General features: G+C 44.2%; 2 long non-coding RNA genes across 4 annotated transcripts; one reads left to right on the forward strand and one right to left on the reverse strand.

The window, feature by feature from the left end:
- Positions 1-18,938: 18,938 nt before the first annotated feature.
- On the reverse strand, positions 18,939-75,928 carry LOC141127227 (uncharacterized). 3 transcript variants are annotated; one of them, XR_012241499.1, is made up of 5 exons: positions 75,026-75,928; positions 72,995-73,068; positions 64,817-64,874; positions 39,948-40,142; positions 18,945-20,002 (listed from the first exon to the last, which is right to left on the reverse strand). It is a non-coding gene; the product is annotated as an uncharacterized lncRNA (long non-coding RNA). The 3 variants fall into 3 exon arrangements; XR_012241500.1 differs by lacking the exon at positions 39,948-40,142 and having other exon boundaries at positions 18,939-20,002; positions 75,026-75,924; XR_012241501.1 differs by lacking the exon at positions 64,817-64,874 and having other exon boundaries at positions 18,946-20,002; positions 75,026-75,926.
- Positions 75,174-84,342, forward strand: LOC141127229 (uncharacterized). Its single transcript, XR_012241502.1, has 2 exons — positions 75,174-75,653; positions 82,184-84,342. It is a non-coding gene; the product is annotated as an uncharacterized lncRNA (long non-coding RNA).
- Positions 84,343-144,179: the final 59,837 nt, after the last annotated feature.

The following is a 144,179-nucleotide window of genomic DNA, read 5'->3' on the forward strand; positions in this document are numbered from 1 at the left end:
CTGGACATCATCAGCAGCTGCAGCCACACAGAGCATGGTCGCCGGACATCATCATCAGCTGTAGCAATACAGAACAGGGTCGCCGGACATCATCAGCAGCTGCAGCAATACAGAGCAGGGTCGCTGGACATCAACAGCAGCTGCAGCAACACAGAGCAGGTTCGCCGGACATCATCAGCAGCTGCAGCCACATATAGCAGGGTCGCCGGACATCAGCAGCAGCTGCAGCCACACATAGCAGGGTCGCCGGACATCATCAGCAGCTGAAGCAACACAGAGCAGGTTCGCTGGAGCTTCTACAAGAGGCCCCTCCGCCGTCGGGACTAGCTGTTGAAGTATAGGACTGGTGAGAGGGTTGGCACCACAAATCCAAACAAGACTCTAATTACACAGTTTGCCATTAAGCTCCTTAGACAATAACATACTTATGCTGTAGTGTACACCATTGAGAAGTGCCATCCTACTACTCCTGGATTATACTTATGCCCTGTACACACGATCGGACATTGATCGGACATTCCAACAACAAAATCCATCATATTTTTTCCGAGGGATTTTGGGCCAAACTTGTCTTGCATGCACACGGTCGCACAAAGTTGTCGGAATATCCGATCGTTCTGAACGCGGTGACGAAAACACGTATGTCGGGACTATAAACGGGGCAGTAGCCAATAGCTTTCATCCCTTAATTTATTCTGAGCATGCGTGGCACTTTCTGCGTCGGATTTGTGTACACACGATCAGAATTTAAACGATCGGATTTTGTTGTCGAAAATTTTATATCCTGCTCTCAAACTTTGTGTGTCGGAAATTCCGATGGAAAAAGTCCGATGGAGCCCACACACAGTCAGAATTTCCGACAACACAATCCGATCGCACTTTTTCCATCGGAAAATCCAACCGTGTGTACAGGGCATAATAGTTCAGATTCACCCAACTCCTCATTGCATTTGTTACTAATAGGGATGCGCTTCGAGTTCGAGTTGAACATAAGTTTGACTTGAACATTGGGTGTTCGCCCGTTCGCTGAACAGCAAATTTTATGGGGCGTTCGTGGCAAATTTGAGCACCCCATAATGCACTGCAAGACCACAGTGCATTGCTGTATGATGATTGGCCAAAGCATACACCTGACCTGCATGCTTTGGCCAATCACAGCACGCTCCTCAGCGAGAGCCATAATTGGCCAAAGGCAGGGTGCTTTTGACCAACCATGGCTCAGGGGGACTAAGTCCATGCCCCACACTATATAAGGCTGCTTACACAGCGCCCATATAGTGTGTTATAGTGGACGGAGATAGAGAGATTGAGCTAGATTAGGCAGGCAGGTTACTTAGTTAGTGGTAGTGTATTTGATATATATACAGTCAGACTAGCGTTAGACCGCATTCAGCGTAGTCTATATATATAGTGTAAACTCTATATTTAGTCAGTACAGGCAGTATATTTGATATAGACTAGCGTTAGACCGCATTCAGCGTAGTCTATATATACAGTGTAAACTCTATATTCAGTCAGTACAGGCAGTATATTTGAGATATATATATATATATATATATATATATATATATATACAGTCTACTAGTGTGTGTTTATATATATATATAGTACTCTGCATTCAGCGTAGCCTACATATACAGTGCATTCGGCGGTGTACAGATACTAATACAGTGCAGGTGGCGTACACAGTATATAATAGTGTGTACAGTTTCAAATACAGTGCAGGTGGTGCACACAGTATATAATACAGTGTGTACATTTTCAAATACAGTTCAGGCGGTGTATATACAGTGTAGTGCGGTGTTAAAAAAAAAAAAATACCCATCATGGCGTCCAAGGAGAGGCAGACGCTCACAGGCCACTAAGAGGGCAAGCAGCCGCTGAAATAATATTTACCAGCAGGGACCGTTCCTGCACCCGACAAGAGTAACTGTAAGTAGTGCAGTCCGTATAGTATATATACTGTAGTTCAGAGTACATAGTGCAGTCCGTATAGAATATATACTGCAGTTCAGAGTATATAGTGCACTCAGTGTAGTATATACAGTATAATACAGTGAAGGGTATATAGTGCAATGTACAATATATAATATAGTGTATTGAAGTGGTTAAGGGAAGCCCTATGACAGAATTAAGAAAAAACGGCATGGGTTCCCCCCGTCCATACCAGGCTCTTCGGGTCTCACCTTAATATCTATACCAGACCCGAAGGGCCTGGTATGGACTGGGTGAGGGACACGCTGTTTTTTTTAATGATTTTTTATGTATATTGCCGGGATCTGGAAATACATTACAGCCATGAGCAATTTTAAATGACATTTTTTTCCTTTAGAAATGTCATTGTGCTGCTGGTCTTTTCTAAACATGGGGAAAATGCGCTAATTTACAGGCAGGCTAAGGTGACCCCCAGGCACGATATTTAAATGAATATTTAATTTTTATTGTTTCACTTTAAGTATTCGTAAAATCACTGCTCCTGAAAAAATGGGCGTTTTAAAAACTTTTTTTGCATTGATACATGTCCTCTGGGGCAGGACCCGGGTCCCTAAACACTTTTATGGCAATAATATGCATATAAGCCTTTAAAAGATGTAACTTTTTCAGCTGTCACTTGTTATAAGTAAGCCCTATTCAGTGTGAAACGCGGCAACCTTATCCCTCTATGCTGTGCTTTGATGTGTTTTTTTCACTACTTTTGATATTTGCAATAAACTTTTTGGAGATTGTTCCTGGGGAGTGGGCCATCGTCCACTTTGCTTGATTACAGCTGCATGAACACAGCTTCCAACTTCACAGCCGTGTGGGTGAGTAGCCCTGAACGTAGACTGTCTGCATTTGGGGCCACCCACTCACTTTTGCAAGTGCGCCTTACTCTAGTCTACTACTGTGACACTACCAACAACTTACAATATACTTTAATAATGCATAAAGTTCATAGTGTCTCTCTGGAGGACTCCTTAGACTTTTCCCAAGTTCCCTTTAATCTCTCCACTCCACTCTGTGGTGCATCACTGCATGCACGTTAACATGTCATATTTCAGGTGTTACCATGCATTAAGGCATCTGATTCATTGAGAAAGGGAATCGGCATGGGAAGGAAAACCAGACCTGAACCTTTTTATTTTAAAGCAGCACGTGGATTGTGGTGCACCCTAAAACAAATAGGTTTCTGACTTATATCATAGATTATTATTTAATAGAAGCAGACTTTTTGTTATACCAAAATTTTATTAGGATATCAGTTGTTACACTATTTTCATTCACCTAAATTGAAAATACTTTATGAGGGTCTCGTTAACAATTTTCTGTACAAATGTGAGAAACATTTGCAAGAATATCTGTATTGTTTCGGATATGAATATTTCCCATGTTTGTCAAGGCCATCAGGTGGCCATAATGTAGTATTTTTCATGAAATACCTCAATCAGGAAAACACTGCATTATGGTCACTAGGTGGCACTGACAACCATAGGAAATTATAATATTAGAAAAAAAGCTATTTTTCAATGCAGCTGTGTGAATGTTTGTCACTTCACAAGAGAAGTCCAAATTCCTTACACACAAAAAGGATTTTGCCCACGGGACTTTAACGAGGCACAACCAACAGATAAAATTGACAAAAAATATTTTATTAATACAAAAGGCGAAAATGACATACATTAAAATCATCTTTGGTACATAATTGTTCAAAGGTATCTGTGCAAAGATCACCATCACTGAGTACATCAAAGCTTAACTTCCATAGAATGAGTACTATGTACTAGTTCTCTAAGCATGTTGCGAGATAAAAACTTGCTCCCTCGGGAGAAGTACATATGGATATCTAAAAATAGAGACAAGGCTGTTAAAGAAAAATAAGGGGGGTGGATGAGAGGCAAAAAGAAAAAAGAAAACCAAAGTCCAACTTACAGATCATAGGAGTCATACTATGAACCATCACGAATGTTCAATGGTATAGTAATTGATTTGATGCATTTACCAGGTAAAGTAATGCCGCGTACACATGACCGTTTTTTCCGCCGGAGTAAACTCGGAAGGTTTTTCCGAAGTTCAATAGCCAGTAGCCAATAGCTTCCGTCTCTTACTTGCTTCAGAGCATGTGTCATTTTTGGTCTGTCGGAACAGCATACAGGCGAGCGGTTTTCCCAATAGGAATTGGTTCCATCAGAAATATTTAGAACATGTTCTATTTCTAGGTCCATCAGAATTTTCAAAAAAAGAAGTCCGATGAGACATACACACGATTGGAATATACAATGAGAAGCTTCCGTTGGACTTTTTCTGTCGGACATTCCGCTCGTGTGTACGTGGCTTTAGAGTAGCCGGACACAGACAACCAATGGTGCATATGGTTCCCTACAAGCCTACAAAATCCTCCCGGTAGACCGATTGTATCGGCTATGAACAGTGTTACCACCGGGTTTAGCCTGTACATAGACCAGTTTTTACAACCCATAGTTTCATCCCTACAGTCTTATATACGCAATGGTACACATCTGCTAGAACTCCTGTCCTTTTACAGATGGGAGTCTTCTTACGTTTGGCTTTCGCTTGATGTCTGCTCCCTCTACACCTCTATCCCACACCAATTTGGCCTTATGGCATTGGAACAATTGCTATCCATGGATCCTTTGATGAATATGCGTCAGGCTAGAATTCTGCCTAACGCACAATTATTTCATTTTTGACTGAGAATTCTATCAGCAAACACGATGGGAGCCAATTTTGCTCCCTCGTATGCCAATTTGGCTATGGGTTTTTGGGAAAACAAATACATCCACGATCACAATCCCTTTGCAGCCAATATAATCTTCTTTGGTAGATACATTGATGATTTAATCATCATTTGGGATGGTGACACTGAGCTTGTCGCTTCCTTTGTCAAACACTGTAACGACAATCCCTATGGGCTCTCATTTACATCTGTTATGGACCCTTCCACCATAGCTTTTCTAGATCTGGAATTAGGACATGATGGCCCCATCATTACCTCCAAGAACTATACAAAACCCACAGCGGGCAATTCGTATTTGCATTTTAAGAGTTGCCATTTTCCCAAATGGATTACCAATATTCCTAAAGGGCAATTTTGCCGCCTTCGACAGAATTGTACGAAAGATTCTGATTACATCGAACTTAGTACTGATTTAAAAAGAAAGTTTCTTGATAAACAATATCCTGAATCTTTGGTCGAAGAAGCTTATGAATACTATCTCCATGGTAAACCTCAAAAAAAAGTCAACCCTTAAAGGGCTGCTCCAGTAGGTTCGTAAGCACCTTCCATAATAAATACAAAAATATGGAGAAAATTCTGCATAAACATTAGGATATTCTACAGCAGGATCCCCATCTTTCAGCTGTACTCCCTGCCTACCCTAAAGTGACGTACCACAGGGCCCCTAATTTGAAGAGCAAAATTGCCCCCAGTAAGCTCAAACCTATTGCAGCCTCTCCTGTTGCACCCATACTAATACCTCTGGTAGGCATGTACCAATGCCAAAAGGCCTTGTGCAAAACTTGCCATTTTGTCCATCATGGACAAAAGTCCTTCACTATCAAGGGAAAAACGTACGTTAAAAGACTCTTTTAATTGCTCGTCAGACTTCGTGGTCTATTGCCTTGGTTGCCCTTGTGGGCTGATTTACGTAGGCCGGACTATCAGGGCCCTTAGATAGAGGTTTGGCGAGCACAGAAGGTTTATTGAGGGCGGCACAGACCCTCACAGTGTCCCGAGACACTTTGCTTTGGCTCACCAAAGTTCCACGGTAGGCCTTAAGGTTTGGGTGATCGAACAGATCCCAAAATCCCTTCCTCCTGCCGAAAGGTTCAAGAAGCTTTGCGCCCATGAGACCTTTTGGATATACACCCTGGATGCCTTGTCACCAGGAGGAATTAATCAGAGCATTGAGATTTCTACCATCTTATAACCCCACCAGTTATTTACTCATTCTTTTATTTATCAGTATCTTATTTCTAATTATCAGCTATTTTACTACCATTTCAGACTTCTTGTATATATGTATTTATATATGTCACGTCATATGATAATGTTTTAACTAGTACATTATGTTTTAACTAGTACCACGTCACCACAGCCTGTACGCCCGGATAACGAGTCGCTTGCCAGTGACGTCATTTCTCCTTGCCCACCATCCACCTGCGTTCCGAGCCTCGTTCTGGTCCTCTGTTGGTATTGTGGCCGGCTTTAACATGACAGCAGTATCCTTCCACATGCAGGCAGAGCAGCTAGCAGACAAGAGCTTATGACCGACCTGATGACACCCCCTTGATGGATACTCCACATTTACATGCTTTTTTATGATCTTCTAAACGTGAGTGTGATTGACACAAGATGTATTAATAAAACTGTTTTTAAAGTCTACACCCAGAGGCGCCTCTCTCTCTTTGTGTTTCTCCTCAGGATTTGGAACCTGGTTTCAGTTCCCATTGAAGGCAGCCCTACATGTGGACTTTTTGTCCTGGTTCTGGACTTTTGAACTTTCCTGTATATACATGGTTTTACTACACATATATATACATTCACCATCATGACCTTTGAATGTATTTTATTATCTGAGATGGTTTTTATAGTTTTATAGTTTCTATGTTCACAGTACCCCACTCGGTCCTTTTTCATTTTTGTGGGTTAGGGTTTTTTTGCTGCCTTTTTCAGTTTTATTGCGCCTATACTTGTATATTGCATATGGTTCCCCCCCCCCAGGAGTTGTGGAGAGGAGGGAGGCCAAAAACTTGATGGAGCAATCCCCTGTGACAGAAGCTTAGAGCATAAGGAAAGGTCAGCGAGGGTACTAAAAATTATTTGAGCACAAAGTGATATAAAACCTCAGCACAAAGATTGGGCCAACTTGACAAATAGAGGTGAAATTGGAAATAATGGTGACTAGGAACCAGTGCAAAAAAAACTTACTCAATAGAGAATTTGATACATGAAAGTGCATGTTGCAAAAAGTGGCAGTATTGTAAAAATATATAAAAATAAATAAAGAAGTCCAAATTCCTTGTTTTTTTCTGGATCAGATAAAGTAAGGCTAAACTAAACAAAAAGAGGTTTACCCATTTGCCGACCAGCCGCCATCATTTTATAGCTATACGCCGTCATAGCTATGTTTCGGCTCGCGGGATCAGGATAGCAGGAGCGCCCGCTGCACAGCAGGGGTGCCGATGCTCGTGGCCAACGGTCGTGATGGCCGCCAGCCACGAGCGATCGTGGGCACGAGAGGCAGAACAGGGACGAGTGTGTGTAAACACACAAAACCCTGTTCTGAGAGGCGTGACAGGTCGTGACTTCCTATTAGCTAGGAACCACGATCCGTCACTTCCTCTAGGTCAGTCCCCTTCCCCTACAGTTAGAAACACAAACAGGGAACACTGTTAACCTCTTGATCACTCCCTAGTGTTAACCCCTTCCCTGCCAGTGACATTTTTACAGTAATCAGTGCATTTTTATAGCACCAATCGCTGTATTAATGCCAGTGGTCCCAAAAATGTGTCAAAAGTGTCTGATGTGTCCGCCATAATGTCGCAGTCCCGATAAAAATTGCAGATCGCCGCCATTACTAGTAAAAAAAATAAATAAATAAATAATAAAAATGTCATAAAACTATCCCCTATTTTGTAGACGCTATAACTTTTGCGCAAACCAATCAATATATGCTTATTGCGATTTTTTTTTACCAAAAATATGTAGAAGATTATATATCGGCCTAAACTGAGGAGAAAAATGTTTTTTTATATATTTTTGGGGGATATTTATTATAGCAAAAGTAAAAAATATTGCGTTTTTTTCAAAATTGTCGCTCTTTTTTGGTTCATAGCGCAAAAAATTAAAACCGCAGAGCCGATCAAATACCACCAAAAGAAAGCTCTATTTGTGTGAAAAAAAAGGACATCAATTTTGTTTGGGTACAATGTCGCACAACCACACAATTGTCAGTTAAGGCGACGGAGTGCCGAATCACAAAAAATGGTCCGGTCATTCAGCAGCCAAATCTTCCGGGGCTGAAGTGGTTACTATTTAGGTTTGTAGATCACTGTAAATAAGTTAGGATTGTATTATTTTTGTATTACAAATTGTATTTCTAGTTGCCTTCTGACTTTATTCATGTTTTCACTATCTGCACTGTGCACATCCTGTAGATTCACTGTGATTGATTTACATAAGGAGTAAAGGCTGTTCGTTCATCCAGCAAAGTAAAAGTCAGTAAATAAGTTGAATCTGTGTTCACTTTAAATGCATATTCATTTGCTAGAAGAAATCATGTTTGTTTTATTTCCCTCGCATATGATTGATGAGTTCAACATAGGTTCACAGTATTTACCAAAATTCACTTTACTAGGTAACCAGCCTCTTATCCTTTAATAATTGAATGAACTTTCTGCATACAATTGTGTTAAAAATAATAGCAGCGTGTTTAAAAGTGAGTAAAGTTCAAAATCCTTATAATAGCTTTTATTTCCATGCAAATGCATTGGAAATACTGCACACTCTATTCCAAACCAAAACATGAAGAAAAATGTTTCTAATGTGTTATTGGTTAACCAACTTCTGGGACCTGTAAACAGGTATTCCAGCCCAGGACGATTGCACCACATTCTACAATTCCTCTTCATTTCTTGGTTTTACCTCAGAAACAGCATTTTATATGTCACCCCACACGTTTTCTATTGGATTACGGTCCAGGGATTGGGCTGTCCACTCCGTACCATTAATCTTGTTGGTCTGGAGTAGGGATGGTCCTGATGTTTGAGTCGATCGCATCACAGGAAGTTCGCCCGCTGCGGAGCACCCCATAATGCACTGCGAGTCCGCAGTGCATTGACAGATGCTGATTGGCCAAAGCATGCACCTGACCCGTATGCTTTGGCCAATCACAGTGCGATGTGCTGTGAGAGCCATGATTGGCCAAAGGCACGGTGCCTTTGGCCAATCATGGCTCAGGGGCTAAGTCTACACCCCACACTATATAAGGCTGCTGCTTACACGGCGGCCGTATATAGTGAGTGAATAGAGATTAGGCAGGTAGTTAGTGTAGTGTGCAATCAGTCAGTGTAGTATATATAATACATTTCAGAGTATATAGTGCAGTCAGTGTAGTATATATAATACAGTTCAGTGTATATAATGCAGACAATGTAGTATATATAATACAGTAGAGAGTACATCGTGCAGTTAGTGTAGTATACAGTATATAATACAGTTCAGAGTATATAGTGCAGTCAGTGTAGTATATATAATACAGTGCAGAGCATATAGTGCCATCAGCATAGTATATATAATACATTGCAGAGTATATAGTGCAGTCATTGTAGTATATATAAAACAGTGGAGAATTTATAATGCAGGCAGTGTAGTATCTATTATATAGTGCAGGGAATATAGTTCAGTGCAGTGCAGAGTATATAATACAGTGTATTGAAGTGGTTAAGGGGAACCCTATGACAGAATTAAGAAAAAAACAGCATAGGATCCCCCCAAAATCTATACCAAGCCCTTTGGGTCTTGTATAGATTTTAAGAGAATGGGTGCCCCCCTCTCCTGAACCATACCAGGCCGCTTGTCCTTAACATGGGGAGGGTGCCCCCCAAAGCACATTGTCCCTATGTTGATGGGGACAAGGGCCTCTTCCCGACAACCCTGGCCAGTGGTTGTCGAGGTCTGCAGGCAGGGGGCTTATCTGAATCTGGAAGCCCCCTTTAACAAGGGCCCCCCATGTGAATGGGTAGTGGGTACATTGTACCGCTACCCATTCACCAGAAATAAAAAAAGTGTCAAAAAGTAAAAACCATAATAGACAGTTTTTGACAATTCCTTTATTTAAAAAAAAAAGTGCCCCGCGATGTACATCCATCTTCAATCACGCCGCCAGACAGACCTGAAAAATAGAGAAAATGTAAAACACTCCGCCTCCATGGGATGCCTCCCGGCGAATGCTGTCTCTTGGCTTTGACAGCTGTTATATAGGCAAGGGCAGGGCCACCCAGTGACATAAGTGAGTGACCTCGCCCCCTTCTGACGTCATAAGCCATCATGTGATGTCAAAGGGGACGGGGGTCATCTGGCTACGTCAGCGGGTGGCCTCACCCTTGCCTATATAAGAGCTGTCAAAGTGAAAAGACAGCAGTCGCCGGGAGGTCTCCTATAGAGGTAGAGTTTTTTTCGGTTTTTATATTTTTCAGGTCTGTTGGGCCTCTTTCCAACAGAGCACATACACCGCTGGCATCAGCGGCTGCATGCCAGGTGAATATCTTCTAAATCATACAGGTTTAGGAGATATTCTTTTTACCTACAGGTAAGCGCTATTATAGGCTTACCTGTAGGTAAAAATGTGCAAGCGGGGTATACAACCGCTTTAAACTTGCTTGCGGCTGTAATATATTGCTGGCTCCTGGCAATACAGATTATAAAAAATGAAAAAAAAAAAAAAGAAAAAAAATAAAAAAAAAATAAATAAATGGGAGCCCGCCAAAATCTTTACCAGACCCTTCTCCAAGCATACAGCCTGGCAGGCCAGGAAAGGGGGGCTCAAGCGAGTGACCCCTGAACCATACCAGACAGCTTGCACTCAACATGGGAAGGGGTGCTTTGGGGTGCCCCCAAAATCACCTAGTCCTCATGTTGATGGGGACAAGGGCCTCTTCCTGACAACCCTGGTCTGCGGTTGTCAGGGGCTGCGAGCGGGGGACTTATCGGAATCTGGAAGCCCCCTTTAACAAGAGGGCCCCCAGATCCCGGCCCCCCTATGTACCCCTACCCCTACCTATCCCAATCACGGCGCCCACCCGACCCGAAAAATAGAAAAAGAAAGGCGTCCACCCCCTGGGAGGCCTCCCGGCCATCTACCTTCTATCTGCTCTGATGTCAAATGAAGGGGGCCGTGCCACATGGTGAAGTAGCTGGGTGGCCCCACCCCCTGCCTAAAAAGGGCCAGGAGGCCTCCCAGGGGGCAGAGTGTTTTTTTTTCCTTTTTTTTCTGGTCCAGCAGTGACATGATTGATGGTGGATACATCGAGGGAAACTTTTTTTTTTTAATAAAGGCCTTGTCAAAAACTGTTAACTTTGTACACTTTTTTGGTGAATGGGTAGGGGTACAATCTATCCCATACCCATTCACAAAGGGGGGGCGGGATCTGGGGTCCCGCTTGTTAAAGGGGGCTTCCATATTCCGATAAGCTCCCACCCACAGACCCCAGCAACCACAGCCTAAAGCACTCTCCCCATTTGAGGGCAAGCAGCCTGGTATGGTTCAGGAGGGGGGGCGCTCTCTTGTTAGCGTGGAGTTCCCCTTAAATTCTATACCAGACCCCAAGGGCCTAGTGTGGATTTTGGGGGGACCCCACGCCTTTTTTTCTTAATTCTGTCATAGGGTTCCTCTTAACCACTTCAATACAGGGCACTTTCACCCCCTTCCAGGCCAATTTTCAGCTTTCAGTGCTCTCACACTTTGAATTACAATTACTCAGCCATGCAACACTGTATCCAAACAACATTTTTTTGGTATTTAATCACCACTGGGTTATTCAAGAATCAAGATTCAGAAATAGGAGAGGCAGCATAGACAGTCTTCAAGGGATCCCAGATCTGTAGCAAATTCAATCAGTTACATCAGCTTCAGGGGCATTATAGCTGATATTGATCCAGGACTGATTCGTTTTGATAAATGTCAGCCTGTCCACGGAGTCTGTGGACAGGCGCATTCTTTTATCCATCACAAACCTTCCAGCAGCACTGAATGTCCATTCATAAAGTAGGCTGGATGCAGGACAGGACAGTAGCTCGATTGCATATTGAGCAAGTTCTGGCCAGTGGTCCATCCTCAAGACCCAGTAACCCAGTGGATGCTCGTTGGAAAGGTCTCCAAGTCTGCTCTTGCCCCTAGATAATCCTGCACCTGCAGATTAATCCTGCAGATGCTGCCGATGGTTTTTTAAGGCATCCTGAAGATGTTTCATCCTCTGCTCCCTCTGCAAAGGCAAGATGAGCTCTGCATCTTTACCCTTGTAAAGTGGATCAAGAAGGGTTGCCAGCCAGTAATGATCCCTCTCCTTGATACCACAAATCCTTGGGTCCTTTCGCAGGCTTTGCAGAATCAGGGAGCCCATGCAGCATAAGTTTAAGGAGGCATGAGATTCTGAGTCCTCTGGTTCACTAAGGATGACATTGTCAGGAACTACCTCCTCCCAGCCACGTACAACCCCTTGGGTTTATTGGGACTGAAAACCATCCCTTGAAGACTGCTGTAAGTTATCCTCTACATTCATGCTGACACAATCCTCCTCCTCTTCCTCCTGTGTGTTTGGTGGCCCCACAGGAATGGTATCTGCATAAAGGGGGCCTTCCTCCCGCTGTTCTGCCTCAAGTACCCTGTCCATGATTCCACGAAGCGTGTACTCCAGCAGGAAAACTAGAGTGACATTGTCACTGATGCATGCATTGTCGCGGCTCACCATCCTTGTGGCCCCCTCAACTGGTGACAGGACATTAACTATCAGTAGCCACTGGCGTGGCAAAAATAAGCCAAGCTCCCCTGAGTCTGTCCTTGTGCCATACACACACAGGTACTCATTGATGGCCCTCTGCTGAGTGTGCAGCCGCTGCAGCATTACCAATGTTGAGTTCCACATGGTGGGCATGTCACAAATGAGGCGGTTGGTGGGCAGGTTGAATTCCCGTTGAATGTCAGCCATGACCACCAGAAATGGCCACAGACTTTTCTGGCCTGCCTCAGAAGATCTTGTAAGCCTGGGTACCTGTTCAAGAAATGCTGCACCACCAAATTCAGGACATGTGCCAAGCATGGAACATGTGTCAAGTCCCTGTCGGAGGGCGGAGAGAAGGTTGGTGCCATTGTCACATACAACCATTCCTGGCTCAAGCTGCCATGGCGTCAGCCACTTCCGAGCCTGCCCCTGCAGAGCTGACAGAATTTCTGCCCTGGTGTGGTTCCTGTCCCCTAGACAGACCAACTGAAGCACTGCATGGCATCTTTTAGCCTGACTGCTTGCGTAGCCCCTTGAACGATTAGGGAGCACTGCTGGTTCAGAGGACAATTCAGCAAAAGAGGCCACAGAGGAAGAAGAAGAGGAGGGGGTGGAGCAGAAAGATGTGGCATCTTTTTTGGAAGCGTGGTGGCGGAACAAGCTCCAGCACTGAACCCTGTCCTGTATCCTTCCTGGCTGCCAGCAGAGTTACCCAGTGCGCCGTGAAGGAAATGTAATGTCCCTGACCATGCCTGCTGGACTATAAGTCATCAGTAATGTGAACCTTACTGCTGACCGCCCAGTCCAACAAGGCCAAAACATTGCCTTCCACATGACAGTACAGAGCTGGAATGGCCTTATGTGAAAATAAATTTACTTTTGATACCTGCCACTGTGGTACAGTACATTCCACAAATTCACAAAAGGGGCAGAGTCTACTAGATGAAAAGGCAGCAATTGTAGTGCTAGCAATTTGTCCAAGCTAGCATTTAGATGCTGAACATATGGATGGCTGGGACAATTTTTTTTTATGGTTCAGCAACTGGGGTAGCGAAATTTGCCTGGTGAAATCAACAGGTGGTGTACTGCTAGCAGATTGGATGCAAGTACCTGTGGCACCCATTGCTATACCATCATTCCTCTCAATGGAAGTTTTTGGGAAGACTTGAGGTATAGTAGGGGTAAAGATCTCAGAGAGGGAGCAAGGAGAAGTCTGCATTTTTTTATGATGTGGGTCTTTCAGGTGCTGTTGCCAATGGACTGCATTGCAGGTTGTCATATGTCTTGTCAAGCATGTGGTGCCGAAGCGTCTTGTTTTCTGGCCACGCTTGATCTGCTTCAGACAGAGATTGCAATTGCAAACAGCAACGCTGCAGTCTGCTGCACTTGTGTTGAAAAAACCCCACATCAATGAACTTTTGGAAGTCAGCGAGGAGTCAGCAGCTCCCTGCATCTGCGGAGGTCTGTGGTGTCTTAAGCCGGCCCCTGGAGGACATCCTTCCTCCTTTGAGTTGTGCCTCCTCCTCCTCACTTTCCTCATCTGTTCTCTCATACCCCCAAGTACAATCAGTGACCTCATCATCCCCTTCCTCCTCGTCACTGGAGAAAACTGCTGCAGCTGGTGGAACATGTCTGCTAGTTTCTTGTCCTTCTGGCACCCCCTCTCTCTAGGCCCACGTTACTCCTATCCTCAACCTGGGAACCAACATCGGAACATTCAAATTGCTGCGCATCTTCCGGCAGCATGTAACCGACACTATGATCAAATAATTCAGGTGACTCCTCTGTGCATGATAGTGGGGCTATGGAAGGAGTAGCTGTGGACAAGGAGCCAGTGGAATAGGCCGCTTTGGCAGCTGTGGTGGAAGGCAAACTAGTATGAGCCTGGGTGACAGAGGATGAGGAAGACGGCTTAGTTATCCACTTCACCAACTCTTCTGCATGTTGTGGCTCAATAACATGGCCAGCAGTGGAAAAAAAGGACAAACGTGGCCTGCCTACAGAGGATGAACCACTTTTCACTGTAGACACAAAGGCTGCTTGCCCTCTTTTAGTGGCCTGTGAGCGCCTGTCTCTCCTTGTTGGCCTTACAGACATGATAGGGATTTTTATAACTTTTTATTATAGAGTGTGGGGTGGAAATATGGTGCTTGGGTGCAATACTTTTGTGCTTGGTGCAGTATAAACCGTTTTATTATAGTTTTTATAGTTTTTTTTTTTTTAATAAAGAAAATAAGGGTGCAGCAATTGTGGAGAATTTATTTTCACTGCTGCTGCTAAAAAATAACTAAAATAAAATAAACGTTAAAAAAAATTGAGAAAGGCCAAAAAAAACAGTGCTGACGCAGAAGGAAGACCACCTGGGACTCAGAAGAAGGAACAGCAATTATGGAGAAATTTTTGTTTGCTACTGCTGGAAAAAAAGATCAAAAAGCCCCCCAAAAAAAGGGAACCACTGCTGATGCAGAAAGAGAAACACCTGCAACACAGCAGGGGGGGCAGCAATTATACCTTAAATATTCTTAGTGCTGCTGCGCCGCCAAAAAAAAACAAAAAAAACAATTATAACTGCTGTACTGACACAGAAGGAATTGGCCAAAGGCACCCTGCCTTTGGCCAATCATGGCTCTCACAGCACATTGTGCTGTGATTTGCCAAAGTATACAGGTCAGGTACATGCTTTGGCCGAGCAATAGCCTTCAATGCACTGCGAACTCGCAGTGCATTATGGGGCGCTCCGCAGTAGGCGAACGTCCCGCCAGCGCCCCATATGTTCATTTGTTCTATGAACAAATGAGCAGCTGATGTCCGAGTCAAACTTACGTTTGACTTAAACATCAAGCCCATCTCTAGTTGTCTAGTAGGTCACCCAATTGCCTGTGGATACATCTTTATGGTATGATCTAACTAGAAGTAGGAGAAAAAAAAAATACACTTTTTGATTTTACAGGACCATGTGCAATAACATATTTGGATTTAAGTGGGGTTCAGATGCACATTAAAGCCATGGGATCAGCATAACAGCTAGGAAATGAGGCCAAAAAACAATGGAAGCCAGTATATCTTATGACAGGTAGCAACCCTGCCATAAGCAGAGGTGACTATTTAAATTTAGTTTTGTTGGGTGGCAATCTGCCCCAGGTAACTTGTAGTATCTCACTTGGCTTTCCCCTAAGTTAAGTGTTGCTGTTGTTCCTGGCTGCTGTCAGTAGGTTTCACATTTGGCAATAGACAGGGGAGCTGCAGCAATGCTGAGTTATGAATATTTATACCCTCCTGGCCAACAACTAGGAGCTTTATTGCCAATGATGCATGCTGGGGGAGGATACAAATATTTAGGGAGTGGCTTGATAAGTCTTGGTAAGCAACAGCCTGGGGAGGTGTGTGCAGTTGAATGTGCTGGTCAGAGGTCTTTTGGGGCCTAGCACATCATCCTGAAGCACTCCTGCCTGGTCCAGGAAGCACAGAGCAAAGGGAAGAAGTCTGTTAGAGGGGGGAATGAGTCTGGCTAGTGGTATTTGCCTGATGGTCCTTTATTTTGCCATACAACATGGTTCATATTCTCTTGCACTGACAGTAGACGTGGGGTTAGAGTCTGAAAAATGTTTCGCTGGAGGTATCTAAGGCATTTATCCTCTCTCCCTGTGAGTCTGGAGCAAATAAAACAATGTTGAAAAGACAGAAAGTGACTGGTGCCCATCATTATTCTCAGTGCTGCACTACAGCCATGGATCCACCTTTGGACAATGTCAGCCCCACGCCCCGGTGCTGGAGGTTTTCTTTCCCACTGAGGGGGGGTTTGCTTTATAGATCTGTAGTTGATGTAATAACATGTAAATACTTTAAGACAATGTTTATAGTACAGAAAAGCACACAAATGTCATAAAAAGAATTTTCAACTATTTTGCTATGAATACATTCTGTAAGAGGTTGCTTCAGTATAGCGTTACTTTAGCACACTAATATACACTGTGGGCCCCGTAAAACAGATAAATACGTGAGTCACTAAGAAATATGAGGCTAACCTTTTTCTAAGCATTTGTTGTATTATAGTCCGATTGAATTAGATGGTGTTTACTATTGCGCTCCCTGAAACTGTTGTCTGCTTTTCTGCTATCCAGATTGTATTATTATTATGCGGTGAAGCATTTTCCTGAGAAAACTTAATCACTAGACCTGAGTCGTAGTCACAAGTTTTATTGGCCCCTGCTGTATTACTGGGGATGCTGTGCTCTTTGTTGTCACTCAATGATACATGGGCACTGAAATAGGTATTTTATAAGGAAAGGGTATAGAAAATAGTACGTTGTGTTACTGTGCTGAAGTGTTTAGAGTAAGTCTATAATGCTTATTTATTGCTGTAAAGGCAGTAATCATTCACAAGTATCAGAAAGTGCATGCTGCCTATGGAAGAGCTTATAATATTTGTAACATATACTTTTTGATGCTGGACACCTTTATATCAGCTTATTGTATGTATGCTGCACTATCTATCCAGAAAGCACAGTATTTCCTATATGCTGTCAGGTGACCTACCATTGGTACTGATAAACTAGCATAGCCCGACCAATCTGTAATACAAGGCTATACAAGGGGGGACTGCATATCTGAGGACAGTTCTAAAGATAAAATATAGTATATTTTATATAGTAGTCAGACATCTTGAATTATTAAAGTATATTTAAAGCCATAACTTTTATTTTTTTTTATTTTGTAGCATGGGGAATGGTTAAAATTCTGTTGAGTTTGTTTTGTTAATCGTGTCCCATTAGAGACATTTCACTTTACTTCCTGTACATACACAGCAGGAAGATATAGGAAATATCTCTGATGTGAAGTACAGTCCCTCTTAGACAGTCTTCACCCGAGCAAATGTTCCCATTGTAATTTTCCTCTATTTCTATTCTGGTGACAAACCACAATTTTGGATTTTCCCTTCACTTTCATTCTCAGAGAGTGTAAATCTCCTCAGTGGGGACACAGGCAGCAATAAAACCTTATCTATAGGGGGCACATGCACCGAGCCGAGTGGAGCGGACATGCCTGGCTGAAGCTATGCTTTCAAAGGGAGGTAAAGCCTTATATTAGCGGCTGCTCACGAAACACCCGCAAACAATTATTACCTACCTGTGCCCACTGAGTTTAGGGAGCCAGTGATATAGCTATAAATGATCCTCTGTATGATATGAGGAGAAGAAACAGCAAAACGCACCGGACAATTCTATTTCTAAAATGGCGCTGCAGCGCTGTGAGAGCCTTAAAGGCAAACACACAGGTACTGAACAATTCAGAAGAAGAAGAATGGGATTCTGTGTGTGAGGAAGATTCCTCTCAGAGTGAAGATTTATCCCTAGCAATGTTAATACAAATTGCAAAAATGCTTCAAAGGGCCTTAAAGGGCACATCTGACTACATAATTACTAGCCTCACTAAAGAAATTAGGGAGCAGGGCCATCGCTTGTCAGAGCTAGAAACACATGTTGATGACATTGAAAACTATACTTTAAACTATACAGCAGAGATTGAAATTCTCAAAGATGAAAATTTAATGCTGCAGACTCGTTTGAAGGATTATGAAAACCGGGCAAGACACTCAAATTTATGCATAAGAGGTATTCCTGAAACTGTGATAGATTTACAGGCCACAATGTTAGCACTATTCCAGGAATTACAACCAGCCATTCCAGTTGAACGCCTTGAAATTGATAGAGCTCATAGAGCTTTGACACCAAAAAAAAACAGGTGGCCCCACTCTGGATATAATTGCTAAATTTCATTTTTATTATACAAAGGAACAGCTTCTGTCTGCAGCAAGAGGAAAAGAGTCTCTAATCTTCGCTGACCTGTCGCAGTTAAGGAGGAAGTAAACCCTGATGGGTTTTACTTCCTCTTTATTTCCCTGCAAAGTTAAAGCATAATGGGCTACTATGCATCTCATAGTAGCCCATTATGTGTCACTTACCTGGAAACGAAGCCTGCGATGTCACTGCTGTCCCCGCTGGCTGGAAGCGTCCATCTTCCCTCTTCCTTCCGGGTCCGCAGACTCCAGCCAGTCACAGAGCCAGAGTCTGTGTAATGCGTGCGAGAGCTGCCAGTCATGGCATGATCCCTTTAGAAACGAGACATTCATGCCCTTTCTAAAGGGTGCATGCGCTGATGACATCAGCGCAAGCCTATATTGTAAATATCTTCTAAACCGTGCAGATTTAGGAGATATTTTCAGCACCTACAGGTAGGCCTTAATTTAGGCTTACCTGTAGGTAAAAGCGATTGTACAGGGTTTACAACCACTTTAACAATCAATAAAAGACAGGCCTTAAACCTCTGCTTCAAGTACTATAACAAAACCAAATAACCTACCAATGGGGCTTTCCATTTTCAGTCTGAGCCTCATATCGTGGTTCCAAATATACTTGTCGTTCTGCGATTGAATTACAAAACACCCTTTAAGACATACATCTGATGGATCCATTACAGAATCCAGAAACTTCACATTGTAGACCTGTTTCATCTTCTACACACAATTTGCCTACCTCAGCAAGAAAGAATCAACATCAAAGTTCAAATAAAAGAGGTTGTTTCAGATCCCAGATCCAGTTATAGATCCCGTTAACTCAATGGACTGATAGTCTTAATAGGCTGTGATCTTCTTTTTCATAATAATTGGTAGAATATGCTAACCCATACTGGTTATCCGTCTTAAGGCCTTATGAAGGCCCCTATCTCTCCTATAATTATTTTTGATTTTTTTCCTAATTTTTTTTTTTCCCCTCGATATATTAATATATTTTTGATTTAATGTACATATATTTTTTATTTTGTTTTTTTCACTTTGCATATGAATGAGGTACTGTAATGCTTTCCGTCTATCTATTAAGTTCTTGTGGTAAAACCAAGGAAGCTTAGACTTCTGAAGTGTATCAATGCTTTACTAAACAGGGAAAAATCTGCATATACAAACTGTAGGATGCACAATACAACACAACTTCTAGCTTACAAAATATGCCTACAAATATAAGCATGTACAATATGTACAAATTAAGTAAACTAAACAGTTACTCAACTTAGGGGTCAAGGCGTCCTTCATAGTTCCTTGCTCAGAGTCCAACTCACAAAAGCGTCTCCAAAGTTATCAATTTCCTCGCATCCATGTCTTCCTCTTTGTCCTCCCAAACACCTCTCTCTTGTCCGAACACATGTTTCTTACAAACGCTCCCCAAGCCCCTCCCACCCATTTCCTGCATACACCAACTTCCTGCAAAGTACATCCTATCTTTTAGCAGTTTGTAATACGGCTACAATCAAATCAAGCAGTTTGTAAAGAAAGTCCCAGGTGAAAGTTTCTTGTCTTCTTGGTCATAAGGAAATGCTCAGATGAAAGTCCACTCCAATTCAGCCACCATCAGGAAATCATCCGCATCTTCCTTAGGCTCTCTTCTGGTCTGCCTCCTCCCATCCAGCGTGGTCTTCTGCTCTACCTGCTCCACCTCTCGATGCTCAATACCTGAAAAGAGTAAGAGGCAAAGCAGATTATATGTTCCTTCCAACTGTGCCAAAAACATAGCTCACTGCTCACATTTCTCTATCTGTCCATTTCTAACTGCAAAACTATTGTAGGGTGCCCACTGTTGCCTTGAAACACTTTCACGGAAAGGCATTGACTTCCAACGTAACGGATAAACTTGCATATCTCTCCGTGCTGTCCTGGGAAGCACACAGGCCTGCTGTTGTCCAGTCTTCACAGCATGGCACATTTTTGCAAAATGCCCCATTTTATGGCAACAGAAACACTTAACGTGACTGAATCTACCATTCCCAACCATTTGCTTCCACTTCCTAAACAATGCTGGTGTAGGAATCCGATCTATTTCCTCTCTAGGCACCCTCACTTTTTTTTTTTTAAACCATCTTTTTATTGAATTTTTGCACAGAAAAACTATACATTAACATTAACTCAAACCAGGCGGGCAACATACCCGTCCTCGATACGGCCACGCAGGGCCCAAAACCTTTCCGGACTAACATAGTTCAATTATCCCCCCCTCCCTCCCAACCCGACCATTGCCACGACCTTATACATTTGTTTATACTGCAAATCTAGACATATTCACTAAGTAAACATGCACTGTCCTCAACCTTTACCGATATGCTCATTTTTCCCTGCCTATAGAATTATGTCAGAAAGCAACAACCTCTGAGGCGTAACAGAGTAACAGTTTACCTGACAATTATCCCTTTAACTCAATTAAGACACCTCTATCAATACATATTCAGTAAGTTTAGCCCACCGTTTCCGATGAGTCCAACCATGCTTGCCATACTTTAGTAAATTTTTTAGGACAACCTCTGGCTCTATATGTAGCTTTATATAAAGGGATTGCTGAGTTTACCAAACCTTTCCAAAAAGATATTGTGGGTGCAGCTGAGCTTTTCCATCGCAACAGTATGGCTTTTCTGGCATAGAATAGCCCTATGTTCAAAAGTGTGCGATGAGCCAAAGAAGGTACCACTTCTTCCACTAAACCAATGAGACATACCCTGGGCAATAATGGAACTGGGATACTAAGTAGCTCAGACAGACAACCCGTGACCTCTGACCACAAGTTTTGAATTGTTGGACATCCCCAGAATATGTGCTCAGCATCTGCTGGAGAGTGCACACATCTCCAACATTTGCTGTCTATTGATGGATATATGCGCGAAAGCCTGGCTGGGGTAAGATAGATTCGATGTAAAAATTTAAATTGGATTAACCGATCCCTGGCTGACACTAAATGTTTAAAAGGATGGTCCCACATATCATCCCAATCTTCACCCTGAATATCGGGAATCTGCATCTCCCATTTTTCCCTGCATCTGGATATCCCCTTTGGAGTTTTCTTAAAAAGGGCTTTATATATTGTTGATAACGGTTTAGTTAACTCCTCCTCCGTCAGCATGCCCTCCAGTGGTGAGGGGAGATATTCAACCCTTCTGTCACCAAACTGCGCCCTAAAAGCATGGCGCAGCTGAAGGTATCGGATAAGGGGGAATTCGGAAGACTATGTCTTTCTTTGAGCTGATCAAAGGGTAGAAGCTCTCCCTCACATGCAATATCTTCCAGTTTTTTAATGCCCTTATCTGCCCAAACTGTAGGATCCGGGATGGAGCAAAAATGCTCTAAATTTGGGTTAAACCATAGCGGTGTTGATGGTGAGACTCCCAGGTAACTAGGTGATACCAGTGTAGTAGTAACATCCCAGGCCCTTATAGTGGCTTTAATTGAGACTGTTATAGGAAGGATTGATTTTGGACCTCTGTAGAGGGCCAGACGCAAGCCTTCGTATGAGCCCATGTGCGCCGCCTCCAGCACTGTAGCAGAGTCTCCAGCATCAGCCATCAGCCAGCGTCTGGCAAACACCATCTGACTGGCCAGATAATATTTGTGCCAGTCTGGGAGTGCCAACCCTCCCTGTCCCCACGGTTCTTGCAAAGTTTTTATATTAATTCTGGGTGACTTTGGATACCAAATAAAAGATCCTATTATTCCATCAAGGGTGGAGCAGAATGCTTTAGAGATCCAAGTGGGGGAGTGGCGTAAAAAATATAATATAACTGATAGAAATTTCATTTTAATCAGACTAACTCTTCCCATTAGCGAGAGGGGTAACTTTTTCCATATTTGCGTTTTCTGCTTTAACCTGGTCACCAAGGGAAGGAGATTCTATTTCATATAATCCTGAATATTTTCCGTTATTTTAACCCCTAAATACGTGATAGAGGAGACCCACCTTAATGGAAGAGTATTATCCCGCCTGATCTGTGCCTCGGAACCCAGTGGTAATATAGACGACTTGTTCCAATTCACCCGTAATCCTGAATAGGTGGCAAATTTATCCAAAATTTTAAGAGCCGCTGTAAGAGAAGGCCCCGGATCCTTCAAGAATAGCAACAAGTCGTCTGCATATGGCGCTACACACTCAGTAATAGATCCCACTTGAACCCCCCCTACCTCACTGGATTTTCTTAGTGCCCTAGCAATAGGTTCCATCATTAATGCAAAAATAAACGGGGAGAGTGGACACCCCTGCCTAGTGCCCCTACCGATATTAAAAAATTCTGAGACTGTGAACCCCAACCTAATTGCTGTCCGGGGGGCCTTGTATAGCATCTCTATCCAACGACAAAAACTAGGGCCAAACCCCATAAAACTCAGAACCTCGTGCATATATGACCAATCCACCGCGTCAAACGCTTTCTCTATGTCTATAGAGACCACGACCTTGGCTGGTGTCTCAGAAATGTCTAGTTGGAGATGTGTGAACAATCTTCTTAGGTTTGTGTCTGTGGACATGCCTGGCATAAAACCGGTTTGGTCAATATCTACCACAGTGGAGATAATCTTTGCTACCCGTGATGCTAAAACTTTTGCAAGAATCTTCAGATCCATGTTTAACAAAGCAATGGGTCTATACGAGGAACATTCTTGGGGGTACTTTTCTGGCTTCAACAGGAGTACTATGTATGCCTCCATCATTGAATCTGGCAAGGATCCCTGTTCCCAACAAAACCCAAAGAGTTTTGTCTATCTCGGAGCCAGCTGAGACAAATACGTCTTATAGAAGTCTGCGGGAAACCCATCTGGACCCGGTGCCTTTTTTGGGAGAAATGCTAATATGGCTGCCTCCACCTCCAGAACAGAGATTGGTTCCTCTAAAGCTGCAATATCTTCATCCGACAACTTTGGCATGGAAAGACTTTGCAATAATTCAGTCAACTCTACATGGTTGTAAGGAGGTAAGGGTGAGTACAACCGCATATAGAACCCTACAAACTCTTTTAGGATAGCTGTTGGTTCCGTAATAAGGTTCCCATCCTCCCCTTTTACCACTGGAATATTAACCGGTGACTTTTGTTCTGCAACCAGATTGGCCAAAAGCTTACCATTTTTATCCCCTTCGGCGAAAATGGTCTCCACCCTCTGCCTTATCTCATTGCTAGCCAATGTTTTAAAATGTATGTCAATTGAGCGTCTAGAGTCCAGCAAGGATAAATACCTGTCCTCCGAAGGGGAATCCGCATGCAGCTGTGCAGCTTCCCGTTCCCTGGCCAGGAGGGACTCACCCTCATATGCCTGATCTTTTTTGGCCGACCCGATTGCAGAAATACATTCACCCCTCACTACCGTTTTGAAAGCGTCCCATTCTACCGGGGGGGTAACTGAGCCCTCATTTGCCTTCCAATATACGTCTTTCGACTTTTGTACATGAGTACATACTTGCTCCTCCAATAGCCACCCTGGAGACAGCTTCCAGCCCCCTTTTTTCGGACCCGAAGGAAAGGCAAGTGTAATCAGAAGAGGGTTATGATCAGAGACCCCACCTGATAGATATTCCGAGGCAAAGACGTGTTTAAGAAGGAGGTCTTTTCCAAAAGCTAGATCAATCCTTGCTGAGGATTTGTGTGTGGAGGAAAGGTGAGAATATGAGACAGTATCTGGGTGTTTCCATCTTCAAATTTCTGTCATACCCGCCATGACTGCCCAGGAGCAGAGATCCACCGATGTCGCCCTAGCGGCATTAGAAGAATCCAACACCCCGTCCAGAATGGCATTATAGTCTCCCATAAGGAGCATAGGCATATGAAGAAATGGAGCCAGTGTCACCATTAAATCATATAGAAGTCTGACCTGAAAGGGTGGAGGCAGATAAATATTCACCAATAGGAACTTGTGATTACACACTTCTAGAGAAACCACCACATATCGACCCCCCGGATCAGAAATCACCTGATGGATTGTACAGGCTATTGCTTTACTTATTAAAATGGATACACCTCCTGCGTATGTAGAATACGTGGAATGTATCGTCCTTTGGATCCAATGTTTACGTAGAGACAGAATTTTGCTACCCTCCAAGTGTGTCTCCTGCAGGAGGACGATATGTGGTTTCGTCTGTCTAAGGCATTGAAAGACCGCTGCTCTTTTGAACTTATTATTTAACCCTCTTACATTCCATGACATAATTTTGATTTTGCTATCCATTAGAGAATGGAACAGACCATAATATCTTTAGGATAAATAGTGAGCAAGAAAAAAGAGGCAACCACACCCCATATGATGACACGTGCATCAACACAGACTTACATGGATATGGTTGTGGCTAGATGGTACAATTGGATGCAGCACCTCATCCCAAAATGATTAAATAGCTAGTTGAATATGGGGATAGGGGATTATAACGGTGCTAGGGTCAAAATAAAACAAAGAGAAAGAGAGAGTTTAAAATGGCAAAATTACAAAAATTATTTTTATTCGTAGAAATGTAACAAACATGGAAACACATTCGAATTATTAACAATAAAACCAGACTTATATATTGCGTATGACCCAAGATGCAGTAAAATAGGCCAGATGGAGAAGGCTTAACGAAATGGGGGCTCGGTTATCCTACATGTTTCGCCAAGGCATTGGCTTCCTCAGGGAACAAGAGCTCAAATTAGGTATGGGAAAGTCTGAGAGACCGGCAACCAGGGGGGGCACGAAGAGCGCCGCCACAACAGGGAAGGGCAAGCTGCGCCGTATATTGTGCCTGCAGGGGGTACGCAGTAAACGCTATAAATTAAAAACAGTTGATTGAAGGAAGGGAGAGGTGCCTGTAGGAAAAAGCGCACACACAGCAGGGCAGTTGGGAGAGTTGGCAAACAATCAGCCTCTAGTAAGATATATAGCAAACCAAATAACTCATTTGGATGTTTTTATATATTGTATTCATAAAACGAGGTCTTTTTTTGAAGAGAAAACAGAGGCAGTGAGTCCTGATAGGCCGTGTGGCAAAGCATATAACTCCAAAGGGGTCAATATTAATGATTATCCAGGAGAAGGATGGTAGCTCCAAGATGATAGCACCTGATTCATGTGTGTGAGAGCAAGTACAGGCACGTCCCTCGTCCACGCTGGACAAGGGACGTGCCTGTACTTGCTCTCACACACATGAATCAGGTGCTATCATCTTGGAGCTACCATCCTTCTCCTGGATAATCATTAATATTGACCCCTTTGGAGTTATAGGCTTTGCCACACGGCCTATCAGGACTCACTGCCTCTGTTTTCTCTTCAAAAAAAGACCTCGTTTTATGAATACAATATATAAAAACATCCAAATGAGTTATTTGGTTTGCTATATATCTTACTAGAGGCTGATTGTTTGCCAACTCTCCCAACTGCCCTGCTGTGTGTGCGCTTTTTCCTACAGGCACCTCTCCCTTCCTTCAATCAACTGTTTTTAATTTATAGCGTTTACTGCGTACTCCCTGCAGGCACAATATATGGCGCAGCTTGCCCTTCCCCATTGTGGCGGCGCTCTTCGTGCCCCCCCTGGTTGCCGGTCTCTCAGACTTTCCCATACCTAATTTGAGCTCTTGTTCCCTGAGGAAGCCAATGCCTTGGCGAAACATGTAGGATAACCGAGCCCCCATTTCGTTAAGCCTTCTCCATCTGGCCTATTTTACTGCATCTTGGGTCGTACGCAATATATAAGTCTGGTTTTATTGTTAATCATTCGAATGTGTTTCCATGTTTGTTACATTTCTACGAATAAAAATAATTTTTGTAATTTTGCCATTCTAAACTCTCTCTTTCTCTTTGTATTATTTTGACCCTAGCACCGTTATAATCCCCTATCCCCATATTCAACTAGCTATTTAACACAGACTTACATGTATACCTTAAAAAAGACCCGTGGCAGTGGTCTAACAAAACCCCCCCTGCTACCATACCAGAAACTGTAACCAACCAAAACAAAACTTTAAAACAAAAATGCAAAAGAAAAAGAAAAATTGTCCAGTATGTAGCTTGATCCCAATAACAAACCAACTTGAGAGAGTTCCACCCCGTGAATCAAAAGTTCGGCATTTGTTGAAAAATCCGATGACTTCACCAGAATTCCGGTAATAGTCTGTTTGAGGTGAGAACTTGCACCTGACCATTTTCCTCAATGTACTAGCAGGTGACTCAATTGTGCAGATGTATGAGGCACTGTATTGATATTCCCTGCACAGTGTAAACAACCACAGTACCCCATAATGAGGGAAGAAAAATAAAAAATTAAAAAAAAAAAAAAAAAAAAATTTAGAAACGGCCTGCATAATATGTAAAACCCAAAATTCTATATATGAAGAGAAAAAATAAAGAAAACCAAAAAAACAAGCTTGCCGGAGGGTTTAACTACAAGCTGAGAAAAATGCAGTATACTCTGGTATTACTTCAGTGCTTCTTCAGAACCAACAACCCCTATGCAGATATAGCAGCCAGAGTCATAAACGGCACTAGACCCCAGAGATGAGTGGTTGAGGCCATTCCGAAAGTAGTAAAAAGGAAGAAAGAAAAAAAAAAAAAGAAACAGAAACCCAGCTCACCATCGCCATCTTGCCTGGCAAAAAGCTTCATGGATTTGTATCCAGCCAATCGCACGCTTCTTGCGGTGTGTCAAAGAACTTTACTGAACCTTTAAATTGGACCCGAAGACGACTTGGATACAACATGCTGTATTTCAACTCCTTTTCTCTGAGCCTTCTCTTGACATCTGTAAAAGATCTCCGTCTGCGCTGTGTCTCCGCTGAGAAATCAGGAAACAGCATTATACGTGCGTTTTCATACTTGAGATCCTGATGCTTCCTCGCTTCGGCTAGCAACATGTCTCTGTCCTTGTAGTTCAGGAACCGTACCAGGAAAGGGCGGGGTGGGGCACCTGACAGCCTTGCTCCTGTAGGGACTCTGTGCGCTCTCTCCGCCACATAAGTTGGGGGGAGGTCGCCCAAGGATAATAACGATTTAAAGAACTGTTCAGCAAAGGTTGACGGGTTTGACCCCTCCACCCCCTCAGGGAGTCCCACCACTCTTACGTTATTTCTGCGTTGGCGGTCTTCCACGTCATCTGCTCTATGTTGTAGCGCCCAGACCATATCCTTCAGCTCATTCAATTGTGAGCCTTGCGTATGTGAGACATCCTCCACCTCTGAGATTCGATCCTCGGCTGTCGTCAGTCTGCCCCTGATCTTATCAAGATCATGGCGTATAAGATTGCACTCTGACGCCAAACAGTCAATGCGACTGACCAGTTCCGTTTTTGAGGCCGCTATGGCTTCCAGGATGGGCCCTGTAATAGCATCTGTATCTACCTCTATCTCTTGTGACAGCATGGCAGGGATCTCCGGAGCTTTTTGTGAGGGAGATTCACGCTGCGCCATCTTCCCTGTGTGTGTCTGTGCGCGCTGTGACACAGGAACCAAGATGGCATGGGCGGAGCCAGACGCCATGCTCTCCTGAGAGCGCAGCTGCCTCTGACCTGAAGGCGGCTGGGGATGCTGTTTGCCCTGCTTCTTCGTTGTCGAGGAAGGCATCGTTCTGTTCCCGTTCCCTTCCCCCAGATCGTAGTCACACTTGTGGGGAATAGTATCAAAGCGGTCAGGCGCAAAACAGGATCGTAGAGCGGATGAGTACCGGAGCTCCGGGAAGACACTTCCTGCCGCGATCACATCCGGCCACGTCCCTAGGGACCCTCACCTTAAGTAAATCAATCCACATGTGTCTCCTGGAGATCATAGGCCTTGCCTTCCTTGTATCTGAATCAACTCTGTCATTTGAGCTGATCAAATCCTCTGCTTTCCAGTTATGAGAAGTAACAGTGGTACATGTCCTACTTCTGCTTACAGGCTTCAGGCATTTGTCCTTTGTTAGGGCATCATTAGACTTGGTCGTGAGGGCTGCACACCGCTCATTCAAATCTTCACCTCAGCCTACAGGGGTTTGAACACACTTCGAAGCCACTGCAGGTTTAACTTTGACTACCCTCCTTTATAAATCTTTTGCCTTGCTTACAGTTTCTTCCAAACACTTGGATGCCACTGCAAGCTGCTCCTTCAGTAAATCTCTTTCTAATTCTGCCTTTTCCCTCTTTTCAGATTCAATATGTAGAGCATGCAGGAAGTGCAAACCAATCACAGCAACTGCCCGCATCTCTCCCTTACTGAACTCAAAACTTTTGAGACTAAAATCTGAGGAAAGATCAGAGACTCCATCCCCCCAAGCTCTGTTCAAAGGAGAAGCATATCCAGCCAGCTCCTTTGCAATAGACATCCACTGACTATTTCTGGCCCAGATAGGAAGGGTGCACGCCTTCAAGTCCTCCTGGACACCAGAAACCTTTGCAGCCTTACTCTTCCTAAACAGTGTTCGCAGCATCTTCCCCCAGCACAAGTAACAAAACACACTACAGAAAACAGATCTGCTTCAGTTGAAATTTTAGCACAAATCCAGGCCACGAGCCCCCATTGTAATGCTTTCTGTCTATCTATTAAGTTCTTGTAGTAAAACCAAGGAAGCTTAGACTTCTGAAGTGTATCAATGCTTTACTAAACTGGGAAAAATCTGCACAAACAAACTGTAGGATGCACAATACAACACAACTTCTAGCTTACAAAATATGCCTACAAATATAAGCATGTACAATATGTACACATTAAGTAAACTAAACAGTTACCGTATATACTTGAGTATAAGTCGTTCCGAGTATAAGTCGAGGCCCTAATTTACCACAAAAAAAGGGAAAAACTTATTGACCCAAATATAAGACGAGGGTGAGAAATGCACAGCTACTGTAAGTGGAAAAGAGGGTCAACAATTCCCATTTGCAGCCTCACTGTGCCCATTTGCATGCCTCACTGTGCCGATTTGCAGCCATAGCTCCCCCGAACTTCAAACTCGGCAGTTAAGGGTTCCTAGATGCCCCCTAGCTGCAGCCACAATTTGGGGTCTCTGAACCCCAAGGGTCCCAAAATGACATTGCTGCAGATGGACACAGTTGACCGAATTTGGGGCCACTTAGTGCTTAGAACCCCAAATTTGGTGTGCAAACCCAGTGGAACTAGCACCATAAAATATCCAAGCTGGGGTTTCTAGCACCAAGTGGCCCCGAGATACAGGACCCCAAAAATCGGTTCAGAAAATTTCACTTTTCTGTAGCAGAGAACCGGCTTTGGGGCCCCGTATCTCGGGGCCACTTGGTGCTAGGAACTCCATCTTTGGATATGTTATGGTACCTGTTCCACTGGGTTTGGACACCAAAATTTGGGGTTCCTAGCACTAAGTAGCCCTGAGATACGGGGCCCCAAAGTCGGTTCAGAAAATGTCAAGCACTTTTCTGCAGCAGAGAATGACATTTTCTGAACCGATTTTGGGGCCCCGTATCTCGGGGCCACTTAGTCCTAGGAACTCCATCTTTGGATATGTTGTGGTACCAGTTCCACCGGGTTTGCACACCAAATGTGGGGTTCCTAGCACCAAGTGGCCCTGAGATATGGGGCCCCAAATTTGGTTCGGAAAATTAAATTTTTTCCTACAGAAAAGTGCTTGACTCGAGTATAAGTCGAGGGGGGCACTTTCAGCACAAAAAAATGTGCTGAAAAACTCGACTTATACTCGAGTATATACGGTACTCAACTTAGGGGTCAAGGTGTCCTTCATAGTTCCTTGCTTGAGTCCAACTCACAAAAGCGTCTCCAAAGTTATCAAGCTCCTCACATCCATGTCTTCCTCTTTGTACTCCCAAACACCTCTCTCTTGTCCGAACACGTTTCTTACAAACGCTCCTCAAGCCCCTCCCACCCATTTTCTGCATACACCAACTTCCTGCAAAGTACATCCTATCTCAGTTATTTACATAGCACTAGTGGGGGAAGGGCCTCTGTAAACATATGCTGTTACTACCTAACTCTATATTATTGCATAAAATTACTATACAAATGGCCATAGCAACACAGGTAGTTCTGAAGATTTTTTCTTTGCCTCAATATATTTTCTTGATTTTCCAAAGAATTTAAATGCAGCTCCCACATGTTACCGTTTCTCAAAATGTTTCTCTGTTATATTTCAGTTTGGAATCTTCCTTAATAATCTCACCCAGGATTATTAGGATTTATAGATCTTTTTTAGGCTAATTTATCCAGGTTTTAGCTCATATTCTTGCAATGATATGGTAACTGGCTTTCCTTATCCTCTGGGATAGTTCCCTGCGTTCCCCACTTGATACCCTTTGTTAGTTCATAATAATAGTTGACAACTGATAGTAGCCAATGTATCCTTGGAGGGAGACTTTTCCTCCCCCCAACAACCAGGTTATATGGACATATATGTTTAAACTAATGTATTTGATATCTATGATCCTAAGTTCCCTCATGATCTTGCCATTCTCTTTCTTTCTATCTTTTTCTATCCCCCTTTCTCCGAAGGTAGGTTCGTCCAAATATTGGTCAGGACTATCAGATATTAGGTTTCACAAAATCATAATCTCATGGCCCCCTTAAATATTTTTTTTTCCCTGAATGTACAGGGACTCAATATTCCACAAAAATGCACCAAAGCTTTCCGCTCCTTTTCTACTAGGAATGCATAAGTTTTATGCCTTCAAGAAACACATTTTACAACTCAGTCCACTCCTAAATTCTTTAGTGCACTATATCCATAAGTATTTACAGCCTTGGCTGCCATCACAATACGCCTTTCACAACGTTAAAAGAGATTAAGAATCCAGAGGGTAGATACTTGATCCTTACAGGTCATTTAGTGTATTCTGCTGTTACAATAGTATCTTACTATGCCCCTAATAAAGGGCAGACATCATTCCTTTCACATCTTTTACAGGTGGTGGAAGTCCGCAATTAGACACAGTTATTTTATGTGGTGATTCGAACCAGATCCTCCTGCCCTTCTTAGACAAATCCCCAATATCCCAATCGAACACTCCCAATAAATACTCCTTTTTCACAACTCATTGCAAAACACAATCTAGTAGACTTGTGGCGGGAAATTAACCAGATCAAATGACACATTATTCGTATCCACACAATTCATTTTCATAAATTGACCATGTGTTCTTAACCATAGGAATGGCGCCTGAGATCTTGGCATCTAAGATCATACCTGTCACATGGTCTGATCATAATGCAGTTTTTACTGTTATAGCCTCCATGATTCCTAAATCTCATGATCCCACATGGTATCTCAAAGAATCCCTTCTTCAAAATACAAAACATAAAAGAGATATTGCATCTTCTCTTAAGGAATACCTAATACATAACTCCACCCCTGACATATCCCCACTTACCCTATGGGAGGCGCATAAACCAGTTCTTCGTGGGATTTGTTTAACCACTTCAGCACCGGAAGGATTTACCCCCTTCCTGACCCCTTCCTGTGTCGCTTTAGCTGACAATTGTGCGGTCATGCGACGTTGTACCCAAACAAAATTGGCGCTTTTTTTTCCCACATATAGAGCTTTCTTTTGGTGGTATTTGGCCACCTTTGCAGTTTTTATTTTTTGCGCTATAAACAAAAAAAAAGAGCGACAATATAAAAAAAGAGGAATATTTTTTTACTGTTTGCTATAATAAATATCCCCAAAAAATATATAAAAAAAACAAATTTCTTCCACAGTTTAGGCCGATATGTATTCTTCTACATATTTTTAGTAGAAAAAAAAAAAAATCGCAATAAATGTATATTGATTGGTTTGCGCAAAGTATATAGGGTCTACAAAATAGGGGATAGATTTACAGTGCCTTGCAAAAGAATTCACCCCCCTTGGCGTGTTTTGTTGCCTCACAACCTGTAATTAACATGGATTGTTTGAGGAGTTGCATCATTTAATTTACAGAACATGCTCACAACTTTGAAGATTTTTTATTGTGAAGCAAACAACAAATAGGACAAATAACAGAAAAAATACTTTGTAGAGCCACCTTTTGCTGCTATCACAGCTCCAAGTCGCTTTCGATAAGTCACTATGAGCTTGCCACATTTTACCACTGGGATTTTTGCCCATTCCTCCTTGCAAAACTGCTCCAGCTCCTTCAAGTTGGATGGTTTGCGCTTGTGAACAGCAATCTTTAAAACTGACCACAGATTTTCTATTGGATTGATGTCTGGGCTTTGACTAGGCCATTCAAACACATTTACATGTTTCCCCTTAAACCACTCAAGTGTTGCTTTAGCAGTGTGTTTGGGGTCATTGTCCTGCATTGTCCTGCAAACTCAAAACGTGCCATTTTGTTTTTTGCTGAAAGCAATGGCTTTCTTCTGGCCACTCTGCCATAAAGCCCAGCTCTATAGAGTATACGGCTTATTGTCATCCTATGTACAGATACTCCAGTCTCTGCTGTGGAACTCTGTATCTCCTCCAGGGTTACCTTAGGTCTATGTGCTGCCTCTGATTAATGCCCTCCTTGCCCGGTCCATTAGTTTTGGTGTGCGGCCGTCTCTTGGCAGGTTTGCTGTTGTGCCATGTTCATTCCATTTGGTTATGATAGATTTGATGGTGCTCCTAGGGATCATCAAAGCTTTGGATATTTTTTTATAACCTAACCCTGACTTGTATTTCTAAACAACATTGTCCCTTATTTGTTTGGAGAGTTACTTGGTCTTCATGGCAGTGTTTGGTTAGTGGTACCTCTTCCTTAGGTGTTGCAGCCTCTGGGGCCTTTCAAAAAGGTGTGTATATGTAATGACAGATCATGTGACACTTAGATTGCACACAAGTGGACATCATTTCACTAATTATGTGACTTCTGAAGGTAATTGGTTGCACCAGAGCTTTTTATGGGCTTCATAACAAAGGGGGTAAATACATATGCACATGCCAATTATCATTTTTTTATTTCTGAAAAATAGTTTTATGTATATATTTTTCTAATTTTACTTCACCAACTTAGACTATTTTGTTCTGATCCATCACATATAATTCAGATTAAAAAAACATTGAACTAAAGGCTGTAATATAACCAAATAGGTAAAAAGCCAAGGGGGTGAATACTTTTGAAAGACACAGTATGGCATTTTTATTAAAAATGTTTTTATTTTCTTTACTACTAATGGCGGCGATCTGTTCGATTTTTATTGGGACTGCGACATTATGGCAGAGAGATCGGACACTTTTGACTCGATTTTGGGACCATTGACATTTTTTCAGTGATCAGAGCTAAAAATAACCACTCAATACTGTATAAATGACACTTGCAGGGATTAGGTTAACTGCTTGCCAACCGCTGGCTGTCAATTGACGGCCAGGCGGTGCAGCACTCGTTGCGGGAGGGAGTCATATGACGCCCTTGCTTACCCGGCTCACCAGGGGGCACCCGGTGCGCATGCCCTTTGTATTCCCTTTATGTTTGCTATTTGTGTGATTTATACTGAAACTAATTGACCTGTGATCGCTGTTACCTAAATTGCCCTGTATTTCCACATCCGTGATCAGGTCTGTATTGTTGGTAATCAGTAGATCCAGTAATGTTTTATTTCTAGTTGGTGCGTCTACCATCTGACCCATAAAATTGTCCTGCAAGACATTAAGGAACTGGCGAGCCTTAAATGAATGCGCGGTTCCCTCCGTCCAGTCTATGTCTGGATAATGAAAATCCCCCATTATGATAACGCTTCCCATCCTTGCTGCTAATCCAAATTGTGATAGGAGATCTGTCTCCACTTCCTTCCTCAGGTTAGGGGGCCTATAGCATACTCCCAGTATTATTTTCCCCTTAGCTTCATCCCTTTGGAGCTCTACCCATAAGGATTCCACCTCCTCCCTAGCTCCCTCAGTGATGTCATCTCTCACATTCACTTGTACATTATTCTTGATATATAGGCATACCCCTCCCCCTTTTTACCCTCTCTATCCTTGCGGTAAAGGGTATACCCTTGAATGTTTGCCAGCCAATCATGAGAGCTGTTGAACCAGGTCTCTGAAATTCCCACAAAATCCAAATCCTCCTCGTACAACAGTATCTCTAGTTCACCCATCTTGTGGCATTGGTGAACATGCCACATAGTTTAGACCGGTCGCATATTGTCCTCGTATTGGGTGTTTCGAGCTTGCAACTAGGACTTGCTACTATACTTACCTTGTGTTTTTGTGCTTTGGTCAACCTACCACTAATGTCCCCAATACTACCCTCTGGAATATCTTCCGCGCTGACTATCTCTACCTCTGGACCCTCCCCCCCATCGCCTAGTTTAAAAACCCCTCTAACTTTTTGGCCATCTTCATTCCCAGCAGATCTGCACCCTCCTCATTTAGGTGCAGTCCGTCCCTTCTATAGTACCGGTTATCGACTGAGAAGTCGGCCCAGTCCTCCAGGATCCCAAACACCTCCTTACTACACCAGCTCTTCAGCCACTTGTTTACTTCCCTAATCTCCCTCTGCCTTTCTGGTGTGGCTCGATGTACCGGTAGTATTCCTGAGAATACTACCTTGGAGGTTCTTTTCCTCAATTTAGCTCCTAAGTCCCTAAAATCGTTCTTTAGGATACTCCATCTGCCTCTGACTTTGTCATTGGTGCCAACCTGCACCAAGACAGCTTGGTCTTCTCCAGCCCCTCCCAGTAATCTGTCCACAAGATCCGTGATGTGCCGAACCCGAGCGCCCGGTAGACAACGTACTGTTTGGCACTTCAGGTCTTGGTTACAGATTGCCCTCTCTGTCCTTCTAAGAATTGAGTCCCCTACCACCAGAATCTGTCTTTCCTTTCCCTTTGCTGCTCCCCCACTCTCACTGGAGGAGTTCTTCCCCTGGCAGCTAGGAGAGTCCCTCAGCTCCAGCAGTGCTGGTCCCTGACTGGTTTCACCAATGTCACTCAATGGAGCGTACTTATTGGGATGCTCCAGTCCTGGATCGGCCTCCCTGGCACTTCCCCCTCTACCCTTCCTGACTGTCACCCATCTACTCTTTCCTAGTGCTTGCACCTCTTTCTCTCCACCCGCCTCTGTGCTGTCCCCTGCCGGCCCCTGCCGTGTATGTTCCTGGCTCTCCTTTAGTATGGAGGGACTTCTCAGTGCTGACAGTTGCTTCCCCAGATTCAGAACCTGGGCTTACATTTTGCATAGCAGTATTCGCCCTCGATCGGATGATCAAGGAACGCAAACATGCAGCAAGATGTACAAAGAGTCGCCTCTCCACACCCGCCGGGCATCGTACCTATTAAATTTAGTGAGGATTGGTGATTATACCCTGTCCAAATTACCTAACAGCTAGCTTCCTGGCACTAATACTTAAGACAATACACAGGTACACCCTCCTTCACTTTCTCCATTCAACTCCTGTGTCTCTGCTCTCCTTTACTTTCTACATTTAGTTCCTGTGTATTTGCTCTCCTTCACTTTCTCTAATTACACCTCTTGTGTCTGCTTTCCTTTATCTTTTCTTTAGTAGTCAGGAGGGCACAGTACAGGGGGGTCAGGAGGGCGCAGTACAGCGGGATCAGGTGGGCACAGTACAGAGGTGGTTTTCTCCACATGCAGAGTAGCACAAGGAAGCTGCTGTGAGAAATCTACCTATTCTGGTGCACTGATTTCCACTGGCTCTCCTCTCTTTTCCATCCCACATGATGTCACATACAAATGTCTTGGATGGATGGGAGTGGAGGGCCTTTGGGGATCAGTGCAGTACACTCAGGCACATTGCATTCCTGCGCCGTTCAGCAAGTGGGGAAGGAGGACTTTAGGTTAAGGCAAGCCATACATTAAGCAAGAAAATGGCTTGCTTCCCCCATCAACACAGTCAAAAACCTTTCCGTGGAGCTATTGCGTTCTGACAGTTGGAAATTTCCCTGCTGTCACTGCTGTCAGAATATAAGTACTGCTTGTGTGTAGCCGTTGGCTGTGATCAAATGAGAAAAAAAATGACAGGCTGGTTGTACTGAAGTCTATCAATAGTTTGATTTCAGTACAACCAGCCTGCGCATACACAGATTGAAATTTGGCCAGTTCCTGCTGAACTGGCCAGAATTCAATCCATCTAGGCAGGCTTAAGGATCAACAAGGCAGAGAAGTAAAAGCAATCTACCCATAACCTGCCTGAGATTGGTGGGTGAATCACAATCAGTGGCTTACAGACTGCTGCCCTGCACACACTAATAACAAAGTCTAGGTACAGTGGCCACACTCGATGAGCCCAGTGTCTTCTCATTTGTCAGTGGTTAACAGCAGTTCTATGCTAAGCTACAGTAACTCAGCAGACCTAGCTTAGCATAGAGGTACCTGAAATCACATCACTGATGAAATCCTGCCAGCCTACCTCTCCCTGCACACATTCCACAGAACAGCTCACAACAGGTGCTCTTTCAGGTGGGCAGGGTGGATCCCACTCACACAAACAGCAGAGTAGCCAGCAGAGAAAATGCTCTGCCTCAGGGTTGGTCCTGCAACCCTGCACAACAGAGCCAGGAAATGCTAGGGGAGGTGGAGGGGGGATTCCAGTTCCAATTGTGTATGATGTTATGATAACAACCATACTCTGCCAGTTGATCTGTTTTCTAACACTATAAAGTCAGTAATAGTAACCTTTAGAAGACAATTCACGTTAACCACTTCAGCTCTGGAAGATTTACCCCCTATATGACCAGGATAGGATATATTTATGGAATTTATATTTATTTATTTATTTATTTATTACTAGTAATGGTGGCAGTTAGCGACTTTATAATGGGACTGTGATATTGTGGCAGAAAATTGGACACTAACTAACACACGATGATTTTTTTTTGGGAACCAGCGACACTAATAGTGATCAGTGCTAAAAATATGCACTGTTACTGTACTAATGACACTAGCTGGGATTGGGTTACCATCAGGGGTGATAAAAGGGTTAACTGTGTGCCTAGCCTGTGTTTTATTAGGGAGGTGCTTTTACTAGGGGAAGATATGGATCCATGCCCCTGCTTTTCAGAGACACAGTATTCATGCCTTCCCTCCTATCAAAAGGGCAATCTGCCTTGTTTACATAGGCAGACTGCCATTCTGCCTCTCTACAGGATGATTGGCAGGTGCCGGCAGAGATCAAGTCCACCATACCCACCTATAGGCTTCCGCTGTGTATAATCACAGCAGGAGCAAGCCGCTGCTGGCGCACATTCACACCCCCTACCTATAGGGCGGTCAACAAGTGGTTAAACAGTATAATCTTCAAGCTGGCATTTACTTGCATGGCTGGAAAGAGGCTGACACTTGGAAAGCTCCCCTAATCCCTTCAGAAGGCGGGGTGGGCACAATCTCAGATGCCGGCTACACCCCCTCCATGTGTCCTGGCCAAATAAACACTGCAAGCCTTACAGGCTCTGCCTCTTGGGTGATGTTCAACTTGTAATGAGAGCGCCTGATCTGACCTGCTGGGGGTGGAGGTAGGGGGAGGGATAGACCGGCAATCAATGTTCTGCTCTGTTGTAAGAGAAGTCGGGCTAACAGACGCGCACCTGCGCACAAGTACGGGCACCCCAGTGTAAAGAAGGACTTGTATTGGTGCATGCGTGGGCATGCACAGGTGTGCGCCAAAGTGCGCACACAGGTGCGTGCCAATGCCACGTGCACGTTTGGGCGCCAAGTAGCCTATTTAAACTGAGCACTGACACATGAACTTTTTTGAGTGGTCTTTCAGCTAGTGCCTGCTTACCTGATCTGTTCCAGTTACCTGTGTCTTGACCCGGCTATACCTGAACCTTCTCCTTGACTTCCGCCTGCCTACCTGATCCCTGCTTGTGTTTGACGCTTCTGCCTGATGTTCCTGCACCTTGCTGCCCATCTTTGTACTTAACCCGGCTTGTATCCTGTCTCTGCCTCCTGTCTTGGTACCTGCTCTGTCCGGCTGTTGATGACCTCCTGGCTTTCGTCCCAGCTACGCCTCCATCTGCTGATCCAGCGATTCGGGGCTCCAGTTCTCAGAGCCTGCCCAGCGCTCTACAGCCACCTGGTTCCTGCCAAGGCCCAGCCAGCGCCAACAGCTACATCGGCCCTCGTGCCACTCTGTGTCCTTCACTCCCTGTCATCACTACCAGGGGTGTCGGACAGGAGGTGCAAGAGAAGCCCCCTCTCCAGCTTGATCTCCACCAGGTACGTGACATCTGTCTCTTGGCACCCCGTCCAGCAGCACCTGAGTTCTGACCTCACTTACTTTGGGATTCTGCCCAGGACAGGCTCAGACTGGGACATTGTTTCCATGAATGTTGCGTGGAATTCGGGACTGTTGGCAAGTATGACAATACAAATATGATTAAACAATACAATAATATGTCAATATAGGTAAACAATTATAAAGCACAGCTATGTAACATAGGTAAAAAATCTGGGAGATAAGAGCTAGCTTCAAAATGTTCTTTGCAGCATTACGCTTCGGAACTCCCAGGCTCCATACTCATAAAATGCAGGCAGACAGTGATAGTCACATAAATACATACAATAACTTTAGCCAAATCTCCTGTTTAGGGGACACGCCTGCAGCAGGTCTTTAATAATGGAAAGGGTGGGGGCGCGACACAATTGGCTTGGGCATGGGATGGCAAAAAAGTATCAATCTGGCCCTGTTTTTTGAACCCTCTGAAGCAGCACTGGACTAAATAAAACATGCCCCTGTCCACTTCGTGGGTGTGAATATGTTTTGTATAAAAACTGTTACCAGTTCAGTGGTAAATCTATTGCAGGTCTTTACAAAACTGTTGCAGTTGGCTATCTGGTATCGCAGACACAAGCACACACAAACTGTGAAAATCCTTTGATAAATTAGATGCCAACCTGATTTGTACTAGTTATGCACCTGATTCTGTCACATTATTTGCTCGATCAATTTCCCTCACTGTCTCTAAAAATGTATCACTACTTCACCTTTGCAGTGCCTTGCTGTGTGACAGAGTTGATAAATCTCTCCCAGTAAAGTATGTACAGAAGTACGTACAGAAGCTTCCCACCTGCTGGTGACTAATAACAAGAAGAGGAGAAAATTGCAAAGGTATTTTATAATTATAAATCTTTAAAAAAGTACACGATTTTAAAGAAAACCTGTACTGAGAGAAATTTTGGAGTTGCTATTACTGACCTCTATTTAAATAAATACTGGTCTTATTGGCTGTCACTGGCCTTAAAACTTTTAGAGTACGTGACCTAAGTCAGTGGTTCTCAACCTCAGTCCTCAAATACCCCCAATGGGCCATGTTTTCAGGGTTTCCTTTACTTTGCACGGCTGCTTTAAATCAATATCAATGACATGGTATTGATAAGAGCTATTTTATCTAAGGGAAGTTCCCAAAACTTGGCCTGTTGGGGGTACTTGAGGACTGAGGTTGAGAACCACTGACCTAAGTGACAATCAAACAGATTAGAGAGTCTGAGTGCCAGAACACCTGAATTGTTTACTTACGTGTTCCTGGCCAATGCCTCAGAGAGCACTGAAACCACTGGACCAGTGTTACAGCCAGTCAACTACCATTTTCAGACAGAAAGGTCAGCAATAGCAGCTTCCATATTCAGCATGTCTCACTACTTGTTTAATTTAAAGTCTGGGTAAAATAAAAAAATACCCTTGCAATGGTGTTTCTTCCACGCTTCATGGGTAATGATTGTCTTTTTTTATCTAGAGCATACAGAAAAAGTTATACTTACCTCTCACAAGCTTCCTCCCAGCTCCACGACCAGTCTCTGGGCACTCCAACGTCATTGTGTACAATACAGGACCAGCAGTACGGCATTGTAAGTGGGGACGCAGAAGGTCAGTTCACAACCTGGGGTGTCACAGAGAGAAGAAGAACACCAACTGCCAGGGAACAAGTATTAGGATAACTGCTTTTTCCATTGCCCCTAAACAAAAATGAGCACGAGCAAGAGATATAAAAAGACAACCAATACATGTGCTTAAGTATCTGTTAAAAAATAATTAAATGTATTTTTAAAAATGACCAGTGTATAAATAATTGGAATTTGACTTGATATTAGCCTCTTGTAATCATATGTATAGCAGCACACACTGGGAGAGGGAGGGTCATCAGGGTTTTTTGTGCAGGCGCTAATAAGAAACATGCTGACAGAAGGTGACAGAAGATGGATAACCACATCAGCCTGCTTGCTTTCTTTCATTGAACAATTTCATGCTCCAGTAAAATTGCTTCTATTGTTCACAGCTTCCTCCAAATCTCTTTTTTTTCCGACTTCCTTTTAGCGGGTGGCTACAGTACATTCATTCTCCATGGTACCACTGTATGTAGGAATGTAGCCACCCTCTCTTGCTCACTCCTGAGATGGACAATGGATTATAGGATTTGTAGTAGTTATAGAGCAGTGCCCTAACGTGCAATGCTTGTTCCAAACAAAAGTAAGCGAGGGGGTAAAGGAGCGGTTCTGGAGTGCATGGAGGTAGAAACAGACAGTAATAAACAAATTAAAAATATATTACAGGACCATGAAAGCACCAAAAAAAAAAATGGATCCTGCTCCTTTAAAGCATTTTATACAGCACAGTGCTTGTGCTGTGTAATTTGGCACCCTGTAACACCTGAAATACCTGTCTGATCCTGCCGGTTTGTGCCCTCCCCCCTGCAAACTGGCCACTGTATATCATGGCTGCTGAGCCCTGACAACATGGTCAGTTTACGTGCCTCTGTCATCTGCAGCTCTGCTCTCTCCCGTCCTCTCCCTCCTCCCCTCCCTGCATGTCAGCTCTGTGTCAGGGCCCACCCCACCCCCCCACCCCCATCTTGCTGCTGTAATAACTAAGTTAAAATCATGCAATCCCCTGGCTTTCATAATACTAAGTATCTTGTATGCGTGCCTTATTAAAAAAGGCAGTTTTGTTCCTGATTTAATAGCGGCGCTCTACAGTCACGTGACCGGCCGGCTCTCTCCTTCTCCTACAGTGGGGGAATCTCAGCCCCTCCCACTGTACCTGTCAGATCAGGAGAGAGGAGAGGCGGCCATTCACATGAGCACCAAGTGGCACTAATAAATCAGGTATAGAATGGCTTTTTTTAAAAATAAAGCACATATACAAGACACTTAGTATTATGAAAGGCAGGGGATTGCGTGATTTTTACTAAGTGGGTTTACAACCACTTCAAGTAGTATAGATATTACTTTTGGAGAATAAGAATATTTTTTAGTGTCACTTTAACTACAGCAGAGAAAAATCAGCTCACCAACCTGGCTGTGTTTTGTGACAGGGCTATGTCAATCTCAGGAATGGATGGATATAAAAAAATCCTTTGGTAGCTGAAACAACTTTTTGTATGTATTTCAACTTCACATTTCAATTGCTGTCCTTGATACTTTTTAGTTGCCCTAGTTCATTTCACAGAGCAAGGTTACAAGGGTATTCCCCTTCTTCCTTATCCAAGCAGTATCGAGAAGAAGAGGGTAGATCTCTGACCCCTGAAAGCTTGTTCCAAAAAATTAATTATTAGTGCAAATAAAGAAAGTATCATTGACGGCACCTGACTCGTGTTGTAAGTGCAGTAATACAGCTACAATCACCCTAAACTCTAAACAACAATCAATCATAACTATTTGACATTGATTAGGTCATTATAATGACATCTGAAAGCTGGTGGGAGATAATAGGCAACAAATAAACATGTCCCTAAATTTAATCTGTTGAAAGCAGAAAAATGGGCATCGCAGTGTATTGTGTATGGGCTGCGTATCCGCAGACCAGTCAGGGCGCCCATGCTGACCCGTGTCCACAGCCAAAACAGCCTACAATGGACATCAGAAATGGACCACTGAGCAATGGAAGAAGGTGGCCTAGTCTGATGAATCTTGTTTTCTCTTCTCTCTTGTTTGCCGTTTTAAAATAACCGTTAGCTATCTTAGTACCTGCAGTGATCTGTACAAGGATGTCCAAAATGGTTTCCCTTGTCTAGTTTCTACTCATTTGCCTAGGATTAATTAAAAAAAAGTAATTGAATATATCCAGTCATTGTTTCCTCATCAGTATAGGCCTTGGTTATTTTATATAAAAGGAATTCACTTTGTTTGTGCCCTACACCAACACTGGCGGATATAAGGACAGGCTAATTGCTCTGTCAGGCTTGCCAGGATGATGGATAAATGGATTCCAGCCTGGGCAGAAGCACTGAGCCTCAACCTGGGAAACACAGCTAATACTGAGGTTAGGTGAGTAATGTATAGAGTTATGTGACCTTTAGCGCAAGAGAGAATCACTGTCAGCTTCAGCATCTGCTGTCATCCAGGCCCAGTAAGTCTGCAGTGATGGATGAATCATTGTGAGGATCTCAACAGCAAGGATCTGTGCTCATATGGTTCCCTGCTAAGATCTGTACCTGCTGCTTTACTAATATGTTATGGTTATGATAGCTAAGAGGAAAGGGAACAAGTGTAAATGCAGCAAAATGAAAATCCACTATTATTCCTTTACAGAGTGGGAAAATACATGGCGTAATAAAGTGACTCAGGACTCATGAAATATATTATTACAATGGCAATAAAGCTTTTTAGAAGCATGCACACGTCTTCATAGTCACATTTTCTTTTATTTTTTTGTCAGTCCAATAGGTAAACAAGAAAATATAACAAAAGACTTGAGTCTGAATGCACATGACTCATTTAAGGTTGCCACTATAATCCCAATAAGAAATAAAATATCAAAATGTATTGAATCACATTTAAAAGTATATGATAAAAAGAGTAAAGATGTAAATATAGGGAGGCCAAACATGGAAAACCACATATATGGCCCATAGAATGGTATCAATGTAGTCCAAGAAGATCCCTTCGGACTGCAGGCCAAACTACCAGAATCACAGTGTCAGCGCCAATGGATACGCGTTTGTACAATAGCTTCTTCAGGGGATCCTTCTGGTACATGGCTAAAAGAACATCCAAGAAACACAAGGCAACCAGTCCATGGAACAGTGCACCATACAAAGGAAAAGGAAAAAGGGGAGAAAAAGGAGGGGGGGGGGTAAGGAGAAGGGGGTAAGGAAGGATGAGGGGGAAGAAAAGGAGAAGGAGAGGGCTGGCTCCAAAAAGATGTAAAACAGCCTACTGAGGGGCCTTATCCATAGGTGTTAGCTGGAAGATTGTCCTAATAGGAATCATCAATAATAAACAAGTGTGTATGATAATCAGAATTACTGCTGGACCCCAAAAGCCAACATAGATCGTGGCCTGGCACAGTCTGTCCAGGTAGATACCCTCTAAGGGGGATTTGGAAAAGAGACAATCGGCCCTTAGCCGTGGGAGTTAGCAAAAATGCCGGTCCTGCTTGACTGCTGAGGGGCAATGGGCCTAGGCACACATCAGACTGAAGACATAATGGAATAGACCACCCCTTGCCCTCACCCCATATAAGAAAACACACTTACAACCATTAGATTGGAAAAGGCAAGGCTACAGCTTTACTTAGATTGGAACACAGAACCTGTGAACTCTTTAAACCAGTGCCAGTCACAGTTGTACTGTGAGCACGCTTTAACCTTAACTATTTGAATTTGAAAAGGGGGCCTGTCCTTACCATAAGTGTGGGACAGACAGCCTACTTCAATTTCCAATCAAGGGCATAGCCCATTACAGCAATTTTTAATGCTGGCAAGGTCCAGAAACCACAGCAAGCTGTGACATATCATCAAGAAAAAAATGGAAGGGAGGGTGGGAAGCTCTTCCAGCGACATTGTTCAAAAGGCCCAGAATTCCCTGGGGCAGTACTTTTACTAAGCTCAGGCCCAGCCCATCCCATCCCCCATAACTTAACCAATCCTGAATGACCACTCATCAACAGCCTACGCTCAGCTGCTGGCCATGCCCCCATCAGTCAAGGCTCTCTTTCCCTATAGGGGCTCAAGAGGCCTTCATGATTGCTGAGGGGCAATGGGTCTAGGCACTAACCGACTGAAGACATAATGGAATAGACTACCCCTTGTCCTCACCCCATATAAGAAAACACACTTACAACCATTAGGTTGGAAAGGACAAGGTCACAGCTTTATTTAAATTCCAACACAGAACCTGTGAACACTTTAAACCATTGCCAGTCACAGTTGTACTGTGAGCACGCTTTAACCTTAACTATTTGAATTCCAAAAAGGGGCCTTTCCTTACCAAAAATGCTGGCAGGCAGCCTACTTCCAATTCCCAATCAAGGGGCATAGCCCATTACAGCAGCTTTTGATGCTGGCAAGGTCCAGAAACCACCACCCGTGCATCAGTATTTAACTGACGGGCACCCCACCGAGCCAGCACTTGTTCCACACCACGCTGAAGGCCAAGGTCGAAAATGTCCAGGCCTATATCATTAAGGTGAACACCATCCGATCTCAGCAGATCACCATTAGCATCCTCTAAATCCTTGTGCCAGATTACTAACCCCCCAAATTTACAAACCAACTTGGCAACCTGGGCATTAACCTTGCCAAGGAAGCATTCCAATCGGGGGCTAGGGATTTCCCAGCCCAAAGCAAGCGTGATACGATCTCGGACCAAACAAGAACTAAGTTGGTAAAGACCGCATAACAATGAGCGATGTTTTATTTGATAGCAGAAATAAGGTCCATGGACCATGTATACCCCACGTCATTCCCTCTAGCATTAAGAATAAGACAATAGGGGCCAGAAACATGTGAACAAAGACATAAGCACTCTTGAAGGACCTGAGGCCAGCTTAAACCACGCAGCCCAAGCCCCACGGGTCCCGGTGACATTATAGGCAAAAAACCCAAATTCTTCCCGTAGCTCCAACTTCCGACCGACAAGGGGCCCAGTAAATGAAGGAATCTCCACGATCCAGGGTAAAAGCCAGAAAAGCAGAACATCAGGTGTGGGCGGACATACAAAGAAAAAAACTAGATGATTCCCACCTACCCAAATGCTAGAGCACTGGAAAAAAACCATGCCAGAAGCCTCGGTAGCAGCACTGATGCGAAAAGAGTGAGTCAAAAAGTCACGTGAAGGGAGGCCTAATTTGTTGAGGCAACAAAGGGAAACCCGCAGAAATAGGAACCTGCTCAGGGAGGAGAAATCAGCATGAACAAAGAAAATGGCCAACGAAACAGGGCAAAAAGGGGGGGGGGCCCGCACAAGGGTACAAAACAACCCGTCTCCCCCTGCCAAAGCTATCAGTTAGGGGTACACAACAAAAAGCAACACACAGCCCTCAGAGAAGGTCACATCCTCCGTCCGAACACTACCCGCCAAAGATGTGAATTTTTAGCCAGGCGTCTGACATGGTGGGACGTAATTAAAAACTCACCGCACAACACTTGAACCCCATACCACATATATGCAGTACGATACCCACATCTGTGGAGATAGAGACGCTGGAGAGGGTCTAGCAAGCACATCTGTGGAGATAGAGACGCTGGAGAGGGCCTAGCAAGCGTCGGCAATGAGGTTCCACAAATAGGTTGGACAGGAAAGGCCCTCTGGAGATGCCAGCAGAGCCAGGGAGCGAAAGCGATCAAGCTGAAAACGGGAGAGAGCATCAGCGATATCGTTAGCTATCCCTGGAACATACCTAGTAGGGTGAGGTTGCGCAACAAAGCCATGCGAGCCTGTGAGACCGACCTACACTCAGCAGACCATTCCCCCTGGAAAAAAGGAGGAGGGGCACTGAAGCCACAGGAGCCTGTCGTCTGGGTCTATGAAAAGGAAATCATCCAAGAAATGTAACAGCAAATCCAAACCAGCCGACTAGACAACTACCCATTCAAGGAAGCTAAAGAATAGTGAGCCGATCACATACAGTGGGGACAGAAAGTATTCAGACCCCCTTAAATTTTTCACTCTTTATTATATTGCAGCCATTTGGTAAAATCATTTGAAAAATCATCCTTGAGATGGTTCTACACCTTCATTGAAGTCCAGCTGTGTTTGATTATACTGATTGGACTTGAATAGGAAAGCCACACACCTGTCTATATAAGACCTTACAGCTCACAGTGCATGTCAGAGCGAATTAGAATCATAAGGTCAAAGGTACTGCCTGAAGAGCTCAGTGACAGAATTGTGGCAAGGCACAGATCTGGCCAGGGTTACAAAAAAATTTCTGCTGCACTTAAGGTTCCTAAGAGCACAGTGGAAGACCATTGGGACGACCAGAACCCTTCCTAGAGCTGGCCGTCCAGCCCAAACTGAGCTATCGGGGGAGAAGAGCCTTGGTGAGAGAGGTAAAGAAGAACCCAAAGATCACTGTGGCTGAGCAACAGAGCTGCAGTCAGGAGATGGGAGAAAGTTGTAGAAAGTCAACCATCACTGCAGCCCTCCAGCAGTCGGGCTTTATGGCAGAGTGGCCCGACGGAAGCCTCTCCTCAGTGCAAGACACATGAAAGCCCGCATGGCCTTAATTCTAAGCGGTATGTGTGGATAAAACCAGGCACTGCTCATCACTTGTCCAATACAGTCCCAACAGTGAAGCATGGTGGTGGCAGCATCATGCTGTGGGGGTGTTTTTCAGCTGCAGGGGCAGGATGATTGGTTGCAATCAAGGGAAAGATGAATGCGGCCAAAGACAGGGATATCCTGGATGAAAACTTTCTCCAGAGTGCTCAGGACCTCAGACTGGGTCGAAGGTTTACCTTCCAACAAGACAATTACCCTAAGCACACAGCTAAAATAACGAAGGAGTGGCTTCACAACAACTCCGTGACTGTTCTTGAATGGCCCAGCCAGATCCCTGACTTAAACCCAATTGAGCATCTCTGGAGAGACTTAAAAATGGCTGTCCACCAAGGATCTGCATGAAGGAATGGCAGAGGATCCCTAAATCCAGGTGTGAAAAACTTGTTGCATCTTTCCCAAAAAGACTCATGGCTGTATTAGATCAAAAGGGTGCTTCTACTAAATACTGAGCAAAGGGTCTGAATACTTAGGACCATGTGATATTTCAGTTTTTCTTTTTTAATAAATCTGCAAAAATGTCAACAATTCTGTGTTTTTCTGTCAATATGGGGTGCTGTGTGTACATTAATGAGGAAAAAAATGAACTTAAATGATTTTAGCAAATGGCTGCAATATAACAAAGAGTGAAAAATTTAATGGGGTCTGAATACTTTCCGTCCCCACTGTATATCCTGGAAAAACAGGAAGGAGCTACTAACCCTGGCCACTGTCAGCTGGGCCGACAACAGTCGTCTAATTAGCGTAGCAGAGAATTCAGGCCAGCTGCCTGGTGAACAATCCATTCAAGGAAGCTACTGAAAAGCTAAAGATATAACAAGAAATTGCACAAACTTTGGGAAGGCACATGTCAAAAGTAGCTACCTTGATCCTAGGCTCATATATGTGCGACGCGGGAACCAGCGCAATTCCAGCTCCGGCACCCGCATCGCATACCTCCAGCAGGCAGCTCACACTACCCCCTGAGAACCGCTGTGGGCGGCATCAACAAAGTTAATGACACCCCCAGTTTAATCCACAGATCGCAGTGCGAACTGTAAACTCGCACAGGAATTGGACCGCATAGGTGGGAACACCCACGTGATCCAACTCCAGCGCAGGGAAAAAACAAGTCCCGCACCATTTTCTGTGCGAATAGAATGCGAGCCCAGCCACACATCTGTATGGCTGAACTCGCATTGCTCAGAGATCGCACATGATCGGCACCCGCGGTGCGAAACCGCCCACAGAGAGCCACTCGCAATGGAACCCAAACTAGTAACAGGCGCCAACACACCCGAATGAGACAAAACAGATTTGACAACTGGAATAAGCATCCGTCTGATGGGCCCGATACGGCATCGTCACAGGACCTACCCCAAACTAAATTACAGTCATACACACTCATGCGTGGAAGCGGAGCTGAAGAAGGATGACCATCAGTAGAATCAGGAGGTCCGGCCACGGTAGCATTGTCCATGAGAGTAGCTGGCAGATGCATGGGACATCCAGCGTCTGAAGGAACAGCAGGGTAATGCAGGGGGTGCAGGTCCAGTCCACTGACTGATGAGCCCAGGTGGCGGTGAGCAGCCATTGCGCAGGAGCAACCAAAGACTCTAGGAGATGGACCCCTGGGTGCAGCAAAGCCACCCGGGATAGCGAGATATGGGGAAGGCGTGGAAACCTCCCACCCAGCCTGGCGCTGGGAGATGATCAGGCGTATAATGCTGGAATCTCCCACCCATCCGAGCACTGGGAGATGATCAGGCGTGGAATGCTGGAATCTCCCACCCATCCGAGCACTGGAAGATGATCAGGAGAAGTAGACCTGACGGTTCCGGCAGGGGGCTTTGAATGCTGGAATCTCCCACCCATCTGGGCGCTGGGAGATCTGCAGAAGCAGAGGATACATGCAGTGCTGCAGGGGCACGTGGGATGTTTAAATCCCCCGCCCAGCCGGGGCGCCGGAAGATGAACAGTAGATCCGCTCCATCTAGCAGTGGGACCTGTAAGCCACGCTGAGGGAGGAGCCAGGGAGCGTGTGGACCGCCTAAGAAGCAGCAGCTTTTGGTACCCTCAGCAAGGAAAAAGAAGCAGCCAGAGTCGCGGCTCCCACCTGGGTGGGAGGCACAGAGTGCTGTGGAGAAGAGGCAGGAGCGGGCAGATTCTGAGAGGCTGGTGTACTCTGGGCAGAACTTCTCAGACTCTGGGAATAAGCAAGCCAGGTGAAGGCACAGCTGGGAGGAGTAACCACAGGCGGAGGGACCAGTCGGGAGGAACCCCCGGCGGTGCCGTGCAGAAAACCAGGGTGCCGCAGGGGAAGGAGAGCCAGCGCCATCATTACCAGTGACTCTGGCAGGATGGCAGGCGAACGCCTCCGGGCCCGGGAGGCCAGAGGATTCCCATCAGAATCCTCAGGTGAGGGGGCGGCCGGGGTGGAAGACAGGTCGGGGGAGAGGAGGGGAATGAACCAGTCAGCATGACCTCTGTTCAGCAGCTTCCAAACCCCAGCTAGGAGGTCCATGGAGGGGAGGCCAGGTTCTTCACTGAAAGACATAATGAAACAATAATTGTAACAAACATACTTCTGTAAAAATCTTAATTACCAGTGGTTGTTCCAGCTCTTCCAGCCATGTTTCTTCAAAAGGCCCAGAATTCCCTGGGGCAGTACTTTTACTGAGCTCAGGCCCAGCCCATCCCCCATAACTTAACCAATTTTGAATGACCACTCATCAACTGCCTACGCCCAGCTGCTGGCTATACCCCCATCAGTCAAGGCTCTCTTTCCCTATAGGGGCTCAAGAGGCTTTCATTGTGTCATGTGTCCCAAAGCGTGCAAGACATACCAAACTCATAGCATGACTCATTTATCCAAATAAATCAGAACTAAAATCTGTCAATGAAAATTAAAACTTTTTTTTTATAATTTTTATTCAGCAGAGACAATATACACATACAGAATTTCAGGTATTTTGAAACATCAGATACAACAAAAAAAAACATTACATAGTGCATAATAAAACCGCTTCCCCAGTCCAGGGAAAGTGTGACGATAAGATTCTAGTTTTCCCACCTGTATTCCAGTGATTGCGCCTTTTTTTTTTTTAAAGTAAGAAAAAAACTATATACAACCCCCCCCCCCCCCCCCCCCCCGGGTATGAAAAAATATATAGGAGTATAATATTTCACCACCTCATCTTATAACTTACAGAACCGAGTCTATACCCCCACCCTCAAGTCCCTCCCACCAACTTACCAACTTTTGACACACACATATATATAATAGCTCTGTCTACATACTTCTTCAGCCTTTACTCGTGTGCCCCATCTGCCAGTGTCTCCTTTGAGTCAACCCACCTAAACCAAACCTTCCTAAATGTCCTAGAGGCTCCCCTGGTCTTGTACGTCATGCTACAAAAGCATGTCAGCTTTTACAACCACATCCCTAACGTCAGTCGTTCCGTGTGAATCCATCTCCTCTCTATAAGCTTCCTAACTCCAAAGTACAATAATCTGAGGAACAGTTTGGTGTGCTCATTGAACACCTCTTGGTCAAAAATTCCCAAGTGACATCTCAAAGGAGAGCATATATTGGGAAGGTCGAAGTTATCTGCGATAAATTCAGTCACCATAGACCACAATGGTCTCACCTTGGCACATTCCCAGACCATATGAAGAAAAGAGCCATCCGACCCCCAAACATTTATGGCAAGTATCGGAGTCTCTCCTGTTCATACGGAATATTCTGACCAGTGTATAACACATCTGATGTACGTATCGTAGCTGTATCATCCTATCCGTTGAAGAGATGACAGAGCCCAGATAAGTATCTAATGCCTCCTGCCACATCTCCTCTGACAATTCCGGTATAAACATTTCCCAACGAGATCTGGCCTTCGCTATCAACCCGGAGTCCCCTGGGCCCACTTCCCTATAGTATCTGGAAATTCTTTTGACCAGGTCAGCAAACCCCAGGACCCTTTCCAACGAGGTATTCTGTACCTGTACTCCCCCTATACCGAACTGCACCAGGGTATGGCACATATGGCAAGCGCCATGGGTTCCATATGAAGAAGGTGCTCGTGAGTGGCTGGACCCCCCAACATTATCCTGTGCCCCCCATATTAAATGAAACTGACACTGGGAGCATTGGTGTCCGCAACTCAGGGCCAATAATGGGCAGAAATAGGGATTATTTCACCACTTTCGCGTGCAGGCAGAGTGATCCACCGCATTGCGGCTCCCAACAATTAAACTAAAGCCCTGGCCCCTTCTATATTAATAAACTAAGGCAGGCTAGGGATTTAGTGCAGTAGATCACTCTGCCTGCATTTGAAAGTGAAAGTGATAGTGTCCCACACTGCGTGGTCTGTTGCCCAGCTTGGTTCTCAAGAGGAAGAGACACCACCAGTCCGTGGCTCTTGGCTCACTCAGGAGAATGCTGCAGAAGGAGCACTGCACCCAGTTCCCAGGCCCCAGGTAGGAGAAGTCGGCCGGACCAGGTGTGAAGAGAGACAGGATTGCCACCCGTCTTGTTTCGCTCTGCGATGGCTCCTTGCAACACTGATAGCTTCCCTCTGTTCTCTCCTGTCAGCTGCTGCAGGGGAAAGGGGGGGTTGCTATGATTCAGTTTGTGAATGAATGGTAAGCCGCTCAGTACAGAGCACTTCCCATTCATTCACTGTCCAGTGCAGCTGAGGCTGCAGAGAAAGGGACTGGGGAATCTCTGTTCTCAGTCCCTTTTTCTGTCTCAAAAGTGAGATATTAGGGGTCTGTTTAGAACCCTGATAGGTCACCAAAGCCCCCCCCAAATGGGGCTAGATAGTGCCACCTATCAGTGCCAGTGTCACCTATCACTGCCACCTATATCAGTGCAGCTCATCAGTGCCACCTATCAGTGCCAGTGTCACCTATCAGACAGTGCCACCTATCAGTGCAGCTCATTAGTGCCACCTGTCAGTGCCAGTGTCACCTATCAGTGCCAGTGCCACCTATCAGTGCAGCTCATCAGTGCCACCTGTCAGTGCCAGTGTCACCTATTAGTGCTCATCAGTGCCACTCAACAGTGCCGCCTATCAGTGTTAGTGCTGTCTCATCACTGCTGCCTTATCAGTGCCCATAAATGCCACAAATCAGTGCAGCCCATCAGTGCTGCCTATCAGTGCCCATCAGTGCTGCCTTTTAGTGCCCATCAGTGCTGCCTATCAGTGCAGCTCATCCAAGCTGCCTATCAGTGCCCATTAGTGTCGCTCATCAGTGCCAATCCATAATTTGTTAATTTAAAGATTAAAGAGCATTAAAGAGCTTGACTTGTAGTTTTGTTAGCTGTTTTTTTTTTTGTTAAGGTTATCTCAAAGATGGGTTTCAAATTTTTTGACAGGGGCGCAGTTTCAGGGCTTGCCATAGGGGCCATTTTCACTAGATACGCCTCTCCATTAGGGATCTGAGGAAAAAATGTCCAATGCAGGAAGGACAGCCCTGCTGCAAAGAAGTAGGCTCGCAAATCCGGAAAGGCCAGTCCCCCCATCGTGACAGGCAATTTCAATACGGCAATGGACACCCAGGGGGCTCGAAAACCCCACAAAAATCCTACCACCACAGAGTTTATTGCCCTGTACACACGATCGGACATTGATCAGACATTCTGACAACTAATTCCATGGATTTTTTCCGACGGATATTGGCTCAAACTTGTCTTGCATACACACGGTCGCACAAAGTTGTCGGAAAATCTGATCGTTCTGAATGCGGTGACGTAAAACACGTACGTCAGGACTATAAATGGGGCAGTAGCCAATAGCTTTGTCTCTTAATTTATTCTGAGCATGCGTGGCACTTTGTGCGTCGGATTTGTGTACACACACGATCGGAATTTAAACGATCGGATTTTGTTGTCGGAAAATTTTATAGCCTGCTCTCAAACTTTGTGTGTCGGAAATTCTGATGGAAAAAGTCAGATGGAGCCCACACACAATCGGAATTTCCAACAACACAATCTGATCACGTGTACAGGGCATACGTTCCTAAAGACCTGCTTCGACTCATAGACAGGTGAGTTAGAGAGGATGTACAAAAATAGGGATAAAAATCATTTTAAATACATTTATTTTACCCATCACTGTAAGTGGTAGCTTCTGCCATTTTTGCGCCTTCTCCCGAAGAACTCCTATACTCAGTGTCAAATTCAGCTCCAAAAATCTAGAGATGGGGAGCTGTATCTAAATCCCTAGATATTTAAAAGATCCCGACAGCGGAATGGGGCAATCAGTAGTGGCCACCACATGTTCATCAATGGGAAATAGAGATGACTTGGCCCAGTTAATCCTGAAGCCAGAGAAGTCCCCAAATTCCTGAATCAACCCAAAGGCCACTGAGAGTGAGCGACCCAGATCCTGCAAATACAGCAGCATGTCATGTGTATACAAGGATACGCGTTCCTCCAGCTGCCCCAACCGGAGGCCAGAGAAAGTATCACGAGACCTCAACTTAGTTGCTAGGGGTTCTATGGCCAGGGCAAACAGGAGTGGAGACAATGGGCACCCCTGTCTAGTCCCACGGAAAATAGGGAAAGGTTCTGAGATAATACAATTAACCCGTAATCTTACTAAGGGTTCGATGTATAGAAGTTTCACACAAGAGGTGAATACAGGGCCAAACCCATAGGACTCCAGAACCCGAAAGGCCACTCCACTGAGTCTCCTAATATTCATTTGAGCACACCTATCTGGGATAAATCCCGTCTGAGCCACATTCACAAGCTTTAGTATCACCATCTGTAACCTCCCTGCTATAATTTTGGCCAGTATCTTTGTGTCCACATTCATCAGCGAGATCAGGAGGTAGGAGTCACACAGCCTAGGATCCTTCCCCCTTTTGGGAACAGAACCATCAGAGCCTCTCTCATGGAAAGCGGCAGTCTACCATCTGATCTGGCCGCTTCAAACACTCTCAACAAACGGGTGCTAAACTATCCCTAAAGGTGTTGTACCACTCCGAGGGGAGACCATCCAGACCAGGAGATTTCCAGGGAGCAAAAAAGGAGATTGGCACTGCTACCTCCTCCACAGTAATATCTTTTTCCAGAATGGTGCTGTCTTCGGTAATCAGTACTGGCAGATCAATACTTGATAAGTAGGTCTCCAATGCTCCCCCCCCCCCCCAAGAGGTGCACGACACATACAGTTCCCTGTAAAATTAAGCAAAGACATGTAAAATATCTCCTGACTCACATACTTCTGTCCTGTGCCTGTTTTTATATATAGGGACATATTCCGGTCGGGCCAGGTACGCCAGCAGTCTACTGTTCTTGTCCCCAAACTCAAATATGCGCCACCTTTGAGCAAGCCTGAGTTTAGTGGTCTGATCAGTCAGGAGGGCACGGTATTCCCTAGTTTTTCCCTGCAAGTCCAGCAATTCCTTCCCAGTCGGGGTCCTAACATATTCTGCCTCCGCCAGTGATACCGCTGCTTCCTTCTCTTTCACCCAGAGGCAGGCTGCTTCTTAAACTCACTCACTTCCATCATGAAAACCCCTCTTAGAGTGGCTTTGAAGGCCTCCCACTGAAGGAGGGGGAGCCCACCTTCTCATTCTCAACCCAAAAGGTACCAATAGCTTGAGTACATTTAATCTTCACATATTCCCCTGTAACCAACTAGCTTCCATGCGCCAGTGGCAGATCCCAGGTTTATGTCCCAACCTAAGGTCTAGTATAATGGGAGAATGGTCAGACAGCGCTCTAGGCAAATATGCCACCTTGCTCACTAACTCCAATCCATCCTCTTCAGCAAGGACAGTCTATTCTGGACATTGATTTATGAGTTTCAGAGAAGCAAGAATATTCCTTGGTGTCTGGATGAAGAAACCGCCATACATCCTGGAAGCCTTAGGTAGACAACCATCCCGCCAAGGGGGCTGGAGTCCCAGGAGATGCTCTTAGCCTATCCATAGCCGGATCCGCCACTGCATTAAAATCCCCCAAAATGAAAACCCTGCATTCCGCTATATCAAATGTAGCTTGTAACATATCAGCTAGATGAGAAAACGTGAAGAGAGGAGGAACATATAAATTCACAAACGTCAGGCACTTATTCATTATTTTGACAACCAGAATAAGATATCTTCCCTTAATATCCGATTTTATCGCCTGTATAGCTATAGGCATTGCTTTAGTAACCAAGGTAGAAACCCCTCAGGCATAAGAGGAGAAAATAGCATGGTAAGCCCCAGCAATATGGGCCCAGCCTGAGCTCCTGGTATGCTGCTCTAGCATGTCCAAAGATCTCCCCCTACACTTCAACTGTGCCCTCTGGGGCCGCTGACACTATCTTGGGATCCCCAGGCGAACCATGCCAGACATTCCTTGGTCGTTTTCTGCGGTGGTGGCCCATATTTGACCATCGTCAGCGGTGCCCGCGATCGTCCTGCACACATTCTCCCGCAATTCGGAGCAAAATCGGGCAGATTGCTCCCAGAATCAAGGCAGGATCAGGGATCTATGGATGGAGCTCTGTCCCTGTCGTCCTCACATGCTGCGCACCGGCTCCTCCCCCGTGAAGATTAACTACTTTAATCCTTATGCTGCTAGCATTAGTAAATAGATAAGAATTTATATTATATTTACTTGTTTTAAACCTTTTTGACATTTCTTTAAATGCTTCCTGGCTTCTGGCCTAGGCCAAAATTACATCATACATCCCTGGAGTCTTCATGGGCATTTTGTTATTTCAGTTATCTGGAGGAGGGAAGGAGGGGCTTTCTCAGCTAAGAACATCCTTCTGCATGCATGCTTGAGTTAAGGGCAGATGGATTCCAGTGAGTAAATGCTACATGAATTTTCTGCCCTTACGAAATGCTAGAGGGGTGTTTTTCATAGTGATATCTCAAGAAAATGAAAGGATAAATTCACCTTTTGTAAAATGTTACACCCATATTCAGGGTGTAACATGTTACAGATGCACCGGCCCCCGCACGCCCCCATCCCCCATTTTGACAGTGAGTGGGGAATATTCTCCTCCCGCTCACTGTCACAATCTCAAGAAAATACTGCCATTCAGGGCTCCTTCCTTCCGCGTCATTCATTCACAGTGTTCTGTGAATGTGAAAACTACAAGTACCGACAGCCTTTGCGGCTGTTGGCTTGTATTTCTCAATGAACTACCAGGGAGTAGGGATGAGCTTCAAGTTCAAGTCGAACTCATGTTCGACTCGAACATTGGCTGTTCGCAAGTTCGCCGAACAGCGAACAATTAGGGGTGTTCGCGGCAAATTCGAATGCCGCGGAACACCCTTTAAAAGTCTATGGGAGAAATCAAAAGTGCTAATTTTAAAGGCTAATATGCAAGTTATTGTCATAAAAAGTGTTTGGGGACCTGGGTCCTGCCCCAGGGGACATGGATCAATGCAAAAAAAAGTTTTAAAAACGGACGTTTTTTCAGGAGCAGTGATTTTAATAATGCTTAAAGTCAAACAATAAAAGTGTAATATCCCTTTAAATTTCGTACCTGGGGGTGTCTATAGTATGCCTGTAAAGGGGCGCATGTTTCCCGTGTTTAGAACAGTCTGACAGCAAAATGACATTTTGAAGGAAAAAACTCATTTAAAACTACCCGCGGCTATTGCATTGCCGACAATACACATAGAAGTTCATTGATAAAAACGGCATGGGAATTCCCCAAAGGGAACCCCGAACCAAAATTAAAAAAAAAAAAAATGACGTAGGAGTCCCCCTAAATTCCATACCAGGCCCTTCAGGTCTGATATGGATATTAAGGGGAACCCCGGCCAAAATTTAAAAAAAAAAATGACGTGGGGTTCCCCCTAAATTCCATACCAGACCCTTCAGGTCTGGTATGGATTTTAAGGGGAACCCCGCGCCAAAAAAAAAGAAAAAAACGGCGTGGGGTCCCCCCAAAAATCCATACCAGACCCTTATCCGAGCATGCAACCTGGCAGGCCGCAGGAAAAGAGGGGGGGACGAGAGTGTGGCCCCCCCTCCTGAACCGTACCAGGCCACATGCCCTCAACATTGGGAGGGTGCTTTGGGGTAGCCCCCCAAAACACCTTGTCCCCATGTTGATGAGGACAAGGGCCTCATCCCCACAACCCTGGCTGGTGGTTGTGGGGGTCTGCGGGCGGGGGGCTTATCGGAATCTGGAAGCCCCCTTTAACAAGGGGACCCCCAGATCCCGGCCCCCCCCTGTGTGAAATGGTAAGGGGGTACTTACCCCTACCATTTCACTAAAAAAGTGTCAAAAATGTTAAAAATGACAAGAGACAGTTTTTGACAATTCCTTTATTTAAATGCTTCTTCTTTCTTCTATCTTCCTTCATCTTCTGGTTCTTCTGGTTCTTCTGGTTCTTCTGGTTCTTCTGGCTCTTCTGGTTCTTCCTCCGGCGTTCTCGTCCAGCATCTCCTCCGCGGCGTCTTCTATCTTCTTCTCCTCGGGTCGCTCCGCACCCATGGCATGGGGGGAGGCTCCCGCTCTTCTCTTCTTCTTTTCTTCTCTTCTTCTCTTCTTCATTTTCTTCTCCGGGCCGCTCCGCATCCATGCTGGCATGGAGGGAGGCTCCCGCTGTGTGACGGCGCTCCTCGTCTGACAGTTCTTAAATAACGGGGGGCGCGCGGTGACTGACGCACGGTGACTTGACGGGACTTCCCTGTGACGTCACAGGGAATGCCACAGGGAAGTCCCGTCATGTCCCGTGCGTCAGAGGGGGGCGGGGTCACCGGGTGGCCCCGCCCCCGTTATTTAAGAACTGTCAGACGAGGAGCGCCGTCACACAGCGGGAGCCTCCCTCCATGCCAGCATGGATGCGGAGCGGCCCGCAGAAGAAAATGAAGAAGAGAAGAAGAGAAGAAAAGAAGAAGAGAAGAGTGGGAGCCTCCCCCCATGCCATGGGTGCGGAGCGGCCCGAGGAGAAGAAGATAGAAGACGCCGGAGGAGATGCTGGACGAGAACGCCGGAGGAAGAACCAGAAGAGCCAGAAGAACCAGAAGAACCAGAAGATGAAGGAAGATAGAAGAAAGAAGAAGCATTTAAATAAAGGGATTGTCAAAAACTGTCTCTTATCATTTTTAACATTTTTGACAGTTTTTTAGTGAAATGGTAGGGGTAAGTACCCCCTTACCATTTCACACAGGGGGGGGGCCGGGATCTGGGGGTCCCCTTGTTAAAGGGGGCTTCCAGATTCCGATAAGCCTACCGCCCGCAGACCCCCACAACCACCGGCCAGGGTTGTGGGGATGAGGCCCTTGTCCTCATCAACATGGGGACAAGGTGTTTTGGGGGGCTACCCCAAAGCACCCTCCCAATGTTGAGGGCATGTGGCCTGGTATGGTTCAGGAGGGGGGGGCCGCACTCTCGTCCCCCCCTCTTTTCCTGCGGCCTGCCAGGTTGCGTGCTCGGATAAGGGTCTGGTATGGATTTTTGGGGGGACCCCACGCCGTTTTTTTTTTTTTTTTTGGCGCGGGTTCCCCTTAAAATCCATACCAGACCTGAAGGGTCTGGTATGGAATTTAGGGGGAACCCCACGTCATTTTTTTTTTTTAATTTTGGCCGGGGTTCCCCTTAATATCCATACCAGACCTGAAGGGCCTGGTATGGAATTTAGGGGGACTCCCACGTCATTTTTTTTTTTTAATTTTGGTTTGGGGTCCCCCTTTGGGGAATTCCCATGCCGTTTTTATCAATGAACTTCTATGTGTATTGTCGGCAATGCAATAGCCGCGGGTAGTTTTAAATGAGTTTTTTCCTTCAAAATGTCATTTTGCTGTCAGACTGTTCTAAACACAGGAAACATGCGCCCCTTTACAGGCATACTATAGACACCCCCCAGGTACGAAATTTAAAGGGATATTACACTTTTATTGTTTGACTTTAAGCATTATTAAAATCACTGCTCCTGAAAAAACGGCCGTTTTTAAAACTTTTTTTTGCATTGATCCATGTCCCCTGGGGCAGGACCCAGGTCCCCAAACACTTTTTTTGACAATAACTTGCATATTAGCCTTTAAAATTAGCACTTTTGATTATTCATGTTCGTGTCCCATAGACTTTAACGGTGTTCGCGTGTTCGAACGAACTTTTTTCCTGTTCGCATGTTCTGGTGCGAACCGAACAGGGGGGTGTTCGGCTCATCCCTACCAGGGAGCTGTTGAGCACTGTGGTAGTCCATTAGGTATTCCTGAATGCTGTGGTAAAGGGCACACCCAATGCAATCATTAAAATTCAAAAAGTGGTTTATACAATTAGTATGTATACATTCAAAAACGTGCATAAACATGTATTAGTGAATGGCTTCACTTTATACATATGCACAAAGGTCTCAGAGAAAATAATTAATATATTTATGATTGCTCAAACAAATATATCATGATATCATTAAGGTTGCATAGCAGGAGAATGTGACTGGCTCCCTATGGAACCGGTTCACATATCTCCATTGCGGCTGCAAAGCGCACTGCACAGAAATGCTCTGCGTCTTTGGCTCCCTTTCAGGGCCGAATTCAGGCATAGATTCTGCCCTGATTTGTGAAACGAGGGACAGGGACGCACCGCTCTCCTGTGCGATCTGCAGCTGTTTCCAGTGTGAATCGGGCCGAAAAGTTCAAAAGAGCTCCAAAAAGTTGCCACCTCATCCCTTTAAACCCGAACACATATGAATTACACACGTTCTGAGGCTAATTAAATGCAGATAAGGCACCAAGTGAGTTTAATTACCACCTTAATCAGCCACAGAACCTGTGTAATTCATATGTGTTCGGGTTTAAAGGGATGAGGTGGCAACCATATTCGTGACTTTTCACCCAAAGTGACAACAAATTGCGCTCACCATATGGCCCTGGACAGAAAGTGACCATAAGACATGAAGTACCTCCTCGAATCCTGGAAACCATTCAATGAACTTTTTCCAATCAATCGTTCACATGTGTGGTGAACTAGGTCAAATGAGCCTGGGAACAGCTAGATCAAATCTTTGTTATCTATCCTCCACTCCAATCTCCCACATCTGAAAATCAAGCTCTGCCAGAAAGAGCCAGGGAAGGCAGATATAGTGTAGTATCATTTGTTTATGTTTTGTATTTTTGTATTTGTTTATGTTTATGTAAAAATGTCACTTACAATATTTCCAGCAGGGGGGTGCATCAATATATCAGAAACACCTAGTGCGGTGGAAGTCCGTTCAGACAGCGCTATCTGACCATCGGTATATACTATGCATTACACAACCCCACCCCAGTGGAAGTGACGTCATTCGACCTAGTTCACCACAAATGTGAACAATTGATTGGAAAAAGATCGTTGAATGGTTTCCAGAATTCGAGGAGGTACTTCATGTCTTATGGTCACTTGCCGGCCAGGGACATCTGGTGAGCGCAATTTGTTGTCACTTTGGGTGAAAAGTCACGAATATTATTTGGAAGACGGATTTTATTTCTCACTTGGTGTTGGAGTGGAATCATCTAGAAAGCTTTTTGGAGCTGTTTTGAACTTTTTATGATATCATGATATATTTGTTTGAGCAATCATAAATATATTAATTATTTTTTCTGAGACATTTGTGCATATGTATAAAGTGAAGCCATTCACCAATACACGTTTATACACGGTTTTGAATGTATACATATTATTTGTATAAACCACTTTTTGCATTTTAATGATTGTGTTGGGAGCGCCCTTTACCACAGCATTCATTCTTCATTAGTCTTCACTAATTTCAGGTGCAGCAACCCTTTTTTTCTTTTTGTTTTATTAGTGGCGCCGGTTCCATTTATTTTTTATTCATTAGGTATTCCTGTCAGAGTGCAACTGTCTGCCCATATCAGAGGTACGGGCAGACAGATAGACAGACAGTCTGCAGGACAGTGGCATTAGACCCACGATTTGTTGATCATGGGTGTGATGCTTTACACAGGTTTCTAACAAAAAAATGCATATTTTTTACCTGCAAAAAAATGTGCATATATTATTTTTTTGTAAAGGTGAACTTATCCTTTTACCGCTTCAATACAGGGCACTTTTACCCCCTTCCTGTCCAGGCCAATTTTCAGCTTTCAGTGCTGTCGTCACACTTTGAATGACAATTGTGCGGTCATGCAACGCTGTACCCAAATTAAATTTTTATATTTTTTTCACACAGATAGAGCTTTCTTTATGTGGTATTTAATTACCACTGGGTTTTTATTTATTTTTTTGCTAAAAAAAAAAAAAAAAAAGACTGAAAATGTAGAAAAAAATTTTTAATTTTTTTTTCAGAAAATTTGTAAATAAGTTATTTTACTCCTTTACTGATGTGCGCTGATGAGGTTGCATTGATGGGAACTGAGACAGCGTCACTGAAGGGCACCGATGAGGAGGTACTAATATGCAGCACTGATGATCACTGATAGGCGGCATTTATGGGCAATGATAGGTGGCACTGATCAGCAAGCACTGAAAGGCAGCACTGATGAGCACAGATTGGCATCACTGTTGGGGCTGCATTGATCATCAGGGCACCGATGATCTTTTCACGTCTCCCCTGTGAGGAAATGCAGCTGACCAGCGCTCTTCTCCTCACACTCTGTCAGTGTTTACATGTGATCAGCTGTGATTGGACACAGCTGATCACATGGGTAAAGAGCCGCGTCATCAGCTCTTTACCGAGATTGGGGTCATGCTGTATCCCAGTGACACAGTGCACCTACGATTGCTGTGGGAGATTTAGGCAGCATTATAGAACCTTGTCCCAGAGCAACAGAGCATTTGTTATTGTTATTTGTCTATACAGTGGGCAGAAGGTAGTTAAGTGTGGAGACATGGATGAATGGGTGAATGTGTTTTAAATCTTATTATTATTATTATTATTATTATTATTATTATTATAATACAGGATTTATATAGCACCAACAGTTTACGCAGCGCTTAACAACTGGAGGGTAGACAGTAAAACTACAATACACTTTAATACAGTAAGAATCAGAGGGCCCTGCTCCTTAAAGCTTACAATCTAAAAGGGAAGGTCAAGGTATACAAGAGGTAATAACTGTGGGGGACTTGCTGATGGAAAAAGTAAATGTACAGTTGTTAAGTGGGGCCAGATAGGCTTCTCTGAAGAGATGAGTTTTCAGGGATTCTCTGAAAGTGGACAAAGTAGGAGAAAGTCGGACAGATTGGGGTAGAGCATTCCAGAGGATGGGAGAGGCTCTGGAGAAGTCCTGAAGGCGAGCCTGGGATTGGGTGACAAGGAGTTAGAAAGCAGGAGGTCTTGGGAGGAGCGAAGAGAACGATTAGGTTGGTATTTTGAGACTAGGTTAGAGATGTAGCTGGGGGCCAGGTTGTGGATGGCTTTGTAAGTTATTGTTAGTATTTTGAATTTACTTTGTTGGTTGAGTGGCAGCCAATGGAGGGATTGGCAGAGGGGTAATATATAAAAATAATTGAATAGAGATTTCACTTTGTGGTGCAGTTGAAACTATAGTATAACTAAAGGCAAAACTTTGTTTTTAGTTCTCAACAGTGTGGAGATGGATTAGAACACCTGTTTTTATTGCTACCTCTGCCCCCATTAGGCGAGCAGTAATGAATAGGCCTCTCTTAGCAAAGTCCTAGCAATGTACTGAGAGTATTCTAGTCAGGCTTCAGGGTATGTATATGGCCTACACCTATAGCAAGGGCAAGTTTCAACTTTAGTCAGAGCTGTACCATTTTTTTATGTGCAAACACCCCTTACCTGCATAGGCAGTTTTTTGTAAAAAATTAACTATTCCTTTAAAGTGATTGTAAAGTCTTGTTTTTTTTTTTTAAATAAAAATAAGAAACACGTTGTACTTACCTGCACTGTGCAGTGGTTTTACAGAGAGCAGCCCGGATCCTCCTCTTCTTGGGTCCCTTTTTTGTGCTCCTGGCCCCTCCCTCCTGTTGAGTGCCCCCACAGCAAGCAGCTTGCTATGGGGGCACCCGAGCCGAGTCACAGCTCCCTGTGTCCATTCAGACACAGAGCTGCGGCCCAAGCCGGCCCCGCCTGCCCCCTCTCTCTCCTAATTGGCTGACTGACTTTGATTGGCGGCAGCAGGAGCCAATGGCGGGAGAGTCTTGGATGGCCGAGACACTCGTGGATAACGCTGGACAGAGATGAGGCTCAGATAAGTATTAGGGGGTCCGAGGGGAGCTGCTGCACACAGAAGGCTTTTTATCTTAATGCATAGAATGCATTAAGATAGAAAACCTTCAGAATTTACAACTCCTTTAAGGTTCAATAAATGCTGAAAGCGAAATAAAAGTTTAAAATTTGATAAACCTTCAGTTTTCTTCCTGGCCCAGACTCTACAACTATATGCATTTTATTTATTTAACATACTGGGCATAGATCAAAGTCAAGCAACTGAGACCTTTTTTTTGGAAATGATGTGCAAAAATCACTTCTTTGATAAATGATAATTAGAAAGAATAATTTTTTACCCTGAGTTAACAATTCTTACTTTGATGTTCACAAATTCACTCTCTGATGTGAACAAATACAAAAAAATTACTCAAAACTCTTTTTCTCAAAAAATTCTCACTTTAATGATAATAAATTTTCACTTTGAACTTAAAACCCTGTAACCAAATTACTTACTTTAATTCCTTAATATTTATATACATTTTTAAAAATTTTCTTCTGGATTTTTTAATTACCATATTTATCGGCGTATAACACGCACATTCATTTTAAGAGGGAAGTTTCAGGAAAAAAACTTAAATTTTAAATAAGGAACTTTGAAGCAAAATAAGGGTCAGTGCCCATCTGCAGCCTCACCATTGCCATTAATGCAGCCTGATCAATGCCCATCTGCAGCCTCACAAGTGCCATCAATGCAGCCCCATCAGTCCACATCAATGCAGCCTCACAAGTGCCATCAATGCAACAGCTTTACCATTACCATCAGTGCAGCCTGATCGATGCCCATCTGCAGCCTAGAGGGGACGGGGAGGGGGGCAGGATGAGCGCAGACAGATTAAATACAGTGAGAATCTCCTATGATAGACAGAACAGTGGTCCAACGGCGCCCCAGGAGACGGGACTTCCTATTACAGAGGCAACAAAGTAAACAGGAGTTTCTCACTGTATGTAATCTGATGGCGCTCATCCCGCCCCCTTCCCTGTCCCCTCCGAGGCAGTTAAAATTGAAGTATTGGTGTATAACACGCACATGCTATTTGCACCCAATTTTCATGGTGAAAAAGTGAGTGTTATACGCCAATAAATACAGTACAAAGTTTTTGATCAATTTCTTTTTGACATAACAAATTTGCTTCTATACTTAACAAATAGAAGGCATCCAGCCTGTTGAGAAATTGAACATTCAGTTGTGCCAGGCAGGAGATAAAGGTGGAAAAGCCCCATAGAAGTCTATGGGGCTGTAATGCGTCTTCATGGCCAGGAGAGAGAGAGGACTTGTGGCACTGGATGTGAACAAACAACTAAGGTCCCATACACACTATTAGATTTTCTGCAGATTTTTGTCTTTACCAAAACCAAATAATATGAGGTCAAACCTTAAATTTGTATGCAATCAGACAGGCCCTTGCACTACATGGTTTTGATAAATCTGAAGACAAAAATCTGCAGAAAATCTAATAGTGTGTATGGGGTATAATAGTGTGTTTGAGGTCTTAAGCAGCAGCACTTGGATTTTGCTAATTATACATCTGTGGATGGGGAGGGTGGGATTGGTTAGTTCAGGATGAAGATGCAAAAATATATATATATATATATATATATATAGATATAGATATCTATATCTATATCTATATCTATATCTATATCTATATCTATATCTATATCTATATATATATATATATATATATATAGATATAACAGGTGGAAAAGTTTTAAGCACCCAGAGGATTTAAACTTAGAATTCACGTTAATCTGTATCCAACACGAGCACCAGTATGTCTTTAAAAAGTATCAGGTGAAAGCAGGTTAATGCAATCAGTGGTTAGAGCAGTTCTATGGGATTTCAGGCCCAGCAACAGCTGGCCACTCACAGATTGCTGATATCCCTATTTTCTTCTTGTCACAGATTGCTATTGTTAGAACTGGAAAAGAGATAAGGAGAGATGTGGAAAAAAGAGCACAAACTACATTTTATTATTGAGGTAGGATCATCAATATATTGCCTGGCTTACCTGATGGTTTTGGCTTTTTAGCAGTTGTTGCCATTCAAAGATTATGTAAAAGGGTTCTCTAAGAAAAAGAAGAATTCAGTATTGAATATGTGTTGCTAATAGCTGTGTTTTTTAGTAAAGGCAGCTTTTGGCTGGACACCGCAGAAGAAATAGTGCTGTTCTGCAAATACAAAACATTTTACTATTTTTGTAGGCTCACCATAATATTATTATATTATCTCAGAACTCAGAAGTCTTAGTTGACCATTTCAGTTTTCCTACTGAAAATTTTAGAGTTTATAAAGACAAACCTTACTGCAAGCTCATACAGCAGGGGCTACAACCTACATCCAGATTTGTGCCAAGCCCCATGTGTATGGCACGGGGACCCACTTCCTGTTATCCTCAGCTGTTTATTCAAGTTTGAGATCTGACCATTCTTCCCATTCTAAAGATACAACAGGCTACACCTCTGTTGGCTGCAGACACAATCTAATAAATATTGGGATGAAAAGGAAAGAGCTTAGAGTGGTTGTAAACCCACATGAAAAAAGACCTGCAAGACAAAGGCATAATGAGCTAGCATAGCCAATCAGGGAGCGGGTCCTAGACCTGTCACCCAATTGGCCAAAAAGAGGCAATCCTTTTGGTCACCTAGGAGGAGGAGGGAGGAGACACTGTCACGTACCTGGTATAAGAGCCCAACTGTAGAAGGAGACCTCTCTTACAGCCCTGGCTCGGGGACCACTGGGGTTGCAACAGTGGTACAGGAGCACAGTGAGGTAGGAGTGCCTGTATGATCCGTGGTAGCTGATGCAGGAGGTAGAGGTGATCCACCGGACGGACTGGTAGCAGAAGCAGTAGGAAGCAGTGGTATGGTGCGGGTCAGCTACCCCTGGACCTAGGCGGAGCTGGATCAGGAACGGACTAAGCAGAGTGAGACAAGCTGGGTCAGAACGGGCAACAGGTAGTACAATCAGCAGGCAAAGAGTAGTCAGCAGACAGGCAGAGGTTCGGCAACAGGCAATCAATAGTTTCAGAAGTAGCAAGGTCAAGCAGGTCGGGTCAGGAGAGGAGAAGGCAGCAGTAGTCAACGAAGCAAGGTCAGATAATACGGCAGGTTCAGGATCAGACTCAGGTTAGACTGCAGATCAGACAGCACTGTACCAGAGCAGCTGCTGGCTTTTTAAAGGGGAACTGGCGCCAAGCCGAGTCAGCGCGCACGCGCACGCGCCCGCCCGCCCGCCTCGTGACTCTGTGCACACTCACGCACCGCTGCCTGGTACAGCACGCTCCCATAGGAACATGTGTGCACACGCCTGAGTGTCTGTCCTGCCACAGGGTATCCCTGACAGATACATGGCGGAGGCCGTCGTGATGCAGAGGAGGAGATACAGGAGAAGCCCACACCTGGAGGAGCGCTGCCCACGACCTAGATGGGGTAAGTGCGGGCTGGGTGACCCGACAGACCAGGGGGGTGGCAGTTTCCGGTGCGGATGAACCCGACCAACCAGGGGGGTGGTAGTGTCCGGTGCGGGTGACCTGACCAACCAGGGGGTGGCTGTGGATGCTTTGTTTGCCACCCCCCAAAAAAATATACCACCAGCCCCCACTGGTGTACAGCCTGGAACAAATCAAGTTGTAGCCAAGTGCCCACCAGCTGTGTGATCCTTCGCCTTGCTCCCCCTTCCCCCACTTGCTGCTGGCACTACTGTCTGGGCTGTTGAACAAGTGGAGGCAGACCTCCACTGGCTCCCCTTCCCCCCTGCTAGCAGTGGTAGTGAGCTGATCGGCAATAAGGAGGGAGAGACAGCTTTTCACCCCTCACTCACTGCAGCAGACAGGAGCCGCTCTGTAAAATTCTCTGGCTCGCTCCTGCACCCCCTCCTTCCTGGCTGCAAAGAATATGAACCAATCAGAGGCGGGGAGAGGACTTGCTATGCAGACACTAAGAATTCTGGAAGATGTAGCCTTAAAGGGGTGCTGCACAACACAAGTAAATGGAAGCTAGTGGAGATTAATACCCAGGATTACTTGTACTCAGAAGAGGAGAAACAGAACTTTTCCTGGACAAATTTGCAGAGATCAGGGCAGAACCGTATGGGGAGCTAATGTGTGCAGACATGTTTCTGGGATCTGCACAGGACACCAGGCAGAGAGTGTAGGAACACCGTTGTGAGCAAATCTGTGCTGTGCTTGCCTACACTGAGGAGGCACAGAGCCTGTGAGTACCACAGCGAGAGACTGAGCCACAGAATGAGTTGCTGTGCCTTGGTCCTGAGCTGGGGAGACCGGCTGTTGTGTGTGCCCCTCTCAGAGAGGTCCTGATTGCGAGGATCTGATCGTGAGGAGTCGTCATGAGAACTGAGACTGCTGGGCCAACTGACTGCCAAGCGTATGGGACCAGACCTGTTGCATGCCAGGATTGGTGAGCGGAGTAACAGAGTTTAATCTCTTACCGCCCACAGTTAATGCAATAAAGACAGACCCTTACCCAAGAGCAGTGGCGGCTGGTGCTCAAAATTTTTGTGGGGGCGCAAACAAACTAAAAAAATTCAGAAAAATACTTTTTAAAAAACATCAATTGCAGCTACTGTGCCCATCATATGCAGCCACTGTGCCTAGCGTATGCAGCCACTGTGCCCAGCGTATCCAGCCACTGTGCCCACCAAATGCAGCCACTTGTGCCCACCAAATGCAGCCACTTGTGCCCAACGTATGCAGCCATTTGTGCCCATCAAATGCAGCCACTTGTGCCTAGTATATGCAGCCACTTGTGCCCATCATATGCAGCCACTTGTGTCCAATATATGCAGCCACTTGTGCACATCAAATGCAGCCACTTGTGCCCAGTATATGCAGCCACTTGTCAGAAAAAAACGGAAAGAGGACCTGGGGCTCATCCAATCTAGGACGGATCTGATGGGGTAAGGAATTTCAGCCAACAATTAGCCTTACCCGATACAAAGATCCGCTTTCACCGTCAGCCTGAGGTGTATAATAAACAATTTAAAGAAACCTCTAGGGGTGGTTGTCCTCTGAAATTAACAAGTCAGCATATAGAAATTGGGAAAACCCAACGAATTTCTTCAATGAGGACAGACCGGTGAAATACAAAATATCGTTTATTGATTATCCAAAATAACTAAGTAAAACACACATATATTGAGAAAAATTGGTTGGTGTTTTTCAATTTTTCTCAATATATGTGTGTTTTACTTAGTTATTTTGGATAATCAATAAACAATATTTTGTATTTCACCGGTCTATCCTCATTCAAGAAATTCGTTGGGTTTTCCCAATTTCTATATGCAGCCACTTGTGCCCAGTTTATTCAGCCACTGTGCCCACTGACCCCCCTCCACTTGCAGGGCTCATGGCTCTGGCAGCACCCCCCAACCCCCCTGGCACTTACAGCAGGCAGGCAGCAGGTCCTCTCCAAGACAGTGCACCAGAGTGGCAGCAACCTCCACTCCAGTGTGTGTCTTCTCCGCTCCTCTTCCTAAGCGCCAGGCATCCAATCAGGAAACAGATCTGATGCCCTACCTCCTGATTGGCGGGGAGGAATGTTAGTGTGAAAATAGCGAAAATTAATTCGATATCGTCACACAATTGGGTGGGATCAGGGTGCACTCTCTGCACCCCGAGCCCACCCTATTGTGAAGCCTATTAGAGCCTCTGGCTCTAAGCAGTTGCTTCAAAATGTACCACCCCCCTCCTGCCCCGCCATAGGAATTCATGCATCCGTCGTCCTGAAAGGGGCTGGGCGCATGGATGGGGGGGCGGCACCCGTGTGCCCACAATGCATGGGCCGCCACTGCCTAACAGCCCACTAGCCATCTTTTGCAGACAGCTTTTAAGAGACTGCCACCTGTGCACCACCTTACAGAAGGGCCCCAATGACAGTCAGCTAACCTTGACAATTTGGTGCCATGTACTTCAGACACCAGTGAACTACATTGAGGTTTCTTTTATGTCATTCAGGCTTTCACTGTTGAAGCTAGTCTTACTAATACTGTGTGGACTAGTGTAATGGGGCTTAGCCTTATTAAGCATAAGTTAATGGCAATAGGTGAGGCTAATCATCAGTTAATCCAGCATATTCTGCTGTCCTTTTTATTTTTCCAATGCATTGCATTTGCTTACCATTCAATAAAATGTTCATCCTATTAATTCTAAAGTTGCTTGTGGTCTATTTTCTGTATACTATCATAGGGCGCCATAATAATAACGCTTAAGACATGCAGGTGTGAGTAAGCTACATCTGGTGTGTCGTGAGGGCTAAACAGGTTAAGGAGTCATGGAAAACAGAGAACCCATCAAACCAAGCAGTTCCTATGGTGGTAGTGCTACAAAGTTAAAAGTAGACGAGAGAGAGAAAGGAACAGTACTGCATATCAGATGCTTCAGCGCTTTACATTTCTTTCCATCTAAAACAGAGAGCTTGCTGACAGGAGGAGACAGGGATCTCATTATTTTTCTGCATCTCTTTTACTATCTAATCATAGGCTGGGGTTATCCTTGATCAAGGTGTATTTCTTAAACTGCAGAGAAAAAAGTGAAGTCAGTGACCTGACAATAGGATTAGGCATTGTGCCAGTGTTAGGCCCTGCCACTGTGTAAATAAAGGTAAAAAGTACATAGGGTTCTCACAATATGTTCATGCAGAGCAAAGAAAGGTGGTTTCAGAGTTGTCTCTAGGTTTTAGTAGTTCCTGATTGGAGGCTTCAAAGAGCTTTGGGAGGGAAGAAGCCTGTCCTTTGTCAAAATTTTATTAGAGACCAGAAGGCTAATGGTTTAGCTATTGTTCAGGGCTCCATCCCCCACAATAGTTTGTGAGGCTTCAAGGGAGCAGCCAGAGCAGTGGCGGCCTGACCATTAGTGGTGCACGGGCGCCGCCCCACCCTATCCATGCATCCATTGAAGCATGTGATTTGAGCCAGAGGCTCTAATAGACTCAAGAAAGCCTACTCAGTTGTGTGACAATAGCGAATGAATATTCGTTATTTTCACACTAAATCACCTCCCCGCCAAACAGGAAGTGGGTCATGAGACCCGTTTCCTGATTGGCCAAAACGCCAGGCGATTCTATTGGAGGCCTAGGAGGTGGAGGAGGAGAGAGGAGAACACGGTCGGAGAAGAAGACCGACCGAGCCGCCAATGTGATCGTGGATGCCTCACTCGCAGCGGCTCAGCCATCCACCACTCCCCGGCTCAGACAGGGGAGGGAGGGGAGATCGGAGTCATCCCAGGCAGGTAAGGAGGCTGTCCGTCTCACGGGGTGGGGGGGGCTGTTCCCTGCATTCCAGGTGGAATGGCCTTGTCTCCCTCCAGGAGGGTGGGGCTGGTGTTGGCTTGCCGTCTGTCCATCCCCCCACCCTGACCTGCCTCGAATTATCAAGCACCAGCCGCCACTGAGTCAGATGTGTGCATGTCTGCACAGTGAGCTTGGTGAGAGCGACAAGGAGCTTCAAAAGATACAGAGGCACTCTGGTGCCGTGTAATAATCAGAGGGACCATCAAAATGTCTGAGTTTGAGGCCTGAGCAGTGGTCCTGCAAAAGCAAGCCTGGAGGCTTAAAAGTTGTTTATTTTAATTTTCATGTTTTAACCTTCTTAGTGGTATTCCCAAGTGTGACTCAGGGTGAATTCTTCATACCAAAAGCGGTAACCCCGAGCCACACTCGGGGCTGCATCCCAGTATCCAGGGAAAGTTACTTACCTTGTCCCCAGGATCCTGCGATGTCCCCCCGCTGTGTGTGGCAGCTGTGGCTTCCTCCCGATTTACTATATGCCAGGCTCCGTTTCCTGCGAGCGTTTCAACGTGCGGGGACAGAGCCCGGTGGGAAATTTAAAAAGTGCAAAAAACAGAACACGTACAGTACACTGTAATCTTACAGATTACATTACTGTATCAAATTATTTCACCTCTCTTTTGTCCCTAGTGCTTCGTCCAGTGCCCTGCATGCAGTCTTATATTAAATCTCCCATCTGTTCTCCCCCTAATGAATATTTTGCATTTATATTTTGTTGCCCCCAAGTGCATTACTTTACATGTCTCCACATTAAACCTCATTTGCCATTTGTCTGCCCAGTTTATTACTCTGCTTTTATTGGTGTCATCCGCAAAAACTGAGACTGAACTAGATATCCCATACTCTATATCATTTATAAATATATTAAATAGAATTGGTTCCAAGACAGAACTTTGGGGTACCCCACTAACCACTCTAGACCAGTCTTCTAGTCTTTCGTAGAGTTCGCTAAATTCCTTATAATGTTACAATTCAAATTCATTGACTTTTTGGATCTCCTCAAACAGTAATTGAAAAAAAAGACAACTGGGCTGCAAGATGAGATATGAAGGTATGGAACTCAGAGGGTGTACTTGGAATGCCAAGTATCAGCCTTGAACCCTATCAAAATATAGTTGGCATATCGATGAAAATTTATTGAAGGAGGGTGACCACCTGATGACCCCATTTGATATACCTACTATCTCTGTGGTTCACCATTGTAATCCCAACATTAATGCCCTGTACACATGGTTGGACTTTCCGACGGAATATGTGCGATCGGAGCTTTTTGTTGGAAATTCCGACCGTGTGTGGGCTCCATCGGATTTTTTCCATCGGAATTTCTGACACACAAAGTTTGAGAACAGGCTATAAAGTTTTCCGACAACAAAATCCGTTCGCGTAAATTCCGACCGTGTGTGGACAATTCCGACGCACAAAGTGCCACGCATGCTCAGAATAAATTAAGACATGAAAGCTATTGGCTACTGCCCCGTTTATAGTCCCGACGTACGCGTTTTACGTCACTGTGTTCAGAACGATCAGATTTTCCGACAACTTTGTGCGACCGTGTGTACGCAAAACAAGTTTGAGCCAACATCCGTCGGAAAAAATCCATGGATTTTGTTGTCGGAATGTCCGATCAATGTCCGATCATGTGTACAGGGCATTAAAGTGTTGACTTATTATGGGTATTGAAGCATCAAGTCCTATTAGTTATATTGTACGTCTCTTTTATGAAAGCAGTTGATTGGGAGTGCAAGCAGCACAACCTCATCCCCGCTATCAGGGGTTCTGGCAAAGATCAGTCACTTTTATGTTTGCCAACCACCTGTGACACAACTGGTAATCACTGTTTGGTTTATCTTTGTACATTGTTGTTTTTGTTTTGGATGGTTCACACAACTTTGACTTCTTCTATTGTTTTTCTACTTCTCGGCATTCGACCCTCAACAATGCTTCGGTATTTCCTGTATTTTCCTTTGACCTGAAATTAGGAATATTGAAGCCCCTAACCCCAACCAACAGTGTTCTACTGGTACCGTAGACTTATCCAAGAAATGGTGAGCCTGATGATGTACTTACAGTGCCTCTTGTCACCACACCAAGAACAACATCAAGAGTACTGATTTGTCATCAGTTTGCATTAATACAAGACATGGGGATGTGTGCATATAGTTTGTGTATTTTGTATTTGTTATTGAGGTGCATAAATGATTGGGGGCTCCTAGAGGCTTCACTGACCAACTGGGGAGGGTACAAGAGGAAGTGTGTTCACTGTGTTGTTCATTTTAATCAGACATTTACTACTATTTCTTCATGAGGAAGTTGTAAAATCAAAAGTTTTTATCTGTTACTATGGACAACACCTCTTCTTCCTTTTATAAATCAGCCAAAAAATTGAGTTAAAGAAGAGCCAGGTCTGTTCTATCCAACATAAAACAAAGACTTTTTATGAATTATAAATCATAAGAAGACATGTGCAATGATACACCTTGAAACAGAACAATAAATTATAAAGCAGAGTAGACATTTCCAGATTGCGGTGATCTGCTGTCCTATATATTACATTCTTACAGGGATAAGCATTCTCCAGCACTGGGAACAGCTATATTACACTTCTCAATTTTGCTGAAACCTGCTTTTTACTTTTCTTTCATTAGAGTAGAACAGCTCAGACATGCTGACAATGGTCCTTCAACAGAGAATAGGTAATAAGTGAATACAAGTATATGACGCACATTTCTTTTAACCTTTTTTTTTAAAATAAGCAATTATGCTAATATAAAAAAAAATCTATACAGTTTAAAGGTCTGTATTTCTTTCCTTATATATTTTGAAAATTGTACAGATTAGATTATATTTGATTGTAAACTCTCATGAGTAGGGCCCTGTTATCCCACCTGTATTGAATCATATTGTAGATGTACCGTCTCCCTCCATTTTGTAAAGCACCGCACAAACTGCTGTATGAATCCTGTATTATAATAATAATTTTAAAAAATCATATGAAAAGGAGCTTGTCAGTTTAGCTAAGAGTTGAATCTTTACTAAAATTCATATATTTTCATCATTTGGATAACATCAGAATTTTTCATGACACAGTCAGATCTATACTATTTGCTTCTGTAGCTTCATATTCTTATTCTATATTTATTACAGGTACTTACATAGCGCCATCAATTTACACAGCGGGCTACATTTTTATTATATATTCACATCAGTCTCTCCCCTAAGGAGCTTACAATCTAAGGTCCCTAACTCACATTTATACATACACACACTAGGGCCAATTTAAACCGGAGTCAATTAACCTACCTGCGTGTTTTTTGGAGTGTGGGAGGAAACCAGAGTACCCCCCCCCCCCTCCCCAGCCTCAGTGCCACTAAACATGGGTGCATTCTCAGGATACATTAGTATGATCAATAACTGTCATTTTAATAACATCCAGAGGGGATCATTTTTAACACCCCCTGCTGTATACAACAAAATCATTTTTAAAATTAAAAAGCAACTTCACCCAAAGGGGGAAGTTTTGCTTGTCTGCCTCCTCCCCACTCCCTTCTCTGTAAGTTTTGGCACTTTGTTTTTTTTTTTTTTTTAGTGGGAGCGGCGCTCTCACTTTCAGTCAAATTCAAGCAGAAGTTTGGCCCCATGCAGCCTTCTGAGACACATCATAGGTCCCAGAAAGCTGCAGGACAATTCACAAGGCACAGGGTGCGCAGTGGGAAGGCGGCTGTGAAGCCGCAAGCAGTCACAGCCAGCTTTCCAAAGTAAACATGCCGGCGCCCGGACATGAAGACAGCCGAAGGGCCTGATAGGGTGAGGAAAGCGCTGGATTCCTGGTGAGTATCCTATTATTAAAAATCTGCAGCTAGAGTATTTTGTATAGTATATTTAATCAGTAAATGAAACTAATAAGAATGAAAATGTCCAGATAAAAAAGGCAGAAATGCCCTCATAAATTGGTGGTCAATGGATAAGTGCCCTTTGCTTCAAAACAAGGCTTTGGACAGGCTTTTTTAAAGCACTCTAAATGCCAGTCAAAGCACCTGTCACTAAATAAAATGGTTAGCTTACTGTCCTGTTTACATCTTGCATTTGCTTCAGCTTCACTTAAAAAATTATACCCCATGTCGCTTTAGGGGTGCTTCAAAGTGTCTTCAAAGCCTCAATAGAACTCTATGACAAAGCTTGCTTAAAGCACACACACACACACAGGGCACCTGTCAAGCTCCAAAAGAGCATCACCGATGCTTTACCAAAGCATCACCAAAGCTCCACCAAAGCACCACCGAAGCTTTATCTAAGCACCAAAAACACATCATAAAATGTTCAAGCGGTAGGCGCTTTAATTTGTGTTGAATTCAGAGCAAGTGTAAATGAGCCCTTAGGTACTTTGCCACTGCTCAAGCAAACTCTGGAGGTACCCCAGGGTTCCATGAAACACTGGCTGAGAAAAGCTCACAGAGCCAGGACAGGGTCACAGGTATAATTTGCACTGTATTTCCAGTCTATGAATTAGAACCATACAATATATACAAAGACAGAAAAATTATCTAAAGAGTCTTTTTGGTTAAGTCACAAAAGCATAATGCATGCACATTCCAGAGTTCATTTTAATGAAAATTATTTTGTTTACTAAAAGATTCAAAACATAGATCATCAGAATTTACCATGTGTACAATATATAAAAATGTAAAGAGAAACTCCAGTCCCCCCAAAAATTAAAAGTCAGCAGCTACAAGTACTGTAGCTAACTTTTTTTTAATCAGAAAAAAAAGTTTTATTGAACTCTGAGATAATACAAATTTGAATCTGTAAATTTTTTTTAATAGATGGCGCAACCATCTGTACACAGAATAAACAGACCTCTTACAGCGATTACACTTTGCTATATGTTAACTGTTGACTTTTAATACAAGGACACTTACCTGCCTCAGGATCCAGCACTGTCCTCACCTGAGCCGATTCTTCAATTCGTTTTGGGTCCAGGTGCCAGCATTTTAACTGTACATGCAGGAGCCACTTTATGAATTGTTCTGCAGTCCTCTGGGACCTGTGATGTGTCCCCATAGGCGTGCCCACGGGGTGTGCCGGGTGTGCCCAGGCACACCCTAATCATCCCTGTGCTCTCACTGCTAGTGCTAGTTGTGACTGCTGCGAGCCTGCGACATTGTCTGTGTAACTCATGTCACCACTGGGCAAGCAAAAACATCTGTGTGCTGCGAGTGGGAGGTGATTAAGCAGGGACTAGGGAGTCGCCGGGACCACAGCCGCGGAGTAATCCAGCCGCATTTTCCGATGGGTCTTCTATAGTTCCGGCTGCAGGTCCCACAGGTGGTGGCGGAGTGATATACATCTGCACTCCGCCCACCCACAGCCTCCTCTCTCTCCCTTGGAAGAAGCAGCGGAGCCTCAGCCTGGATATCGACAGGCGGGTGGCTCAGTGAGGTGAGCAGTGAGACAGCACTGAGCAGGGCAGGCAGCCAGACAGACACACGATGGACCAAAAAAAAAAAAGCAACTCGATATGAACTCTGCTGACTTGTCAGCAAGAAAGTAAGTGTGCATTTATTTATTTATATATATATATAAGGAGCCAGTATCCTGCAGGGGGGGAGAAGAAGAGAAGTTCTCTCTGAGAGTTTCTGCTGATGAAGAAGCCGCTGAAGAAGAGAGATTCTGGCAACCAACTCGGTCCAGCCCTGCCCCCTCCCTTCAGAGCAGGAGGAGGGGGGGTTGAGGGGGGAATTGTTATCATTCTTTGTGACTGTGTGTGATGATTGAGTGAGGGCCGGTGCCAGCATTACACAGTGAGAGAGAATAGTGTGTCCCCTCCATGTGTCCTCCTGTCACACTGTCTGTCCTCCTTATGTTAGTCTGCCCCCTCCTCTTGTTATCCTGCCAACCTCCTGTCACACTGCCCAGGTACCCCCCTCCTGTAATACTGCCCAGGTACTCCCCTCCTGTCACACTGCCCAGGTACCCCCCTCCTGTAATACTGCCCAGGTACTCCCCTCCTGTAATACTGCCCAGGTACTCCCCTCCTGTAATACTGCCCAGGTACCCCCTCCTGTAATACTGCCTAGATACCCCCTCCTGTCACACTGCCCAGGTACCCCCCTCCTGTAACACTGCCCAGATACCCCCCTCCTGTAATACTGCCCAGGTACTCCCCTCCTGTCACACTGCCCAGGTACCCCCCTCCTGTAATACTGCCCAGGTACTCCCCTCCTGTAATACTGCCCAGGTACTCCCCTCCTGTAATACTGCCCAGGTACCCCCTCCTGTAATACTGCCTAGATACCCCCTCCTGTCACACTGCCCAGGTACCCCCCTCCTGTAACACTGCCCAGATACCCCCCTCCTGTAATACTGCCCAGGTACCCCCCCTCCTGTCACACTGCCCAGGTACCCCCCCTCCTGTCACACTGCCCAGATACCCCCCTCCTGTAATACTGCCCAGATACCCCCCTCCTGTCACACTGCCCAGGTACCCCCCTTTCTGTAATACTGCCCAGGTACCCACGCCTGTAATACTGCCCAGATACCCCCCTCCTGTCACATTGCCCAGGTACCCCCTACTCCTGTAATACTGCCCAGGTAAACCCTCTCCTGTAATATTGCCCAGATACCCCCCCTCCTGTCACACTGCCCAGGTGCCCCCCCACTCCTGTAATACTGCCCAGATACCCCCCTCCTGTAATACTGCCCAGGTACCCCCCCTGCAATACTGCCCAGATATCCCCCCTTCTGTCACATTGCCCAGGTACCCCCCTCTCCTGTCACAATACACAGGTACCCTCCCCCTGTCACAATGCCCGCCTCCTATCACAATTCTAGGTCCCCCTCTCCAATTACAATGCAAAGGTGCCATCTGTGTCCTAGCAAAGAGTCACTTGAGTTCCTGTGCCCCACCCTTGGTGTAAGCTGTGTGTTCAGCTCATACTGCACACTGGAACAGTGCTTGCAGAGCACCGGCATTCATTTGAATTTGTCACTGTCAGTGGGTACTACACCTACTAAAACCAACAGAGGGTGTAATTGAATCTGCGGCATGTAAATGTATAAAAAAAATAAAATAAAAAGTGTGTGTATATATATTTAATATGCGTACACACACGCATGTGTGTTTAAGCTTCGGTTAAGGGTGCACACCCTAATGCAACAGGCTGCGCACGCCTATGTGTGTCCCAGAAGGATGCTGGGGAAGAAGGGGGGTTGAACTTCCACTCAGATCGCAGCTGCAGCCTGTTAAAACCAAGTACCCGCCCCCCGCAAAAAAAAGTCCAAATGTGAAGGGGGGGGGGAGAGCGCAGCTTCTCCTCTTGGGTGAAGTTCTGCTTTAAAGTGCACCTTTACACAGACTCTAAACATTAAAGTATTTACATATTCTTACCAAGCAATAAAAGAGCTGAAAAAAAAAAAGATTTCTCTGATCTCTCTAGGTCAGCCATTCTCAACCAGGATTTTGTAAAACCCTAAAGTTCCTCTACAGGTTGCTAGGGGTTCCTTGCGCTATGGCTATTTGACCTATTTAATGGCACCTGCATAGTTCCAGGGCCAATTATCCACCAATGTAAGGGCCATTTTTCCCACTAACCCCTAATGAATTGGTCTTAGCAGGGGTAAGATTACTAGGGCTAAGATTATCTATAAATGGCACATTGTCATACAATATGGTGTGAGTGAAGCACCACTAGGGCTAAGGTTATCTACAAATGGCACGTTGTCATACAATATGGTGTGATTAAAGGCACCACTAGGGCTAAGGTTATCTATATATGGCACATTCTCATACAATCTGGTGTGAGTGAAGCACCACTAGGTCTAAGGTTATCTATATATGGCATGTTGTCATACAATCTGGTGTGAGTAAAGCACCACTAGGTCTAAGGTTATCTATATATGGCATGTTGTCATACAATCTGGTGTGAGTAAAGCACCACTAGGGCTAGGGTTATCTATATATGGCACGGTGTCATACAATCTGGTGTGAGTAAAGCACCACTAGGGCTAAGGTTATCTATAAATGGCACGTTGTCATACAATCTGGTCTGGCCAAAGGGTTCCAAAGCAATTGCCAAAACCAAGGAATATCTGTGCCAGGTCCAATAAAGTAACCCTAGGCTTATTTTCCTGATAATACATTAACAGGCTTTTAGATAGGCACAGCGCATATCAGAAATATAATTACACCAATTTTGTTACTAATGTACAGCAGGAACTGATGTACAAAAACTTCTTCTCTTTTTTTAAGGCATAAGCCCCTGTGTATACATTGTGATTAAAATTCAGTTACTTATACCCTTTAAATTGCATTTAAATCTAACTTTCCGTTTCCTGTGTTGTATATCCTGGCTCATGATTGTATGTTTATAATTACGGATCCCGTTCTCTCTGGATTATCCGTGTTTGCTGATATTTACTGTAAACACAAGCTCTCGTCTGCAGCATGCTCTAGCACTCCAGTCGGGTATTGACATCAGCTGCCTGTCTACAATTTAAATTCCATCTGTCCGCTAATGCTGCCAGCTCACACTGAACATCCTGCTGGCAGCTCCTTTTTTGCTTTTATAATAGGCAGATTATCTTTTCTTTTATTGTGTCACTTTTTTTCAGCTTCTGAGTGTGTCATTGTGGTTGCTGTTAAGTGGTCCTTGGATCTCTACATGGAGAACAAATCATTCTCCAGTGTGTTGGACACAATTTTTTTTTGTGATCAGGTTAATCCAGCAAATGGGAAGGAAGAGCTGTATCTGCATTTTGGCTCCATGCACACTGGAGCTCATAAATGGACGTTTTTTGGAGTTTGGGCGTTTTTTTTTTTTAACAGCCCATAAACTCCACTTTATGTTATCCTATGTGTCCATGCACACATGGACGTTTTTGAACTTTTATCAGCAGTGGAGTTTATGGGCTGTTTTCTGAACGCCATAAAATCACGTTCAGGAGTCGTTTTTCTGACCACAAAAAACGCCAAACACTCATAAACACTTATAAACACTCAAAAACGTGGCTCACCAGCGTTTTTTTGACGTTTTTGATCCATTGGAAAAAAAAAACGCTTAAAACCGCTAATGAGGAAAATTGCTAAAAAACGCTAATCAACGTTTTTTAACGTTTTTGCAATATTATTTAAGGACTCACTGCAAAGCTACTGACGTTTTTATATTGTTATTTAAATGTCCAGTGTGCATGGAGCCTTAAGGTATAACTCAATTTTTATTATTGAAGTTGAACTGCAAAATACAGCAGCTGCAGACAAGCATTGTGACCTGACTTTTCCCTGCTGCAGTTAAGTAACTCAACTAGGTCACCTCCCTGCCTCCAGCCAGGCTAATGAGATCATCTTTCTGCCATGTCCAATCAGTATGTTCCCTATCATCAATCATAAATCCAAGACGTCTGATTGGCCACAATTAATTCCCTTTTTCTTCTCACTCTTAATGGTGCTATGAAATTGAAGTAGTTGCATTTAAAATACATTTATTTATTTTTTCTTTAAATATCTGTACAGAGTTCAGCTTTAAGGAAAAAAATTCCAGATGAGCTATAAACATAGCAAGGATTTTAGCAAACTGGGAATTCATACCTTCTCTGGTATCTAAAGGACTGCTTTACCAGACCTTTTCTCCAAATGGCTATGTCTTTATTATTGAGAACTGAACAATCTCAGGGATATGATAAGGAAGTAAATGCCATTTCTCTTTAACCATGCAGAGCCTTGGATAATATCTGACTTATATGCTTAAAGTGGAAGTAAATCCTACTATGGTTTTCAGCCAAGGAAGCTGCCATCTTGGCCTCTGTTTGATCTTCAACTGCCATGGTTGTGATCAGTTATAACACAGTCATTGGATGGTTTGACAGTTTGGTGGAGAGTGAAACCATTGTGACAATTACATTCCCGGAACGTGCTGGAAATGTAACTTTTTCAAACTGTTAAATAAATGGGTTTAGAGGAAGAATTTGGAAAATCTCTATAAAAAAGACTGGAGTGACATTTGGAGCCTTACCTTTGAGAGGTCGAATAACATTACTGCCCCCAGAAAACTCCTATAAAGTTATATGCCATTGGTATCTCACACCTAGTTAACTCAAAATATGTCACATTTTTTAATCCATTATGTTTTAGGGGGTATATAAGCTGAAACACAATCACATATGGTGGAAATGTCCTAGAAAGTGTAGGCAGGTGCAGTTACCTTCCCGCCTGTAGATGGCTCTTTGCCATTATGACAGGGGAAGGGGAGTCTCATAAGGGAATTGAGCCCTTTAGGATTCCATACAGTTCCTCAAGAGTAGAAGTGGTCTTACTGAATGCTGAGCTCTCAAGAGACTTTGATGACCATTCTGGGTGATGGACCTAATAAATAAGGGAACCCATGTCACTTTGGCACACTTCTGGCAAGTAATTGGACATTGGACAGGAATCAATGTAAAGCACTGGAGAAGGTACCTGAGGATTAAGGACAGCTCAGGGCAGAATCCTTGGCTATTGCTGATATTCTGGTGTTCGCCTGGAGATGAGGAGCCAGCGGGATGTGCTACTTCAGCCAAAGTACCACTTCTTATGTACACCCCTGCTAGCTGAAGTCATCATCTGGTAATGCAGTTGGTGAATATATTTCTATACATTGCCACAACACTCTGAATACTGTATTCTGTACAAATCTCTAGATCTGTGTCAAAGACTGTTTCCCTGGGTGTATTACATGTTAACAAGAACTTAAATAAAGAATACCATGCTTTATACGAACTGTGTGGCTGGTTATTTGGTTATCCCCAACTCAAGATACCTAATTTAGGCCAGTCTACAAGTGGATATGAATCTACAATCTAATTAGAACAGTATTGCAGTAAAAAACCTGAGCAAAAATCAATATATTTTATATTCAAGGCTACCGATAAAAACTTGCAGGGGCATGGCTGTCCTTCCTCAGTTATCATGAAGTATTACAAAGAATGCCAGGCACAATGCTTAATGAAAAGATGACCGATATCCTCCAGGACTCTCATGACCAATTCCTGTCTGGTCTTCTTGAAAAGCCTGTGTAGCCCCAGTCAAAGGCACTCCCTAGACTACAGACCTCAACTGATTCGGTGGTGGGAGGATGGTCACAACCATCTACCCACAATTTAAGGGAACAGTGTCGCCTGTTTTTAACATCAAATGGGCGCCTATCCCCGGGTTTTTGGGACTTGCGTTTGTATAAACCAATGCCAAATTTGGGCCTTAACATACACCAACACACTGGCTAGTGGGGCAGGGTTGGACAAAGACTATGGACCTCTGATTCTTGCATAAACTTTAGTTAGGACACCCTTCATATTGGGCTTAGGAGCAAAGATATTGGTCTGATGTTATTTTCAGAGTTACACATTATTTTGCAACTGTTATTATATACTCGTTAGAGTGTTTACTGTTGTTTTTCCATTCTTTTGGTTATTGTGTTGCAACAATAAATATTCACCCTTCAGCCGTGGTGTGTCGGAGAGTGTGGTGCTGCCTAGAGAGTCTTCCACACTGAGTAACAGTGGCTCCTTTAAGGTTAAGCCTATATGTGTTAAGATGGCTTTCAAGACTCCTTTTTGGTCCTATAAGAAAGTAGAAAATACTGGGACTCTTGTGCATGGTGAGTGGGTTTATCCCCTCCTCCCCCACTTTCTCCTCCTCAGTCCCTACCCCTTTTTTCCTCTTTTCTTTTTTATACTTCACTTTTTTTTCTCTTTTTCTTTCCCTTTCACCCTTACCCTTCATTTCCGATTTTCTATACAGTGACCTGTACCCCTAGGTGTTTGGAGTGCTGTATGCATATGCTACTCGATATGCCTATGCAATTATAGTGGACATTCAGTTCCGGCAGTCTCTATGTATTCCTGTTCCTATGTACAATCATGTACTATATGTTAAAAATTACCGTTTGTTATCATCTTATTTGACTTACTTTGTGATCTCCCTGAATTAAAACCAATACATTTCTTGTGAAAAAACAAAAATAAATATATGACTAAAATAAAAAATGAAATTTCAGGGGAAGATTCTACCATAAACTAAAACAAGTACAACTTTTTCTCCAATATAGACAGCTCAGAAAACCCGGTGCTCTGGCTGGAAGATCTTTGTAAACCTACAACAATGTACAGTCTTCGGAAATAAGCCGGAACATGAGCCATGATTAAGGCCCGAGCGGCCAAAACATGTTGGAATTCCTTATGGCTGTATTCTACTATGTTCTGTAAAGGATGACTGCTTGCTGATATTACTGTTGTGCCACCTTCTCTCTAAATATGCTTCTATCATAACTTTCATCTTTGTGCACTCTCTTGGAAAGAGTAGAGTAGAGTAGAATAGGAGCCAATCACATGGCCAGGAAAGGTTTTTTAGTTTTGTACATAAAGGATGGAGTTACACTTTAAGTAATAAATGTATAATCAACACTGAACCTTAGATACGTAGCTGAAAACACAGTCAGGGAGGAGACCTGATTTATCAGTTCTTCTCCCCAGTCCCAGCCTGTGAATGGACAGTGAAAGGAGTAGTAGACTAGTAAGCTAATCTGTCTGTCTCTCTGCTGTCTCCTCCTATCATGTTTCTTGCATGGTAGCACTTTTTCTACTGCTGCTTCTCCCTCCCCCAGTCTAAGCTGTGCTGTAAAGGGGATTGCATGAGACCAATATTAGGTTGACTTCTGGTACTGACACTCCTTGTTTGTTGGTAATCATACTGATAAACCAGCTGTATGGAAATATATAAATTGTATATTAAGGCTAAATTAAGTAGACATTATTTCCTTCCCTTTTCCCTTGGATTGCTTTATTAATTGATTGTATTTAGTACCTACAGTTTCTTTGCAGGACCGCTTTTGATTAATTGGGATTATTCTCCCTCAGTATATCATTATATTATATTCATTTTAGTTCTTTTGCATTTTTATTAAATGGCACTTTAGCCTTGTATTTAACATCTAGTGCACCTTTAATTGGCGTATTATTCAGATTCATACTTTCTCTTCGTATAACATCCAGATGAACTCCAGTAATTACTGAGAATTCATTCTGGAGAAGTGGTCATTATGCTTTCACTTCCCCTTAGACAGTGCGCTGTAGGCATCCATCAAACCTATACTTTACAATGAATAACTATCATTAACAATTTGAGCATATTGACAATATTCAGAACCCTTTTATTTAAAGGAATGAATGTACACTTTAATATAAAAAATCTCCTAGTCTGCATTTAAGTGACAGAAAAAATAAAGAAAGATAAAACATGTACAATAGAGGGGAAAATAAGGAATGAATTGGGTAAAATTACATGTTTTTTATTCCATGAGAGTGTTCATTTTATCTAAAATCTCTTACAAATTTATGATCAGACATTATATTTTGGTACTGTTACCAATAGCTTAATACAAAATACAATAGAGCGCACATGAAATGTTAACTCTTGTATGACGTTCAGGGATGTGCAGGAGCACAGGTTTAGGAAGGGTCTCTTAATGTTACAGAATTCTTGGTCGTTGGCCAAGAAGACTAAAAACATAGCATCTGTTGTTTTGACACATAAAATATGAGGTTGTTTTTGAGGTTGTTTTTTAGTCTAGGGCAGTTTGTGTGCCTTAGTTAAATTACCACTTACTCCAATTATACATTCTTCTTTATATCTGCTGCCAATATAAGGGGTGTTCTTCCACTGGCCACCAATGTAATGGGGACATTTACATTGACCACCAATACAAAGAGGGGTACTAAATTGGCACCACTATGATATTTCTGCTCACTCTGCACCAGTCTGGTAGAAGCATGATTGTTGTATGTATGACAGAAAAAGATGGACCATTTCACGGTGGGGCATACAGGCACTCAATCCCCTGGAGCAGTCAGAATCTGGAGCAGCTGTGCTCAACAGATCAGCTATTTCCAGCGTGTTCAGTTACCTTTGAAGATAGAAGCTGATTGTTTGCCAGGCACAGCTGCCCTAGTTTTGATACATTTCCTTCACACTGTTGAAAAGCCCTGACCACAGCATTTTATTAAATGCATTTTATTAAATGCCTATTTATTCTATGCTGTGCTGTACATTACATACTCCTGACCACTGCACTTTATATGCTGTGCTGTACATTGTTCTAATTGCTATGCTCTGTATGCTATGTTGTATGTTAAATAGTCATGTTTATTGTTTTCAATGGTTGCTTATTGCTTAGCAGTCCCCAACTATTTTAATAAACCTCTTTTAAAACACTGTTTATATATGTGTTTAATGTGTATGTACAGTGGGGACGGAAAGTATTCAGACCTCCTTAAATTTTTCACTCTTTGTTATATTGCAGCCATTCGCTAAGTTCATTTTTTTCCTCATTAATGTACACACAGCACCCCATATTGACAGAAAAACAAAGAATTGTTGACATTTTTGCAGATTTATTAAAAAAGAAAAACTGAAATATCACATGGTCCTAAGTATTCAGACCCTTGCTCAGTATTTAGTAGAAGCACCCTTTTGAACTAATACAGCCATGAGTCTTTTTGGGAAAGATGCAACAAGTTTTTCACACCTGGATTTGGGGATCCTCTACCATCCTCTGCTGTACCATGTACTTGTATAAAAAAAAAATATCCTGTTCTCTTTGTATTGCTTCCTTTGTGTGAAATCCCTGCTGATTCTGATAGTCCCCTTGGTTTCCTATTAAGAACTGACCACACTAAGCAGAAGAGCTCAACTACTTTTGGGTATACTAACTCTTTCCTACTCTATTCAAAATGTAAAATAAAACATTTTTACTTTAATTTCAAGTTGGCTTTATTGATTTTAGGTTGAGTTTGGCTAAGGCGCTTACAGATATTGAAGAATTTGACCAATCCAGACATTTAGTCAGATCAGGGGCTAAAGCTTGTACCCTCCACAAGTTTAAAGTTTGTACCCTCATTATCCTAGCCATACAAAAGCAATGTTTTCTTCATATTTTTAATTCAGTTTATTTCTCAGACTTTCTGCACTACAATAAATGCTTGTACCATCTACTGCTCCAATAAACCAGCTTTCCATGAACTACAGTAGGTCAAATAGAAGTAGACACTTTCTGTTGCAGTCAGCAAGCACATTTTCTCTAAATGTCAGAGGCAAGTGGAGGCACAGACAGATATCACTTGGAATGGAATGGGTCAGGCTGACATCTCTATTCATATCAAATCCCATTTTTACTGACTAGGCAGCCAGTTTCTGCCCCAGTGTAACTACAATTGACATCATAAGCCAAGACTGAAAAGAAAGATACGTGCATCTGTTGAATGAATCACCTAATCAGATTACTGTCTTTAAAGAAGAACTAAAGTCCAGCATTAAAAAAAAAAAAAAAAGTGAAAGTTAAAGTGATTGTAAACCCATATTGTTTTTCTTTTAAATAACAAACATGTCATACTTGTTCTGTGCAATGGTTTTACATAGAGCCCCAATCTTCCTCTACTCGGGTCCCCCGCCTGCATTCCTGGCACCTCTCCCTTGCCGAGTGCCCTCCATAGCAGACCACTTGCACGGCTCACTCCCAAACCATGCTCTATGTACCCACTGACACACAGAGTGTGGCTTAGCCATGCCCCTGCTCCCTCCTTACTGGTTATGATTGACAGCAGTGGGAGCCAATAGCTCATGCTGCTGTCTCTGAGCCTATGAGGAAGAAGAGAGCAGAGGAAGAAGAGAGCAGAGAAAGTCCTCTGCTCTTGTGCACAGTGGTGGATTGAGATTGGGCACAGGAAAGTATAAGGGGACGGGGGGAGGGGAGCAGGGGAGGTAGCTGCACTCAGGAAGTTTTTACTTTTCTTTGCAGAAATGAATTAAGGTAGAAAAAGAGCCTTCAGACTTTAGACCCACTTTAGTTTTGGGCAGAACAAACATGCAACATCTCTTGCTCCTAGCAATTTTTTACTCTCTATGTATGCTACACACTGAAAATAGAGCTCAGCACAGGGGACATTGTAACATGCACAGTAGCAGGAGCCCAATGACCGAACAGGAGTAGCATAAGACCAAGAGAAAGGTACACTTAAGGCTGCTGTCTTGGGGAACTTGCACTTGGACAACTTGGAGAACTAAAGCTTTGCCCAGTCAGGGTACAGAATGCACTTTGCAGCGCTCAGTGCATTGCAGGGTGTTCGGTGGGCCGAACACCCTGCAAATTCGGGTGTTCAATGAACAGGCAAATGTTCGGCCCAAACTCATGGTCGGGCCAAACCATTCGACCCAACACTAATAGACTAATAGTAACAGTTGCTGCTGTCAAAAGCGTTTTTCTCCTTTTTCTCTATGCTTGTGGTTGACGTCAAGGCAGGTGTGTTACCAACAACAATGCCCTTATAGCTCACCATAGATTTTAAACAGTTAAATCCACAATCCCTAGTGACCTGGCCTAACACTAAAAGGAAAAACTCAGCTTTTTCGTTCATGGTGAAACATCGGTACAAGAACACCACCCACTACTGTTACTAAATTAAACTATGTCCATCCATAGGCCCAACTATTTAATTTGTGTATTTCCTCCGTGTACTCCGGTACTCCTCCTCCTGGCAGGCTAACTGACTTTTGTCTACATTGACCCCGGTATGTGTGTACATATTACCCATGCATATATGTTAGTATACTCTACATGCCAGTCCCACACCCATGCAATCAGGGAGTATTGCGGAAAACCAAACGTGGGAATCTCATTTCATGATCATTTACCAGGAAGATTTTAAGAAACCTCAACCAAGTGTACTAACGTGGTGTCAAAGGATCACTATGTGTCAGATATGACAAAATATATATCATTATTTACAGTACCTTATTTTGGAGGACTTGCTTTCAAATTTGCAACCATTGCAGTAATCATGATTATTTTTGATGAAACCAATAATTATGAGTGGACATAAAATTGCCTTTTCCATAATAAATGATATAATTAGCTTGAATTGAAACTGTCATTCATATAGACAAATGTACTTTAACAACTTGCTTACTGGGCACTTAAACCCCCCTCCTGCCCAGACCAATTTTGAGCTTTCAGCGCTGTCGCACTTTGAATGACAATTGCGCAGTCATACAACACTGTACCCAAATGAAATTTGTATCATTTTTTTCCCACAAATAGAGCTTTCTTTTGGTGGTATTTAATCACAGCTGGGGTTTTTATTTTTTGCTAAACAAACAAAAAAAGATGGAAATTTTTGAAAAAAAAAAAATCATGTTTAATAGTTTGTTATAAAATTTTGCAAACAGGTAATTTTTCTCCTTCATTGATATGCACTGATGAGGCGGCACTGGTGGGCACTGATAGGCTGCACTGATGGGCACGGATAGGCACAGATAAGGCGGCACTGATAGGCACAGTTAAGGCGGCACTGATAGGCACAGTTAAGGCGGCACTGATGGGGACAGATAAGGCGGTACTGATGGGCACAGATAAGGCGGCACTGATGGGCACAGATAAGGCAGCACTGATGGCCACGGATGGGCGGCACGGATGGGCGGCACAGATGGGTGGCACGGATGGGTGGCACGGATGGGTGGCACGGATAGGTGGCACGGATAGGTGGCACGGATAGGTGGCACGGATGGGGGGCACTGATGGGCGGCACTGATGGGCGGCACTGATGGGGGGCACTGATGGGCAGTGATGGGCGGCACTGATGGGCACTGATGGGCACTGGTAGGTGACACTGATGGGCACTGATAGGTTGCACTGATGTGGGTGCTGATGGGTGGCACTGATGTGGGTGCTGATGGGTGGCACTGATGGGTGGCACTGTGGGCACTGATGGGTGGCACTGTGGGCACTGATGGGTGGCACTGTGGGCACTGATGGGTGGCGCTGATTGATGGCACTGTGGGCACTGATGGGTGACTCTGGTGGGCACTGGTAGGCAGCACTGCTGCCTATTGCTTTGAGTTATAAGATCGCCGTGATCGGGACTGATGTCCCGATCACGGCCGCCGGTGATCGGGTTTTTTTTTCCTCCTCACGCTGTCAGCGCGAGGAGGAAAAATAGCCGATTACCGGCTCTGTTTACATCACATGATCAGCTGTCATTGGCTGACAGCTGATCATGTGGTAAGGGGTCGGGACCAACCCCTTACTCTGATCTGTGATCAGGCGAGTCTCATAGACTCGCTGATCACCGAGCGCGCCGCGCGCGCCCTGCAGGGGGCGCGCAGGCCGCTCGTGCACGGGACGACGTCAATAGACGTCGTCCCGGCAATTTAGATCCGCGCTGTTGCCGTCATTTGGCAATGGCCCGGATATGAAGCGGTTAAAGCAGATACAAGTTGTATGTAAAACCCAAATTAAACCTTTAACTTTTAGTATCACCTGATCTCTCTCTCTGTACTGTGCACATCCTGTGGATTCTGTTTTTATGTGTACTCCAACAGTGGTCCTGTCCTACAGTTCCACTACAATGATTATGGCAGAATATACCAAATCATGGGCATCCGCAGAACTTTTGGGCAGTGTGGCTCTCTCTGGTGGTGCTGGGTAGCGTGGCTCTCTCTCTGGTGCTGGGTAGCATGGCTCTCTCTCTGGCGCTGGGTAGCGTGGCTCTTTCTCTGGTGGTGGGTAGCGTGGCTCTCTCTCTGGTGGTGCTGGGTAGCGTGGCTCTCTCTCTGGGGCTGGGTAGCATGGCTCTCTCTCTGGCGCTGGGTAGCGTGGCTCTTTCTCTGGCGGTGGGTAGCGTGGCTCTTTCTCTGGTGGTGGGTAGCGTGGCTCTCTCTCTGGCGGTGGGTAGCGTGGCTCTCTCTCTCTCTGGCAGTGGGTAGTGTGGCTCTCTCTGGTGATGGGCAGCGTGGCTCTCTCTGGTGGCGCTGGGTAGCGTGGCTCTCTGTTGGAGCTGCGTAGAGTGGCTCTCTCTGGTGGCGTTGGGCAGCGTGGCTCTCTCTCTGGCTTCCGCCCAGCACACGCCTCTTTCTTTGTCCTGTAGCACTCACTCCCACAGCTTTTTTCCAGGGCGCAGTCTGTCAATCTCTCTCTTGATGGAGCTGTAGCCTCCTTCCTGTGGAAAATGGGGCCGCCAATCTTCTGGACTAAATGTCCCATGATGCTCTCCTAGTCTCCTTTGATTGGCCCTCAGTTATGGCCAATGGGGAAGGAACAGAGTGGGCAGGAAGCTGGGCAGGGAACCTGGTGAGAGCCGCCGTCTCTTCTCCCCGACAGGAGAAAGGGGTGGGCGAGCGGGGGAAACCTCTAACAGCCCGCAGCTTGCCTTTCTCCTGACACAGCACCGCTGAGTTCTCTGCTGGATTGAGCAGGGAAAAGAGCCTGCAGTCACACTACATTGATGGGGGGGCTTGACAGCATCTTGATGGTGTCACCCCGCTGGCTGCCCGCACCCCCATAGCGACGCCACTGTGCTGAATGTGCCGATCCGATCCCTGATTCCAGGGGGGCACTTGACCCCCCTTGCACCTACCTGTGGACGCCCATGTACCAAATTACATGCTACTATAATCAAGCATTAATACACACAGGAAACCGGAATAGCACAGGAAGATATACAACCACATTATGTTTGGGTATTCTTATAACCTCCAAATTGTTACAAATATATAAACCATTCCAAATGTGAAACAATATTACTATTAATCCAACACTAGTATTTTCTCTATTGTTTTGGATATACCCATCATCCAGCATCAAAATTATTAGCTGCTCTGTATAAAATCAATTCTAACAAAAACTGTCATTACATTCACCTAAACAGACAAAATATCAACAACAATAAGATGGCGCAAGTTGTCAATGGTTGCTGTAATCTTCGTCTTTCGTTTTTGTACATCAAACCATATCAGACAGGTGGATTGTTGCTGTTTTGTACTATCTTGGAATTAAACAAAATGTAAGGTCTTAGTGGGTTATCATTACATTTCCCACCTAGACATAAACAAATGGTTAGCAACAATCACATATTAATCACAAAATACAAAACTTATGGCCATGTTGTTTACTGAGTGTACTCTTTTCTACCCATATTAAATGAGCTCATATTAATTACTTCATTTTTAATTATCACCACGTGGATTTTCACTAAAGGGCCTCCATCAAAAGTTGTCAATAATTCACCATGGTTAAAATTACATTTGCGATAACATTTTATAGTGTATTCATCACATTGTGCACAAATATTATACATCACCAAATCCAATTAGATTTTTCTTTTTCAACCTCTTGTTTAATCCAATGCAGATCTTGGGAACTTCTAGGAACAGATCTGGTTCCTTCTGTGTTAATGAAAAAATGTATAAAACAATCATTAGTATTGTATTCTAAAGTATCACACGTCATTACAATCACCAATATGGACAATACAGAGTAGATATACATCTCCAGTGATCATTCATTGTTGTCCTATCTTAAGCTGTAACTCTTTGCTTGGTCATGCATTTAACATGTTAAGAACATGCCTTACTAGTCATCTTGTTCAACTGAGGAAACCCACAGTCGTTATCAGTGGGTGTAGCCTTCTCCTTTTCCATGCCCAGTAGGCTGGAATAGAGAACTAAACATTTAAATAATTATTATAATAATCATAGCAGCTTTTAAGAATTTAAAGGGTGTTGGCCTCGATCAGCCATTTCTTTCCTTTTTTTTTTAAATGAATCCTAGAGTTACATAGCAAAAACTAACTATTTCAACTAGGATTTTTTTCTACAATATAATTAAACATTTCCTTTGCCTTACAAAACCATTACCTACATTTGAACATCACATTTTACAGTATATTACTAATTTCTTAGATGTTCAGAACTGTCCTGCTTCACAGACAATCTTCCTTTTAAAAGGGGTTGGGGGGGGGTCTGCAATGTCTCTTCACCTCTCTCTCCTCTCTTACACATATACACAGGCATGTGAAGGGAGGGATCATGTCCCTCACCTAAGTAGGCTTTCTGAGACAGGATATGTCCATTGTCCATAGAGGAATGAGGGAGGGGGTCACATACACACAGACATACTGCAGCCATCTCTGCCACAAATTGATTTTTTTTCGTTAAACATGCAAAGGCTCACTCTCACTTTTCTCATATGTTATTTTCTCTGTTTCAGTACCCACAGTATAACCCTTCTGTATATCTCATGTACAACTTTACAGAACGTTTGCTTCAGTTTCATTATTTAACTCTTCCAATGTTAAACTCACAGACCCCCAAACATAAGCAGCAAAAGTTTTAATTCAGGTAACATTGTCACATTTAACACAGACAATACAACATGCATTCAACATATCTTTATACAAGTACCATGTCCTCAACATTAGCCAGCTACGAACAGTTTGGACATACACACATATCTTAAGCCGCGTACACACAAGCGGAATGTCCAACATAAAAAGTCAGACGGAAGCTTTTCATCGTCTATTCAGATCGTGTGTGTGCCTTATTGGACTCTTTTTTTAGAAAATTCTGAGGGACCTAGAAATAGAACATGTTCTAAATATTTCCGACGGAACCAATTCCTATCGGGAAAACCGCTCGTCTGTATGCCAAAAAGGACGCTTGCTCTGAAGCAAGTACGAGATGGAAATTATTGGCTACTGGCTATTGAACTTCCTTTTTCTAGTCCTGTCGTACGTGCTGTACGTCACCGCGTTCTGGACAGTCGGACGTTGGTCAGACTTTGGGTTGACCATGTGTAGGCAAGACCGCTTGAATGGAATTCCGTCGGAGTTCCATCGGAGAAACCTTCGGAGTTTATTCCGACGGCAAAACTGGTCGTGTGTACATGGCAATACATCACTGCAGCGTCAACTCATCATTTTCAAAATTCAAAAAAGGTCTCATTGCTCTGAAAATTCTACAGTCCAGAGACCAATGCTATTACTATCATAAACTGAGGTTCCTGAAGATACAACCTACCAATTGTATATCAGTCTCTCGCCCAATTTATCAAACAAAAACAAACCCGATCACCTGCAGGCATCTCATTTAAACCAGCGAAGTATCTGATGCATTTTCTACACTGTCTGAATGTGCTACGGCTTACAATACAAGAACACAACATTAAACCCATCACAAACAGTCTGGCACAATTCTGCATCATTTGTATCTCTTGTTTACACAAATCAAACACCCCAGTTCTCGTACCAAGTGTTTTGTCACATTTTTGGGGCTGTGCTCAATATGTGCAAAGAGAGCTCACACAAATACTTAAAAGTATGATGTTTATTAAAAGTCATAACAGATACAGATAATATTAGAAAATTTAGCAAGAATACTTACCTAAAGATGCTGTTTTTGCCACGGGTCCTGATTGCCCATGCAGCATGGCCAGTTAATCAGATCAGACGCTTGCATGGTTGCAAGCTCTGGTGTGAGACAAAGGTCTTATAGGATTTGGCTGTGGTAATATAGAACTTGAACATAAGGAAAAAACCACCCCCAGCCAACTCCCCAGGAAGCACATTCCTGAAGGAGAGGGGGCTGACTTGTCCATAGAGTCAGCCTACAATCACTTTCCAATGACATGCGTCAGCTAAAAGTTACTGGAATAACCAATATATTAGAAGCTTTATTAGATAATTGTGAGGCAACTAGACAACTAATTATAAGGAAATATGAAAAATGCAATTTCCCTATCACCACCTTCTCGGTGTCCCCACTGCAGGTTGAGATTGTGCAAACCAGCTGATGTTCTCTACGGAGCATGCTCAGTTTCAGTTCCCTCCTAAGCTCTAAATGTCCTCCTTTTTCTTATCTGTGCAGCCCACATGACTATAGAGACACAAATGTGTTAGTATTCACAGTGGTGAAAGACAGAAAAAACAGAATGCAATGATCTGTAAATTTCATGTTTACCACAATGTAGCATCCTTTCTTCTTTTAACAACATTCTGTAAACATCTAGGAACTAAGGAGACCAGTTGCTGGAGTTTTGGGGGGGGGAATGTTGTCCCAATCTTGACTGATATAGGACTCTAACTGCTCAACAGTCCTGGGTTTTCTTTGTCATATTTTTAGTTTCAAGAGGCGCCGAATATTTCAATGACGACGCGACATTGCGTTTTTGGTGCAAATCCCACCCTATAATAATGGGGTGGATAATCATCCGCCTGCTGAGTTTTTGGAGCATTTGGATGGAGGTTTTGTTTGGAGCAACAGCCGTCATTGTGGAGACAGAGGCAGGTGGGACTCTTTCTTAAGAGAACGCTATGCTTTCAAATAGTCTACCTGCCCCCACATTGGATGCACTCATATATTTTTACAGCAGTGTGTTATATACTGTCTTGAACTATAAAATTATGACTTCACTCTTCTCAATTGAGAATGTGCCTGTGGCCCCTGATGTGAGTATTGGGGTTATTGCCCCCTTGGATTTGTGCATTCGTCTGACAAATACCATCTTATGCCCGTCCCGTGTAAGACCACGGTGAGAGAGATTTCTCTGGCTCCACCTAGAATATATTTTATCTCATACCCATTCAATTATTTCATACCGCACTCCTCTGAGCCCTTTAAGAAGTTGACAAGGCGAAACGCATTGGGATGTGATCAACCTCCCCAGTGTGATATGATATAATCTGATTGTATTTTGTCTTCTGGTTGGTAATTCTCATTACTTTAGAACCTCTACCTTCACTGATTACCAGTGTGGACCTTTTACTTAGCGGGGACCTTTGTGTGCGGTTGGTTTTCTCCCAGTTCCTTTCTTTGAGCTCCTCCCTCAGCTCCCGCACCCGAGCTAGTTGGTGGCCTACATTTGCAGACCTCCTGGAGTTCACAATCCTGTGGCATGTGAGTACCCATTGAGGATTAGTGGCTATCTGCTTTCCCTACATGTTCATTTTTTCTTTTTCTTTTTTGTTTTTATAGTGCATTTTTTGCACGCTACTCATTTTTTACCAATACTGTCCCTTTCCTTCTTAGATCCTGTTGCTATATCGCCCCTGAGGAGTGTTTGATACATATATCTTAAGTGATATGATATCCCTATAACAATTTTAATGATTTTTGTATCAATAAAACAACCTTTTTAACCTATGTCTGTGTTGGAATAATCATTCTGAAAGCAGGTTTCTACACCTTTAAAGCCCCTACCCTTTTTTCTTCTTTTGTCTGTATTTGCATTGGGATGTGGTGTTGAATTTTCAACTGAGCTCATGTTTCTTTTTTGTTCACTTATTGTAAAGGAGAAAACAGTAATCCAATCTAACAAGCAGAAAATTATAAATGCAATTTCTAAGGGTGTTCTGTAGATCAACAAGAATGTTTTTCTGCCAATTTTAGAAAATTATAGTGACTCCAGAATGAAATAGAAAAAGTAATTTTTAATAACATGAAATTACAAAATAGCTGATGTAGCAATTATCTATATTTGTTTTTAGGGAGAGAGGAATTTTCCTTTAAAAAAATCAGACACAAGTTGGAACTTCTTGTGCAGAGATGAGCATTGATTGATTGGCTCCAGTAAATATACAGCATGTTACATTTACTCAGACAGTACAAGAGCAAATAGGAAATGTTATTTTTATCCCTCACATCAAATAATCCCCCAGCTGTACAAATCTCACTGTGTCTTTCTTTGATAATCTGTCAAAACATTGGCATACACAGCTTTATTTATTAATGGATTTTATCTACTAACATAATCTACCTCAAGGTAAATTAGAAAGTGGGATAAAGGTATCCGCAAACTAAATCTAGATTCATACACTCAATATTTTACAGATACAAAACGATTATTCAATAAATATACTTTATCAAAATAACTTAAAACATAAAATAAAGGAAGCAACTTTGCAATTGCTTTAACCCTTTTGTACCCAGGGGTCAAGGAGGCCTTAATGCCCAGGACAAAATTTAGCAGTTAACTTATCATTGCTCTATATCTAATTCGCCCACCTAAATCATTTTTCCATTTTTTTTTATGGATTTGTAAGGATTTACTCCCTAACGCTCTCACCCTTGTAACCCCCTGTGGACCAGAGCAATGCTTACATTTCTGCTATGGCTCTACCGTATTTATTAGGCAATAACTTTGTCATTACTAAAGATAACAAAGTAATACATATATTGTTTATTAAGAACAAACAAGGCTTTCTTTTTATGATGAAAAATTAAATTTTTATTCCAAATGTAACAAAATTTTTAAAAAATTTAACTTTTTTTTCCTCTTGACCAGTGTTTAAAATAGTGTCACTGTAGATGAAAAGTATACATTTTATTTTATAATTTGTCCTGTTTAACCCTTTCATGACTAAGCCTATTTTTTACATTTGGTGTTTACAAGTTAAAATCCGTATTATTTGCTAGAAAATTACTTAGAGCCCCCAAACATTATATATAGCCCCCAAGCATTGCTCTGGTCCACAGGGGGTTACAAGGGTGAGAGCGTTAGGGAGTAAATCCTTACAAATCCATAAAAAAAATGGAAAAATGATTTAGGTGGGCGAATTAGATATAGAGCAATGATAAGTTAACTGCTAAATTTTGTCCTGGGCATTAAGGCCTCCTTGACCCCTGGGTACAAAAGGGTTAAAGCAATTGCAAAGTTGCTTCCTTTATTTTATGTTTTAAGTTATTTTGATAAAGTATATTTATTGAATAATCGTTTTGTATCTGTAAAATATTGAGTGTATGAATCTAGATTTAGTTTGCGGATACCTTTATCCCACTTTCTAATTTACCTTGAGGTAGATTATGTTAGTAGATAAAATCCATTAATAAATAAAGCTGTGTATGCCAATGTTTTGACAGATTATCAAAGAAAGACACAGTGAGATTTGTACAGCTGGGGGATTATTTGATGTGAGGGATAAAAATAACATTTCCTATTTGCTCTTGTACTGTCTGAGTAAATGTAACATGCTGTATATTTACTGGAGCCAATCAATCAAATATATATATTTAGCAGAGAATCTAGAGAATAAAATGGTGACTGTTGAAATATTTTTTATCACACGGTATTTGTTCAGTGGTGTTTTAAACGCAACTTTTTGGGAAAAGGGACATGAATTTTAAAAAAACCAAACAGTAAAGTTAGCCCAATTTTTTTGTATAATGTGAAAGATGATGTTACGCAGAGTAAATGGATACCAAACATGTCATGCTTTATAATTGCACACACTCGTGGAATGGCGACAAACTACGGTACCTAAAAATCTCCATAGGCGACGCTTTAAACTTTTTTTACGGTTACCAGGTTAGAGTTACAGAGGAAGTCTAGTGCTAGAATTATTGCTCTCGCTCTGACGATCGCGGCGATACCTCACATGTGTGATTTGAACACCATTTACATATGCGGGCGCGACTTCCATATGTGTTTTCTTTGCTGCGCGAGCTCGCGGGGACGGGGCGCTTTAAAAAATTTTTTTTTTTAATTTATTTTTATATTTAGAAATTGTGTGTTTTTTTTTTTTTTTTTTTAATTTTTTGATCACTTTTATTGCTGTCAAAAGGAATGTAAACATCCCTTGTGACAGTAATAGGTGGTGACAGGTACTCTTTATGGAGGGATTGGGGGTCTAAAAGACCCCCGATCCCTCCTTTGCACTTCACAGTATTCAGATAGCCATTTTCGGCAATTCTGAATACTGTATATTTTTTTAAAACCGGCGCCATCGGCAGCTGAGTAAACGGAAAGTGACGTCATGATGTCGCTTCCGCGTTTACAATTAGAAGGCTGGAACGAAGCTGCTCACGGCTTCGTTCCAGACTGTCAGCAGCCGCCGGAGGTGGCAGATTGGTGATCGGGCCTCCCGGTGGATCGGGAGGCCCGGTAAGAGCGGCGGGAGGCGGCGGGAGGGGGGGATGTCCCCTCCCGCTCCTCTGGTATAACAGCCGAGCGGCTTTCAGCCGCATCAGTTGTTATACTTGGATAGCCGATCGCCCGCTCTACAAAATGGTACCGGGATGGTGCCTGCAGCTGCAGGCATCATTCCAGTATAACCCCCGAAAGCCGAGTACGCACAACTGCATACACTCGGCGGGAAGGGGTTAAAATTACACACATTTTGATTCTGGAGCATTACAAAGCTATTTACAAATGAAATAACATTTTTATTATTTTTTTCATTTCAATTATGCACTTTTTTAACAGCTTCCGGACCAGCCGCCGCAGTTATTCTGCGGCAGGTTGGCTCCCCTGCACGAGCCATCGTAGCTGTACGTCGGCTCTTTAAGACGCCTCCGGCGGTGCGTGCGCGCCCGAAGTATGTCCCCGGAGCCCATGCGAGTGCCCGGCAGGCGTGATGACCGCCGGGCATCCGTGATTGTTCGTTACAGAACGAGAACGGGGATGTGTGTGTGTTCTCTCAGGGGCGAGGAGACTGAGTATGAACACCGATCTCTCTCTTCCCCTAGTCAGTCCCATCCGCCCTACAGTCAGAACACAGAGAGGGAAAACAGTTAACCCCTTGATCGCCCCCTAGTGTTAACCCCTTCCCTGCCAGTGTCATTTATACAGTAATCAGTGCATTTTTATAGCACTGATCACTGTATAAGTGTCACTGGTCCCAAAAATGTGTCAAAAGTGTCCAATTTGTCCGCCGCAACATTGCAGTCCCGATAAAAATCAGTGATCACCGCCATTACTAGTAAAAAAAAATAATATTAATAAAAATGCCATAAATCTATCCCTTATTTTGCGCAAACTAATCAATATACGCTTATTGCGATTTTTTTTTTTTTTTACCAAAAATATGTAGAAGAATACATATCGGTCTAAACTGAGGAAAAAAATTGTTTTTTTTTTTTTTTTTTAAATGGGATATTTATTATAGCAAAAAGTAAAAGATATTGGGGGTTATTTACTAAAGGTATATCCACTTTGCACTGCAAGTGCACTGAAAGTGCATTGAAAGACATTCCAAAAACATTCCAAACCTTGTGTGCAGACTAAGCAAAGTTAATAAGACATTAAAGCGGTATTAAAATAGGGTTAAAATAAATTATATTTTGCAGCTTACCAATCATTAGAAGTGGTGGCTGTATTAGATTTCTTTTTTTAGGCTTTCTCTCTCTGTTTTTACCAGGTGATGTGTCCAGTAACACACCTTGGGGGTTATTTACGAAAGGCAAATCCACTTTGCACTGAAAGTGCACTTGGAAGTGCAGTCGCTCTAAATCTAAGGGGTAGATCTGAAATGAGGGGAAGCTCTGTTGATTTTATCATCCAATCATGCGCAAGCTAAAATGCTGTTTTTTATTTTCCTTGCATGTCCCCCTCGGATCTACAGCGACTGCAATTCCAAGTGCACTTTCAGTGCAAAGTGGAGTTACCTTTAGTAAATAACCCCCCTTGTGTATTAGAGTTTCTACACTCTGGATGGAGGGGCAACAGAAAATTTTGGACAGCAGCATTGCTAACCTGGGGAAGGGAATATTAGATGGACTAGCAGATTTAGATACACTAAGAAATTGAAGCCAAACTTCAGTTAAAACATAAGCAGTTAAAACAGTTTTGTTCCTTTTAGGATAAAGGTTTTACATAAATAAAAGCTGGCCATTGTAAGCACCCTTATCAGTGGTAAATGGGTTGCCTTAACCCTCCAACTGCTACATTTGGAAGACAGCTTGTTCTGTTGAAAAACAACAGATTTAAGGGCTCATGCACATTGCAGCTCAAAGAAAAAAAATAGCTTCTACAGGCATTTGAGCTTTTATTTCTCTGCCTGAAAGCTTGAAAAAGTTTGTGCTTTTTTATTGAGCTTTTTTGAGCATAAGCTTTTTTTTTTTACAAACCCTCCCCTCAGCTCATTTTTCCTTTTTTTGTGCATTTACTGAACTTTTTTGTGCTTTTTAACACTTTTTTGTGCTACTTCACGCTTTTTTCATGCTCTTTTGCGTGTTTTTGGGCACTTAGGTGTCTTTTCTGCTCGAAAGCTCCTCTCAAAAACATGAGTTTGGTAGGGTTTTTCTGCCTGTAACAGTATATGCCTGTAAACTCCTGAAAAAGTCATAGTGTGCATGAAAACATTGGCTAACATGGACGGGAGTTTCCAGGCAGAAAAAAAAATTAGATGTCAAAAAAGCTCATAAGCCTGTAGGACAGGGGTCTCAAACTGGCGGCCCTCCAGCTGTTGCGAAACTACAAGTCCCATGAGGCATTGCAAGGCTGACCGTTACAAGCATGACTCCCACTGGCAGAGGCATGATGGGACTTGTAGTTTCACAACAGCTGTAGGGCCACTAGTTTGAGACCGCTGCTGTAGGAGCAGCTTCTTTGAGATGCAGTGTGCATGAGCCTGGCTAGATCACCAGGTGAAAATAAAAGAAAGAAAGCCTAAAAAAGAAAACTAATGCAGCCATCACATCTAAGAACTGGTAAGCTGCAATCTAATAGATGTTTGCTTTTGGGTTTAATACTACTTTAATACTCACTGATAGGATTAGTTACATAAAACTGTGCATATTTCTACAGTTCCTCCTCTATTGTGTCACTATCTCAAAAATTAAACTCATATACATGTCTGCACACAAAAAGGTTAATAATTATCCCTCCCATTGCCCATGCTAAATTCTGCAGTCTCCATGGGCTACATGGCTGAAACAACTTTAACATCTGACACTTCCAGGACTCAGTGATGGATTGTTGGTCCCCTGCTGCACTCTGTGGCTCCTTCACTAAAGCCTCTAACTTATGAAGACTTATGGAGATCAACGACACCTTGTTCTTTGCAGGCATTCATTTGGTTTTTGTTTAGTAATAAGTAACAGAGCCACTTTAAAGAAAGGCTCTTTTCCCCTCAAGCATTAAATATGAGGTCTGGTATTTTCTCTGGCCCATGAACCATCCTATTTTTTGAAAGAACAAGATGACTGTGCTCTTTGTAGCCAATATTTTCTGTACTTCCTTGTTAAGCAGCCATCAGGGAGACGTTTAAGCAGTAAGCTTTAAATCATTGTATTTTCCTTGTTCTACCAGAATTCTTTATAACTATGTTCTGCAGGCAGTCTGCTGCACATTAGGCTTGTTAGACTATGGGTCACACTGTGCCGCTCTAACCTCACATTCTTCCTCAAAAATAGCTGTTAAGAAAAGATGATCTAGGCTTGCCTCTCTGCCCTTGTGCCCAGATTACAATATATATATCTTTCATTTTAGTTCTCTCTGCTTCTTTAAACAGAGCCTTACCTACAACAAAAAGGGTTAGAATTCAGAATCAGCCAGCACCCTCTGGGGATGGCATGAAATAAAGTTCTAATAGAACTTTGCAGCCCCATCGTTGCTACGTGCTGTGTGCAGGAATAGCAATGCCAAGTAGAATCTGCAGCTCTGTCATATTACCACTGGGTACACAGTAGCACTAAGGCATGGCCAAAAGGCAGGTCTAACCAGCAATGAGCAGGGCCAAGTGGACCTGGTACTTAAAGGAGTTGTAAAGGCAGAAGGTTTTTTTCTATGCACTACGAATAAAAAGCCTTCTGTGTGTAGAAGCCTCCCCAGCACCTGAGCCCCATCTCTGTCCAGCAATGTCCACGGGTTCCTCGAAAGTCTCTAACTCTCCTTCCTGATTGGCTAAGACACAGCAGCAGCGCCTTTGGCTAACTGTCAATCAAAGTCAGTTAGCCAAACGGGAGAGAGAGGGGGTGGGGCCGAACGGCAGCTCCATGTCTGAATGGACACCCAAAGCTGCAGCTCGGCTCGGGTGCCCCCCATAGCAAGCTGCTTGCTGTGGGGGGCACTCGACAGGAGGGAGGGGCCAGGAGCAGCAAAGAGGGACCCAAGAAGAGGAGGACCCAGGGTGCTCTGTGCAAAAATCACTGCACAGGGCAGGTAAGTATAACATGTTTGTTATTTTTTTTAAAAAAGAGACTTTACAATCACTTTCAAGAGGAGCTCAATTCTGGAAAAAAATACTGTAGGTGCTAACTTTTAATATAAGGACACTTACCTGTCCAGGGATCCCGCGATGTTGGCACCCCGAGTCAATTCGTCAAACGGGTTTGGGTGCAGGCGTCAGCATTGTAAGTAAGGGAAACCGGCTGTGAAGCCTTTAGGTTTCACAGCCAGTTTCCTACCACACATGCGCGAGTCGAGCTGTGCTTTCTGAATGGTCCCACCATCTTCTGGGACCTGTGAGTCCCAGAAGGCAGCGGGGGGAAGGAGGAGAGGCCGGGAATGTCTTAGATTGCCATTTGGCGATCTTACCCAGAAGTGGGAGCAGGTACCTGTCAAAACCAGGTACTCGCTCCCCCCAAAAAGTGCCAAATGTGGCAGTGAAGGGGGAAAGGGTATAAACAAGTGGAGCTTCCCCTTTTGGGAGGAGCTCTGATTTAAACTATCAATGTGTGCCTTTCTCAACTAGGGACCCTATAGAGATTTCTAGGGGTTCCTTAAGCAGTGAGCAATGTCAGATTGATCTGCTGCCTTATGGAGCTGGTATATAGCACCAACATCACTCCGCAGAGCCAGTGGCATGGTCCAGGGGAGCCTCTCGATAACCATCAATGCCAATGATCATTTTTGCTTACTGTAAGAGGGTCTCTCTCAGAGATGTCAACCTGCCAACCAATGCAAGGGGGTATTTCTTTACTACTTACCAATGTAAGGGTGCATTTCTCCACTGACCAACAATGTAAATGGACACTTTGATTTTTACTATCTGTGTTTCTGGGCCATTATGGTTATCATTTCCATTTCATGATTATACTATATACTATTATACTATACAATTATACCAGGTACGCCATATTCGTGCTTCTTTATTTATTACGTATATTTATAACTTACTGATTACACTAATGTACAGCGAACTGTAGATATAACAAGGTTTTTGCAGGGGGTCCATGATACATGGTATTAGGTGTGGTAAAAAATAGAATTTTTGACTTGCCCGTAGAAACCTTTTCTTGAAGTAGATCAAAGGACACAAAATTGGCTAATTCCTTGAGCAAGGGGCTGTGCTCTACCTCCAGGTGACTGGACACTGGCAAAAGCAAGGCTGAAAATGGCAACAAGGAAGGCAAGCTTAATAATAAGGACAGGAAGAGGAATATACCTGATAGGGTCAAACAGTGGTTTCTGAAGAAACTACAAAACCAGGTTGAGATCCCACAGAGTAACCCGAGTATGCACAACAGGAACAATGTGTGCAACCCTCATTAGGGAATAAGAAGTAAGAGACCTCTGAAAGAGGACTGCCAAGGCTGAGATCTGACATTTAAAGTAACTTAAGGCCAAGGACTTGTCCAGACCCAACTGGAGAAAAAATATGGAATACTTTATGAGGTGAAACTTTCTGGACTCACACCAAGAAAAGTATGCTTTTCATGTGTCGTGGTAGATCTAAGCCCTTAAAATTTTATATGACTGAATCTGAAAGACCCCTATCTCTCAGGGCCTGGGCTTTAACAGCCAAGCCGTTAAAGCCATTGATCATGAACAGGAAAAACAGCATGTTGGGATTTCTCAGTCAGGGGCGCTCACCAGTCATACGTTTTCAAATGCAGACCTGTAGTGTCCCAGGATGAGGCTCAATCTTTGGCTCCGAATGGTCAGACTTACCCCTGTCTTCAGAGTCTGAACTTCACCACAGCAGAGACTCTGAACCTGCAGAGCACCCCACAGGCCTCCTAAGGTGATGCAGCTTCATGCCAAGGTTGTGCTCTCCATAGGGTCCAGTGCCAATAAGCAGCCTTACAGGCTATCCCCACTCCTCTCTCCTACAGGGTCCAGGTACAGCCATTTGGGGCACTGACAGGCCGAGAGGCAACTGATCTGGATAGATACTGCTAGATGAGGTCCCCAGTGAGAGTAGGGAGAGTTGTACAGAGCCTGGTTTTGAGCATTGCTAGCATCCATTCAACTGGAGGTGGAGCATAACCCATTGATATAGGAATTAGCCAGTTCTGTGTCTTGTAATGTACAATAGAGAAAAAAATGTGTGAAAAGCTGTTCTGAAATATTAAGTATATCAAGTACAAGCAAGTACTTGCAAGGGTCTTTGAGAATCCTTCCAATCCTTCTTGAGCTAAGCCATCCCCTACACCCAGCCATTTAGGCATCCACACCCAAACCCTTGGTGCAAAGCAGAAGCTATACCACCCAATAGTGTCCTCATAAATGCTCAGCATCTGATGAAAGAAGACATTCTAAAAAACATGGGGGCACACTTATACAGGTGGTGTGTTACTGGCCAGATCACCAGGTGATCTGTAACTTTTACATAGTCAAGGAGTCAGAGGTTGTCAGCTTATATTGGTGAATGTTTTTATTCTGGAAGACAGTTGTTTGTTTTGCAATGTGACAGGATCCCTTTAAGGTACTAAAACTTGTACCATCAGATCATTATCGGTGTTTAATGTGCCTTCTCTTGAACTATAATAAAAGCTATAATTTAGTATCTATATAAATGGGTAGCAGTGTAAAACACTCTTAAAAGGATTCTTAAAATGAGTGTTTACTCTACTGAAATGGCTCATAAATCTAAACTACACCTTAGTTTCTATAAAGACAAAATTTACAGCATTCTCAAACACTCATGAAAAAGTTTCAGTAGTTTATCAGAATTTACAAATATTTGAGATACATTTTCAGTCTTTGAACTCCAGGCAGATATAAATAAAAACACTAATAAGTGCAGTCATGAATCAAAAAAAAAAAAAATTTACATCTATTTTAAATGCAGTTATTTTAAGCAACTGCATTTGACTTGCTTTTAGCCTATTGTAATTCCCCTATATCAGTGATTCCCAACCTTTCTAGTGCCGTGAGTTGTGGGGACCCCTAACGATAAAATTATTTTTGTAGCATGGGCTGTCAGCACCCAAGGCAAGGCAAGTAATTTGCGCCTCTAAACCATGGACGTTTAGCGCTCCCCGAGTCCCTTCTACTCGTACAGAATTAAAACCCCTTATGGTACATTTTAGGATGTACCACTCTCTCTTTGTTCTCCTTTCTTTCCCTTTTATCTCTCTCTATCTTAATTTCTTGTTTTTCTTCCCCATCCCCCTCTCTAGCCATCTTTCTTGTTCTTTCTCTTATTCTTCCTCTCCCTTTTTCTTTGTTCCTCCCTCTATTTTCCCTCTCCCTTCCATGTATTCTCTATTTTTATTCCTTCTCTTACTCCTTGATGGGGGGGGGAATGGGATGAGTGGCAGTGCTGGCAGGGAGTAGGGATGAGTGGCAATGCTGGGGGGAGTTCTGATCAGCCAACTTAGGTGCTTCTGATCAAGGTCATCTGCTCATCTGAGAATTGTAGTGGGGACTTTTAATGGCAACTATAATCACAGGTAGTGCTACTCCCCATGTCTCTGACTTTGTGGTGTCTTGTAGCAGTGACACCTATGCCGAGATGGAGGCTCCTCCAGCCTTTCCAATTTCACATTCTTCACCAGTCAGCTGACCTCTAGTCTCTGCCCCCAGCCATGCAGTGAACTGAATGGACGGTTGTGAAGAGGCTTAGTGGGCGGTCGTGGGCTCCAGTAACAGCCCAGCTGGGCGGCCACAGGGCCAGGGGCAGCCCTGCTGGGCAGCTGTAAAAAAGGTTGGGAGAGCGGTGCGGGTTTCAGGAACAGCCTGGGATTCGGTGACCCCTGACAAATCCTCATTCGACCCCCAGGTTGAGAACCACTGCTCTATAAAGTAGCACTCAGATTGTACAAGGGAGGACAGTACTAGGGGCCATTTAGGTGTCCTGCATACACATGTGCTAAGGAACATGCAGACAAGAGAGCAGAGAGATGACCTCATCAGTCTGCACCTGCTGTTCAATTTACCAGCTGGAAACAGGGAGGTGACCTAGCTTTGTTGCTCAAAGCTGAATTTTAGTAAAAGAAATTAAAATAAGAATTAAAGGTAGTGCATCATCACAGGGAGCAAACAGTCTGTATTTATAAAGGTACATAATCCTACAAAATCTCAGATATATTAGTAACTGCAAACATGGACAATAAAGGCATCACTGATTGTTAAAAACATATAAGTTTATTCATAATCTATAAAATACACTATATTGTCAAACATATTGGAACGCCTGCCTTTACACGCACATTAACTTTATTGGCATCCCAGTCTTAGTCGGTAGGGTTCAATATTGAGTTGGCCCACCCTTTGAAGCTATAACAGCTTCAACTCTTCTGGGAAGGCTGTCCACAAAGTTTAGGGGTGTGTCTATGGGAATGTTTGACCATTCTTCAAAAAGCACCCAGGAGACGCTATAGACACTGTAGACGATCCCAGGAGATTTGATCTCTCATGAGCACACCATTCCTTACCTTGATGTAAGTGTTGGATATTTTATAATACTGCATGTTAAACATTTCACTCAGAGGCGCTTTTCTGTTTCTTTCTATGTTGATATCCAAAGTTTGCTTCACTCCCAAGAAAAGCTGTACCCTTAGTGTATGTCTTAATCCCAAGATACCATTCCACGTCATCATCATCATCATCTCCATAGAAACATCATTTTAATTTTATTGGACATTTTAACCCTTACCCCTGGACTTTTCTTATATTCACCCTTTGGCCCTGTTTTTATTGTTGCCTTTTAAACCTGCATCCTGAGCGCTAGCATTTGTTTGTTCTTCTGAGGACTGGTGACCAGAACTGAACAGAATACTCCAGATGAGGCCTAACTAGAGTTTTATAAAGTGCCAGGATTATCGTTCTATCCCTGAAGTATATCCCTTTTTTATGCATGCTAATATTCTGCCAGCTTTGGTAGCTGCAGCTTGACATTGCATGCAGGGGCGGACTGACAACTCATGGGGCCCCCGGGCAATAGAAGATCATGGGGCCCCCTGTGTCTCCGCCCACATGCAAGCCGCACCTACACAAAGCCCCACTTACATGGGGCACACAGTAAGGCACATCACATGGCACACTGCAGAGCACGGGGCACATCATGGGGCACAGGGCATGGGGCACACAGTAGGGCACATCACAGGACACATGATGGGGCACCCAGCAGGGTTTATTATGCTGTACACATCAGGGCACATTATTGAGCACAGCATGGTGCATCACAGAGGGTACAGGGCACATCAGTGGGTACACAGCGGGGCACATCACAGAGCACATCAGGAGATACACAGCAGGGAACGTGCTGCACATCACAGGGCATGTGGCAAATAGTAGGGCACACAGCAGGGCACACAGTAGGGCACATCCTTGGGAACAGGACACAGGCGGTACACATCAGGGCACACATCCCAGGGCATGGGGCACACAGAGCACATTACAGGGCACACAGTAGAGCACAACAGGCGGTACACAGCAGGGCACATCACAAGGCACATCACAGGGCAAGGGGCACAGAGTAGGGCACATAAGGGGGTACACTAGCAGGGCACATCACAGGCCATGGGGCACGCAGTAGGGCAAATAGCAGGGCACAAACCAAAACACAGGGCACACAGTAGAGCACTGGGATCCTCCAGACTTAACACAGTGTCTTTCAGGGTAGCCATCAGGGTGGAAGGCGACACAGTGGGGGTGGAGGACACAGGAAAACACCATGGGGGGGGGGTTGGAGGGCACAGGGGGACACTGTAGGTGGGTGGAGGGCACAGGGGGACACTGTGTGTGAGTGGCACAGGGAGACACCATGGGGGGGGGGTGGAAAACACAGGGGGACACTGTGGGGGGTGAAGGGCACAGGGAGATACTGTGGGGAGGTGGAGGGCACAGGGGGACACTGTGGGGAGGTGGGGGGCACAGGGGGACACTGTGGAGGGGTGGAGGGCACTGTGGGGGGGAGGTGGAGGGCACAGGGGGGCACTGTGGGGAGGTGGGGGGCACAGGGGGACACTGTGGGGAGGTGGGGGCACAGGGGGACACTGTGGGGAGGTGGAGGGCACAGGGGGACACTGGGGGGGTGGAGGGCACAGGGGGGCACTGTGGGGAGGTGAGGGCAGAGGGGGGCACTGTGGGGGGGGTGGAGGGCACAGGGGGGCACTGTGGGGAGGGGGGAGGTGGAGGGCACAGGGGGGCACTGTGGGGGGCACAGGGGGACACTGTGGGGAGGTGGGGGCACAGGGGGACACTGTGGGGAGGTGGAGGGCACAGGGGGACACTGTGGGGGGGTGGAGGGCACAGGGGGGCACTGTGGGGAGGTGGAGTGCACAGGGGGACACTGTGGGGAGGTGGAGGGCACAGGGGGACACTGTGGGAAGGTGGGGGGGCACAGGGGGACACTGTGGGGAGGTGGAGGGCACAGGGGGGCACTGTGGGGAGGGGGGAGGTGGGGGGCACAAGGGGGCACTGTGGGGGGCACATGGGGACACTGTGGGGAGGTGGGGGGGCACAGGGGGGCACTGTGGGGAGGTGAGGGCACAGGGGGGCACTGTGGGGAGGTGGGGGGGCACAGGGGGACACTGTGGGGAGGTGGGGGGCACAGGGGGGCACTGTGGGGAGGGGGGAGGTGGGGGGCACAAGGGGGCACTGTGGGGAGGTGGGGGGCACATGGGGACACTGTGGGGAGGTGGGGGGGCACAGGGGATCACTGTGGGGAGGTGGGGGGCACAGGGGGTCACTGTGGGGAGGTGGGGGGCACAGGGGGACACTGTGGGGGGGTGGGGGTCACTGTGGGGAGGTGGGGGGCACAGGGGGACACTGTGGGGAGGTGGGGGTCACTGTGGGGAGGTGGGGGGCACAGGGGGTCACTGTGGGGGTGGATGGCACACAGGGGGGCACTGTGGGGAGGTGGGGGGCACAGGAGGACACTGTGGGGAGGTGGGGGGGCACAGGGGGACACTGTGGGGAGGTGGGGGGCACAGGGGGACACTGTGGGGAGGTGGGGGGCACAGGGGGACACTGTGGGGAGGTGGGGGGCACAGGGGGACACTGTGGGGAGGTGGGGGACACTGTGGGGAGGTGGGGGGCACAGGGGGACACTGTGGGTGGGAAGCTGTGCAGCAACTTTCTAATAGCAGCACGTGGTACAAGCTGCTGCACTTTCCTTCCTACATGCAGAGTAGCGCGGGAAGCGGCTGTATACAGACCTCTCGTGATGCGCTCCTCCTCCTCCTCGCCGGCCCCTCCTCTTTTCTGTCCGTCCGAGGTGATGACAGATACAAGCACCTGGGGTGGACGGGAGGGAAGGAGGGGCCGGCGGGGAGGAGGAGGAGCGCATCACGAGGTGTGTGTATACACTGCAGTCTCTTAGCAGTGAGCAGAGACCCGATCAGCCCGTCAATCACAGCTAGCTGACGGGTAGATCGGGTCCCGAAGTGGAAGCTGCCATGGGGCCCCCTACTGGCCACGGGCCCTCGGTCAGCGTCCGAACTGCCCGATGGTCAGTCCGCCCCTGATTGCATGCTATTGTTCAATCTGTCATCTACTAGGACCCCCAGATCCTTCTCCGTCCTTGATTCCTCAGTGGTTCTCCCCCTAGTCAGTAGTTTGAATTTATGTTTTTTGCCCCCAAGTTCATTACTTTACATTTCTCCACATTAAACCTCATTTGCCATTTGTCTGCCCACTCCATTAGTAAAGTCAAATTTATATATCCTGTTGTGAAGTTATTGCCCTGCTTATCTTTGTGTCATCCGCAAAAACTGAGACAGCTATTTATCCCATCCTCTATATCATTTATGAATGAATTGAATAGAATTGGTCCCAAGACAAAACCTTGGGATACCCCACTCGCCACCTGAGACCAATCTGAGTACATGTTATTTATCACCACCCTTTGGACACGCCCTGTAATCATTTTTTTACCCAAACACAAACCTTATGGTCCATGCCTGCAAACCTCAGCTTGTAAATTAAGCGATTATGGGGAACTGTATCAAATGCTTTTGCAAAGTCTAACTACATTAAGTCCACAGGCCTCCCCCATCTAGATAGCAGCTCACTTCCTTGTAGATTGTTAGCAGATTGGTCTGGTAGGAACAACCTTTCGTAAACCCATGCTGATAACTACTAATGATATTTTTTTCCTATGTAAATTTTTGGATACAGTGCCTTATCATCCCTTCCAATAATTTACCCACTTTTGATGTTAGGCTAACTGGCCTGTAGGAATGTGTCTCTGCCCTTTTTTGAATATTGGTACCACATTGGCTTTTCTCCAATCAGCTGGTACCAATCCTGTCAGTATGCTGTCCGCAAAGATTAGGAACAATGGTCTGGCTATAACCTGACTGAGTTCTCTGAAGACTTTCGCGTGTAAGCCATCCGGTCCTGGTGATTTATTTGTGTTAAGTTTATTAACCACTTACGGACCGCCCGCTGTCGTTATACGGCGGCTGTTTGAAGGAGGATATTGTTGTTATGGCAGCAGCTAGCTGCCATAACCCCAGTATCCCCGTCTTCAGAGGGCGGTCCGCTACAAGATAAAAGTGGTCTCTGCAGCGGATTAGCTGCAATATCACTTTTATTGGTGGCGGGAGAGGGGGCCCTTCCTCCCACCGCGATCTGGTGCCCTCCACCGCTTACCAGAGCCGCCGGCAGCAATCGCATCTGTCCCCTGGGCTGACATGGAGACGAGTGAGGGAAAGATGGCCCCCACCCGTCTCTATGACATTGCAGGGCATAAACGACGTTAAAACGTCACTTCCGTCTATAGCTCTTAAAGGGCCAATTTGTTTTTTTATTTTTTTAAATGACAATTTTTTTTTTTTTTATTGCATATTAGTCTAAATATGAGATCTGAGGTCTTTTTGACCCTAGATCTCATATTTAAGAGGTCCTGTCATGCTTTTTTCTATTACAAGGGATGTTTACATTCCTTGTAATAGGAATAAAAATGACATTAAAAAAAAAAAAAAACAGTGTAAATATAAAAAATAAAAGGTAAAATAAATAATAATAAAAAATTTTTAAACGCGCCCTGTTCCAAGCTCACGTGCAGAAGTGAACGCATACGTGAGTGAGAGCAATAATTCTAGCCCTAGACCTCCTCTGTAACCTAAAACATGCAACCTGTAGAATTTTTTAAACATCGCCTATGGAGATTTTTAAGGGTAAAAGTTTGTCGCCATTCCACAAGTGGGCGCAATTTTGAAGCGTGACATGTTGGGTATCAATTTACTTGGCATAACATTATCTTACACGATATAAAAAAAAATTGGGCTAACTTTACTGTTGTCCTATTTTTTAATTATTCTTTTCAAAAAAAGTATGGTGTGACAGAAAGTATTGCAATGACCGCCATTTTATTCTCTAGGGTGTTAGAAAAAAAAAATGTATAATGTTTGGGGTTTCTAAGACCCCTTTCACACTGGGGCGATTTGCAGGTGCTATTGTGCTAAAAATAGCGCCTGCAAACCAAACTGAAACAGCCGTTGCTGTTGCTCTAGTGTGAAAGCCCCAAGGGCTTTTACACTGGAGCAGTGCGCAAGCAGGATGGGAAAAAAAGTCCTGCTAGCAGCATCTTCGGAGCGGTGAAGGAACGGTGTATACACCGCTCCTTCATCGCTCCTGCCCATTGAAATCAGTGGGGCAGCGCGGCTATACCGCGGGCAAAGCGCTTCTGCAGAGGCACTTTGCGGTGGTTTTTAACCCTTTCTCGGCCGCTAGCGGGGGTAAAACCGCCCTTTAGCGGCCGAATACCATCGGTAAAATGACGGTAAAGCACCATTAATAATAGCAGCGCACCTCCAGCCCCAGTGTGAAAGGGGCCTTAAGTAATTTTCTAGCAAAAAAACCTGTTTTTAACTTGTAAACAACAAATCTCAGAAAGAGGCTCGGTCCTTAAGTGGTTAAGTCTTTCCGTCTCTCTGTTAGCCACAAGGGTATGCCCTGTGTTGTGTCACTAACAGTACAGTCGCGTTCGGTAAACCCCTCCTTTTCCTGCATAAAAACTGAGGAGAAGGCGGCATTTAGCACAGTTGCCTCCTTTTGTCATCTGTAACCATCCTCTCATCATCTTATTTTATGTGTGCAATGTGCTCTGATTTCGCTTTTTCACTGTTAATGTATCTAAAAAATGTATTTGGCTTATTTTTACTCTCCTCCGCTGTGTGTCTCTCGTGGCCACCCTGATTGCGTTTTTTCTTATTGCATTCCTTGTAGTATTTGAATGCTGACGGTGACCCGTCCCCCTAATATTTTTTAAAGGCCATATTTTTCTCTTTAATGAGGCTTTTTACATTACGGTTTAGCCACCCAGGTTTGACCTTCACTCTTCTATATTTATTGCCCATTGGAATGCACTGTGTGATACCTTTGTTCAATATGCTCCTAAAGCATCCCCACGTGTCTTCTGTGTAAAATGTTTCTAGGATTTGGTCTCAATTAATGTCATGTAGTAATGATTGCAGTTCTGAAAAATATGGCGCATTTAAAATTTTGTGTTTTTGTGCTACCTCCGTGCCTCTTTTCCCTATGAATATATTTTACTCCTCAGCGGTTACACAGAATATATCCATCTGTCCCTTCGAGATACTGGAGATGTGCAGTCCATCCAGCAGACTTCACTCATGTTTTTTGGAATTGTCTTTTGGTTCAGGCATTTTGGGGTGAAATTACACGTTTTATTTTTAGGTTAACAAATGTCCCAGTTTCCCTGAGCAGTGACAACTGTATTTGGGCCTGGTAAACTCCTTGGCCCCTACTAGGGCCCTAAGAACGCTATATGGTCTGCTTTTATATTGTGCCAGGAAAGCTATGATTCTAAAGTGTAATGCCCCGTACACACGGTCGGACTTTGTTCGGACATTCCGACAACAAAATCCTAGGATTTTTTCAGACGGATGTTGGCTCAAACTTGTCTTGCATACACACGGTCACACAAAGTTGTCGGAAAATCCGATCATTCTGAACGCGGTGACGTAAAACACGTACGTCGGGACTATAAACGGGGCAGTGGCCAATAGCTTTCATCTCTTTATTTATTCTGAGCATGCGTGGCACTTTGTCCATCGGATTTGTGTACACACGATCGGAATTTCCGACAACGGATTTTGTTGTCGGAAAATTTTATATCCTGCTCTCAAACTTTGTGTGTCGGAAAATCCGATGGAAAATGTGTGATGGAGCCTACACACGGTCGGGATTTCCGACAACAAGGTCCTATCACACATTTTCCGTCGGAAAATCCGACCGTGTGTACGGGGCATAAGTCTCCATCAGCCCCTACTCTTGATCTCTGTAAGCATCTAGTCAATACGGCCACACCTCTTTACTAATTCATGTATGAGTTTAGAGGTTGCCCCAAGAAATTCTCCAAAGTCTGGGACACCTGGCTTAATTAACCCTCTACTGGAGGGGTATCCCTAGTATCAAATATGGTTTGGTGTGGTTGCTTGGGGAACCTCCCTTCCATAACTTAGTTAGGGGGTTATCCTGACTGTAGGTGAGCGAGTGTTGTCATTCTAAAAAGCTTCTTCCAGCAAGCCATCACTTTTTTCTGTACTTAGCCTGTCTGTGGTCTGAACAGAGTGCACATATCAATAAGTCTGTTGTTGTTTGTTTTTCTTTGTTCTATGTACCTAATGAGCCAGGGTATGCCAAAATGACTCAGTTTTATACCCTTTTCTACTTAGAAATTCAATAAAAAAAATATTGAAAAAATAAACCGGAGTAGACAGAATCTGGAGCAGTTGTGCATGACAACCAACCAGTTTTTCAGTTAAACATTGAAAATTTAATATAGAAGCTGATTGGTTGCCATGCACAACTGCATCAGATTCTGCATGCTCCAGTTTTGATAAATTCCTCATTGTGGCTAAGTAAATGGTAGGTATCCAGGGAAGATGCTTGCAATCATAGGATGACAAGCTACCATATGTTCATCTACATGAAATTTTCATGCACTTCGATATGCTTAAGGAGTAAATTTACTTTTGTTGAAAAAAATACCCCCTCTCGGTAATCTATGTATATTGCAAGAATTTTTAATAAACATTGTTTCATATTCCTATCTTTTGTTATTCTGAAGAAATAGCCGTTTATTTGTCTGTGTCCATGTGCAAAGTGAATCAAATTGGAGTGATTTTATAATTATTAATCAGCTGCTGCACTTGCAAGGTTCTAATGAGGAAAATGTCAGGGTCTGCATCCCTTTAAAAGTGATTTCGCTTTGGGAGTATCTCACCAAAAATGACATTTTTGTTGCAGGGGATGACCAAAAACAGATAATGACATTTCATTAACAGAAAATTACAGCACTGCAGATTGACAACAAAAGGTAATTTTTAATAACATTCAATTACAATATGACATTTTTTTCCCACGAAAGTGGAGTTACCCTGGAGCAAGAAGATGCATATAAATGCATATAAAATCAGACATGCCTCATTTTAACATAACAACACACAGATGCAAATGCAGAATCTCAGGAATTTCGGGTGCACTTGCGTGATGTCAGTTACGCTTGACACATTTTATCATATGACCGCTGAGACTCTGCATTTAGTTTTAAAAGGACATTGCTTTAACAGCATGCCGACCAGCCACCGTAGTTATACTACGGCAACATGGTTCGGCTGCGCGAATCGCCGTCATGGTACGTCGTACCATTGATGGCTACTAGGGGGCGCGTGTGCGCGCCCCGAGCCGATGCAAGTGCCCAGTCTCGATCACTGCCGGGCTCCCGCGATCGGTCGGGCACACGGAGAACCCGGAACTGTGTGTAAACACACAGTTTCCGGGTCTCTGAGGGGAGAACTGACAGATCCTTTGTATGAACAGAGGATCTGCTAGTTTCCTTGCACTGTCCACATCCCCCTTCAGTTAGAACACTTCCTAGGACACACATTAACTCCTTCACTGCACCCTAGTGTTAACCCCTTCCCTGCCAGTGACATTTTTACAGTGATCAATGCATTTTTAATCACACTGATCGCTGTATTAATGCCAATGGTCCCAAAAATGTGTCAAAATTGTTCGACGTGTCCACCATAATGTCACAGTCATGATAAAAATTCCTGATCACCGCCATTACTAGTAAAAAAAAAATATTACTAAAAATGCCATAAAACTATCCCCTATTTTGTAGATGCTATAACTTTTGCGCAAACCAATCAATATACACTTATTGCGATTTTTTATTTTACCAAAAATATGTAGAAGAATACATATCAGCCTAAACTGAGGAAAAAAATGGTTTTTTTTATAAATTTTTGGGGGATATTTATTATAGCAAAAAGTAAAAAATTATGCGTTTTTTCATAATTGTCGCTCTTTTTTTGTTTATAGCGCAAAAAATAAAAACCGCAGAGCTGATCAAATACCACCAAAAGAAAGCTCGATTCGAAAAAGGGACGTCGATTTTGTTTGGGAGCCACGTCGTACGACCACGCAATTGTCAGTTAAAACGATGCAGTGACGAATCGCAAAAATTGCTCTGGTCTTTGGCCAGCCAAATGGTCCAAGGCTGGTTAAAGTGGTTAAGTGGTTAAAGAATATGTGAGTAATATTTTTACAGTAATGCACTGTGATTTGATTTGATTACACTATAGAAGTGTTTTTGTTTTAACCGGTGTAATCTAAGCTGTGGTGGAGGGGGTAATGTCCAGGAAGGTCCAGATTCTGGTGACAGGAGTGGAGGAGTGTGGCTCTGAGGGTTCTTGATTCCATCATGGAGGAGTAAAATCATATGGGATACCGGGACATATTATTGGTTATTTGGAGAGAGCTGTCTTTGCCTTACTTTATATACAAAGGGGCCAAACAATTTTGGTGAGCCTCATTTTTACTTATAGGGAATGGATTCTATTTTAAGCAAAGATAGCCTAATTTTGGAAAGCATTATTGACTCACCTATTCCAAAAAAAAGGAATCAATTACATCTGGTGAGCCTGCTGTGGTCAGTGTAAGGCAGCCTTTTTGAACTGGGGTTCTGCGGCATGCTGGTAGAGAATAGCTGTGAGAGGAGACAAGCTCCCAATCCCCAGCCGAACTGTAACTTCAGCAGTGATGAAGCTCATCCGACTGTTAAAGTGGTGTTCCAGCCGCAAAAAAAAAAAATTTTTTAAGTCAGCAGCTACAAACACTGTAGCTGCTGACTTTTAATAATGACACTTACCTATCCAGGGAGCCCACGATGTCAGCCCCCCCGAGGCCGATCCATCCATTGAATCGGATGCAGGCGCCTCCATTCCAACTAAAGGAAACCAGCAGTGGAGCCTTGCGGCTTCACTGCCGGTTTCCGACTGCACATGCGCAAGTCCCGCATCGCATTGTGAATGGCCGGCTTGTCTTCTGGGACACACACAGGTCCCAGAAGACAACGGGGGTGCTCGCCAAAGAAGAGGGCGTGATGTCCTGGGCCGCGGCCCAGCTGAATCGGAAGTACACTTGTACTTCCAAAAAAGGTACTATTGGAAAAACAATTCAATATCCAAAAACCAGGGGTGGAGAGGGGGTTTTTCGTTTAAGACCACCTCTCAAAAGTGGGTGGAACTCTGCTTTAACCACTTGCTTACTGGGCACTTAAACCCCCCTCCTGCCAGACCAATTTTCAGCTTTCAGCACTGACGCACTTTGAATGATAATTGCGCGGTCATACAACACTGTACCCAAATGAAATTTTTATCATTTTTTCTCCACAAATAGAGCTTTCTTTTGGTGGTATTTAATCACAGCTGGGATTTTTATTTTTTGCTAAACAAACAAAAAAAGATGGAACATTTTGAAAAAAATAAAAAATCATGTTTCATAGTTTGTTATAAAATTTTGCAAACAGGTAATTTTTCTCCTTCATTGATATGCGCTAATGAGGCGGCACTGGTGGGCACTGATAGGCTGCACTGAAGGGCACAGTTAGGCACAGTTAAGGCGGCACTGATAGGCACAGTTAAGGCGGCACTGATGGGGACAGATAAGGCGGTACTGATGGGCACAGATAAGGCGGCACTGATGGGCCCTGATGGGTGGCACTGATGGGTGGCACAGATAGGTGGCACTGATGGGCACTGATAGGTACCACTGATGGGCACTGATGGACAGCACTGATGGGTGGCACTGATAGGCGGCACTTATGGGCACTGGTAGGTGACACTGATGGGCACTGATAGGTGGCACTGATGTGCAGCACTGTTGTTGAGGCACTGATTGTGGGCACTGATAGGTGGCACTGTGGGCACTGATGGGTGGAGCTGGTGGGCACTGGTAGGCGGCACTGCTGCCTATTGCTAGATGGCTCTGGCAGGGGGCACAGGTGGGCACTGAAGATATGCAGCGGCTCGCTGTGATCGGGACTGATGTCCCTCTCATGGCCGCCGATGACCGGCTTTTTTTTCCCCCTCACGTTGTCAGCACGAGGAGAAAAATTAGCCAATTACCGGCTCTGTTGACATCACATGATCAGCTGTCATTGGCTGACAGCTGATCATGTGTTGAGGGGTCGGGATTGACCTCTTACTCCGATCTGTGATCAGGCGAGTATCATAGACTCGCTGATCACAGAGCGCACAGCGTGCACCCTGCAGGGGGCGCACAGCGTGCACCCTGCAGGGGGCGCGCAGGCTGCTCGTGCACGGGACGACGTCAATGGACGTCGTCCTGGCAAAGCAGGTCCGTGCTGTAGCCGTCATTCGGCTATAGCACGGATCTCAAGTGGTTAATACTCTCAGCAAAGTGAAAGCAAAGGGGAGTGTGTGCTGTGCTCTCTGCCTCCCCCTACAGTGCAGTACCCGGCCGTGTGAAGGAAGGAACCATACTGCTACTTTTAAAAGGGTCCTATACAGGTGCATACCTCCCAACTTTTTGAGATGGGAATGAGGGACACCTATCAGCAAAAGTATTCAGGCATAGAACACACCCCTTGCAACGCCCTCTTAAAGAAGAATTGTAGAAAAAAACAAGATTGGTTAAACCCACAAGTGCTTTTTTTACCACTACTATTCCTTTATATTGGTTTTTGAAATTTGTAAACACTTTTTGATAGATAAAAAGTGCATTTAATATACAGCTATAAAGATCAGACCAAAATGAGGGACAAATGAGGAGGAATGAGGGACAGGGGGACAGAGGGACATTGTTCCAAATGAGGGACAGTTGGGAGCTGTGCAAGTGTGTGTTTGTGCCTGTGTGTGTTCAAGTGTCAGTATGTGTGTGTACATGTGTCTGTATTCGTATGTGTGGGTGCATGTCTGTGTATGTCTGTGTTTGTGTGTGTGTACATATGTCTGCATGTACCTGTCTCAGTGTGTGTGTGTGTACACATGTTTGTATGTGTGTACACATGTTTACACACGTGTTTATATGTGTGTTTGTGTTACTTTTAATCCTGATCCCCCTTCCTGTAACATCAGAACTGCTTTTTTAGGCCTTTTCCATAATAGCAGCAAGGACTACCACTCTGAACATGGATTGCTTTTCAGAGGCATTTCTCAGGCGGTAAAGAGGCAATATGTTGCCTCCTTACCACTGGTTTTAACCCCCTAAATGCAGCATCACCACATCGCAACCACGTGCAATGCACACAGTTGTAAGGTGGCTGCAGTGCAGCCCCATTCACCTGGAGGTATACTTCTATCATTTATACACCCCCAGCTGCTGCCTTTGCAGCTAAAGGGGGAGCAGTTGGGGGTGGTAAAAACAGCTTAACTGCATGTTTTTACTGCCTCCAGCCTTACAGGTGAACAAGCCTTTGGTTCACATCTGTGTGGCTGCGTGCAGCATGTAGCACATGTAGGGCAGCCCATGCATTTCAATAGGTTGCCCTACCTGCAGAAATGCAGGGAAAGAAGCTCCTGACCCATTTTTTTAAAATTGCGCTGCACCAAGAATACCCCGCATTTGCCAATGTGTGGAGTAGCATTAAGAATTAAGAACATTAGAATTAATAACATTAAGAATTAATGGCAACCTTAACCACTTCAGCCCTGGAAGGTTTCACCCCCTTAATGACAGGCCATTTTTTGCAATATGGCACTACGCAGCTTTAACTGACAATTGCGAGGTCGTGCAACGCTGTATCCAAATAAAATTAATGTCCTTTTTTTTCCCCACAAATAGAGCTTTCTTTTGGTTGTATTTGATCACCTCTGCGTTTTTTCTTTTTTGCACTATAAACAAAAAAGCAGTTAAAGAGCAGAGCATTTGTCTGTGTGTCAGGAAGGAGCGCAATTTTGCGTGCGTTCCGCAACATGCAGTAACGTGACCCAAGCCTTGGACTGGGGTGCCTCGAGGCTGAAAACACTTTTCAAGGGTGCCTGGCTGGAAAAAGGTTGAAAAACACTGGTATAAAGAACTTCTAAACCCCATTCTCCATTTAATGTTATTGAAAATAACGGTGTCACCTCTGACCTCTTCACACTTGTCCTCATTCTCCTGGAATCCATTTGGCACCTCCCATTGAGTGTCAAAATATAGGGAGTGGCGCTGTGTTAGAGCAAAGGGTGTGGCTGTAAATTAAACAAGTGCTCAAATGTGTAATGTAATTGCTTGTTAAAAGTGAAGAAATTTGTTATAATACAAAACTCCCAAAAATCAATGTATCCCTATATTAGTGAAAAATCCTTATTTAGTGATAAAGGGAATTTGCTACTATATGTGTAAACAACACAAATTTTAAATCATCATCATTGCATAACATATATAAATCTACTAATTAATAAATATAAAGTGACAAGTGCCAAAAACTGTGGTTATCAAACCATTGTGCATTGATGTGCAAAAAAACATTTAAAATAGTAAATCATTAATAATGTGTAAAAACCGCAACAATGTATCAAAGATAATCCCATATACTGTTTGTTGCAAAGTGTTCATAACAGTAGTATAATGTGCCGTGCAGCAAAACCCCGTAGAAATTGTGCAGAAACTTCTTCTTTGGTGGCCAAGAACCGTGCTGTAATCACTGGTAATCACCCCCCAATGTGGTTACACTCACCGGAGCACTCCACCCCTGCAGGGGTACGAGCGTATGATGTTAATCCTGTCTCTCCGGTTATATGGGTGCCAGTATCCTTCCACGCAAACTCTACAGATTAGTTCAGTGTAAAATATATGAAAGTGTGATCCGGATAGTATTCAGTCCTGGTATGGTGATGAAAGAACACCAATGGATTCCCAATGAGGAGATGGTGGACGGTCCTGATAATTAATTGGGGCAATGATGACAAGTGTAGCAGTCTCTGCTCGCATGATTGAAAGTCTCTGCCCTCAATGCAAATACCGCAGGAACAGAAGAAACTGTAATTGATGTCAATGGGAAAGCTGAGTATGTATATAATCTTTGTCAGTTCTCAGCCGGGTGTAAACAGCATAGATGCAGCTCATCACTCTCCTGATTCCCTCCTAAGCCATCTAGAGCCATCAATTCGATGTGATCACCTTGTCCTCACAGAATAGGGAAGAAGGGAGCCTGTTCATTGGCCAGCGTGTATCGCTGGCGTCTCACAGCGAGGCTTCCGCTCACCTCCAGAGATCACTTCCACCCACCGATGTACATCCGAGAGTGTATATATATCTATATGTACAGTATATCTGCACAGAAACAAGGGATATCATTTACAATTAGTGTTTTTTTTTTTTTTAAGGTATTACCTTTTGCAGGAGCTTTTTGTATTTCTTGATTTATAATTCTTGTAAATGGTGAAAAACTTCCTGTTTTTTCCTGTGCATATATATATATATATATATATATATATATATATATATACACACAGGGCTCAAAAGTTCAAGTCCTGAGCCACTAGCTCGGCCTTAAGAGTTACTCGCCACCAGTTGCACCATCCAACCCCTCCCCTGCCTTGCCCCTAAGTCCACCCCCAAAGACGCCCTCGTAAATTATCTCATGAAATTACACTGTTAATTTTTTTATGCAGAATTAAGTTCCAAAATAAATAGTAACAACAACTATGATATTGCCCCATTAATATTTCCCCATCAAAATTCCCCCCATCATATTACCTCCATCAGATTTCCCCATCAGTATTGCCCCCATCATATTTCCCCATCAATATTGCCCTCATCAATATTGCCCCCTTCATATCACGCTATCAAATTGCCCCATCATATTGCCCTCATCAAAATTGCCCCTATCATATTGCCCCCATCATATTACCATCAAAATTGCCCCATCATATTGCCTCCATCAAAATTGCCCCCATCATATTTCCCCCATCAAAATTGCCTCCATCAATATTGCCCTCATCAAAACTGCCCCATCAATATTGCCCCCATCAAAATTGTCCCTATCATATTGCCATCAAAGTTGCCCCATCATACTGTCTCAATCAATATTGCCCTCATCATATTGCCCTCATCAAAACTGCCACCATCAAAATTGCCCCTTCAATATTGCCAACATCAAAATTGTCCCCATCAATATTGCCCCATCAATATTTCCCCATCAAAATTGCCTCATCAATATTTCCCCATCAAAATTCCCCATTAATATTTACACCATCAAAATTGCCCCATTATATTGCCCCATCCACATTGCCCCATCATATTTCCCCCATCAAAATTGCCTCCATCAATATTGCCCTCATTATATTACTCCCATCAAAACTTCCACCATCAAAATTGCCCTCATTATATTGCCCCATCAATATTGCCCTCATCAAAATTGCCCCCCATCAAAATTGCCACCATGAATATTGCCCCATCAATATTTCCCCCATTAAATTTGTCCCATCAATATTGCCACCATCAATATTTCTCCCATTAAATTTGCCCCATCAATATTGCCCCTATCAAAATTGCCCCCATCAATATTGCCCCATCAATATTGCCCCATCAAAAAAGTCCCATCAATATTTACCCCATCACATTGCCCCATCACATTGCCCCATCAATATTGCCCCATCAATATTGCAGCCAACAAAATTGCCACCTTCAGTTTGCCCCATCAATATTTCCCCCATCAAAATTTCCTCCATCAATATTGCCCTCATCAAAACTGCCCCATCAATATTGCCCCCATCAAAATTGCCCCTATCATATTGCCATCAAAATTGCCCCATCATACTGTCTCAATCAATATTGCCCTCATTATATTGCCCCATCAATATTGCCCTCATCAAAACTGCCACCATCAATATTGCCACCATCAAAATTGTCCCCATCAATATTGCCCCCATCAAAATTGCCCCCATCATATTGCCCGAACCAAAATTGCCCCTATCAATAATTTTTTTTCTTTTTTTTTTCTTCTTTGGTTCCTTCAGGCTATCAATTAAAGGGAGTGGTTAATTGCTCACAGGTGCTTGCGGCCTGTATAACTTTGTGTAGGACTCATCCTGAGCCTGCTCATTGTGAGGCTGTTGGAACTTAGTCCAAGTGGAACTGGTCTAAGTGGTGAGTTAAAACCAGAGTTTAAAACAGGAGGTTATAACAGGGGTCATAGTACCTGTGTAGTGTGAGTACCTGTCTTGTCTGAGTAGTGTGTGTGGATCGTTAGTACTTGTGTATTGTGTACTGTATACTTGAGTATTGCGAGTGCACGTAGGTCTGCGACTGTTCTGCGATTGCACGTAGGTCTGTGAGTACCTGTGTATTGTCTTGTTGTGTACTTGTGTATTGTCTTGAGTATTAGTGCCAGGAAGCCAGCTGTTAGGTAATTTGGACAGGGTAAAATCCCCAATCCTCACTAAATTTAATAGGTACGATGCCCGGCGGGTGTGGAGAGGCGACTCTTTGTACATCTTGCTGCATGTATGCGTTCCTTGATCATTCGATCTAGGGCGAATACTGCTGTGCAAAATGTAAGCACATTATTTCCCTGGAAGCCCAGGTTCTGAATCTGGGGAAGCAACTGTCAGCACTGAGAAGTCCCTCCATACTAAAGGAGAGCCAGGAACGTACACGGCAGGTGCTGGCAGGGGCCAGCACAGAGGCGGGTGGAGACAAAGAGGTGCAGGCACTAGCAAAGAGTAGATGGGTGACAGTCAGGAGGGGTAGAGGGGGAAGTGGCAGGGAGGCCGATCCAGGACTGGAGCATCCCAATAAGTACGCTCCATTGAGTGACATTGGTGAAACCAGTCATGGACCAGCACTGCTGGAGCTGAGGGACTCTCCTAGCTGCCGAGGGAAGAACTCCTCCAGTGAGAGTGGGGGGGGCAGCAAAGCGAAAGGAAAGACAGATTCTGGTGGTAGGGGACTCAATTCTTAGAAGGACAGAGAGGGCAATCTGCAACCAAGACCTGAAGCGCCGAACAGTATGTTGTCTACCGGGCGCTCGGGTTCGGCACATCACGGATCTTGTGGACAGATTACTGGGAGGGGCTGGGGAAGACCCGGCTGTCATGGTGCATGTTGGCACCAATGACAAAGTCAGAGGCAGATGGAGTGTCCTAAAGAACGATTTTAGGGACTTAGGAGCTAAATTGAGGAAAAGGACCTCCAAGGTAGTATTCTCAGGAATACTACCGGTACATCGAGCCACACCAGAAAGGCAGAGGGAGATTAGGGAAGTAAACAAGTGGCTGAAGAGCTGGTGTAGTAAGGAGGTGTTTGGGATCCTGGAGGACTGGGCCGACTTCTCAGTCGATAACCGGTACTATAGAAGGGACGGACTGCACCTAAATGAGGAGGGTGCAGATCTGCTGGGAATGAAGATGGCCAAAAAGTTAGAGGGGTTTTTAAACTAGGCGATGGGGGGGAGGGTCCAGAGGTAGAGATAGTCAGCGCGGAAGATATTCCAGAGGGTAGTATTGGGGACATTAGTGGTAGGTTGACCAAAGCACAAAAACACAAGGTAAGTATAGTAGCAAGTCCTAGTTGCAAGCTCGAAACACCCAATACGAGGACAATATGCGACCGGTCTAAACTATGTGGCATGTTCACCAATGCCACAAGATGGGTGAACTAGAGATACTGTTGTAAGAGGAGGATTTGGATTTTGTGGGAATTTCAGAGACCTGGTTCAACAGCTCTCATGATTGGCTGGCAAACATTCAAGGGTATACCCTATACCGCAAGGATAGAGAGGGTAAAAAAGGGAGAGGGGTATGCCTATATATCAAGAATAATGTACAAGTGAATGTGAGAGATGACATCACTGAGGGAGCTAGAGAGGAGGTGGAATCCTTATGGGTAGAGCTCCAAAGGGATGAAGCTAAGGGGAAAATAATACTGGGAGTATGCTATAGGCCCCTTAACCTGAGGGAGGAAGTGGAGACAGATCTCCTATCACAATTTGGATTAGCAGCAAGGATGGGAAGTGTTATCATAATGGGGGATTTTAATTATCCAGACATAGACTGGGCGGAGGGAACCGCGCATTCATTTAAGGCTCGCCAGTTCCTTAATGTCTTGCAGGACAATTTTATGGGTCAGATGGTAGACGCACCAACTAGAAATAAAACATTACTGGATCTACTGATTACCAACAATGCAGACCTGATCACGGATGTGGAAATACAGGGCAATTTAGGTAACAGCGATCACAGGTCAATTCGTTTCAGTATAAATCACACAAATAGGAAACATAAAGGGAATACAAAGACACTGAATTTCAAAAGAGCCAACTTCCCTAAACTACAAGCCTTGCTAAAAGGCATAAATTGGGATAAAATATTAGGAACAAAGAATACAGAGGAGAGATGGGTTTGCTTTAAGAGCATATTAAATAAGGGCATTAGCCAATGTATCCCATTGGGTAATAAATTTAAAAGAGCGAACAAAAGTCCTGGATGGCTTAACTCCAATGTAAAAATGCATATAAAAGCAAAGGAGAAGGCCTTCAAAAAATATAAGGTTGAGGGATCATCCTCAGCATTCAGACTTTATAAAGAATGCAACAAGAAATGTAAGGGTGCAATTAGGACAGCTAAGATAGAACATGAAAGACACATATAGCGGAGGAAAGCAAAAAAAATCCCAAGAAATTCTTTATGTAAACAGTAAAAAAGGAGGACAGACCATATTGGCCCCATAAAGAATGAGAAAGGACATCTGGTTACAAAGGATGGGGAGATGGCGAAGGTGTTGAATTTATTCTTCTCCTCAGTCTTCACAAGGGAATTAGAGGGCTTCAGTAACCAAAACTGCAGTGTTTATCCTCATGACACAACACAGGAAGCACCTCCATGGTTAACAGAGGACAGACTTGAGAAACTTAACATTAATAAATCACCGGGACCAGATGGCTTGCATCCGAGGGTACTTAGGGAACTCAGTGAAGTGATTGCCAGACCGTTGTTCCTAATTTTTACAGATAGTCTTCTGACTGGAATGGTACCAGCTGATTGGAGAAAAGCCAATGTAGCACCAATATTTAAAAAGGGCCCAAAATACATCCCTGGGAATTACAGACCAGTTAGCCTAACATCAATAGTATGTAAACTCTTGGAGGGGATGATAAGGGACTATATACAAGATTTTAGTAATAAGAACGGTATCATTAGCAGTAATTAGCAAGGATTCATGAAGAATCGTTCTTGCCAAACCAATCTATTAACCTTCTATGAAGAGGTGAGTTGCCATCTAGATAAAGGAAGGCCCGTAGACGTGGTGTATCTGGATTTTGCAAAAGCATTTGACACAGTTCCCCATAAACGTTTACTGTACAAAATAAGGTCCGTTGGCATGGACCATAGGATGAGTACATGGATTGAAAACTGGCTACAAGGGCGAGTTCAGAGGGTGGTGATAAATGGGGAGTACTCAGAATGGTCAGGGGTGGGTAGTGGGGTTCCCCAGGGTTCTGTGCTGGGACCAATCCTATTTAATTTGTTCATAAACAATCTGGAGGATGGGATAAACAGTTCAATCTCTGTATTTGCAGATGATACTAAGCTAAGCAGGGCAATAACTTCTCCGCAGGATGTGGAAACCTTGCAAAAAGACCTGAACAAATTAATGGGGTGGGCGACTACATGGCAAATGAGGTTAAATGTAGAAAAATGTAAAATAATGCATTTGGGTGGCAAAAATATGAATGCAATCTATACACTGGGGGGAGAACCTCTGGGGGAATCTAGGATGGAAAAGGACCTGGGGGTCCTAGTAGATGATAGTCTCAGCAATGGCATGCAATGCCAAGCTGCTGCTAACAAAGCAAACAGAATATTGGCATGCATTAAAAAGGGGATCAACTCCAGAGATAAAACGATAATTCTCCCACTCTACAAGGCTCTGGTCCAGCCGCACCTGGAGTATGCTGTCCAGTTCTGGGCACTATTCCTCAGGAAGGATGTACTGGAAATGGAGCGAGTACAAAGAAGGGCAACAAAACTAATAAAGGGTCTAGAGGATCTTAGTTATGAGGAAAGGTTGCAAGCACTGAACTTATTCTCTCTGGAGAAGAGACGCTTGAGAGGGGATATGATTTTAATATACAAATACCGTACTGGTGACCCCACAATAGGGATAAAACTTTTTCGCAGAAGAGAGTTTAACAAGACTCATGGCCACTCATTAAAATTAGAAGAAAAGAGGTTTAACCTTAAACTACGTAGAGGGTTCTTTACTGTAAGAGCGGCAAGGATGTGGAATTCCCTTCCACAGGCGGTGGTCTCAGCGGGGAGCATTGATAGCTTCAAGAAACTATTAGATAAGCACCTGAATGACCGCAACATACAGGGATATATAATGTAATACTAACACATAATCACACACATAGGTTGGACTTGATGGACTTGTGTCTTTTTTCAACCTCACCTACTATGTAACTATGTAATATGTAACTATGTAATATTGTCACCATGAATATTGCCCCATCAATATTGCCACCATCAATATTTCCCCATCAAAATTCCCTATCAATATTTACACCATCAAAATTGCCCCATCAATATTGCCCCATCATATTGCCTCCATCATATTTCCCCATCAAAATTGCCTCCATCAATATTGCCCTCATCATATTGCCCCCATCAATATTGCCCTCATCAAAATTGCCCCATCAATATTGCCCTCATTATATTGCCCCATCAATATTGCCCTCATCAAAATTGCCACTATCAATATTGTCACCGTGAGTATTGCCACCATCAATATTTCCCCCTTCAAATTTGCCCGATCAATATTGCCCCATCAAAATTGCCCCCATCAATGTTGATATCATCAATATTGCCCCATCAAAATTCCCCCGTCATATTGCCCCATCAATATTTTTCCCATCACATTGCCCCCATCAAATCGCCCCTACCACAATTGCCCCATCAATATTGCAGCCAACAAAATTGTCACCTTCATTTTTCCCCATCAATATTTCCCCCATCAAAATTGCCCCATTAATATTTACACCATCAAAATGCCCCATCAATATTGCCTCCATCAAAATTGCCCCATCAATATTGCCCCATCAATATTGCCCTTATCAAAATTGCCCCATCAAAATTTCCCCCATCATATTGCCCCCAACATATCACCCCCATCAATATTGGCCCCATCAAAATTCCCCCATCAATATTGATACCATCAAAATTGCCCTATCATATTGCCCCCATCAAAATTGCCCCATCAATATCCCCCCATCAGATTACCCCATCAATATTCCCCTATCATATTGCCCCCATCAAAATTGCCCCATCAAATCACCCCCACCAAAATTACCCCATCAATATTGCCACCTTCGTATTGCCCCCATCAATATTTACACCAACAAAATTGCCCCATTATATTGCCCCTATCAATATTGTCACCGTGAATATTGCCCCATCAATATTGCCACATCAATATTGCCCCCATCAAAATTGATACCATCAATATTGCCCCCATCAATATTGCCCCCATCAAAATTCCCCCGTCATATTGCCCTCATCAAAATAGCCCCATCAATATTTCCCCCATTACATTGCCCCCATCAAATCACCCCTACCAAAATTGCCCCATCAATATTGCAGCCAACAAAATTGTCACCTTCATTTTGCCCCATCAATATTTCCCCCATCAAAATTGCCCCATTAATATTTACACCATCAAAATTGCCCCATTATATTGCCCCATCAATATTGTCCCATTCATATTGCCTCCATCAAAATTGCCTCATCAATATTGCCCCCATCAATATTGCCCTTATAAATAATTGCCCCATCAAAATTTCCCCCATCATATTTCCCCCATCATATTACCCCCAATATATCACCCCCATCAATATTGCCCCATCAAAATTACCCCATCAATACTGATACCATCAAAATTGCCCTATCATATTGCCCCCATCAAAATTGCCCCATCAATATCCCCCCATCATATTACCCCATCAATATTCCCCTATCATATTGCCCCCATCAAATCACCCCCACCAAAATTACCCCATCAATATTGCCACCTTCGTATTGCCCCATCAATATTTACACCAACAAAATTGCCCCATTATATTGCCCCATCAAAATTGACCCCATCATATTGCCCCATCAAAATTGACCCCATCATATTGCCCCATCAATATTGCCCCCATCAAAAGTGTCCCCATAACATTTTCCCCATCAAAATTGCCCCATCATATCACCCGCATCAATATTGCCCCATCAATATTGCCCCCACCAAAGAGAAAGCCACCATTGGAAGACCACCTATGGAAGGAGATATCAGTGTCCATCCTGCAGATATCCCAAACAAGAAGCCCACAAGAATGACGAGGAGGACACGGGCTCTTAAGCGCGGCTGCTTCAGAGCCGTTGTTGGATACTTTGGTGCAGGCTGTAAAGTCAATAGCCAACAGCAGAAAAAAGAAGACCTGAATGGTAAGTCTTGTGGATATTGATAGATATGAGATAAAGGAAACCCTTTCATTGGATCCTTTTCTCCCATTAATGTCTGGTCACATTCCCATAGGTACATATGTTTTTTTTTTTTTGTTTTTTTTTTAATCAAGTCCTTTTTTATTATGTTTTTTAGTTACAATCAACACAAGACATACACACAATCCATGTACTTATTGTATAATCATAATAAACACACATTTATAAGCAATATTTAACCACTTCCCTACCCGCCCATAGTCATATGACGTCCACAGATGGGATCTCCCATCCTGGGTGGACGTCATATGACGTCCTGGGATTCCCGGCCGTCTAGGGGGCGCGCACGCGCCCGCCGCATTCCTTGGGACCTGGTGCGTGTGCCCGGCGGCCGCGATGTCCGCCGGGCACCCGCGATTGCCTGTTAACCGGGCCGGCATGTGGATCTGTGTGTGTAAACACACAGATCCACAGCCTGTCAGCTCTGAGGAGAGCGATCTGTGTTCCCAGAACGGAGGAACACTGATCGGTCTCCTCCCCTTGAGCGTCCCCTCCCCCTTCAGTTAGAATCATTCCCTAGGAAACATACTTAACCCCTCCCCGCCCCCTAGTGGTTAACCCCTTCACTGCCTGTCACATTTACACAGTAATCAATGCAATTTTATAGCATTGATCGCTGTATAAATGTGATTGGTCCCAAAAATGTGTCAAAAGTGTCCGATGTGTCCGCCATAATGTCGCAGTCACCAAAAAAAATCGCGATCGCCGCTAAAAAAATAAATTTTTTTTTTTTTTTTTAAATGCCATAAATCTATCCCGTATTTTGTAGATGCTATAACTTTTGCACAAACCAATCAATATACGCTTATTGCGATTTTTTTTTTACCAAAAATATGTAGAAGAATACGTATCGGCCAAAACTGAGGAAAAAATGTGTTTTTTTAAAAAAAAAATTGGGATATTTATTATAGCAAAAGTAAAAAATATTGTGTTTTTTTCAAAATTGTCGCTCTTCTTTTGTTTATAGCGCAAAAAATAAAAACCGCAGAGGTGATCAAATACCACCAAAAAAAAGCTCTATTTGTGGTGAAAAAAGGACGTCAATTTTTTTTGGGTACAACGTCGCACGACCACGCAATTGACGTTTAAAGTGCGACAGCGCTGAAAACTAAAAATTGGCCTGGGAAGGAAGGGGGTGAAATTGCCCTGTATTGAACCGGTTAAAGTGGTTGTAAATTTTTAATGTGGTTGTAAACACAAAAAAAAAACCGAACGTGCCATTGCTTCAGTGCGCATGTGCTGATGATGTCGGCACATGCTGATACAGGGGATATCTCCTAATCTATGCAGGTTTAGGAGTTATCAGGGGTAGCTACAGGTAAGTCTTATTATAGGCTCACTGTAGAAAAAAGTGGTCTGTAAGGGTTTACAATCATTTTAAGAAAAAGAAAAGAAAAAAAAAACAGACCTCATAATATTGTAGCCTACTAAGATCTTTCATCATTCACGTTTTTACACTGCTATATTTAGAGGTTCATATATATCCAGCGTAATAAAAGGTCAATACATCATCACAACTATATCTGTCCTCAAACCCCTTGTGCCACTGTACCTAATTGATCGTTGTGGGTGCTGAACCCATGGTAGTCAGCCACATTCCCCACACCTTACCAAATTATTCTGAGCAGTTCCTATGTAGATATATTTACTTTTCTCTAAGTACCGTATCATTTATTTGCATTTTTCATTCGCCTAATGTCGGAGGATGTGGAAACATCCAATTTTGGGCTATACATTTACGGGCCTGAAATAGAGTCCTGATTATCGGTACATGGGTGTTTTCCGGGGTCCTAGATTCATCTATCATACTTAAAAGGCGTACCCCAGGTTCTTCCATCAATTCTGACTTAAAGACAGAGTAAATAGTAGAAACAACCCCTTGCCAATAGTGATGGAGTTTAGGACATCCCCATAACGTATATTAAATTAGCCGTTCCCATATTACATCTAGGACAAAGAGGGGTATCTTTACGCTGCCATTTAAACAATTTCTCAGGGGTATGATAAGTCCTGTGTGAAATGAATAGTTGGGTTAATTTGTGTGTGGAAGATAAAGAGACCATGGGCAGTGTGGACAATGCTGCCCCCCCAATGATCATCCGATATGGGACCTAGATCTCTTTCCCACTGTCTCTTTGAAGGTTTCATTTTGATTGCAACTCTGTAGTCATATATATCAATCTTTTGTTTTCATTTCCAACAATCCACATGTACACACTACTGGGAAGTCCATACACATGCAGATGGATGGTTAAAGATCTCTTATTAGCACCATCTCCCCGTGATTTTATACTTGCTGAAAATCAGATTACTAAGCAGTGCCCCAAAGAAAACATGAATTGTCCCTCCTGTTCCCTGCTGAATTGACAAAAAATAATGGATTGTCTGAACTGCCTTAGGGCTCATTTAAACATGTTGTGCCCTCTGAACAGCAATCCACATTCAGGTCGCTCTTCAGAGGGCATTTGACAGGTGGTAAGAAGGTGTTTATTTGCCTCCTCACCGCCTGTTTAAACATGACAGCATTATATACACATATTAGATCCCTGTGTGCTGTACAGGTTTTGAACCCCTTACACTGTTAGAAAAATGTTGTCACACCAAAAATTTTTGCACAGAGCACACCACCTCCTTTTCCTCTGCTGGCTGAATGTGAGCTGGGGGGCAGGCTCAGGCCCTGGCCCTTATAGGTGGAGGGAGCCCAGTCATGTAAGCTATACGGGGCCCCATGATTTTAACAGCGGCCCTGGATGTGGCCGAATGGCCCTGAATGCAGACAGTGCATGTCATATTAGGAGAAGTGGCTGCGTGTGTGCAACTGTACGTTCTACTCATTTTCAGTGGACTACCTGCATGCAGCACCTGGAAGTTACAGATGATGCAAAAACGGCCCGTTTATGCTATATGGGCCTCTAGGTCTGTATGGCCTAGACCTCTAGGTCTGTATGGCCTTGTAAACAAGGCCATACAGACAGACAAAACTAATACAAATAAAACCGCGCTAATTAATTATCCATGAGCATTTTAATATGCACTATGCCTTTAACCTAAGTGTTGTAATTAAAAGTGTCTGTGCTCCTAAAGCCGGCGACAGACAGTTCGAATCTCTGCTAGTTCAGCAGGGACCAGCCGAAATTCTAACCATGTATGGGCAAGCTGATGGGTACAACCAGCCTGTCTGATTTTTCATGCGATTATTGCCAGCCAGTGGGTTGGGATGAGTGGCAGGCAACCAGCATTTTTATACGAAGGCCAACATTAGTCATCCTTGTGTCCCTGTCATGTCAAATGTATTCATTGTCTCTCTATAATTTGATGTTGTACAAAGAAAAATATATGAAATGTAGGTTAAGGTGCTAAATCTAATTCCTCTCTTTTTTTATTAAAGATGTACGCGGTATTGACTTCACACAAGGCTCACACGGCAGGCCTGTCGACCAACACATTTAGACGCTGCCAAAAAGTGACGTTCAAATTAGGACTCCACCAGAGTGCGACCTTGACATGGCCACTCCACCAGAGTGCAACTTAGACATGGCCACTCCACCAGAGTGCGACCTAGACATGGCCCCTCCACCAGAGTGCGACCTAGACATGGTCACTCCACCAGAGTGCGACCTAGACATGGCAACTCCACCACAGTGCGACCTAGACATGGCGACTCCACCAGAGTGCGACCTAGACATGGCCACTCCACCAGAGTGCGACCTAGACATGGCCACTCCACCAGAGTGCGACCTAGACATGGTCACTCCACCAGAGTGTGACCTGGACATAGCCACTCCACCAGAGTGCGACCTAGACATGGCCACTCCACCAGAGTCCGACTTGGACATGGCCACTCCACCAGAGTCCGACTTGGACATGGCCACTCCACCAGAGTGTGACCTGGACATGGCCACTCCACCAGAGTGTGACCTGGACATGGCCACTCCACCAGAGTGCGACCAAGACATGGCCACTCCACCAGAGTGCGACCAAGACATGGCCACTCCACCAGAGTGCGACCTAGACATGGCCACTCCACCAGAGTGTGACTTCCACAAGGAGACTCCACCAGAGTGTGACATTCACATGGAAATCCACCAGCATGTGACATTCACACGGAGAATCCACTAGAATGTGACGTTCACTAAGTGTTGTAATTAAAAGTGTCTGTGCTCCTAAAGCCGGCGACAGACAGTTCGAATCTCTGCTAGTTCAGCAGGGACCAGCCGAAATTCTAACCATGTATGGGCAAGCTGATGGGTACAACCAGCCTGTCTGATTTTTCATGCGATTATTGCCAGCCAGTGGGTTGGGATGAGTGGCAGGCAACCAGCATTTTTATACGAAGGCCAACATTAGTCATCCTTGTGTCCCTGTCATGTCAAATGTATTCATTGTCTCTCTATAATTTGATGTTGTACAAAGAAAAATATATGAAATGTAGGTTAAGGTGCTAAATCTAATTCCTCTCTTTTTTTATTAAAGATGTACGCGGTATTGACTTCACACAAGGCTCACACGGCAGGCCTGTCGACCAACACATTTAGACGCTGCCAAAAAGTGACGTTCAAATTAGGACTCCACCAGAGTGCGACCTTGACATGGCCACTCCACCAGAGTGCAACTTAGACATGGCCCCTCCACCAGAGTGCGACCTAGACATGGTCACTCCACCAGAGTGCGACCTAGACATGGCCACTCCACCAGAGTCCGACTTGGACATGGCCACTCCACCAGAGTGTGACCTGGACATGGCCACTCCACCAGAGTGTGACCTGGACATGGCCACTCCACCAGAGTGCGACCAAGACATGGCCACTCCACCAGAGTGCGACCAAGACATGGCCACTCCACCAGAGTGCGACCTAGACATGGCCACTCCACCAGAGTGTGAACTAGACATGGCCACTCCACCAGAGTGTGACTTCCACAAGGAGACTCCACCAGAGTGTGACATTCACATGGAAATCCACCAGCATGTGACATTCACACGGAGAATCCACTAGAATGTGACGTTCACTATGATACTCCACCAAAATGCCAGGGGAACGTCTCCAGTGAAGATGGGAGCAAGGTTACAAGAAAGGATAGGCAGATACTAGTGGTAGGGGATTCAGTTATTGGAAGGATACAGAGGGCAAACTGTATCCTTATCCTTACTGCCGAACAGTATGTTGTTTACCAGGTGCTCGGGTTCGGAACATTGTAGATTGCATGGACAGATTGTTGGATGGGGCTGGAGTGGACCCAGCTGTCACGATATATATCGGTACCAATGACAAAGTTTGAGAAAGATGGAGTGCCCTACAAAATGATTTCAGGGACTTAGGGGCTATATTAAAGAAAAGGTCCCCCAAGGCAATATTTTCAGAAATACTGCCTGTACCACGAGCCACACCAGAAAGGCAGCAGGAGCTTATGGTACTTAACAAATGGCTGAGGAACTGGTGCAGGGAGGAGGAGTTTGGGTTCATGGAGAACTGGACTGCATTTTTGCTAAATTACCGGCTCTATAGCAGGGACGGACTGCACTTAAATGGGCAGGGTGCCACTCTATTGGGAGAAAAGATGACCAAAAAGCTAGAAGAAATTCAGGTTGACGCTCCACCAGAATGTGAAGTTTACATTGAGAACCCACCAGAATGTGACTGTCACGCTGAGACTCACCCAGAATGTGACGTTAACGTAAGGACTACACCAGAAAGCGACGTTCACATTGTTACTCCACCAGAATGTGACATTCACTTTGTGACTTCACCAGAATGTGGCGCTCAAGATGAGACTCCACAAAAATGCCAGAGGAACCTTGGGAACATCTCCTACAGTGAAGATGGGGCAAAGTTACAGCAAAGAATAGGAAGATACTGGTGGTGGGGGACTCAATCATTAAAAGGACAGAAAGGGAAATCTGTCACAAAGACTGTTATTACCGAACAGTATGTTGTTTACCGGGTGCTCGTGTTCGGGACATTGCACATCAGATGGACAGATTGTTGGATGGGGCTGGGGAGAACCCAGCTGTCATGATACATATTGGTACTAATGACAAAGTTAGAGGAAGATGGGGTGCCCTACAAAATGATTTCAGGGACTTAGGGGCTATATTGAAGAAAAGGACGTTCAAGGCAGTATTTTCAGAAATATTGCCTGTACCTCGAGCCACACTAGAGAGGCAGCAGGAGCTTACGGATCTTAACAACTGGCTGAGGAACTATTGCAGGGAGGAGGGGTTTGGCTTCATAGTGAACTGGGCTGCCTTTTCAGCCAGTTACCGTCTTTATAGCAGTGATGGATTGCACTTAAATGGAAGGGGTGCAGCTTTTTTGGGAGCGAAGATGGCCAAAACGTTGGAAGAAATTTTAAACTAGGAGATGAGGAGGAGGGATCAGAGGATGATTTGCTAGTGAACATGACGGAGAAGATCTTCAAGTCAAGCCATCATCACCGGAGTCCACTATGTCATCACTCTCTTGAAAGATTCTCATCAGCATCTTCAAGAGAGCAATACCTTCAGCTATCTTCACCAACATGAGTGCCACGTTATCTTTTCTTTATAGTCCAAGTTTTGTGCGTGGGGATAGAGTGTTATAAGACTCAATGGAATGCTTGAGGAAGCCTCCTAGGGACCAGGTACGGCTGTACCAACACAGGTCCCTACACTGGTGGCAGCTGCCACTCTAGTAACTGGAGTTTCTTTCCATCAGCCCTCTACTTCCCTTTCTGCAGCTTCTAAATCACCAACTATCAAAGTAGTTGGACAAAGAAGACAATTGGCTTTTTCATATAAGAAGACTCAACAAAAAGTCTGAGGAACCCTCCCAAGGACCAGGTACGGCTGTACCAACACAGGTCCCTACACTGGTGGCAGCTGCTACTCCAGTAACCGGAGGGTCCTCCCATCAGGCTTCAATTTTTATTTTTGGAGCTTCTTAATCACCATCAATGTAGCTGGACAAACAAGACGATTGGCTGTTCCTAGAAGAAGATTCAACAAAACGTTTGAGGAACCCTCCCAGGGACCAGGTACAGCTGTACCAACACAGGTCCCTACACTGGTGGCGGCTGCCACTTCAGTAACCAGAGGGTCTTCCCATCAGCTCTATATTTCCCTTTCTGTAGCTTCTGAATCACCAACTATCAATGTAGTTGGACAAAGAAGATAGTTGGCTTTTTCCTAGAAGAAGACTCAACAAAAAGTCTGAGGAATACTCCTAGGGACCAGGTACAGCTGTACCAACACAGGCCCCTACACTGGTGGTGGCTGCCACTCCAGTAACCTGAGGGTCTTCCCTTAAGCCCTCTATTTACCTTTCTGTAGCTTTTGCAGAAGCTTTAAGATTCAACAATACATCGCCCAAACATAATCACCTGTAAAATGTACCTGAGATGTTGGTGGTAAACAGCCTGCTAAGCACGGGGGGAACCACACCAAGTCCTCCAAAAATCTGCCTCATATCCAAAAGTTGCCAAGAGTGTAAATGTAGACATTAAGCTTTAAGGTAATCAAAAATATCACATTCTAAAGGCAAAAGTAGAACAAGAGGGAGTATAGAAGAGGCAGAGAGGGAGGAAAAGTGGGGGGAGGGGAGGTTGGAGGAAGCAGGGGGTGAGGGTTGGGGGGAACCCCCACACCCCTTCCTTACCCCCAACCTCCCCCCCTCCTTTCCTCCCTGTCTCCTTCTTCCATACTCCCCCTCCCCTTTGTTATACCTTTCCCTTTAGAATGTGATTGGACCAGCAATGAGGGGAGGTTGGAGGCCGGTATGTTATTGAGGCGTGTGTTGGACTGGCTATGAAAGAAGGTTGGAGGCCGGTATGTTTTTGAGGTGGGAGTTGGACCGGCTATGAGGGGAGGTTGGAGGCCGGTATGTTTTTGAGGCGTGTGTTGGACCGGTTATGAGGGGAGGTTGAAGGCCGCTATGTTTTTGAGGCGTGTGTTGGACTGGCTATGAGGGGAGGTTGGAGGCCGGTATGTTTTTGAGGCGTGTGTTGGACCGGCTATGAGGGGAGGTTGGAACTATTTTTATCTTCAGAGGTGGGAGGAGTCTTTCCAGCTTTCTTTAGGCTTTCTCTGCTGGAGAAATGAGAACTCTTTCTGCCAGTGAGATCCTTTATGGAGAAGTCCAAGGCCTCACTCACACGGGGTGTATGAATCTGTACCCTGTGTGGGGGCTGTGTTTACCCCAAAAAAGACATTCATGTGGGTGTAGTTGCGCGGACACACCCTGGGTGCGTTCGGGGCCGTGCACCGGCACCCACACAGATGTCACATTGGGTACAGCCACTGCACCCCAGTTGACAGCAATGGGACTGCCAACACAGGATGCTGGGAACACCTGTGCATCCCCATTCCCATAAACAGGGCCCTCCCATGGGGTACAGATTCATACCCTACCGTATACCCAATGGAACCCCAGTCACGGGACAATATTGTCACCTGACAAATCGCGCAAACAAAATTGCAGGATGCCTGTTTCCCCAAAAAATTCCTGCAATTTTGTCGCAATTTGTCAGGTGACAATCGTGACAAAAACATGCCTTGATTGGGGCGATATTAAAAATAAAGGGATCACAAGCGCATGCTGCGTTTTGCAGCGATTCGGGATTCCGGAACACTTAGGTGTGAACAGAGCCTCGCCGTGTCAATCATACGACAAGAACTTCATGCACAGACGTCCCCCCAGCAGGAATATTACACCCAAACTCCCCCCAACAGGAATATTACACCCATACTCCCCCTCAGCAGGAATATTACACCGACACCCCACCATCCTGACACTGACATCCTCCCAGCAGGAATATTACACCAATACTCCCCCCAGCAGGAATATTACACCAATACTCCCCCAGCTGGAATATTACAATGATACTTCCCCCTGCAGGAATATTACACCAATACTCCCTCCAGCAGGAATATTACACCGACACCCCACCATGCTGACACTGACGTCCTCCCAGCAGGAATATTACACCAATACTTCTCCCAGCAGGAATATTATACCAATACTCCCTCAGCTGGAATATTACACTGATACTTCCCCCACCAGGAATACTACACCCATACTCCCCCCAGCAGGAATATTACACCGACACCCCACCATCCTGACACTGATGTCCTCCCAGCTGGAATATTACACCAATACTCCCCCAGCTGGAATATTACACCAATACTCCCTCCAGCAGGAATATTACACCAATACTCCCCCCCAGCAGGAATATTACACCACTATTCCCCCCAGCAGGAACATTACACTGACACCCCACCATCCTGACACTGATGTCCTCCCAGCAGGAATATTACACCAATCCTCTCCCCCCCAGCAGGAATATTACACCAATACTCCCCCCAGCAGGAATATCACACCTATACTCCCACCCAGCAGCAATATTATACCAATACTCCCCCAGCAGGAATATTACACTGATACGCCCCCCCAGCAGGAATATTACACCGATACTCCCCCCAGAAGGAATATTACACCGATACTCCCCCCAGCAGGAATATTACACTGATACTCCCCCCAGCAGGAATATTACACTGATACTTCCCCCAGCAGGAATACTAGACCCATACTCCCCCCAGCAGGAATATTACACCGACACCCCACCATCCTGACACTGATGTCCTCCCAGCAGGAATATTACACCAATACTCCCCCAGCTGGAATATTACACTGATACTTCCCCCAGCAGGAATATTACACCAATACTCCCTCTAGCAGGAATATTACACCAATACTCCCCCCCAGCAGGAATATTACACCACTATTCCCCCCAGCAGGAACATTACACTGACACCCCACCATCCTGACACTTATGTCCTCCCAGCAGGAATATTACACCGACACCCCACCATCCTGACACTGATGTCCTCTCAGCGGGAATATTACACCAATCCTCCCCCCCCCAGCAGGAATATTACACCAATACTCCCCCCAGCAGGAATATCACACCTATACTCCCACCCAGCAGCAATATTATACCAATACTCCCCCAGCAGGAATATTACACCGATACGCCCCCCCCAGCAGGAATATTACACCGATACTCCCCCTAGAAGGAATATTACACCGATACTCCCCCCAGCAGGAATATTACAGGGACACCCCCCCAGCAGGAATATTACAGGGACACCCCCCATCCTGACACTGACGGGGATATCTACTGACCTATTGTGCGCTGGTAACAGCAATCCTGCTGCAGGTACCTGGGAACATTTTATATCCAAAATTACTCTGCTCTCTCCTCCTATCAGCAGGCTCCCTGTCCTCAGGCACATAACTCCTCTGATTGGCTCCTGAAAATAAAAAATTAAAAAAATAATTAAAAAATAAAATAAATAATATTATTGGTATTATTAACCACTTCCCCGGGTGGATGTCATATGACGTCATGTAATTTGAGTGGAGATATCGGGATGATAGGTGCAGCTGCAGGCCTCATTCAGATATCTTTGTTTTCAGCCGGCGATTCCCTACAAAGTAATAGCCATCATAGCGTCAGTTTAGCCGCTTGACTGCATTTACAGGCAGTGAGAGGGGATGGTCCCCCCACCCCATGTGATTGGGGAGCCGGAGAACAGATCCAGTGGCAGCAGTTTGCCATATAGCTAGCTGTGGACCTAATGGTCCCCGGCCACCTCTATGACCCTCAAGGCCGGAAGCAAAGCCATGACGTCACTTTCCGCGCTGGCAGATGTAAACACTGTCGTTTTTTTTTCCTGGGAAGCCTTAGATTATTTTTTTTTTATCTCAGGTTTTTTCAGCCTAGAGAAGAGATGTGGGGGGGGGGGGGGACTTCTAGACCCCAGATCTCTCCATAAATAGGACCTGTCATGCCCTATTTCAATTACAAGGGATGTTTACATTTCTTCTAATAGGAATAAAAGTGATCAAACAATAAAAAAAAGAAAGGAAAAGTGTAAAAAAAAATAAACAATAAAAAAAACAAAAAAACATACATAGGGCACACACGCATATGTAAATAGCATTCAAACCACACGTGAGGTATCGCTGCAAATTCTATCACCAGATCTCCTCTGTAACTCTAAACTGGCAACCTGTACAAATCTTGAAAAGTGTCGCCTATGGAAATTTTTTTACATACTGTAGTTTGTCGCCAATCCATGAGTGTGTGCAATATTAAAAGTGTGACATGTTAGGTATCTATTTACTTGGCATAAAATCATCTTTCAAATTTTACAAGGAAAATTGGCGTAACTTTGGTGTTTTTTTGGTTTTTTTTTAAGTCAGTAAAGTAGATTGATTTCCAAAAAAATTGCATTTGAAAGACCGCTGCGCAAATACCGTGACATAAAATATTGCAATGACTGCCATTTTATTCCTTAGGGTTTCTCCTAAAAAAAATCAGGGATCAGGGTGACGGATCTGGGGTGCCTGGGATCAGGGTGATGTGTCTGGGGTGCTCGGCATCAGGGTGACGGGTCTGGGCTGCTCGGCATCAGGGTGATGGGTCTAGGCTGCTTGGCATCAGGGTGACAGGTCTGGGTTGCTTGGGATTAGGGTGATGGGTCTGGGCTGCTCAGGATCAGGGTGACGGGTCTGGGCTGCTCGTGATCAGGGTGACGGATCTGGGCTGCTTGTGATCAGGGTGATGGGTCTGGGCTGCTTGGGATTGGGGTGACGGGTCTGGGCTGCTTGGGATCATGGTGACGGGTCTGGAGTGCTCGGGATCAGAGTGATGGGTCTGGGGTGCTCAGGATCAGGGTGATGGGCCTGGGGTGCTTGGGATCAGGGTGACAGGTCTGGAGTGCTCGGGATCAGGGTGACGGGTCTGGGGTGCTCAGGATCAGTGTATTTACTCAGCTTAACATCATCTTTCACATTTTACAAAGAAAATAGGGGTAACTTTTGTGTTTTTTTTTTTTCAGTAGATTGTTTTCCAAAAAAAATTGCGTTTGAAAGACCACTGCGCAAATACTGTTTGATATAAAATATTGCAACGACCGCCATTTTATTCCCTAGGGTTTCTCCTAAAAAAAAGTCAGGGATCAGGGTGACTGATCTGGGGTGCTCGGGATCAGGGTGACGGGTCTGTGGTGCTCGGGATCAGGGTGACTGGTCTGGGCTGCTCGGCATCGGGGTGACGGGTCTGGGCTGCTCGGCATCAGGATGACAGGGAGGGGAGAACAAGGGGATAAAGCAAAGTTCTCACACTTAAAGTTCCTATTTCCAACTTATCTTGTAGCCCCTGGGTATAAGATCCTTCTCCAACCCCTCCCCCTGAAGGTAGGATCACAAACACCCATGTCAGTATCTTTCCTCTCCTTCTCTGGCTCCCAGTTGGAAAACTAGCCAAGACCAAGCTCCACCCACCATATATAGGAACAACCATGTGACACCCCACTGGTAGGAGGAGCAACCCTTAACCACTTATCGCCCGGCCTATAGCAAAATGACGGCCGGGCGGTGGTTCAGTTATCCTGACTGGATGTCATATGACGTCCAGCAGGATAACAGCCGCCGCTCGCCCGTGGGGGCACGCATCGTGACGAACGGTGGTGCGGTGTGTCAGTCTGACACACCGCTACACCGATCTTGGTAAAGGGCCTCCAACGGAGGCTCTTTACCATGTGATCAGCCATGTCCAATCACTGCTGATTACGATGTAAACAGGAAGAGCCGATGACTGTCTTTTCCTCACTCGCGTCTGACATACGCAAGTAAGGAAAAGACGATCGGCGGCTCTCCTGACGGGGGGGTTTGAGCTGATTGTTTATCAGCGCAGCCCCCCTCGGATGCCCACACTGGACCACCAGGGAAGCCCCTAACATGTGGATGGCTAGGTACATCCCCCATGGCCATTCACATGTGCTAACTTATGCCCAACATATGCCAATCAGTGCCCACAAAATGGGCACTGATGGTACCATTATAGAACTAATAAAATCAGTGATGCCCAGCAATGCCACCCACCAGTGTAATCAGTGCAACCTATCAGTGTCCCTCAGTGCCCATCCGTGCCACCTATTAGTGCCACGCATAAGTACCCATCAGTGCCACCCATAAGTACCCTTAAGTGTCGCCTATGAGTGCCCATCAGTGCCGTCTATGAGTGCCCATCAGTGCCGCTATGAGTGCCCATCAGTGCCGCATACCAGTGCCCATCTTTTTTTTTTTTCTTCTTTTTTTTTTTTGCCACCTCAGTGAATCTTTTGAGAGACTTAATTCACCTTAACAGTGTCATCCATGTCCCTTCTCGTTTTCACATCATTGTAGCTTTATTCATGCGTATACAAAACAATTATTAAAGGAAATTCATATTCGAGGTCCTTTTACCTCCTTACACCCCATACTCCCCATCTGACTATAGCCCCCTTCCCCCCCTCCTTCCCCGCCCCACCCACCCCAACATCTGTGCACAATAGGTATGGTTTTATTCTCTGCTTCAGTTCAAGTTCTCAGTCCCTCAGAGAAGCTCCAAGTTTTTTTAAATTCTTTTCAGCACTGCCACTTATTTTTTGCCTCTTCTCTGCCACCCTCTCTCCCATATCTCCCTTCCTCCATATAGCGAATACCTTCTACTGCGTCAACCCACTCCCAAATTAATGGGCTTTCTACTGTCTGCCACTTTTTTGGGATGATTTTTTTAGCCGCATTTAGCAAGTGTGGCACAAGGGATTCTTTGTATGTTTTAACCTCTCCCTCTATTCCATAGTGTAATACTATCCAAGGGTCTGCCTTTACTTCTATTTTCGTTATTTCTTTAATGAACCCAAAAAATTTTTGTCCAGTATCCTTTAATTTTAGGGCAATCCCACCACAGGTGGGCCATGGTGCCCACCCCCTTGCATCCCCTCCAGCATTCCGATGTTTTATCCCTTTGGTATTTACAAGCTTTGTCTGGGGTGACGTACCAACCGGTCAAGCTCTCGTAATTCATTTCGGCAACATTGGTATCCATCGACGAACCATGTGCTAGTTCTAATATTTTCCTTATAGTGTTTCTATCTTTCTGTGATCCTAATTCCCGTTCCCATTTTGTGATAAATGGAGGCACCTCCCTACCCCCCACCGTCAGCAATACTTAAAAAAAATTTTGATATTATGCCCTTGGTGCTATCCACCAGACACAGCCTTTCCAACTCTGATAACTAATTTCCCGACCTTATTGGCTGTGGCAGGCTACTGACAAAATGACTCAGTTGGAGGTATCTCCATTTATCCATCACCCAAACTTCCTTGTTGTGCTTTAACTCGTGAAATGAAACAATCTTCCCCTTTTTTATGTCTCTTAATTGTACCCTTTCATCCTTAATCCAGTTACCCCCAATACTCATATTCCCCGGTGCAAAATAATCATTCTCTTTAAGTGCAATTAAGGGAGAGTTAAATGTCTTATTTATTTGTTTATATATTGTGTCCCACGCTCTAAGGACCACCCTTGTCAATGTGTGTGTGTTTTCATCTATCATTCTGTAATATGGGGGATTCCAAATTATATGTCCTAAATGTGCCTTACTTAAATTATTTTCAATGTTCACCCATCTTTTCTGCTTATTCTCTCTAGCCCACTCAATCGCTCTCGACACCAATATTGCCTTATAATAGTTCTGAATGTCGGGCACAGCCAGACCCCCTTTTTTTTTCTGTTTTAATATATCAGAGGAGACTCTAGCCCTTCTATTTTTCCAAACTGTTTTCATTATAATTGATTTCAGTTTTCTAAGGTAAAACTGTGGGAGTGCAAGTGGGAGCATCTGAAGCTTGTAAATGATTTTTGGTAGTAGAACCATCTTTATAGAATTAATACGGCCTATCCACGATAATGGTTTACTTATTATTCTTTTACTCTCAGCTTTTTTTCGTCTAATAATGGGATGAAGTTTAATTTGTAGATCTTCTCCAATTAGTTTGCTAGTTTTATTCCCAAATATTTTATTTCTTTTTTCCAAACAAATTGGAATTCCTTTTCCAGCTTTTTTTCCTCATTTTTACTTAAATTAATATTTAGGATTTCGGACTTTGCCAAATTTATTTTAAAATTTGAAACTTCTCCATACTGTCTCAGGACTCTCAATACATTGGGTATTGTGATCCTAGGGTTGGTTATAAAGAGTAATACATCGTCCGCAAAGGCTGCGATCTTGTGCTCCTCATCTCCCACTCTGAAACCGCTTATATCCGGGTCCCCCCGAATCACTGAGAGCAAAGGCTCCAGGGATAGTACAAAAAGCAGGGGAGACAGGGGACATCCCTGTCTTGTCCTGTTTTCCATTTCAAATGAGGCCGAAGAGGACCCATTAATTTTTATCGAAGCCGTAGGGTGATTATACAAAACTCGGATCCAGCTAATCATTCTCGGGCCTACTCCCAAGGATTTAAGAGTTTGTATCATGAACCCCCAGTCTACCCTGTCAAATGCTTTTTCTGCGTCAATCGACAAGAGTAGCCCTGGGGGCCCCCTATCCTTTATATTCTGCAGTAGAAGGAGGGTTCTCACCCCATTATCCCTCCCTTCTCTTTTTGGAGTGAATCCCACTTGATCTGGATGTATCCATTCACTCATCCACTCTTTCAGACGATTTGCCAATACTTTAGCATACAGTTTCACGTCTGTATTAATCAACGATATTGGCCTATAGCTAGAACTAATCGTGGCGTTCTTCCCCTCCTTTGGAATAACAGTGATCGAGGCTTTCAACGCCTCTCTACTTAGCTCGAAATCGGTGCCCAACCCATTCTTGTATTCACAAAGCCTTGGTGTTAATATGTCTTTAAATTTTTTGTAATAATATGTAGTGAATCCGTCCGGGCCAGGACTTTTCCCCGGAGCTGAATCCCCTAGAGCTCTATTAATCTCATCTTCCGTTATAGGGCCTTCCAAATTGTCCTTACAGCTCTCAGTGATCTTTGGGAGATTTGCTTTTTTTAGGAATTCTGCTATCTTTGCTCTATGTTCTCCATCCTGACCTCTATTTTTCCCTACTGAGTATAAATCCTTATAAAAAATTCTAAAAGATTCCCCTATTTCTTTTATTGTATATTGCATTTCTCCTTTACTATTTTGGATTTTTTCTATATAATTTCTGGATTTCTTTTCCGGGAGGATTTTAGCTAGAAGTCTGCTGCTTTTATTCCCACTCTGATATCTTTCTTTTGCCACCTTATAGAATGTTTTTTTTGTTTCTAATTCTATTCGATCTTTTAATTCGTCTCTTTTTAAGACTAATTTATGGTACGCCCTTCTATCTTGGCTTGATCCTTTCTTGTGCTCTTGCTCCAAATTAAAAATTTCCTCGGTTAGTTTTTTGATTTCCTCTTTTGCCTCTCTTTTCCTCCTTGCTCCTATTTTTATTAAAATCCCCCTGATATAAGCCTTATGGGCCTCCCACAGGGTGGACCCAGAGATCTCTCCCGTATTGTTTATTAAAAAATATTGTTTTAATTCCTGTTCCAATACCCTTAGATTTGTTTCATCGTGTAGAAGGTCTTCATTTGATCTCCACATTGCTGGGGCTCTTTGGTTATTGGTAACATGCATTTTCATTCTGATGGGGGCGTGATCTGACAAAGTGGTTATCTCTATTTTAGATTCTACTACCCTATCCAGAAATCTATGCTCTATCAAAATAT

This window comes from Aquarana catesbeiana, linkage group LG02 (genome assembly GCF_042186555.1).
Source record: "Aquarana catesbeiana isolate 2022-GZ linkage group LG02, ASM4218655v1, whole genome shotgun sequence".
Taxonomy (NCBI): Eukaryota; Metazoa; Chordata; class Amphibia; order Anura; family Ranidae; genus Aquarana; species Aquarana catesbeiana.